This window comes from Leopardus geoffroyi, chromosome A3, assembly GCF_018350155.1.
Source record: "Leopardus geoffroyi isolate Oge1 chromosome A3, O.geoffroyi_Oge1_pat1.0, whole genome shotgun sequence".
NCBI classification, from domain to species: Eukaryota; Metazoa; Chordata; class Mammalia; order Carnivora; family Felidae; genus Leopardus; species Leopardus geoffroyi.
In genome coordinates this window covers 107,946,375-108,090,553 of record NC_059336.1, presented here as the reverse complement: position 1 = coordinate 108,090,553, position 144,179 = coordinate 107,946,375, and the positions used below count along the sequence as shown (strand labels likewise).

The following is a 144,179-nucleotide window of genomic DNA, read 5'->3' as shown; positions in this document are numbered from 1 at the left end:
CAAGGCTTACTACATACCAGCCACTGTGCTAAGTGAACTCACGTAATCTTTACAACAGGATGAGGTGGGTAGTGCTAATAAATATATACTTAATCGATGTCAGTTGCTTTCTTCCTTGACCGAACAAGTATTTATTGAGTGCTGGTTACAAGTAGACGTGCTAGGTGTTGGTGCTCCAATGTCAGAAAGCTTGTGATCGCTTCTCTCAAGGAGTTTTCATTTTCTCGGGGGAGTGGGGGAAGAAAACAAAGGAAATGCAAGATGACAAGGGCTGTCAGGGGTATGTCGGGAGCAAAGGGAGAGGAGAATATAAAGTAGACTGTGAGTCCGGGAAGGCTGTGTGGCCAGAGAGGCAGCTGGACTGCTAGAGGTTCAAGTGGGCTTGAACCCAAGTGGGCTTCTGAGTTCAAGTCAGTGCCCTCTGTTATTCCCTACTTCTTGGAGGGGCATCTTCACTGAGACAAGGCTCTGCGAGGCTTCTTCCCCAGGAAAGGATCAAGTTAAGAAAAAAAAAAGATGTTTTGGGGCGCCTGGGTGGCTCAGTTGGTTGAGCGTCCGACTTTGGCTCAGGTCATGATCTTGTGGTCTGTGGGTTCGAGTCCCGGGTCAGGCTCTGTGTTGACAGCTCGGAGCCTGGAGTCTGCTTTGGATTCTGTGTGTGTGTCTCTCTCTCTCTGCCCCTCCCTCCCTGTCTCTCTCTTTCTCTCTCTCTCAAATTAAGATAAAAAAAAAAAAAAAGATGTTTTGTTGTGAAGTTTTCAAATTCACAAAAACCGAATAGAATAAGAAACCCCTTTAACAGTCTCCCAGATTCAACAGTTACCCACATTTTGCCACATAAACTAAGTGAAAAGGACAATTTTAACAGGGATGCTTCTGTTGCAGACTCCATTGGTGATTCCAGAGACTACATAGATCCTGTGTCCATTGCCCTTTCCCCTATCTCCCGAAACTGGATCCTCTTCCCTCCCTCTCTTGGGAAGACACCCCTAGATTCTAACAGGGGAGTGAGCATGTGGCCTGCCCCCACTATAGCATTAATAGAGTAAATCGGCCTGCACATATGCTGGAGTAGCATCTCCTTGTAAACTAAAAAGAGTATTTTTATTGCTGTGATCACATTTGCATTCTGCATATATGCCTTTTTTTTTTTTTTTTTTTCAACATCAGTCCTAATGCCCGGTTTGGTGAACAATGCCTTAATCATCACGTGGTCAGAATAGTATGGGCACTTTAACAAATGGATTGGACACAATGGGCATCTTAGTTAAGATGCTAGACCTCATCAGGTAACTGTTGCCACTCACGTCTATTACTTTGCAATCATCCGGTGAATGCTAGATCTGATTGTGCAAATAGATTTGGACTTTGTCTTTTCTTCCCTTTTTTTTTCCGTCATCGGCCTGGGTCCCCGGAATGGAGCCAGTGACAGGCTGCATGCCCTGAGTGGCAATTCTCAAGGCAGGAGAAACAACAACAACAAAATGAGTGCTTAGACTACTAACCTGTGGGATTTATTTTGTGGTACATTTTTTTTTTTGGATTATAAAAGAACTGATCAAGCGTAAGTCGTTTCTGGAAGGGAAATTCTTTTTCGCATTCGGTGAAGGGATCGACAGAGGTTTACCGAAGTTGGAATAGGGCCGCTTTTGTTAAAAAGGAAGTGATTAGGTACAGGAGAAAGCATTTTGAATTGTCAGGAATCCTAAGTTCAAGTCCCAGGCTCTGCCTTTGAGGAACCAGGTGGTATTTGGCCAGGTACTTCACACCTCTGGTCTCAGTTTCCTTGCTATAAGATATGCAAGATCCTTTTGTAGTTTTAAGAGAGTTTATTTTTGTATAAATATTTTATAGTCGTTTTTTTGTTTTTTGTATTTTTTGTAGTCTTAAGATATCTGGTAGTTTTAAGAGAGTTTAATGCAGGGCACTGGTTAAAAGGAATCAGATAAAGCTGGATTTTAGGGCTGTGCCAGCTGTTTTTTTTTTTTAGGTGTGTGATCTTGAAAAACCTACTTAACTTATCTGTTCTCCATTTCGCCATCTGTAAAACTAGTACGATAGTAATAGCTGTAGCCCAGACTTCTTATAAGATTAAATATATTGTGCTTAGCATAGAGATTGGCACATTTAGACTCTCCATAAATGGAATATATGATTATTGTGTGTTCTTATTGCCCTTATACCCTATTCTACCTAAACAATCAGAGATGCTGAAGGAAAAACAAAAGCCCTCAACCAGATTTTATAGAAAAATGAAGCAAAATGCTTGCCCTAGCTAGCACTATTTTCACAAGTACTTTGCTCTAATACAGGGCCAACCTACATGAAGAAAGGATGCATTATTTGCTCAGGGTCAAGTCTATGGTTCATTTCTAATCTCATTCATTTAAGCAACCCACCAGAAATTCAAGGCGTGTTACCTTGTTCACTGTGTGTTTCTTTCCTTGAGCTTTGTGAAAATTCTCTTGGATTTGGAATTCGGAGGCCTTGCCACTTTTTAAAAAAATATATTTTTTTAATGTTTATTTATTTCTGAGAGAGACAGAGACAGAGCGTGAGTGGGGGAGGGGCAGAGAGCGAGGGAAACACAGAATCCGAAGCAGGCTCCAGGCTCTGAGCTGTCAGCACAGAGTCAGACCGTGGGACTCGAACTCAAGAACCGTGAGATCATGACCTGAGCCGAACTTGGATGCTCAACTGACTGAGCCCGCCAGGCGCCCTGCACCACGGTTTAAGGTTGCCCTAAAGTCAGATTCCTCTGTGATCTTGTTCGGTTCAAAGGCAGTTGCTACTTTGCTACTTATATCCGCAGGCCACACAATCAATCTCAGATTCCCCAGGCTGAAGTCTGCAATCAGTCCGACTCTTTTTGTTTTGTTTTGTTTTTTAATTATTTTTTAAATGTTTATTTTGGGGAGACACAGAGAGACAGCGCAAGCGGGGGAGGGGCAGAGAGTGAGGAGGACAGAGGATCTGAAGCGGGCTCTGTACTGACAGCGGAGAGACGGATAAGGGGCTCCTTGAACCCACCAACCCGCGACATCGTGACCTGAACCGAAGTCGAAGTAGGACACTTAAGCGGCTGAGCCACCCAGGCGCCTCCAACCAACTCTTCTCTTCCTAAAAACAGTTTATTTGGAAGAATATTTGAAATAAACTGGGAGAACATGCAGATGTTTGTATAGTTATTTGAAACAAAGGAGCAAGCAAACAAATCAGAAGGGTGAGGAGACTTGTTCCACTTTAAAACATACTAAACTTGGTTACCTTACACGGAGTGCTTGGCTATGTGCCCCGCAGCGCTGGAGGCTCTTTGTGTGTAATAATTCATTAACCCTCACAACAGCCGCGGTAAGTAGATTTTATGATAATTCCTGCTTTGCTGGTGAGAAAAACCGAAGGACCGCTAGGGTGAGTAATTTGCCGGTCAAACAACCAGGACGTGGCAAAGTCGGGATTTCATCTCTTTCAGTCTCAATCCAGAAACGGGTTCACATCCAGTAGGTTTGGAATAGCACAAGATATTTGTAATAATTTTCTATTGTTTTATTAAATATTGAACTCAAGAAAATTAAATCACAGCAGACTGCAAAATATAATTCAAAACTTTTATTAAATGTCAGAATATCGGATCCTTGGATGCATTTCACTTCTGGGCAATTATCCAGGTTTGAAGCATAGATTTAAGTATCCGCTACTGTGATCATTGCATTGACTTATAGCGGCAAATCAGATTACCCAGCGAGGAGAATTAAATCACAGACGTACGCTTTTGGGAGGATACCTTTTGAGCTGGGTGTGTGAGTTCAGATGTTACCTTACAACCAGCAGGCCTCTCCTAGCCTGAATCTTGCCTTTGAGTTACCTCCTCTTTTGACAAAGTTGTCATCCAACTTGGAACTGGTGAGCTGTGAAGTGGAAGTTTATTCTTTTTCCTTCCGCAAGGTGCAGGCCCACTGGAAGTAGGTGCTCTTGGATTGTGAGTACATTTATAGCCACTCGTCGTAACTATTTTCTGTTTAGTTTGGAAAACTTAAAATGCTAACTATACCACCTTTCTTTTTTTTTTTTTTTTTTCTTTCCTAAAGGTTCTCTCAAACATAATTCTTGTTAGTGGAAATAAAAGATCTTTCTCTGTGTGTTTCCGATACTAGAAACGGTCATTTTTTTAAAGTCTGTCTCCTCCAAGAAGTAGCCGTATCACTTACTTCTTGTGGCCGTCTTTTTTCTTCTGGCTTCATCTTCCCTAACTCCTTAAAGCTGGCTTTAACATGGCCCCCATTCCGGGGCGCCTGGGTGGCTCAGTTGGTTAAGAGTCCAACTTCAGCTCAGGTCACGATCTCATGGTTCACGAGTTCGAGCCCTGCGCCGGGCTCTGTATTGACAGCTCAGAGCCTGGAACCTGCTTCAGGTTCTATGTCTCCCTGTCTGTCTTCCCCTCTCTTGCTCGTGCTCTGTCTCTCTCTCTCTCTCAAAAATAAATACACGTTAAAAAAAAAAAAAGCTCCTAATTCTAATCTCATGTCCACCTCATGTCCACCTCAGTTCCACAATCAACTCTGGCAGGGGGCCTCACCTTTGGAATTAGTTCATGGAATTAATTCACATTCTCAGGCCTTGGTGTCCAGTCACATGGCCACAAATACTGGACTTGCGGTTGGCCCAGAGTTCTTCCTTATCACACAGTACCCGCCAGCCACCTCCAGCCTGCGATCACAGCTCATTCTGCCCTGAGAATCTCTCGCTGGGGGGTTCCTCCCTTTGGGCCGAAGCTCCGTGTATCCCCAAACTCTGAACCAGGGCTGACTTCACAGTCTCCTTTGACCGTTGTGCCTCAGGCCTGAGTCTGATTCTTTCTAAGCCCAGAGCCAAGGGCATAGTGTAATCTGGGAATGCTGGGCTAAATGCTCTGTTGCCTGTGGGTGCAGTTACAGGAGTTAAGTCCTAAAGACAGGCTTGGGGGGCCATGATGCTCATGATTCTAGAAAAGCAGTTAAACACGTTCACATGAGGAGGAAGAAGAAATGTCATAAGCCTGGAGGTGAAGGGGCGGGTTACTGTACAAAAAACCAGATGGACAGAGTGCCCAGGTAGAAATGGAGCTGAAATGCATGGCTGGTGAGCACCGAGGGCAGGCCGGACCCCAGCTAGGGGTGGGTGGGTGGGAGGAAGAGTGGATCTCGCAGGCCCTGTGGCCCCTCTACCTGCCACGCAGCGTGCACCTGTCAGACTGGACTCAGAAACATCAAGTTTGCAGCTGGCCTGGCTTCTACTTTGCTTCACGATGCCCATTCCTGCCTGCCCTTTGCTGCCAAGGCCCCAGCAAGCCTCCTGCCTGCCTAAGTCTGGGCTCTGTCCCATTTTCGGTTTAATAGAATTGATGTTACTCAGCGCTCCCAGGACACATGGCATTGTTGTTTGGCTGAGGCCCTGGTTTCAACAGAAGGGGAAAAGAAAAGAGAGCTGCCAACAAGGCCATTTCCTTCGACTATGAGTCCCACCGTGCCTCCTGCTTCTCTGAGTGACAAGCCTGAAAGACTCTGAGTGGGATTTTTGAATTCAAATATTTTATGTTCTCAATCACAGAACATAAATAGTAGAGGGAAGAGATCGTCTCTAATTAACGTCAGCAAGTGTTTATCAAAAGTCTAGTGTTGATCACTCTTACTCAACATCCCTAACCTAGTTATAAAATCATGGAGGCAAAAATATAAAGTGTGGCTCCAGACTTCAGGGCTGTACCCAGAAGACATTATGATGTTAAATCATCTCATGCATATAGAAATGTGACTAATACTTCAATATGGCTCATGGATTTAGATGCTTGATGACTCAACTTATGCCAACTGAAGAGAAACCACCCAGAGAACCTTTGTTGTGGTCTTACTTTCCAGCACCAGTCTTTCAAAGAATTCTAACTGTAAGCTCTAAAGTTCTTGAGAGTCTGTTGTTGTAACTAGTAATAAAATCACGCACGCATGAGTGGGTATGCACACACAGACACACACACACACACACACACACACACACACACACACACACCCTCTACCCCGCACATTGCTAACGAGTTGGATCAGACAGAAAGTTGGCCAATGAACAACTACTGATTGGCTGGGTGATGAGCCTGTATATTGTTGGGCAAATTGGATCAAGCCACAGAAAAGTAGCCTTGGATAAAGTGGATGATTTAACATAATATGCTTTCTCATAGTGAGAGGCTCTATTTAATTTTCGCACCCCTGTGTCTGATGTCCGTTCATGAAATATATTAGTCTACTTCTTAAAACTTCCCTGCTGGTGAAAGACATGCATTTATTTTTTTTAATACATTCTTAATTTGGGGTCTATAGGAATAAACTATGCCTCTGGGAAAGAAATGCATTGCATGGATACACTTTGTGGAGGTAAACACACAGAGGCATTCTGCTTTCTGTTAATTAATGATAGTGATGCCAAGCTTTTATAGGAAACCAATTTTGCTTTTGAACACCAGGGAGAACTTTGAACATAAGAAACGTTTCAATTTAGGAAAACTGTAGCATAGCCACAAGTCCAAATGTAACAGGTGAATTACAGTTGGTCTAGAAAATTGGATGCATTAGGAATTCGTCCACGAATGTTCAGTAAATACAATTGGACTCCTGAAAATATTGTCTCGAAGCTGAAGATAACTCCGAAAGTTGGGGTTTGTTCCAGCATTTTCCCAGAAGATGGAGTTCAGATGCACAGGCTGGGACTGTGGGAGCTGAGAGAGGCTGGGTTGTAAGCAGCCTCTGGGTTGTAAGCCTGCCTTGGGCGTGCCAGGGCCTCTCCTGGCTGATGAGAGATCCATATTCCGTCTCCAAATGGAGAGCGAGTCTGACCTTCTTGCAGAATGGGAGTTTCGGCGTCCTCTGGTTTTTATTCATTAGGAAGTTATTTATGAATGCTCACTCACTGTGACATGACCTCCTTGGTATATTTAAAGCAACCCTAGGCTGGTGTTGTCAAAAGTTTCATTATACACACAGATGCCTTGAGTCGGCAGGAACGCGGAGTTTGACAGGGAGAGAGGCACATGATGTGAGGGCTGAGTCACTCTGCAGAGCGCGCCAGATAACCTCTCTTATGCAACGGACTCTATTCTAGTGCTGCATCATCTAGACTGCCTCAGCCTTGGGCTTGTGCACAATAGTCAGCCTGGAGGAGGAGTTGGTGGGAAAAAAATGATGAAAGTCAGGACAGTTACTTACAGTGAAAACATAGAAGTCTGGGTCCTCTGAGCCTTCCCAAAGGGTCTACCCTTTGACTTGCAGGATCAATTCTACAGAACTACTCAAACAAATGTCCACAAATACCTACACCGTGAAGTTAATCATGGAATCATGTATAGGCTTGAGAAATTGGAAACAACGTAAACGGGAGGGAGCCTTCAATTACGATACAGTCATGCAGTGGAGTATTACGCAGCTGTGAAAGCAGCCAGGCAGCCTTGTACGGAAATAGATGTCCATCACGTATTTTTAAATTTTTATTTTATTTTATTTTAATTCCAGTGTAGTTAACATTCAGCGTTACGTTAGTTTCAGGTGAACAATAAAGTGATTCAACATTTCCATGAATTATTCAGTGCTCATCAAGATACGTATTTTTAATCCCCATCCCCTATTTTACCCATCCCCCCACCCCGCTCCCCTCTGGTAACCATCTGTTTGTTCTCTGTAGTTAAGAGTCTGTTTCTTAGTTTGTCGACTTTTTTTTCCCTTTGTTCATTTGTTTTGTTTCTTAAACTCCATCCAGGAGTGACATCATATGGTATTTGTCTTTTTCTGACTTATTTCACTTAGCATTATATCCTCTATATCCATCCATGTTGTCGCAAATGGCAAGATTTTATTCTTTTTTATAGCTGAGTAATATTCCTATGTGTGTGTGCACGTGCGTGTGCGTGCGTGTGTGTGGGTATCACCTATTTTTTATCCATTCATCTATCAAATGGACACTTGGGCTGTTTCCATAATTTGGCTACTGTAAATATTGCTACAGTAACCATAGGGGTGCATATATACCCTGAATTAGTGTTTTTGTTTTCTTTGGGTAAATACCCAGTAATACGATTACTGGATCATATGATAGTTTTATTTTTAATTTTTTGAGGAACCTCCATCCTGTCTTCCATGCTGGCTGCACCAGTTTGCATTCCCATCAACAGCGCATGAGGATTCCTTTTTCTTCACATCTCTGCTGACACTTGTTTTTTCTTGTGTTTTTGATTTTAGCCATTCTGTATGTCCATAATCCACAGATTGCTGATGAAAACATACCAAATGGCATATATACATATATATAACCTATCTATATGATTTGATCCCATTTCTGTGTTTTAACAACTGTATGTGTATAACAGTGCTGTCTTTGGGGATTGGAGCTGGGGAAGGTAAGGGGGGGCGGTGATCACTTTAGCTTTCTGCATTTCTGCGTTACTGGAAAGTTGGCAATTAACATGTATTACTTCTGTAACTAAATACATATTTGCAAAAGGAGATTAAATAATTTAAAAGCTTTTCAGTCAAGACTCCCAAAGTAATCCTGGGATTACACAGTAGCCCAAAAAGAATAAATCCATAATTAGGAACAGAGGTTCTACAGTAGCTCCAGGCTACTGGTCGACGCATTTCATCCAGTGTCTTTCTAGAATATGGGTTCTGTCTTCTGAGAGAAGGTAGAAGTAGAAGTCTAAGCCGTCTATTGATCTGGTCCTTTTATTCTGTCAGTTTAATAATCCTATTAATAATATACATCTTTCATTTCCTATTTTACAGTTTACAAAGCACTTTTCACATCTTGAATAATACAACAGAGCTGTGAAGGGATACTATTATCCATATTTTCAGAAGGAGTAATTGAGGGATAGGAAAGTGAGTTGATGTGCTCTAAATCACCCAACTAGTTTGAGCAGAATTGCAGTAGGTATCCGACAGGGATCCTATCCCTAGTTAGCCATTATTTCCAGATAAATCACTATTTTTCTAGGTCTCAGGTTCCTCGACTACTAAGCCAGGTTGGGAAAGCTTTCTAAGTATAAAAGTACACGACGACTTAAGTGAAACCAAGTAAATGCTTTTACCCCCCACCCCCAATGAACTTTAGGACAACTCCATGCATATGTTCAAAAATACTTATGTCATGAAGACATGACAGACATACTTTCTATTAGCATATTTAAGTGGAAGTAAAAAGCTGTATATTTATGAAGAGATTTAAAGGGCTAATTATTACAAATTAATTGGAAGGAACCCAAGGCAATACGGTCTCATCATCCCTGCTGTGCCCCTCCTTCCCAGATGGGACATAAAGACGCTCCTAAACACTGTACATCTGTACTGACTCAGGTGGTCATGGCCCACCTGATAGACCTGTTCTTCTATCCCGGTCTTGGTCATTTCAGCTGCTTATGTAAGGATTCCCCTTGAATTAGAATAGAGAGATGGTTTCATGCAGATCTAGTTGATACATGGTAGGTCTAAATAAATATTTGTTAAGTAACTGAATTTGCAGCGTGGATATTTGGCAAATTTAGGTCAGAGCAAAAGAATTGACTTTTCTTATGGCTGAACTATCACCTTGGTCTTATCAGTTCCATCTCTCAAGCACCTGAATCGTAATGTGTTGATAATTAACACAGTTTTCATGAGCCTACACACATTAAGGTTTGGGGTTTGTTTGTTTGTTTGTTTTGGCTTCTTGTTTTTTTTGCTTGCTTGGTTGTGTTTTTCATAGGGCTGTATTTTAAGATGTAGATTTTGTTTTTATTGGTATGGTGAGGCCAGTAGATCAAGAGATGACCACCATTAAAAAGAGAATTTGTTACTGACGGTTCCCAAGGGGAAGGGCTAGGCCATGCCATGGGGGGTGTGAGGGTATGCGGGGAAGCACCAGCATCAGTCAGGAGGCAGAGGGAATGAGGGGGAAACAGAGCTTTTATTATAGTTTCCACCTGAAGAAACAGGTGAGCAGGAGAAAGACTTAGGATTGGCTAGTTGGAATGAATTCCAGTGAGTTCTGGGGTGGAGGGGCTGTCTCTAATTGTCTGGCACCTGGCTCTGTGGTGATTAGGGCAGGCAACCAGGGTCTCAGCCCCCTATGTGCCCAGTAAAGCACAATGAAAGAGGTGGCTTAGGTCTGGCTCTGGATTGGTTGGTCTGCCTATGGAAGGAAGGTGGGTGAGGTTTTTAGTTTCTCTAGGAACTGCTTAGCCTTGGGAGGAGCAGTCTCTTCATGGTCAACAAAGCCCCAGATGTCAAAGCATTGGAATAAAAAGACATGTTTAATATAGACTGATATGAATTAAGTTGGCCTCAGAAGGAAGCAAAGAATTGGCAAACAGGAGTGCTGGTAAAATTGGATCTGTAACCTGTAACTCTGTCTAACGTGTGCTAACGTATTACTCTTTTATTGAGGATCACTGAGTTTTGCGCTAGGAATTTGTTTATTTATTTACTTATTTGGGGGGAGAGGTTTATTTGTATGTGTTTTTTTTTCCAAGACCACTAGATTACTTTGTCACGGGAGATAGCTTTTTTTTTTTTTCTCACTTTTCCTGCAATTGCACTATACAATTACCAGATGGCAGTGGGTTCTTAGTGGTGGAATTTTCTAGCCACTCCCATCCCACCCCCCTACTCCCTTATACACACACACATATTAACTCACTTGTCAAGTTGAGAGGTAGTATATATTTATAAAAGTGTGAGGGTGCATGCAAGTTGATATATACACACGCCTTTCACTAGCTACCTTTTATCAAGGTGCAGGAAGATAAAATATAAACCTTAATAGAAGTACTGTGGAATTTTAACAAAAATGGATCTTAAAATTGCAAAATATTTATCACAGTATTGCCCCTTTAGCCCGAACACCTGCCACTTCCCTTGACTAGTTAGAGAAAAGATCCCTGAAAAATGTACCAAAAGCACACATCTTTCATTTTTTTTTTTTTTTTTTTTGTAGGAATGACTTATGTAAAGACATTATTGGGATCAAGGGATTTGTTTGCTGTAACTTGTGGTGCCCTTAAGCAAGTCTACATCAAAAACTAGCTCACATACATTATGGAACTTTGGTTTTGTTTTTACACTGAATGATTAGTGCCACTGACTCTATTCTCTTTGACACCTACCCTCTTGGGCCGGCACACCCTCTTGAATGCTAGTGAGATGGGGTAAGTCACAGAGCACGAGGGGGTCAAATTGGCTTTCGGCCTATGTGTTGGAGGTTTTCTTCCATGTGGGGCTGGCAAGACAATGTTTATATACAAACACCTTTTTTTTTTTTTAAATACCTACATCCACTTGTTGGTTCAGCCAGAGAAGCAACAAGGGCCAGGAGCTCTCTCTGTTGGAAAGGTATGACTGCATCCTGTAGACATAACCAGTTTCTTTTTTCATGACCTCATTTATGGCTACACCAACACCATTCCTCCAAGCCCCTACTCAGATCTCCTTCCCAAATGATGCTAATTAGACAGGTAGTCCAACTTCTAATAACTAACTGATGTAATTTTTTCTTATCGCAACATCATTGACAAGGCAAAAAACCCCCAAAAAACCCAGTGCTAGGGCAACAGAGACAGGAGCAGGTGTAATTCAGCTCAGTGGAAACCTCTGTGCTCTATGACTAAACCCCAATTGTTTTCTTGACACCTTTCAACTTCTATAGTGTTAAGAATATAAACATTCTTCAGTTTCTCCTTCCTATTTTCTTTTTTTATGATAGCTTTTTAAAAAAATTTTTATTTTTTTTTATTGAAGTATAGTTGACATACAAAATTTTATTTCACGTGTATGACATAGCAATTCGACAATTACAAACATTAGGAAATGTTCACCACAATAAATGTAGTTAATATCTGTCACCTTATGAAACTCCTTCCTATTTTTTTTTTTTTTTTTTTGGCTGTTTTTCCATATATTCACCATCTAGCCACACTCCCCTGGGTTTATTAACTTAGCACCTTTTATTTCTACTGGTTAACCTTGATGTCTTTCCTTCTTGCTGTACAGTAAATTTTTCCTCTGGATCAATACTGCTCACTCAGTTTATACCTGCCTTATAAGTAACTCTCAAAAACCTTGGGTCTTTTTTTCAGACTCAATATTTAGAGTCCAAAGGCAACTGCTATGGCCTTGATAACTTGGGTTTCAGTAATGGGGGCAATAGTTATACATTCTTCTTTCTGGTAAACACCAGGTGGAAATTCATTATGATGGAGTTCAACGGGAAGCTGAAAGGAAAAAAAAAAAATCTTCCCGGCTGTTTGAGACAGAAAACAGTTCATGGTTCTACATAAATCTGAAGAACTCACTGGATGCATCTTTCCTGTGACTGTAACAAACACTTGTTTGCACTTGGGTTTCTCTGTTGCCTACCATTACTGTCAACCTCTCCTATTCCTGGATGGCGGCTGGAGCAGCACTTTGGGCGAGGGAAGGAGTGCTCAGCCAAAATAAATGCCTGAGAAACATGGCCGCCTGGGCTCAAGAGGATTGGCTCAGACATTCAATCTCCAGCTGTTAGGAATTTTAATTGTCATCTCTTTTGGAATTCAGTAGACCCTTGGAAGCATGATCAAAGAGGGAGAAAGGTAAAGGAGGATGGGAAGTAGTGGGGAATTGTAGGCTACCTGTCTGTTTCCAGTTGTTGGTATAAAAGATTGTCACCACCTTAAGGACTTAAAACAAGACAATTTGTTATCTTACAGTTCTGTAGGGCAGATATTCAGAATTAGTCTTGCCAGGCTAAAGCCAAGGCATTGGCAGGGGCGTATTTCGAAGAGCTCTAGGGGAGAATCTATTTCCTTGCCTTTTTTAGCATCCAGAGTCTTCCTGCATTCTTTGGCTTGTGGCCGACTTCCTCTGTCTTCAAAGCCAGCAACAATACGTTTCTTTCACCCTACTCCCAGTGTACATCTCTCTCTGACTATAGCCAAGAAAGGTTCTTTGGTTTTAAGAATGCATGTGATTAGGGGCTCCTGGGTAGCTTAGTCAGTTGACTGTCTGACTTCAGCTCAGGTCAGAATCTCACAGCTCGTGAGTTCGAGCCCTGTACTGGGCTCTGTGCTGACTGCTCAGAGCCTGGAGCCTGCTTCGGATTCTGTGTCTTCCTCTCTCTCTGTCCCTAACCCACTCGCATTCTGTCTCTGTCTCTTTCAAAAGTAAATAAACATTAAAAAAATAAAAAAGAATGCATATGATTAGATTGGACTCCCTTAGATAATCCAGGATAATCTCCCCATTTCAAGATCTATAATTACATCGCAAAGTCCCATTTGCCATGTGAGGTAACATATTCATAGGTTCAAGAGTGGGGAGAGGAGTTATCCTATCCTAACACAATCACGAAGTTTATATCCTCACTGAGATGGAGGTTTCTACCTTTAGACCTACTTTTTTTGGTCATCCTCAGGTCTAATGGGATATCCATAGATTAAAAAAAAACCCCAAATCCCAGGGTGCCTGTGTGGCTTAGTCAGTTAAGTGTCTGACTTCAGCTCAGGTCATGATCTTGCGGTCCTTGGGTTCAAGCCCTGCGTTGGCTCTGTGCGGACAACTCAGAGCCTGGAGCCTGCTTCAGATTCTGTCTCCCTCTCTCTCAGCCTCTCCCCCACTCATACTCTGTCTCTCTCTCAAAAATAAATATTTTAAAAATTTAAAAAAATAAATAAAAAATCCCTATTTGACATCAAATCAGTTTGTGACAAATGAAATTATAGGCAAGAAATAATAATACTAATGATATACTTTTTTTAATGTTTATTTTTGAGAGAGAGATAGAACACAAGTGAGGGAGGGACAGAGAAGGAGGGAGACACAGCATCCGAATCAGGCTCCAGGCTCTGAGCTGTCAGCACAGAGTCCAATGTGGGGCTCGAACTCGTGAGCCATGAGATCATGACCTGAGCCGAAGTTGGACGCTTAATGGACTGAGCCACCAGGCACCCCAATGATATCATACTTTTTCTTTATTCATTTTTATTACTTTAATTTCCATTTTAGGGATAAATTTGTTCTCTCCTCTCCATGTCTTTTCTTTAAACATACATGAGCTTTCTCTGCCTTCAAAAACTTGAATCTTTCTGACCTGTAGTTACAGAATGATTCCTCTCCCTCCTTTGACTGCCTAAGTTCTCCAGAAATTACTCAACATTTGTTACTTTTTCCCCCTTCAACCTCTATTCACCCCTCAGAACCCGGAAGTTTTTTTCCTGCTTTATCCTCTCCATTGACACCAACCTGCCGAAGGCCCTGGGGATCATGTCACTGAGGCCTTTTCTCTCCCTTCTACTGACTACTGGATGTTCCTGCAATTCTCGATCCCACTGACCAGGCCCTTCTTGAAACTCCCTACCACTGGCTTGTGTAGCTCGCCTGATTCATCCACAGCTGCCAGACCCTGGTTCCCTGCCCTCCATCTCTCCCTGGCCTCCAGACACGACCCCTGCTGCAACATCGTCGCCTCTAAGTTGGATACCTGCTCAATGTACTGTCTAAATAGCTGGTGGACAGTTCCATACAGATATCCTTCTGTCCTCTCAAATGCAAATGGCCAGAGCTTAAGCCTCCAAATCTATTCTCCCTCCTGATTTATTTACCTACTTGCTTATGTAAATATTCTTTATTTGTTTTAGTCAACAGATCCATCATTGTCCTAGTCATTTTGGCTTGAATCTCTAGCATTTGTGTCTCTTTTTTTCCCCCCTTTGTTTGACATATTCGCCATCTTCACTCCTCATGTTTCTGGCATCTCTTCCTTTGAGGCTAATGCCACCATCATGACTCCCATCACACAGTCCTCGGTGATCTGAAGTCCTTTCCACCACGTACTTCACCACCACTGCTAGAGTTAATTCCTAATCTCCCTTCTTTCATCAATTCTTCTTTTCTTCATTGCCTAAGATCTTAGCGTTGTTTAAACCCTCTACTGTCTGAATCTAATCAGTATTTCCAAATTTATCCTGAATTCTTCATCACAAACCTTCCATTCTCGCAGGATCAGGATGCTCGCTGTCCCAGAAACATAGCTTGTTTGTTACTATATCTGGGTGCATGTGGTTTTCCATCCCTGAAGTATTCTCCTCCTCTCCACCAATTTACTCCCATAGATCTTTCAAAGCTCAAGTCCCAATTTCCTCATCAGTACTTCTTTGGCCATCTCTATTTATAAGATTTCTCCTTCCTCTGAACACATTAACATTTTCCGAGCATATTATAGATCAGCAGAGAACTTCCATAAGGACCAATCTCCACCCCCCCATCTTCCTGCAACTGCCATCATGTCCTCAATTCCTTCCACTGCTCCTAGGGATGAACTCTGCATGCATCTACCTAACACAACCTCTCCACTCATCTCCCCTTGCCCATCCACTGACTTTGATCCAGTCATTCTGCTTCTCTTTTCTGTATCAGTTTCTCCATCCCTCCTGGGTCATTCCCATTAGCATGCAAACATGCTGTTATCTTCTCATCTTCAGTACAGCAAACAAACCCTCTCCTAAACCCACTTCTGCCTCTCTCAGTATCCACTTTTTCTCCTTCACTTCATGGCAAAATTCCTTGGAAAAGTGATCTGTATCCACCGCCCCAACCTCTCTCTCTCCATTCTCTCTTGAATGCATTCCAGTCAAGCTTATATCCCCAACACTCTGCTAAAAATGCTCTTTTTTAAAACAAATGTTTATTTATCTTGAGAGAGAGAGAGTGAGTGAGAGAGATAGAGTCTGTGAACGAGGGGAGGGGCAGAGAGAGAGAGAGAGAGAGAGAATCTTAAGCAGGCTCCATGCTCAGCACAGAGCTCTATGTGAAGCTCAATTTCATGAACCTCAAGATCGTGACCTGAGCCGAAATCAAAAGTTGGATGCTCAATCCACTGAGCCACCCAGGTGCCCCAACTGCCGAAAATGTTCTTATTGAGGTCACCAAAGGCCTCCACTAAATCCAATGCTCAATTCTCTTTTTCTCATTTTGCTTGACCAGTCAGCAGCTTTGAGTCCTTGATGACTTTGAGTCCTTGATCCCCTATTTGAAACTTTCTTCACATGGCTTCCAGGACTCCACACTCTCCTGGCTCTCTGGCTACTCCCCTCAATCTCCTTTGCTGGCTCCTACTCTTCTCCTAGAACTCAACCTGTAGCAGTTTACCCTGTCTCAAGCCTTGGCCCTCTTCTCTCTCTCTCTCTTTTTAAAATTTATTTTGAGAGAGAGAGAGAGAGAGAGAGAGAGGACATGGGAGGGGCAGAGAGAGAGAGGGAGAGAGAGAATCCCAAGCAAGCTTAACACTGTCAGTGCAGAGCCCCATGTGGGGCTCAAACTCACCAACTGTGAGATCGTGACCTGAGTAGAAATTGACAGTCGAAAGCTTGATTGACTTAGCCACCCGTGTGCCCCTCCTTCTCTTTTCTATCAACACTCTCTCCCTGGGCGACATCATCCAGTCTCATGGTTTAAAGTTCCATCAGTATATGGATCCTGTCGGCTCCCAAACTTACAGCTTTAGCCTGAACTCCTCCCCTGAACCCTAGATGTGTATTTTTAATTTCTCACTGGGCATCTCCACTTAGATATCTAATAGGCGTCTCAAACTTAGTGCACTCCAAGCTGGGGTCCTGATATTGTCCCTGCTCCAGCCTGCACTTGCCATAGTCTTTCCCATGTCTGTTGATGATAGCTCCACCTGGTCCCTTTCTTTCTCTCACCACACATTACACACGTCAGCAAATCTCGTTAGCTCAACTTTCAGTATCTTTCTAGAATCACCCCACTTCTTGCCCCTCTACTGTTACCACCTGTTCTAAAACACTGTCATCTCTCTATTAACCATACAGATAGCAGTTAAGAGTGCAGGCCTTGGAGTCACAGCATGCAGGCTTTAATCCTGGCTCTGCGACTTACTAAGAGAATGACCTTGGAGAAATTATGTACTCTCTCTGTGCTTCAGTTTCCTCATTTGTAAAATAAGGATAATAATTTTAACAATATGACTACTACTAATTGCTACAAGGATTAAATAATAAAGAAAAACATATGAAGTGCTTAGAAAGTATTTAGCAAATAGTATGTGATCAACAAATGTTAGCTACCTACTGTTATTCTATAGGTCTTTATGGAACTCCATGATAATAGATAAAAAGTAGTAGGCAAGATCAGGGAACTGTGGAAATGGCCATTCTCCTAAGCATGAGCCATTCAAATCTTTAAACACCCAATCGCTTCTCAGCCTTTTGGCTAAGATCAAGTGCAAGTCTTTAAATACCCAAACCCACACTGACCGAGGCTTGGGAATCATTGTTCCAACCCACTGACCTGTGCCTACTGCTTAGTATCTTGCTTATTTTGTACAGTTTTTACCTATAGATTTATAGAACAGTAGTACGTAGGTAATATTTTTTGATTGTGTACTATTTGCTATTGTCCCCTCTTTTTCCTTTGTCTTGAGAACAATTTCTGTAGTTCCTCTTCTCCAAACTTCCTTTTAATATCCAGGAAACTTAGACAGCCTTAGTTTCGATGCTGGCTATATTCTGGGTTGATCTCCCCCTTTCAGGATTCCATATCTAATTTGCTGTCATTGTTACCAAATATAACATTTAAAAGGTGCTCTATAAATCCAGTTAACAATACGGCTGTGAGAGCCATTTTAAGTTTTCATTTTATTGACACAAAGAACCGGAGCTTCTTGGCAAAAGAGGCTGATGTGGAATGGAAAAAGGGGAAAGTGCTGAGTGAGAGTGGAAAAAGTAACTAATACAAACTATCCCCACAAAATTCAGAACCACAAAGGCCAGGTAGTAAAGGAAATTGAGAAATTAAAGAATTTCCCTAAATATCCAGAAAACAACCCCTTGACATTGAGATGAAACTTTAATGTTTAAAACTTCAGGGATTTCTTTTAGCTAAATACAAGAATTCTTAGGAGAGAATCCCTTTCTGTTGTGCTTTTGTTTCAGCGGGATTCATAAGGGCACATGGTCACCTGGCTGGAAAACACTAAGAGACATCCCCCCTACCGCCAACCCCCTCCCTGACTTGCCACTCACATAGTCCAAGGCTCTTGATCACATACAGATTGCAGACACCAAATAAATTAGGCAGATGGAACTCATACATCAAAGCCACCTACTTGGATTCCTTTTTGGCCATTGGTGCATTTCCTCTCTCTCTTTTTTAATCGGCCTCATAAATCTGACCCTGACAAGGTCCTACCTCTCCATACCAATAGTCGGAGGTGAGATGGTAATTTGTCCTCCAGCTTCCATTTGCGGCTCCACTTGAGTGACCCTCAATGCCACGTGGCACCCATTCATTACAGGGGCTCAGGTGCGGCTGTGGGGAGGTGTGTGCCAAGTCCTGCCAAACTGGTTGCTCCTTCCAAAAGAACAGGATGGTTCTCCAAGCACTGTGCACATCAGATGATTACACTCCACGGTGCCTGATAAAATCCTGGCATGGTGACAGCTGCAGAGAATACAATACATTGTTGTGTACTCTTTGGAGTGTCTCATTCATGATAGCTGTTCACGTACTGGTTAATGATTCCCTGGACTCAATTTTCCAAGAGGTTTATCCAAATCAAGAACTGAAGGTAAAAAAACCAAGTTGTTCAGGACGGTGATCTCTCTGAGGTGGAGACACATGCCTGCAGACCTCGGTTGAATTCACCCTTTCCAGGGACGTAGGACTCAATTTTAGTCTCCTGGTCTTGAGAGTGTGAATCGGGAATGTTGACCTGGCTCATGTGGGCAAAGTGTGGATTTTCTCATCATCTGTGGAGAGCTTTCTTCTAACTTGTAGCAGTTGATCTTGGCTGAGTCTTGGGTCCTCTTTGAGTCTTTACTCTCTTCTCCCCGTCCTTACAAGGCGTCTGTCTGTTTTACTTCTCTCATCCAGATGCTACCCACAGCTGGTTTAGCGTCTCCTTGCCTTCTCGTGGATTCCCCATGGGGAGGGCAAGATGTAGGCATTCTCTGTCTTCTCCAAACATGATTTGTACCCATAAAATGCAGTAGCTATGGGCAGTGTCATAGAGGCCTTTCTGTCTAGTCCATTTAAAGACCTTGAGGAATGGAGATACCTTATCTTCGTCTGGCAGCTTATTTTGGCTATTCACAAAATAGCATTAAACCTCTTTTATGGGCTCATAACAGAAGAACCTATTGGAAGAGCATAATGGTTTCTCATACTTTTGAGTGCCTTTCATTCCACCAATACTATAGACGATTCATATTTTAGGGGCCTTATGGTAGGCCTCCATGCTTTTCATTAGGGCACAGTCCCTAGGAGAGTGACGTTCTGTACTGTACCTAGGATCATGGCTTGCAAATGTGAACAGCCACTAAATGTTATTGTTGCAGATGATAAATAACAGTGACAACAGCTGCCGTTTATATCCGGACCACTTACTATAGGTCAGCCTTTACATTCACTATGTTGCTAAGTGCTTTATGATCACTTACTTGGATTTGCTTTGATTTGGATTTGATTCTTATAGCAACCCTAAGAAGAATATTACTACTTGGATCCCCACTGCTCACATGAGGGAACAGAGGTGTGGAGAGGCTATGTAAGTCCCTCTTCCCCACAACAAAATCATGCTAGAATTTGAACCCAAGTCTTGGACTCCACATCCCAGACTCTGTATTGTCTCTCTATGTATCATCAGGACATATCACTGGACCCCCCCCCTGCCTTGGCTGGGGGGTGGGGCATGCATTATCTTGGTGTGCTTGAGTGTTTATGAGGAGGCCTTGATGTGAACCTCTCAATTCTTCTAGCTACATTTCCCCCTAAGCAATCTTATCTCATCCCCAGAATTTAAATATCAACATACATACAACACCTATATGCTGACATCTCTACAAATCTAAATCTTCATTCCAGACTGCTTGCCTGCCTCTCAGGCTCATATATCCAACTGAGATTTCTAAATGGCATCTTCAGCCTAGCAAATCCAAAACAGAATTTTTACTTCTCCCCCAAGTATCCTGACATCCCACACATGACACCACAGTTCGAACAGACCAGAAATGGGTGACTGGGCCTTGATTTCTCCTTTCCCTCATCTGGACTCCCAGTAATTCTGTGACTTCAACCTCTACCCACCTCTCTGTGTCTGTTGTTGTCTCTTTAGTCTAAACCACTAATAACCCTTGTCTGAACTATTGCAATAGACTCCAGACTGGTTTCCCCTGCTTTCGTACCTGCCATCCTCAGCCCCAGTTCACTTTTCCCATAGTCTTCTGACTGACATTTAAAACACAGATCAACTCATGCTCCACCCCTGCTTAAAACTCTTCAAAGGCTTTCATTTGACTAAACTCCAAACTCCATAGCATGGCCTTCAAGACCACATCTGATCTGGCCCTTGGCTAGGCCTGCAACTGAATCTCATACCCACTTACTGCCTTACTTCTTGCTTTCTGGCTAGAGTGGTCTCTTTTCAGTTCCTCAGTGGTACAAAGCTCTTTCGTGCCTCAGGACCTTTGCACGGGCTGTTCCCGCTACCTGGAATGCTCTCTCCCTGGCCCATAGGCGCTCAAGAAACGTTACATGAAAAAATGAGAATAGTAGATTGCCTCTCCTACAAAAATAATATAAATAATGTGAAAAACATCACATCATTAATAACTTATTTAGCCATTTGTGTTTATGATATATAAATGAGGTGAGTTTAAGATAATTAGGTTATGGATTTTCTGAAGCCTGTTTATATGGAGTAGAGAGAAGGTAGTGGGGGGGAGGGTGGGGGGGTTAACATATTTAACATGTCGTAATCATGAATTGTGAATCCTGTGGGATAGGTGTTGATATCCCTTTTTGTTGAAACTTAGGTGATTTGGAGACGTCAGCTAACTGGTTAAGGGTTAGCAGGCAGGAAGCGGCAGGTCTGGAATTTACGGGTGGTCTGACTCCAGTGCCTCTGTGCGGTTCCCAGATCCGGGTGCCTTAGAGCAGACCCAGTGGAGGGAGGAGGTTCAAAGGTAAGAGAAAGGGAGTCACCTGGAAACACTAGCTCTTTTGTTCTCATGGCCAGTGTCCCCGGCTGCCGTGAACTGGAGAGGCTGAGTATCTCAACTATACCCAATTCTACACTGGTTGTCAAACGCGGCCTCAGTGAGCTGCATTAGACCCCAACTTCAAAACCCAGTACCCACATACACAGACAAGGCAGGCAATACAGTTACGTACGGCAATTAATAAGCCACCATCTGCTGAAACATCACACTCTGAGTGGGATTTAACATGGCTCTGGATTTCTTTGAATGTGTGTGTGTGTGTGTGTGTGTGTTTCCCACCATATGTGTTTAAAGGCTCCAAAAAGGAAACAGCTTAATCCAGGAATGTGAAAAAAATTGGTGACATTCTGTGGTGTGTCACTGAAATGAGAAACTTATCAGGCACCGTCTATTTCGGGGGTTTTGTGGTATTTTATGGTTCCAGGGTTTGAGTTAGTGACAAAATGGCACTCCCAGCGTGACTTACCACCTGCGTGGGGTGCAGAAGAGCACTGTGGTAGGCACCACTTTTAAAATTTACTTTTGGCTTTGCCCTGGGCTGAGATGACACACATACAGAAAATATGCCTTTCCCTCCAAGGCCTAACTGAGATCGCGTCTATTCCACTTGGCTTTACCTATATTCTTCCCAATGGAAATTAATCTCTCGGTTCTAGATTTTCCTCTGTGAACCTCTGTGATGGCGCTCATCCCAGACGATCCTTCCTTGTAGCCTCTTGCATTTTTATTTTCCTCCTCCATGGACTTAAACTCCCTTGAGGGCACAGGCCCCGGTTTTTTCATCTCTGCATAATCTGGTCGGACCTAGACGTCCTCAATATATGCTATAGAATGAAATTAAAATTGTTTTAGGGAAACAGATCGGGATAATGACTTTAACACAAGATACCTCAGTTATTTGCAGAAACGACATATTGCATATCAATAGCATCATTGACTAGATCCGTATGTGAAATGCTAAAAAAAAGTCTGATATTACCAAAAAAAAAAAAAAAAAAAAAAGCAAAAAAATCCCATTCTTTATTAAGCCAGGGGGTGGTTTGGTTAAACTTCACAGTCTAAATTCTGTGGAATCCAAATGTTTGAAATGAAGAACGATGTTGCTTTTGGTCTCAACATTGGGGCAAAAGGGTGAAAGCCTTTTAGAATGTTCATGGTTAGCATGGGTAGCTTAGCATAGGTATGTCAAAAAATCATTGCCATGGCTCTGTGATAAGTGGAGATCTGTGTTTGTGCACACACACACACGGACATTTTGTAAGGAAATATTTATTTAAGAACTTCCTGGTTGTGAAGAGAAATACGATGAATGTCACAAAGCACCTAGATATTATAAGTGTGTTTGCAGAAGACAAAAGTATTTTGTTTTCTAAATATTTAAACATGGCCAACACACCAGTCGGGATGTGTAAACATTATGGGAATAAAGAAGGACTCTAGAGTAATATAGCAGATAATGTGAGTAATAGAGTGGATAATGCTCTCGAACCTGGAAAGGAGAGTTGGAAGCCAAAGGATGACATAATCAAAGTCTTATTTGAGAAAGAGGCATTTGGCAACAATATCCAGGATAACTTCAGGCAGTGCTGCTCGTGAAACCATTGGGGCCAAAATGGAGGCTGTGACAATAATCCAGATGTGAGGGGATAGAGAATAGTGATGGCAAGTGGCAGAAATGTAGAGGAAGGACTGGCTATAAAAGATGTTTCAAAGGAAAAACCCCTGTGATTTTTGTGAATGTGATAGATAATTCTCCAATACTGAGTTTGAGGACTTGAATGACCTGTCAACACCAAGGAAGGAGAAGTGGGGAGGGGCAGCCAGACCACAGGAAAATAGGAATTTGCTTTTGCACATGTAGAATTCAATAATGCAGGGAGACACCCACATGGCAGTTCCCTGGCTCTACCCCCGTCATTTTAGGACGTTGTGGCTCTCTGAGGGATGCAGAGGGGACATCAGACCTTGCGATGGCAAAGACGAAATTTAAAGCAGATGAAAAACCAGTTAAGTTTGAAAATGTTGAGGTCATAACATGGCCACAGCTGAGACGTGCCACCATATTCTGGTTGGATATCTGATCTCCTATCTCCTTGACTCTCTGCCAGGCTAAATGCCCTCACACACTGACCGTATTCTGGCTTACACTTCTGCTTCTAGTCATCTGCAAGCATTTAGCTTGGCGTCCGGCATTAGAACATGCTGGCTTCAAGATTTAAAAATGTGGAAAACACTTCTTATTTTATGGTGGCCCCAAATATTAAAGCCTCCAAGCTTGTGAAGTAGATCTGTAAATCAAAGAGGTACATTCTCACTGTAATGCCAATATCTCTGATCTAATCCTCTTGGTAAAGTTTAACGCATCCTTTGGAACTAACTCAGAAGTTACTCTCTCTCTAAGTAGCCTGCCTGACTCCCCAGGCATTTTTTCATTGTCCGTGTTCCCACAACACTTTGTTCTTATTTCTGCTAGAGCACATGGGACTGATTATGTGATTCTCTTACCACTGGCCTGGGAGCATCTTGAAGAAGGGAACTGTTCACTCATCTTTGTACCTCCACGCCCCTAACAGAGTGGGGGTTAGTGGGTGATACTTCATTGTCAGAAATATCCAAAGGAGAATTTTTAAGAACATGGACGGTGCGATGTGCAGTTGCCGTAGCAAAGAGTGTGTATACATCATATGTCACATCCCTGCTGATGCTGTTAATGCTGCATCGGCAGAGGCAGGGCTCTCATTACATGCTGCTGGCCCATGTTTGTAATGTGTGACATTTTTTACGAAATACTATCAAGGGTAATCCATCATAGAGTAACCTTTGGATTATATGCTGAGACTGGTTTTGACCATAGGCATAAATGAACTTGAGAAATAATGCTATTTTCTAAGGAGGGTATGATCAAAGAGTTCCGGCTAGGAAAATAAAGCAGAACATTAGGTTCTTTTAAGTTAAACAAAAGTGCCTGAAAAAGAGGTTTCCTTCTGTCCACTTCAGTTGGGGACAGGGTTCTTGTGTGAAGATAATCAGGTGACCCTGAAACGTGGCATAATATTTATTTCTTGCAGGATGTCTGTGCATGAAAAAGGGGTGAGGGCTTGCTAGGGTCTGATCACCCATGGGGCTTGCAAGGTTTCTCTCAAGAGGCATTTTTTTTTTTTTTAAATAAAAGGACACGTGACAATTTGAGTGAATTTCAGATGTCAACTGTAGGCTCACAGTTAGAGGTATTTCTCTCTTGTGTATCCACAAAGATCGAGGATTTTACACACATTATAGAGTATAAATAAAAGAAAGCTTCTAAGGCTCATCATTTTTGTGTAAATCCAGATAAGACTCCTTTGATGAGCTTAGCGTTTCCTGTTAAGGAAAAGCTTATAGGTGAGAGAAACACTAAAATTATAATTCTTTGTCTTCCTTAATTAGACCAGAGCTCCCCATAGATTGTGCTGAAGCTGTGAGAAAACCCAGGCCATAATTCACATTGTCAGGTCAGCAGATATGGGCATGGGGGTCCGATGTGCGGAAAGGTTTGCTTAAGCGACCTATCTGTGAACTACACAGCTCGGAAGAGGTACACTGTCTTCATCGGAAACATATGCTCCGAAGCTGCCCAGCACAAACAGCTATGGAAATAAATCCCAGCAAGATTCTCATGCCACCTTCCCAGACATCATTCCAGAGGAAGTATATAAATCCCATTAATACCAATTGATGTGGGGCACTAATTAATAAGTCCCATTAAATCATGCAGTAATGACATTTAGCGTCTAATGAATGCCTCATAATCTCTTGATCATTAATATTTTATAGCACAAGAACACAAGAATTGGCATCCCTGGGCTCATGCAGCAAGGTTTTCTGTCTGTGACATGGCCCCAAGGGCATTAAATGGCACCAGGGTATCGCACCTCTGTAGTAAGACGACACAACATAAGCCGTTGAATCCCTCAGTCACCCTGCCTTCTAACACTTCCTCATTTTAGGAAATGTGAAGCTGTCATTCTCCTAATTAACATCTATGACCGCCGAGTGCCCTGGAAGACCAGAAGAGGGCTGAGCTGTGGACTTTGTCGTGCAGCTTTGCTTTTTTGTCGACCCTCCCATCCCATGCAAGAAACTTGCTCGGGAGAAAATCATTTCTTTTTAAATCACTGATCTATCCCTGGGGGCTTTCTTTATTCAAATGCAATAATCGCCTCACAGAGCACGTGCCATTGCAAGGGTTCGTCGATCCTCTGCTCTTCTGGAAATTCCAGGAGGCCGTCACTCTGCCTGGAGATAGAGGTGGTCTACAAAAAAGCAGTCGTCTCACAACAGGCTCAGGGGAAGTGGAAGAACATCCCCCGCCAACGTTCCATCGCTCCAGTGACACTCGGTGCCTCTCCCGCCCCCCCAGCCCCCGCCCCCAGAAGAGGGGCTGGAGCAGAGAGAACGCTTAGAGGTTGCAGTTGGACAAGTGAGAGGGAAAAAGAGCACCGACAGAGAGCGGCCAAGGGGTCTAAGAGGCTGCATCCTTCAGGCGTCGAGAGACAGGGGCTCCAGCTCCAGATCACGATTCCAAAGAGTTAAATATCACCACGCAGCCAGCTCTGGATGGGATTTGCTTCTGGGTGCAAAACGGGACACTGATCAAAATCAACTTGGACAAGTGACAAGACTGAGTCTGATTTCGGTGGATGTCTTTTAAGGTCGTTGGAGGGGAGAGGACGCGAAGCAGCGTGCTCAGGGGTAGGTGGAGAGAAGCTTCCAGTCCAGGGCAGGGGTATAAAGGGACACGGAGTCGGCGAACGGCGAGACCAAACGAGTGGGGAAAAGAGAGAGGAAGAGTTGAAGAAAAGTAGGGGGAAGTGGGGCCAGGGTTAGTGGGGGGAGAGAGGAGGACAGGAGAGAAAAGTGAGGGCGGCGGGGAGGGATTAAAAGGGAAGGGGGATCGCCGGGGAGAAGGGCGGACGGCAGGCTCGGGCGGTGGAGAGGAGGCGAGGGGAGTGAGCGGGTGGGGGGCGCCGCGGGGCCGGGGAGGAGGGGGAGGGGGAGGGCCAGAAAGTGCGAGCGGCGCGGGGGGCGGCGGGGAGCCGGGGGCCCGGTGGGGGCGGGGGGGGCGGTCGGAGGAGCGGAGCCGGGCGGGGAGCCGGGGGGCGGGGAGGCCGCGGGAGGGAGGAGGTGGGGGGCAGGTGGGGGAGCGCGGGAGGGAGCGCGGCGGAGAGCCGAGGCCAAGTGCATTGTGTCTGGCGGCGGCGCGCGAGCCCACCGGCGGCTGCGGCGGGGCGGGAAGCCATGGAGCCGCGGGCGCTCGTCACGGCGCTCAGCCTCGGCCTCAGCCTCTGCTCCCTGGGGCTGCTGGTCACGGCCATCTTCACCGACCACTGGTACGAGACCGACCCCCGGCGCCACAAGGAGAGCTGCGAGCGCAGCCGCGCGGGCGCCGACCCCCCGGACCAGAAGAACCGCCTCATGCCGCTGTCGCACCTGCCGCTGCGGGACTCGCCCCCGCTGGGGCGCCGGCTGCTCCCGGGGGGCCCGGGGCGCGCCGACCCCGAGTCCTGGCGCTCGCTGCTGGGGCTCGGCGGGCTGGACGCCGAGTGCGGCCGGCCGCTCTTCGCCACCTACTCGGGCCTCTGGAGGAAGTGCTACTTCCTGGGCATCGACCGGGACATCGACACCCTCATCCTGAAAGGTGAGCGGCGGGCGCGCCCTGCGCCCCGGGCGCCCGCGCGGGGTGCGCAGCCCGCGGCTCCCCCGGGGCGCGCCGGTCCCCGCGGCCGCGTCCCCGCGCCCCTCTCCCCGGCCCATTCTTTCATCCTTCCCGGCCGCCTCGGTTCTTCCTTTCTCGTCCTTTCTTGCTTCCCCGTCCCTCCCCTCTTCTCTTCTCTGGCTCTTTCTTTCCACCACTCTTCCCTTCTCATCCTGCCCTCCCCTCCTTCCCTCAAGCCTGTGCTGTAGCCCCCCCGGCTTCTAGCTGCTTCTTTCTTTCCCTTGCCTCCTGTGCCCCTCTTCCTTTCCTCTCCCCTCGTCCTTCGCTGTCTTTGTACACCTGCCAGACTTGGAATGCATGTGCAGCTTTTCTCGCCGCTGCTCCCCTACGGAGGGTAACAATAAGAAAGACCCGACCTTTCCGAGCCGGCCACCTCTCAAGTTGTGCCTTCCTTTTAGAAATACCTTTGGAAGTAAAGTGGTGCAAGCCTCAGAAGAGGCAGAAAGGGGCTTTTGCTTGTATTGTGCTCCTGTCGGCATTAGACGGAACTGGTGTGGTCATCCCAGCCTGGCAGGCTAATGGGAAGCTAAGGAGGCCCGAGGTTTTCTTCCCAACCCCAAAGTGCAGGGTTCGTATTGATTAGACCTCAGATAGCATTAATTCATTGGTGAGGCAGCTGCACGCAGATAGGACGTCTACTTTTTTTCCAGCCTTCCGGATCCATCACTCCTCACACCATCCTCAGTGTCTAGGCACGCCAGGGTGAGAGGAGAGAACCCTCCAAAGCCCTTTAAAGTGCAGCTTTCTGGGTTTGGAGTGGAGTCTCTCGTGTTTGGGATACCGTGTAAGGCTGCTTTTGTCGTTTTGGTTTTGGGTACTGAGTTGTAGAGCATCAGTTTGCTCTTCTGAAGTCTATGCAACACCTGGGTCCCATGCATGTAATCAAAAGTTTGATTTTTTTTTTTTTTGTAATCTCATTCATGTAAAAATATTCAACGAGACCGTCCTATGGGTGAAGCTTCCTTCTAACTTTCAGGGTTCCACTCTTAATGTACATTCTTTTTCTCTGAGATGAAAAAGCATACCTTCTTTCCCTTGGACTCATTCTTGCAAAAAGGAAAAAGTCTAAAATCTGTACGTTTTAGTATCTAGGAGCCATTCAGGAAAGCCAGAGAAGGGACTTGTGTTGAATTATAGTGTGGAACGGAATCACGTAGAAAGGAGGGGGTTAATAACCGTTTGGCCTTCAGAGTCTTGTTAGTTGGCATATTCTTCATTTCTCATACATGTCAACTTCCTCCTTCCCATGGCTAGCTCAGCTGGGGACTGCCATCTGAAATCTGTCTGTGCATGGAAGGACTCCAGAGCTTTTTGGTGTGTGTGGGGGGGGGGGGATAAGGACAGAAGCCTTCCTTAAGGAAGTAAACCTTTTTCTTTCCTCTCCTAACTCGCATCCAAATCTGATTTCACCTCATGAAGATGCTGCATAATTAATTCTGATAGTAGCATAGTACATGAACAAACTGCAAAAGCTGAATTTGGAGGCTCAGTTATGGAATGCTCATTTAGGCAAGGCAATTTTGAAAGCTAAGCAGTGTAGTCTGTCTTTGGAAATGAGAGAGCTGCATTGCCTTACACTCTTTCTATGCCTACAGTAGTTGATTGCATGTAAATTGGCTAGAGAGGAATGCCTGGGACAGCAGGGCAGAGTCTAACCTGACAACAGGAGAGGGACCACCTCCCCACCCCCACCCTGGGATACTGCACCTTCCCCACCTCTGGAAGTGCCCTGGCTAGCTGTGGTGCCCAGGTCTTGGGCAGTCCAGAATCAAATGATCCTAAAGGTGGAAGGGACTTTAGAGGTCACTGAATCCAATCTCCTGCCTATTGTTCAAAATCCCTTCTTCTACAGTCTTTCTGGCAAATGTTTGTCCAGACTAGCACTTCCATAAGATTCCTATACTAGTTAAAAGAATTATATTTTTCTCATCATGAATGTGGTGTTTTAGATGAAAGCAATATCAGCTTTGTAATATTGATGGTGTTTAGCTCATTCTTTGTGCAGAACACTAGAGGGTTCTAGGCTGTAACCAGAAGACACGGGCTCTGCTGCTCAGTTGCAATGTGTCCTCCAAGAAGTGTCTGGGTCTCATTGGCCTTCAGTTTGCTTGTCTGTGGTATCAGGAAAGCTGACTACTCTTTAGGGAATTTTCTAGTTCTAAAATTTAACATTGTTGTAATAATAACAGTGTAAATTTAGCTTTCTGGGAAGTTAATGAGCTGACATTATTAAGACATGAGGAGTTTGGAGAAAATGACAGATATCAGTACATTATAGGATCATAATTTGTTTTTTGGGAGATGGCCAAAAATGTGTCAAGTACTTTCAACATTCCTACTAATCTACCTTGGGCTGGTTATATAACTCTTATGGATCTCCGTTTCATTAGCTGCGAAATGAATGGGCAAAATGAACGGCTTTAAAATTCTGTGATTCTATGAACAATTTGATTTTGGCATCAGTATTAGGGAAACATTATTACCTTTGTCTTGGCATCGGACCTTAGTGGCTGTGGTATGAATTTCTTAAATGAGTCATATACATCTAGCAGTTGAAATCACATCTCTCTTAAAAATTTAGATAACTAGGGTCTTATGTTCTATTTTTACTTTCTTCTCTGAATTGCCTTGTTTATGAGTTCTAACCTTTAGAAATTTTAACCATAAGAAATGAAGGAAAGTAGATTCAAATGGGAGAGTGGGGTGGGGTGGGCAAGGGCCACAGACCCGCCTGGGATAGTTAGTGAGCTTTTGAGAGAAAAAGAAAGAGATTAGCTGTTCTACATACGGACTTAGAAGGCCAAGCCTGGAGGTGAGTAAAAGTTGCGTAGAAGAAAGTGTGAGTTGATAATGTGGAAAACATTCTCATAGTTGGGATTGTTTGCATTTCGTGTTCCCGGAGGCCAGGTAAATATTTCTGAGAGATGTAGAGGAAACAGAAACAGTCTCAATGTAGAGAATGAGAGATTAGTTTAGAAATGACACGGATAGACAGATAGTCTATGTCATCTTACTCTACTGAAGAGAAATCACATGAGCCAGAAAAGCATTGGTCTCGATGGGACAGATATTTGGGAAAAGTCACCAAATTCTGATTGTCACCCTTCATTTATGATTCTAGTTCACTGCTAGCCCAGCGTGACCCTAGGAGGTCTAGACTGGCCCTACAAGCAGGACCTTCAATGAGAATGGTGGTGAAGTTATTATTGATAAATCCATTAAGAACCAAGACTAGATAGAGCCTACCAGGCTGACAGAGGGCCATTCGACAGCACAATTGGAAGACATTTGTTTTTCCAGCTGCAAGTCCTCTAACCAGCCCTACGCTGACCAGTCCACATTTCACTCTCTTGCCCACTGGGATAGCTTGTAAAGGCTTTAGAGATATTAGGTTCACACTGTATTTTTCCATAGTTTACTATCCAGTGCGGTCAGTGCCCACTGAAAGCCTAATATGTTCAAGGCAATATGAGGAAGATTTGCCATGTGCGGCTCTTTTGTGTTTGAGTTGGTCCGTTGATTCTAAATTATTCTTCCATGTAGTTCCTTCTTGCAGCTAACTTTTGATGCTAAGGACGCTTCACTGGTCAAAGTAGGGACTATATCCAAAGAAGTCATCCTCCACTTGCCAGTAAGAATATAAAAGTTGAGAGACCCTGGTTGCAGGAACTTGAGAGAATAGACTTAAAGCATAGAGCCTCAGGCGCCTCAGTGCCACCGGGACTGCTAGAATTTTGAATGCAACCTGTCCATGCAAAAGTCACAGAAAGCCAGTAAAGCGGGTAGACGTGGCATGGATTAAATAAGAAGCCCAGGAAATGAGAAGAGGTGACCTAAAGACAGGATCTTCATTCATTCATTGAGTCATTCATTCATCCATCCGATTTATTCACTCAACAGATATATATTAGGTACCCGGTATTACTGTAAGTGTGGAGGATACAGGAATGAATCAATGCATACAAACACCTGTCCTCGTAGAGTTCATATCAAGTGGTGCAGTTAGTTTCTAGTGGGTTATGTAGTAACTGCACTTAGTAGGTTATGGGAAGAGCACTTGGGGAGGGCAGCTAGCACTGGTTGGCAAATGATAGAGAGTACAGTGCATAGTGATGGAGTGCTCTGCCCTTTGGGGTCCCTGGCCCTTCTGTTCCAAGTACAACTCCTCTGTTTAAACCACTCGATGAACATGCAAATAGGAGGGCAGATGGAAGGAATCTCAGTTGGAAACATTATATAATGCTGCTTTCAGTAACTGAAAACACTGATTTTAATAAATAAACATTGATGAGACTTGTGAATACATTATGTGGTGAGCTTTGGAGAAATTAATTTTGAATGGGGATTAGTCGTTGAAATTATATCAGAAGTTCCAACTGTTCTTACTGGCCTTCACTTTAGTTTCCTAAAATTTTTTTAATTAAAAATCTTCATTAAAAGCAATTAACATTACGTTTCAAATATATGTGCCTTGTTGATGGAGATCAAATTCTGATTATATATTGCCTGCAATAAACAAAAAGAAAATTAATGTTGCAGTGTTTTGTTTTTATGAAATTTAAAGGGATAGAATTTCAGAAATGTGAACATCATAATTCTGTATGCATAATGTTAACTTGTATAAATCATTTGGGATTGAATTCTTGAAACTTGAAATGAAACATGTCCTTGTGGTTTCAGAAGCATTTTTCATCTAATGAGATAAACAGAGATATCAAAGACAGTGGGACACAAATACTTTGTCATTTTGTTCTCTGCAAGAGAAAGAAAGTAGGAAAATTGGTAGGAAATTCACTGGATCACTCTGCTAATGATTTATCTGTTTCCCTTGTTGCTTATTTTCCATGAAATTAATAGTCTGTACAGGACCCACAAAGTTCTACCTGACACAGAATTAGATTGATGCTTTTCTTCAGCCCATTTGTAGACCAAAGTATCATTTGTGTTAGAATAATTATCTCCCAAGAGTAGCTATATCTAGGAAGGTTGAGAGACTAGCACTGTTTCTCCCCTCTGACCCATTAGGTCACATATTGTTCCCAGATCTTCTCCTGGACCGGAAGACGCCCCTGGCAAAAGGATTCCTTAGTTTTGGGGGTACTGGGGATATCAATAAGACTTCCTTTTTCTTTCTTTTTTCTCAAAGCAAGTGGTCTCTGAAACCATTTTGAGCAGCACTCCATATCACTTGTATTTATTCATTTTTAAATTATGTGCATGGACCGTACTAACACATGCATCATAAAGCACAGACAGAAGCAAATTTTGAAGGGATGTGGTAATAAATATCGACAGAAGTTCAACTCTTTTCACCCTGCATTCCAAAAGATGGCACGTACACACCCCACTTTGAAGAGCGTTTCTTTCCCTGCTCGTTAGCAGAGCCAAGTCTCTCATCTGAGCAGAGAAAGGAGTGATCTTTCCCATCCTGGCTGAACTTCATGGGGGATCTCCCTGTGCACTGTTATGTCACACACATTCATCTTGCACAAGGGGAAGAAGACACATTTTCTTTTTGCATCATTTCTGACACTAGGCACAGTATTAAATGAGCCCTTTTTGATTAAACAACCGCCGGCTCATACCACACAACTCTTAACGACTAGATTTGTAGTTTTGCCGCACAGCGTTTTGAGGCTGAACAGAGTGTGTTTCCACACGTTCTATTGCTAACGCTCCTGAAGGTTATCTTGAAGAGAAATTAAATTCTGACTTGCCACTCTGCTAGCAAAAAAAAAAAAAAAAAAAATACTTGCTTAAATTCTTTCCGTCTGCACATAGGAATTGTCTTTTAAAACGGACTTCTAAACACAAAAGTGGATGGTGTGTTAAGTGGCTTGTGATCAAAATTGCCAGAATCAATGACATTTGTATCCACCATGTCTCATGGATAACATTTAGCAATGGCTTTGAGGGAGAAAAAAGGAAGAGTTTTTGCTATGTCATAGAAAGTTCATATCCAATTATATCCAAGTTGCTGTGATTTTTTTGTGTTAGCTACTGATTTTTCTTCTCCACAGCTCAACAAGAGCCCTCAAATCCCATCAGGCAGGCTACTGGTAATTGCAAGTGTTCTTGATTGCTGTAGAAGATAAGCTTTTGTTAGGGGAGCATCTGGACGTTACATTCCATTGAGGGAGTAAGGGAGACTCCCAGTGTGGATGCTGAGCTGGAGACCGTAATGAGTGGGAACATTGAAGGAATTTAGGCCGGCCATCCGGTGTTACCAACACTTACCAAGCATGACCTTTCCTTTGATCTCCCTTATACCTGAAGTGCAGTGCACCCCAGATTATTGGTCTGTGACCTCTGCCAAGCAAGCTGTGACCTTGGTGTGGCTGTCTCCTCATTCCCTCAGCCCACCTTGCTTGTTCCCACCTTATCTCTCAGGGAGCTTCCACTGTTCTTTGCTACCCAATCGCGTGAACATCTGGGCTCCATTTTCTGGTACTGCTTGCTGGCTAAAAGAATAAAAATAATCAGATTTGGTCATCCTCTTCACTTCCTCCCCCCTTGCAAAAGCAACTGGTGAAATAGAAAGGCCAAGTTAAAAACAATCAAACTGGAAGATTGGTAAATACGTCACATAGCCAATATGTCTCTTTCGGAGTAAAACCTAACTCCACATTTTGGGGCAATTCAGCTAAGATCATTTTTAAGACCATGTAGACTTGCTTTAGGTTTAAAAAATTTGTTTTCCTACAGTTACGATTTAAAAAAAAAACAAACCCAGCACAATATTGATATAGTCTAAAGCTTTGCACAACTGGTTGTAAAGATTTTTATCAAAATAAAGGCATCTGTAAATAGAAAGTGGACGTTGTCTTCGAAACCTGATAAAATTTATGTCAGTTTATTTTTTCCCCCACTTTCTTACAGTGTTTCTCTGTGGTTAAAAGTGATTGCAGTGATTAATCTATTTTATTGCAAGTTTTAACTAAAAGGATGTGACTGAACTTGGAGCATGAGAGTAGGCATTGGCCGTCTGAGGCCGACAGCCTTTGTTTGCTGCGGAGTTAACTGGAAACTATATGCTGCACTCCATCTTTCTTGGAGTTCAGCCAGATAAACTGATTGCAGACCTAACAATAATGTCATGGGGGCATCCATCAGAGGATGCATTAGCAAGGGAAAAAAGGGAAACAATACCAACCGTATTTTAGTTTCTGTGATCTTAAATTACTGCGGACACATGGAATGATTTTCTAGAACTTGCTAGAAAAGTGTTCAGACTTTTCGATGTTTTGTTCACAGGTAAAAATCAATCGACTCATTTCTCCTCTAAGGACCTAGAGGATGTACTATGTTCCCTTTTGGTCTCTCCGGGTAATTTGATACCATATAGGTACGAAGGGAAAAGTTTCCAGGAGCAGAAGTTGGAAATTCTGAATGTATCAATAATTCCAGGGGGGCTTGACTGTCCCTTTGCAACAGGTCACTCAACTGCAAATCAACACTGATCCTTTCATCTGCCAATAAGCACTGACATGCAGACTTTGGGTCTGTCACAGGGGAACAGGCAGGGTTGGGAGAATAATGGAGTGGGGAGGGTGGGGGACCTATATTTGGCTCGGATCTCTTTTGTTTAACATTTTAAGGAATTTTTCTTTGGTGTAGGGGATGTGGGCATTTGCTTCACTCAGTGATCAGTCAACAAACGTTACTGAGTGTTGGAAAGGAAATGCCTTTGAAGATAAGAGGCTGCTTAGTGAAAAATATGGGTGCTATGTCCTCCTGTCTTGTGGGGTTGTACTTTCCCTAACCGTACCCAGAGCAGTGAGGAAGGAGGTTTGGGTAGGTCGTTAATTTGGGTTCAAATGCCATTTCTTAAGTTCTCACGATTTTGAAAACTGCTTACAGTAACGGTTACAGGTGTCATGGAATTTTAAGCGTGTGCCTCCCGTAAAATGGTTCTCAATGAAGTTATTCCGAAAAACAACAGAACTGGTCACTTGTCATGGGATTGAGAAATCATGAAACAGATCATCACGGTGACAATGGGAGTTACAATGGGAGTAACGGAGCCCAGGCCAACTGGAGCTCAGTATTTGTTTTATGTCACTGATGCTTCAGAATCACTTCTTCTGGATCATTTCCTTCTTCGCATCCAACACATTGGAGGAAACTTTGGTGTTCAGACAACGGAAGCTTTGGCTGAAGGAAGCTAAAACTCACAAGCACTAGACAAATAATGAGACTAGCTGAAGAAAAGTGTGGCGGGAAAAGTGACAGTGACTGCTAACACGAATGTTTCTGAAAAACGCCGTCTTTTTGTTCGGGTGTCGAAACAAACAAAACAAAAGATGCAAGGAAAGCGTTTACTACTCAGCAGTAGAAGAGAACATCCAGCCAGAAGATGTCCGCCCAAGAAGCATCAAAGTCACGTTGTAGTTCTTTCCTCCTTTTTTCTCAAGAGTTACCTTTTCTTTCTGAAGGAGACCAGCATGGTAGGAGGAAAATAGGTAAGCACATGTAGAATCAAAGATCCACAGAGTTGAAAGGAACTTTGAGCAACGATCCTCACCCAGTTTTTTTGCGATGATGCCTGTGGTAGAAGATCTCCACGTGTGCTGCGAATGCCTATCAATTACATGCAATTCCCAGGACACCGGCCCGAATTCCCTCCTTTTCTTCCTGAAAGCCCATTATCAGAACGCCTGCGAGGGAGGGGATGTTGTAATCAGCAGCATTTTGAATCTGCTTTAATTTATAAAACAGTCTATCATTTGGAGAAAGGAGGCCCTTCAATCTTGTATAGAAGAAGCTGAGAGATCGCAGTCTGACAGGCAGTGGGGGGCACGGGGGGGCTTTATCCACATTGCATATTCTTCATGGAGGGCGGTGAAGGGAGCTGATGGATATTGTGCGCATGGGTGCTTCGGTCCCCCGGAGTCATCCCGGACACCACTACTGACTTGGAAAATTGGGAGCTGTGTAAATAACTCATTACCGGTTAGTCTTCTGAACTGGCCCCAGCACACCTGATTTGGGACAATTTTTAAAAAGTGACAGGAGCACAGTTTTGTATGCCCTCCAAATGTGACACGGTTATTGAAATAAATATGTCTGAGAGCCTCTGAGAGACCTTAAACGGAGTCACTCCCTGTTCTCTAATCCACACATACAGATGATTCTGCAGTAATGTTTTGATTACGCCACGGGGGAAATTGAGTGCTTCTTCCTAATTGGCCAGATTTTCATTTTGGAGATTTGTGGCATGCGTACTTTTTAGAGCATGTTTTTTTGTTTGTTTGGTTGGTTGGTTTTTTATTTCTAAACTATCACAGAGTTTTTGTTTTAGCAGTTCTATTTACAGGTTAAAATGGCAGACTTATTTCCTGCCCCTGGCCAAATAGTCTATATATGGAGTTTTCTGGAGTTGTTTTTATTTCTGCAAAGGTCAGGTAGAGCAGCATTTCTGATTAGGTATGAAACATTATAATTTGAGCTGTGGGTCTAATTTTTATAAAAGGCAATTAATAAAGTGCTTGACAAACACCCACTTACCTAGGTGGGTTTATCAGTTGAGGATCTCTTAGTGCCAAATGACAGAAAACCTAAATAAAAACGGCTTTACCTACAAGGAAAATGTATTATCTCCCATAACAAGAAGACTGGAGGAAGCCTGCACCTGGGCTGATTAAAGATTCAGTGCTATTGGGCTTTAGTAGTCCCAACATGGCTGTTTTTGCCTCCAGGCTTGTCTCTTCCTGGTCATAGCAGTGCCATGAGTCACTTTCCCATACAGCAACAGTTCAAACTAGGAAGGAAGGGAGACTACCCCATTTGGTGAACCTCTTTGATAAAAAGTGTAATTTCCCATAAGTCTCCCAGCAGACTTCCCAGAGGTCTCATTGGTGAGAATTCTGTCACATGACCATTCCCTAAACCAATCCCTGGCAGTGGAATGGAATGATCAGAATTCCCGTAGACCAATTAAGTGTTCTTCTGGCCCTGGAGAAGGAAGGGCCCAGTCTTCCCAGGAAGCATTTGGCTGCCTGACAGGGGAACAAGATTTGGTTTCTGTTAGCTAAGGAAATGTGGTTGTTGTGTTTACAACCATAGTGCCTGCCGCAGTAGGGAACTTCAAATGGCAGTCCTGTCCCAGCTGTGGTTATTCTGCAGGTAGATCAGGACTGAGAGGAGAAGCCAGGTTTTCTACTAGCTTTCCCAGATTTACTATGTTGCCTCTCTGTATCCTGCCCTCATGGGCAAAGGGGAAGAAAAATACCTTTTTCCCTCTGCACGCCTAGCTTCTCCACTTGGGACCTTATAAATCAGATTTATGGAATTCACATTAACAAAAGGAGAACAACAGAAATTTAACATATGCATGGTGCATATACACGGGAGCTCTTAGAGATGAATTTCCAACCTTCCTGGTAGATAGGGGAAGGAGGAGGGCAGAGAAGTATTCTTATATCTACTTCTTCTCAATTGCCTTCAGCTCACAATAGTCCTTATGCAAAAGTAGCATGTTTTGGGGCAGCATATTCTGCTAACTTTCTTGGGCAACAAAGTAGTGCCTTTGTTGTTGTTTTTTTCTTTAATTTTTAAAAAATGTTTATTTATTTTTGAAACAGAGACAGAGACAGAGTGTGAGCAGGGGAGGGGCAGAGAGAGAGAGAGAGAGCGAGACACAATCTGAAGCAGGCTCCAGGCTCTGTGCTGACAGCACAGGCTCAGCACAGAGCCTGACGCAGGGCTCGAACTCACGAACTGTGAGATCATGACCTGAGCCAAAACCAAGAGTCAGATGTGTAACCGACTGAGTCACCCAGGTGAAATCCCGGTGCCTTTGTGAAGAGCCCGTTGTGATTCTTTACTTTCTAATGACCTAGAGACTTCACGATTATTTCTAAGGAGGCTTATTTGTAATTGCACTTTTAGACATGGAAGGTAAAGTGTTCAAAATTGTGTGTGTTAGGGGATATGGATGTACTCTAAGATTTGATAGTGCAGTTGCTATAAATCTGATGCACACTACTTTGGTGAGTTCAATGTTTTTAGTGCTTCCTGGATATACATTTGCCCCCGTCCCCAACCTCCCCCCCACCACTCAACCCATGTAGAAGTTCAGTGCACATTAGAGAAGAGCTCTGTGGTGACCATTATTCTGAATATACCTTTCTCCCCACCTCAAGCCAGCTTGGTTTATAAAAATCTGTTCACCCCATAGTATGACTTGTTTTAGTTTCTTGTAGGAAAACCATGGTGACCATAACATATTTCATTCTCATCCCTTGACTGGTGACCGAGTGGCCATTATTAGAGACAGCATGTGTCCGTCACTACAACAACTGGAGAAAGGAAATGAGCAACTCACTCCGTGGTTGTCTGTGTCCTGATGTGTTGGTACAGGCACGTAGTCAAAACCTGAGAAGCTAACCAATTCTAATCTGAAGAAGAGCCGCTTTACCAGTGTCTTTACGGGGCTTGAATAATCCTTGAGATCTCTGTGAAGAACTGTTTGCTTTCAGAATTGCAAATCCGGAAGGCCACGTGAGGAGGCAGTTGTTTGGTCGTGTATGATCTTGGGTTTGGAGGAGGGGGTGGAGGGAGACTGTGTCAGGATGAATCTCAGTCATCTCAGCAGGAATGTTCAAAGCCAGCCCACTCCAGCGCACCTCACATTTCTTGATGGAATTGCTACGCTCCTCTTGGACGTCTTATTTGAAACTGAGCGGCCTATTTATTAAAGCTTGATACCTCTTTAGAGCAGGAATTTCAAGGCAAGAAAATAATCTGAACCATTACAGATGGGCTGAGCTAGCAGGATTTTAGCACAGAAGCCTCAGAAGATGGTGGAGAGCCACAAGGTATGTGGGTGGACATATATTTGGACCACCAGATTGCATGCCAATTTGTAGGTTCAAAAAAAAAAAAAAAAAAAGGCAAGAGAGCAGGCAGGAAAGGAAAGAAAGCAGGAAAGAACAAATGAGCAACTATTTGGTGAATCGTTGGAGGACCATCTCTATGGGGATCTTATTTCTTTAAATATCTATTAGTGCACTAATCTTTCTAAAATACAATCTTATCATGCCTTTCCTTTTATTAAAAGTCTCTGTCTGCAGCGTTCCTCAATAAATTAAGCACAGAATTACCAAATGATCCAGCCATTCCACTCCTAGAAATAAACTCAGAAGAATCGAAAACGGGGACTCAAATGAAATCTTCTACACGAATGTGCCTAGCACCATTCATATTAGCCCAAAGTGGATACAACCCAGATGTCCATCCATTGATGAATAGATCAACAAAATGTGGTATATTATACCATGGAACATTATGCAGCCATAAAAAGGAATGATTTGCTGATGCGTGTTTCAATACGGATGAATCATGAAACCATTATGCTAAGTGGAAGGAGCCAGACACAAAAGGCAAAGTATTGTATGATTCCATTTATAGAAATGTCCAGAATAGGCCAATCCACAGAGAAATACTGTGCCCTCTTGTCCATCTGGGCACTCTTCCTTGAAAGCTTAGTGCCTTTGTTATTTCCTCTCTAAACTTCCTTGACCCTAGCCTCAGCCCCTCGCTTGGCAAAATTAATTGCTTTATTAGCTGAGACCCCAGTGTGTTTTATACATTCCTCTATGAAAGCACTTCTTACGTTGTATTGTGGTTTGTTTCCTTGTCCGTTTTTCTCCCTACCTTACGGCCAGGGACAGATGCCACCCAGCCCAGTATCTGGCACACGGTGATCTTTCCATAGAATGGCTGTTGAAAGAATTGCATTGGATTGATTCAAGTCATGGTCATCCTATCTGGTTCATTTTCTTGTCACCCCCTCCATCATTTTTTGTGCAATTCATGGGCAAGGAGAAGGGAGAATTATTCCCAGTTTTCAAAGCCTAGGACTCTAATAATGAATTCAAGACAAAGTAGTTGGCATTTTTAAAAAGTAGTCATAGTTTAGATGTAAAAAAGCATTTATGACCTGCTTTTATGTTTGAAGTGTTCAAAACAATCAGTGTAAAATTAACAAAGTGCTTCTGTACGAGGGATTTTCCTCCTGAAATGTTCTTAATCCTGCACTAAAGGATTATATTATTATTGAGGTTTTCTTGTCTTTCTGCTTATCTCCACAGGAAGTCTCTCCCCTCAAGGAACTGCCCAGGTTGTCCCTGTTCACTCACAGGACTTAGCAGGGCGCTTTATAAATACTAGGAACCCGGTACATACGTAGTGTTTTGCAAAGCTCGTTCTAAGTGTTCCTTTGTACAGTTTTGGTATGTTAAATACTCTTTTTTTTTTTTTTTTCAATAGCATTGTTGCAAGCCCAGTTACATACTTCCTTTGACCAGCAACCTGAATAGCTGGAATAAACTGCAGAAAGACCTTTGGCTGTGCCCTTCATCAGGCTCGATACCGAGCTGTCCGCTGAGTCGGGCTCATTACTAGAAGGCTCTCGTCAGCTAGAGAATCGAACGGGGTGCAAGAGCACTTTTAGGGCTCTCCCAGCAGAGGTGGCTCTCCAAGAGCTTTGCTGGCATTCTGAAGTGATCTCTCTCCAACACGTTTATTTTGCAGTTTTCTGAGGAGACAGGAGTCAGGAGACTTGGGGCATCCTCACCGCTCTGTTATTAACTCACTCTGTGACTTTGGGCAAGTCGCCTCACCTCTCCAGCTTCATTTTCTCATTCGTACATACAGAGATTGGATCAGCGTAACCTGTAGGGTCTCTTTCACCATTACCTGGTGGTAATTACAGGATGCCCAGAAAACAGCAGCTTAATTGACTTTGCAAAGTGTAAGGATAGGAAAAGGTCAGTTCTCTCTAGAAGCAGGTGAGCATTAGGACAATTCAAATTTGAGAGGCTTTTCCTGTGTTCAGATTGTTCCCCCTTATGTCTTTCTTTTCTTTGCTTTTTTGAATGTGACAGGCTTTCTTATTGCTTAATTTTCTTTTTCGTTTCCTGAGGCTTTCAAAGGAGAAAGCAGGACTTTTCCGTATTGTTCCGGGAATTCTCTTCTGTGGGAGCAGTGTTTGCCATTTGGTTGGAAGAATTCACCTGTATAATTTTTTTTTCTTCTTAGAGGATTTTATAGGGAATTGGTAATAATAAGTTATATCTGGTTTTAGGGACTAGAGTCAGAGTTTATAATAGAGAACAAAAAGGATTACCCTTTAGAAAATTGCATAGCATCATTTAAATATTGCCTTACTTGCTCATTTTTAAATGTCTTTGAGGAAGTTTTGAAAAGATTTTGATGAAAGAAAAAAACTCATATATTTTTTTTGTTACTACAGAAAAAATTCTAGCTTTATTCCTTCTTTGCTTCGAAGAGTGTTTGATACTTATAATCCACGTGAAGTCAATGAGAAGTCTACAGTTATGTGTTACACTTCATTTTGTTCAAAAGTTTTAAAGATATGCTTTCTGAATTTAATATTCCACTGTGTGTGATACCTGGAAGTTATATTTGATCAGTTTAATTTAATTCTTGTTATGAATCCTGATTATTCATTTCAGTTTCTTTTTCCCCCCTCAAATGATATTTTAGGTTGCTTGCCACATATTGTAACTGGCATAATAGTTAATTTTAGGGGCACCTGGGTGGCTTAGTCGGTTAAGCGTCTGACTTTGGCTCAGGTCATGATTTCACAGTTTGTGAGTTCGAGCCCCGCGTCGGGCTCTGTGCTGACCGCTCAGAGCCTGGAGCCTGCTTCGGATTCTGTGTCTGCCCCTCTCTCTGCCCTCCCCAGCTTGTGCTCTGTCTCTCTCTCTCTCTCTGTCTCTCTCTCTCAAAAATAAAATAGACTTAAAAAATTTTTTTTAAATAGTTAATTTTACTGAAAGCCTTATTCAAAAAATTTGAACATGCCATGACTTTCCTTGACCCCAAATTTCCTCCTTTGCCAAGGAAAGGATATACCCAGGTAACCTCTTTAGTCATCCCTGGCCGTGATAGCACATCTGCTGCTCAACTTCCGATCCTTGATAGGAACAGTTGTTTTCACTGAAATCCTTCCACACGAAGCAGAGAATAGGTAGACAGGTCAATTATCTACATCATCTCCATTGGGGTCAGGCTGGTTCTCACCGAGAGAGCCAGAGTGTGACTTCCAGAAGACAGTATGTGGTCTAAGGTACTGAGTGTAGTCCCTAACCTGGCCCCTGTCGTAAGCATTTGATTATTTGGAAGACCTACTTAGAAGATTGTCTAAGAGGAGGGAAAAAAGGTTAAGGAAACCACACTGAATGGTGATGGGAAAGATGGGAGAGAAGCAAGTTCATGGAGAATGAGAGGCATCACAGAATGGTCTTAATTTTGGTCCCTTGATTTGGGAATATTTTTCTTAGAAAGTTTCTTCATTCTTTTGGGATTTTGTTTCTCTCTTTCCTTTTATAAACAGTAATGCTAGGGAAGAGTTTTATACGATCCCTGGGAGATTATGAACTAGGTAAGCGAAATTACTCTGTCGTAGCCCTATGATGAGTGTGATGCTTATGGAGTAAGAAAAAAGCACCTTAAATGTACGCAGCATGTTCCTTCCACGTCACTCGAAGCAGCTTTTTACGAGGAGAAAGAGGAGACGAGTTTCCAGAGTAAGCACATGTGGTAGAGGAGAAGGACATTAGAACTGCTGGTAGTTACCATTTGTATACAGAGGGGGTTCAAGTGTTCCAGCGGTGGTGGGATATGGGGGCAGCGGGGAGAGGAGGAACCTGGGCACCAGGAGCTACAGGCCTACCTGTATGCATGTAAGACCTTGCCGAGTCACGGAAACCTCTCTAGACCTCAGCTGGACGTATGTATGTATGTATGTATGTATGTGTGTATGTATTTATTTATTTATTATATTTATTTATTTAAAAATAAGTGAACGTTACTTCCTTATTTTTATTTATTTATTTATTTAAAAATAAATAAATTTTATTTAAAAATAAATTTATTGATTTATATTTAAAAATAAATTTTATTTATACTTAAAAAGAAGTTTATGTATTTATATTTAAATATAAATAAATTTATATATTTCAACGTTTATTTATTTTTGGGACAGAGAGAGACAGAGCATGAACGGGGGAGGGGCAGAGAGAGAGGGAGACACAGAATCGGAAACAGGCTCCAGGCTCTGAGCCATCAGCCCAGAGCCTGACGCGGGGCTCGAACTCACGGACCGCGAGATCGTGACCCGGCTGAAGTCGGACGCTTAACCGACTGCGCCACCCAGGCGCCCCTAAATTTATATATTTAAATAAATAAGTTTATTTTTAAATATATTTAAATTTAAATATTTAAATATTAATTTAAAATATAAATTTATTTATATTTAAAAATAAATTTATTTATTTAAATATATAAACTTATTTATTTAAGAATATAAATAAATTTATTTAAGAATATAAATACATTTATTTAAGAATACATAAATAAATAAATAAGTAGAATAAAAAGAATAGATAAATAAAATAAATTTAAAGAGGGGGGGCAGAGAGAGAGGGAGACAGAGAATCCAGAGCAGACTTTGTGGTGTCAGTGCAGAGCCCCACGTGGGGCTCAAACTCAAACTCAGGAACCGTGAGATCATGACCTGAGCCGAAGTCAGACGCTTAACTGACTGAGCCACCCAGGCGCCCCTCAGCTGGTCATTTTTAAAGTGAAGGGTCGGACTTCATGACTTCTAAGAGTTTTCCAAATTATTACATTTTATGGTTTATTTATAGCATCAGGACGTCAGGGTGAGTTTTCCAGATAGCTGAAACCTGCCTTTCTGTGCATCCATACTGGTGTTTATCTAAATGGATGGATATATTTATTCAATGCCTTATGCGCATCCCTGCCTTCTGAAACAGCACTAAATTTAACTTTTGCGTAGTGATTCAGGTGATCGTTATGAACAATGATGTAGTACTTAGGTACCCGTAGGGAATGTAGTGAGTGTGTAGAACTATTGGCCTCAAAACTAAGTAACACCGCAGTCTACTATTCTTAAAAAAATTGTGCTTGCTCTCTTTTTTGTTTTGTTTTCGTTTGTTTTTTAAGGCTTGCTGCTTTTCTAAATACCACTCCCTTTTGCTTCTGTTATCTGACCCGCTGCCTCTAACTTCCCTTTTTATATTCTACTTTGCTGGTTTGAATGGGCTAGGAACAGGGGGCTGGAGACAAAGCAAGTAGGAATTAGGTCTGAAGTTAGAGCAAACAGCCTCTAGGAGGGATTTCGGGAGGTATTCCTGCCAGTGAAGACCTGATTGCCAGCGCTTGAGGCTTTTGGGGGCGTTCTTCCCTGTTGCAGTAAGTAAGCCTTGCATGAGTACAGTATGAAGGTATATTTACGGAATGATGTAAAGTTTGTGACCATTCTCCTTGCAGGAGAAAACATGAACGGTGGCAGGGCAAGAATGCCAAGAGGGCTCAGAAATAGAAAGGGGTCACTGAGAGGGCAAATGGGCGGATCTGTGAGAGTGTCAGATGATGGACAGGCAAGGCCAGGTCTCATTCGTAGGGCATCCCCCACCATCATCCTGTTCCCAGCCTTGGCTTGCCAGCCATTCTCTGCCGTGACAGCCCATTACTACCTCCTTTAGATAAAGCAGATACGGGGGATTGGCAGTGGCCGAGTTGAATTAGGACCCATGGATGCTGAACTTCTGGTTAATTGTCATCGTATTGATCCTCAAGGCCACTTGTAGTAGATTAAGAAAAGGTAAATTGGTTATTCATTTTCTGCATATTTACATGGAAATGCCACTTTATTAGCTTGCAAAATACAGTATCTTCCCTTTCAGCATAAATTTGGACACTAATTTGCACTTGTTTAATCTTGCAAGCTTGGCAATTTTGGGAAGCCTCCTACAACCCCCCCCCCCCATCCTCCCTCCCCATAGTCTCACCTCACCCATCCGGCAAAGCCAAGAATGTTGCTTCACGCTGTAGGAGCCATATTAAAAAATACCACTGGGTTTCTCTAAGCTTTTCTGAAGTAAATTAATTAATTAATAAGCATCGCATAGGTTGGTCTCTCCTAGGGCTCTCTTTGCTGTGCTTTCTGGGTGCACCCAGAGAAGCAGCGAGACCTGGTGCTTCCTGGGACCACAGCTCCCTTGCCCAGGTGGGGGACAGGAGCTCATCCTGGGTAGGAGGGGAGCATGGGGGCTCTAAAGTCGGCAGCTGTGGCTTCATCCAGGATCGTGTTTATGTACCTCCTGAGGGGAATAGGGAGGTATGGGGGGGAAAGCCACGAGGTGGTCAGTAATTAGAGAAATGGGGCTACATGTGCCACCTCTTTTGTCGTGGAAGTTACGTGTGCCACGATTGTGTACCACCTGTGTTAGCTTTGTCCTCCCTTTTAACACAATCAGCGTGGGTGATGATGGGCACAGGTGCGGAAGCAACTTCTGCTTTCTTCCCTACTAATGCTGACCCCGCCTCACTTCCAGAAAAATGCTGTCAGACTTGAGCTCAGGATTCTGGAATATATAACAGTATATATAACAGTATAGCCTGTGGGCTTATTTATCCGAGGCTTCGGATTGACTTCTTCTTTATTGATCGGGGCTGATAATCATGCAGTCTGTTGGGCTGTTCCTAATTATTCTGGCTATCTTAATTATTGGATTGTGCATGATCTGTTCTGTTCAAATAATTTCTCAACAAAAAGAATCGAACCAGCTGAAGAGTGTGTATACATCTACCTCGTTCCTATCTACTCTGCCTCTAGCCCTCTGTGTCACGTTAAATGAATCATTTTCGCCTCCCTGTTTTTCATTTTCCTCTCTGTGAACACAGAACGATATGATCTTGTGGCTTAAGATTTAGGGTCACTGGATATCAGGCACTAGCAAAATGTAAATTGTTGCCACCAGTTTGATAGGACCATTCATGCTGACTTTATGTCGTTTAAATCTTGATATTTTTCTCATTATGAGCTTACAAAAACATATGCTCGTTGTAGAAAATGCTGAAAACCGCAGAGAGGAAAACAAAAATCATTTATAACCCTGCGACTTAGTTATAGAAGCCTGGTAAAGTTTGATTTCTTCTCATCCAGACTTCACATAAATGTATACACAAAGACGTATTTGGGATAATATAATATATACTGCTTTGCAGCCAGCGTTAAGCCACAAGAATTTTTGCAGTTTTCATCATTTTTAATATCTGCGTAGTATTTTAATGTGTGGACGCCCAGTCTTCTAGTTAACTATTCTTTCTGACTCTCCTATGTCCTCATATCCCTTTTTTTTCCCCCCAACTGACGGAATCTTCTATCTGAAATAAAACTTGATCCTATCACTGGCCTGCTGAAACCCTTCTGTGGCTCCTGATAACCTACTGGGTGAGGCCTTGCAGTGGGGAGAAAGCTAGGCTGCCAGCTGCCTGCCAACCTCTCCTTTCAGATCCTTATTCTTACCACTCTCCGTCTCACACTTCATGCTCCGGCAGCACTGACCCTCCTGTCCGTCAGTCCCTGCAAACGCTCCTTCCCTCTGCACTTCTGCCTTAGCTCTTCCTCTGTCCGGAATGCCCATTCCTTCCCCTGACGTCACCACCCGTAACCTGGCTGACGCTGACTCAGTTTTAAAATTCACTCCTGGATGGCATCTCTGACTTCCCCCTTTCACGGGGAACGGGTCTCTCTGGGCAGTTCTGTAACAGCCTGTTTGTACCACCATCACTTAAGTGACTCCTGGCCCCCTCCAATCCGTTCTCCACATGAAGGCAAGAATGAAGTGCTTTATGCTTGTTTGTTTCAAAAACAAACAAAAAATCAATTCTGAGCCTGTCCTCAATTCTGATCATTTGTAATCTGTGGCGACTCCCATTGAGGCTCTGTCTCAATCCGCCTTGAGGCTCTCCATGTTCTAGTCCCCACTCAGCTCTCTAGCAACACCTTCCCTGGCCCCCTCACACTCTGCACCCCAGTACCGCAGACCCTCCTCTTATCGCAGGATTTTGCAACTTTGAAGAATGAAGAGGTGGGCACAAAATGAGCAGCAGGCAAAAGTTTATTAGAGTATAAGATTGGAAAGGGAGAATAGTAGGCAAGCTCTCTTTACAGAAAGGGGGCATTCGAAAGTGAATGCCTGCGAACTATAGGCAAGGGTTCTTGTTTTATAAGGGTCTGATGCCCTCCTCCTTCCCTTCCCTCTTGTTCCTTCTCAGGTTCTACCCTTCTTGGCTTGATAGTTTTAGGTGCTGTGTTGTCCATTCCTGATTGGCTCACTTCCATTGTAGGAGGGGTGGTCTATGGCCATCTATTGTCAGATTCCTGAGGGAAACCTCAGGGGGAGTGGGAGGTGTCTGTTACATTCTTAAGAGGAACCTTATGCCTTCAGAGGGTTTGCTGTGGTCACCTGTTCCCAGCATTGTTGCAAAATAAGTGTTTTCCCCACCCAGGGACTTCAAGTCCCATCCTTTGCATCTCTGCCCATTTTATCCTATCTTTTCCTATCATACTCTTCAAAGTCCTGTCCATGGCCTTCCTTCTGCCCCATGAGAATATTCCTGCCTATCCTCAAGACCTCAGCCATCTTGGACTGCCCTCATGGCTCAGGCATCCTGTCCCATGGTCTCAGGGAACTGTGTGCTTCTCCTTCATGTCTGAGTTGTAATGTTGCATCTATTTGTGCTATTATTTCAATAACGCCAGTGTCTTTCACTAGACTCTAAGCTCTCTGGGGGTAGGGCCTCTGTTCATTTTCATCCAGTTTATAGATAGAATTGGATTGGGGGAAGAATCCCCACATCCAATAGCTGAGGTTAGACAAAGTCTTCAAGAGATCGAGCTGGATAGATGTGAGATAGATGTGACAAAGTCGGGCAGCGCAGGAGCTGTGGATTAAAGGTGGTCGTGCATAAAAGTACCTGCTCTTTTATAGTCCTGGGCATACCCTATGAAATCAATACTACCAGCCCCATTTTACAGGTTAACGAAGACTCAGAGAATTTCATAAAGATGGCAGGTGGTAGGGCCATAATTTAATGTTGAGCCATCCTTCAGGATGGGGAGGCAGCCTGGAATGAAGGACAGGCCAGTCCAGGCTGTCTACTAGGAAGTGATGGACCTCTCGGGGTATTGTTGTAGAGCCCCACATGTTCTTTATGTGTCCCATGTTGTCTTTTGGCAGCTGGCTGACTCGTTTGCGTGGTCTGAAACCGGCCAGGCAGCAAAGACGTGCAGCCAGAAGCAGGGCGATCGGCAGAGGCTGATTTCATCACTGCACATTTGTGCCCCTGGCAATTAATGGTGCTCTCCCAGTCCTTTTTGCCTTGCCCTACACAGGTGGGGGCAGCTCCTGGCCAGGGTACCGGGATCCTCAGAGGGCACTGTGCTAAGTCCTGGGCACAGCGCTGAGACTAGGGAAACAGGTATTCTGAGCCCTGCAAGGAAACCGAGGTGGCCCTTCCACTTCTAGTCCAAGGCTTTCGAAAGTTACCCCCACCCCCACGCCTACAGGAGGCTGAGAACCGTGGGGTTCCCTGGAACGCCAGACTTCTAGCCCCAGGCTTTGAAAACCCAACAGAGGCAAAACATAAGTCTTCTGGCAAAGGAGAATAATCCAGAAAGGATGTTGCCAGAGAGTTTTAAAAAAATTCTTCAGGATTTTCTTAAATTAGGTTTTCCTTTTAATTACCTAGTTATCCTTCAGAAACTTGGAAAAGTCCCATTCCTTATCAACATATTCCTTGTCAATTATGCACAGGCTCAGGCTTATGGTGCCGAGGGTGATGCTTAAGTACCAGGCAGCTGGAAGTTTTCCCCTTGGGTTGTGGGGAGTGTCAGGAATGCTAATGCGCTGTGTTCTGGGCTGAGCTGGTGGCTGAAGGCAGAGGCCTCACTGAGCACTGGCCCAGGGGCAGGGCGGGGAGCAGATAAGAGGCTCGGGGTCTGCACTGCCCTCCCCAGGGGGAGGGAGGGTGGCCCCACCTGGCGAACTGGGGGGCTGAGCATTAATCTCTAATTTTTGTGATTCTGATAGACCCTCCCCCACTCCCTGGTTCTTAACACTGCATTCTCAGAGGATTGGAATGATGCTTAGCAAAACTGCTTATTGGCACTTTTTTTTTTTCCACTGTCTGGCTGTCTATGTCATTCAGGCTGCCTGAGGTAAAATTAGGGCTGGAAACATCGTGTGGGCATGTTCTGATGCGATGTGGGCTGCAGCGTGGCAGGGCTCGTGTGTGATGCGAGGCCACAGTGGTGAGGTGCAGGTCCGGACCATTCGCGAGTTATCTTGTCCCCTCCACATCCTCCGCCGAGGCTTCTGGGGGCTGCATGTGATAAGCACAGGTGGTCAGAGAGAGAAGCCCAGCTTCGCTGCACGCTGTCGTTGGAACTGGACCAGAAGTACGTTTTATATTTCGGGCCCAAGCACTTGACGGTTGTTTTGACCCTTTGAGCTGTGTGGGTGGGTGGGGAGTTGTGGTAGGAGGAAGAATGGGGACTTCACTTTGGAGTGTGCAGCCGTGGGGGCGGGCCTCTTTCCCCACATAGAGATTCCCAAATGGATGGAGGTTCCAATTTGGCCCAGGGGGAGATTTTTCCCTTCCCATCCTCACTCTAGGTTTGGAGTGTTGCCCCGCCAATCTGGGGCTCAGGTGTGGGGCTCTGGGTGACAGAGAGATGCAGTCGAGCCCTCATTCCCGGCCACCGTGCTCCACCTGCTTCCCTCTCCTCAGGCACCCCTGTGCCCCTTCTGTTTGTTCTCAGCCCTCCTCCGGGGTTTTAGGCACCTGACTGCCTGCTCGGCCAGCAGGGAAAGAAATCTGTGCATGCAGAGGTTTGGACAGTGGTTTCCTCGAGTATTTCCTTCTGTTTCCTTGTGGGTAGAGGGCAGCATGAGAACAAAGGAAATGGAAGCATACAAATAATACTGCGGATAAAAGCAACGCACAAGTCCAGCCGTGCCTGCCTGCTTTGTCCTCGTCCCTTTAAGGGGACTAATTGGGCACGATCAGGTGTAGTCATTAGTGACTCACATCTGACAAGGTCTGTTAAGATATCTGAGACTGGCTTTGGAAGGAGATACAGATTCCATGCCAGCTCTGTTAGCCCTGGGACTTTGGACAGATGGTTTAGCCTCACTGAGCCTCAGTTTCCTCCTCTGTAAAACAGAGGTAGCCTCAGAGTCTATCTCACGAGGGACATGTGAGCAAAGCTCTGAGCCTAGAGTCTGGCGTCATCTAGCAATCCTTCAGTAAGCTATGCTCACAACTATTTATTTCTTTATTTATCTAAAATCTTTGTATTTTTGGAGAGAGCAGTGGGGGAGGGGCAGAGAGAGAGGGGGACAGAGGATCTGAAGCAGGGTCTGTGCCGACAGGCTGACGCCAGCGAGCCCGATGTGGGGCTCGGACTCACGAATCGGGACAGGCCACCTAAGGGGTCTGTGCCTTGTTCTTCCTATTTGTAAAAGGAACGGAATGTCGTCCGTATATGACTTGTGAGGATGTGTGACGAGACACTCTGAACACAGCGTAACAGGCTACGTGATAAATAAAAGCATGATTATGCCATTTTCCTGTAGGCCACACCAGAGCAATTCTGGTGGTCCCACACCTGTGCTTACCTGGCTGCAGATTTATGTCATGACTTAGGGGTGTCTGTGGAGCTGCTGGAGGAACCGGCACACACGGGAAATAGTGGGAAAGAGGGTCCCGCCCGGACTCTCATCTTCCTTGCCGCTGCCTCAAAAGGCTCTGGGATGTGGTTTCTTCCTACCATAAAGTTCTTGCTGCTGGGAGGTGGTGAGTGCCATCGTCCATTGTTCACGTTGCAGTGAATCCTGGATAATCCATTCAATTTGGAGATTTTGTCCCCCTTCACTTCTTGTCTCTGGTGTCTTCCCGGCCACCTGACTATGAAGGGGCTGGAGAAGGGAAAGGAAATGAAATCGGACTTGTCAGGTTTGCTTGGTCGTTGCTCATTCTTGATCATTACTGTGAAAAAGTTGAAAATATTGTTTCCAATCACTTTATATTGTTTTTTGAAATTGATTTCAATAGCTTACCAAAGCCCAGGAGTACAACTCTATCAATTATCGAGTCAGCAATAGAACAGGTGCTCTCTATAGATCCCGAAGTCTGGCTCTAAAGGGCTCCCAGTTTCCATTTATCTTGATATGTATCTGTGACATGTCTCATCATAAATCCAGCAGCCCATCTGGTGAAGGGGACATAAGAACATTGTTCATGGTAGCAAATATGTTTAAACTTTTTCGCAGTTTGAGCAGATCCATTACCCTTGCCTATCCTGCCATAAATTAGCTCTACCAAACATGGCTTCCCTCATCTCCATATCCACCAGTAATTAGTCAATTCAGCTTGATCCAGGGTTCACTTTCATAAAGGAAACAAACTTCTGAAAGTGTAGCTCAATTAGGAAGACTCTATGAAGGCACCTGGGAACAGCCAAGAGTGCATTGTTTTTAAGGATAATTTGCCCTGGAACACTGCCAACCCACTCCACAATGGGCAGTCTTTCTCCAGTAACTTGCTCTTTTCTGAGTATTTGGGAAACTGCTAACGTCATCAGAAGTTATGGGTCCCCATGTGGCACGTGGGAGATTTCTCTCCCTCTCTCTCTCTCTCTATCTCTCCATCCCTCCTTCCACCCTCCCTGTTTCAGAGTCATGGCATTTTTGTGGAACCATAGTCTAGATTCAGAAAGTAGGTCTTCTGTCTAGAAGGCACTTGCTAAATAAATGTTTGTCGAACAAATGAATAAATGAATGAGTGAAGGAAAGACTAAATGAGGAGATGATTGACTTTTGATGGCAAAAGGTAATGACTGATCCTTGGCCCCTAATTTTTTCCCCAAATGCTGGAGGTGAGGATGAGGTTACAAGTATCGCAGTCCCTCAGGTCAGGACTCACACTTTACTGGTGCTACTTACAAAGACAGCAGGAAGAGGGCGTGGATGACCACTGTCCCTGTGCACTAGGCACTGTTAGGACACTTTATATATATTATCTCATTCGGTCCTCATGACAATTCTGTGAGGTTGTATTACCTCTACGGTACAAATGAGGAAAGGGAGGCTCAGAGTGGTTGAGTTTATTGCTCTAAGTCACATAGCTGGTTCTAAAAACAATATTCTCCTTTACACACTTGTGTGCCGCTGCTTCTACGCACATACTAAATGTAGAAAAGTCCCGACATTTTTTTTTTTTTGGATTTTTTTTTTTTTTAACATTTATTTTTGGGACAGAGAGAGACAGAGCATGAACGGGGGAGGGGCAGAGACAGAGGGAGACACAGAATCGGAAACAGGCTCCAGGCTCTGAGCTATCAGCCCAGAGCCCGACGCGGGGCTCGAACTCCCGGACCGCGAGATCGTGACCTGGCTGAAGTCGGACGCTTAACCGACTGCGCCACCCAGGCGCCCCTGAAAAGTCCCGACATTTGAGAGTACGCAGGTTTAAACTTCCAATTAAAAAAGTCATATTCATCAATGTTCGTACTACTGGAAAAAAGTCACACTGGAGAGTGAATGAATAAAGCTTAGGTTTGCTTCCCACACCGACCGGATGCCTTCCAGAATCTAGGAGATTTGAACTTCAGGTGTGTATTAACAGCTTTAGACTCGTGTACTATTAAGACAGCTTTTGTTCAGACTGTATCGATCTCTCTGAGGTCAGCAGGTCATGATCAGAGCAAGAGTAACCAGCAGCAACTGTTGGCCTGTCCCTGTAACGTGACATCCCCCGTGGGAAGGGAAATACCACTGTGTACTGAGCTGGAACGTCCATTGAGCCCGTGGCTGTATTTGGTCTCACCTGGGTCGGGGCCCAGGGAGCAAGGTATGGGACAGGTGTCAGATCTTGCTTGTGTCCGCCTTCTCACCAATGGCGTAATCATATCTCCCTTGCCCACATCGGCAGCTCTGAGATGGAGAAGAAAGAATGGAACCTGGCTCCCCATTGTGGTTCACCATCTCCCGGTAGAGAGAGAAGGTAAAAGGAAGGAGAGGAGAAAGTGGAGGGAGAGAGAAACAAGCAGACAGCACTCCGGTGGGCTGAAATCCCCCATCAGCCACATAAAATCACATCCTGTCTTTAATCTCCAATCGTGAATCCATGTCCTACCAGCTAATCACCAACTGCGTGCTCTCACGGTTTTGAGAAGCTGAGAATCCCTGGTTTTGATTTTTTTTAATTCTATTTTTTTTTATTGTAGATATACTAACTACACTAAAGGAAATTGAAAAAGGGATTCAGCAAACCAGCAGTCTTTCACTGCTTTAACCCCGTGACAGCTGCTACCTGTGCACAAGATCATGCTTGTTTGAGCACTGTTATTTCTGGTTTGCTCCCCTGCTCCCCTCCTCCTTTCAACTTCCTGTGGTGATGTTTACTCTCTCTGCAGTAGGTTGAATCTGTCAGACTTGTCACTGAATCCTCCCTCTTTGGCCCCTAGAGATCATGTGTTTACAGTTCAAGGAACTCACTAGAGTCTTGCCTTCAAGGAATAGTCCAGTTGTCTGGGTTTGTTCAGGTAAAAAAAAAAAAAAAAGTAGCAGTAGCAGAATAATGATAATAATGAATAATAATAATGATAAATATAATAACGATAGTGATAGAAGCTAACACTAACAGTATTATATGAATGCCTCATTTAATCCTCTGGGATAGATGGACTACCCCTGTCCATATATTATAGCTGAGGAAACTGCTATTAGGAAGTTTGCTGAGGACACACAGCTAGTGAGTGTGAAGCCAGAGTGCAAATCCAGGTGTCTTGCTTCAAAGAGGACATAGAGGGGCACCTGGGCGGCTCAGTCGGTTGAGCATCCAACTCTTGATTTTGGCTCAGGTCATAATCTTGTGGTTCGTGGGATCAAGCCCGAGTCGGGCTCTGCACTGACAGCTTGAAGCCTGCTTGGGCTTCTCTCTTTCTCCCTCTCCCTCTGCCTCTGTGTCTCTCTGTCTGTCAAAAATAAATAAATAAACATTTTTTTTTTTTTTTTTTTAAAGAGAGGGAATTGGGCACCTGGGTGGCTCAGTCAGTTAAGTGTCTGACTTCAGCTCAGGTCATGATCTCACAGTTTGTGAGTTTGAGCCCTGCATCAGGCTCTGTGCTGATGGCTCAGAGCCTGGAGCCTGCTTCGGATTCTGTGTCTCCATCTTTCTGCTCCTCCCCCACTCATGCTCTGTCTCTCTTTCTCCTTCAAAAATAAATAAAAACATTTAAAAAATAAAAAAAAAAGAGAATATAGAGTGAACACAGATATAATTCTACGCAAGTGAGGTGATTCCCCATTAGTAATAAGAAACAAGAGTAGCAGAACAAAGTAGTGTGTTATGGAGAGTCTAAACAAGAACGACTTTGACACCTGTCAGGTACTTCCTAGATCAAACACTTGCTCTCAGTTGCTTTTACTTCATTTGGAGTCTTGTTCACCTTCATCTGGAACTTTCCTCTCTCCGGTACAGTGGCCAGCAGCCACGTGAGACTGTTGAGCTCTTGGGATGAGACTTCCTGTGTTTTAAGTGAAAAACAGCAGATTTTGAAGATTTAGTGTGAAAAAAGTATGTAAAATATCTCACTAACGGGTGCCCGGCTGGCTCAGTTGGAAGAGCAGAGGATTGTGAGTTCAAGCCCCATGCTGGGTGTCAAGATTACTAAAAAAAAAAAAGTAAACTCAAAAAAATTCCACTAATACTTTTTAAAATATTGATTTTATGTTAAATTAAAATAGAAGATAATTATTCTTGCCTATTTATTTTTGTAGCATGGCCACAGAAAACTTGAAATTCTATATATGGCTTGTATTTCCACCGGTCAGTGCCACTCCACAATCACTAACTTTGTGCCTCTCTCCTCTCAGCTCTGGAGACCTGATGATGGGTTTGCCCTCAGGGCTTGACTTCAGGACTGGTTTTGGCCATTTGAGGCTTAAAATTGCCAACATTAGCCCACTAAACTCACTGTATTTGGTTTATTTATCTCAGTGAGGGCTGTTCGTACCCCTTAAAGGAGGCGACAAGGAAGACGTTTTCTTTTGTCTGCTTAGCACCTGATTCCCTCTGAAACAAAATCTCTCTGATGAGAACATGGCAGCCCCCTTGCCCTGTGACCCCATGATGGATCTTTCCTTTCAGACCGGGACGCGTGCCGGCAGAGCTGGTGTGAAAAGAGTTCTCTATTTTTCTGTCCACGGGCCAGTTATGGAATTCCACGTTGCCTCTGAAATGTTTTAGGAAACAGTGCAAGCTGTTCACTCACCCTTTCATCTGCTAGCCATAGCTCTTACACGTCAAGGACCCAGAAAGAAGTCACAACCTCGGCTCTTAAGGAACTCGGGACACTCCGACGGAGGCAGACACTCTGATCTATTAGGAAATGATCCAGAGCCAGATTGTGAGGCTCAGCCCCTAACATCACAACACCAGAGAAGAGAAATGAGCTGCGACGGCTGCTGTGTTCCTTCGGGAAGGCATTTTGAATGAAGGTGTTGGGCTTGGGGGGCTTAGGGGGTTTGGGGTGGTTCCAAGGTGATGGCTGTATAGCTCTAGGAAGAAAGGGGCCTGACCCTGCCAAGGCGCATCTGTGGGAGTGGTGGAGATATAGCCCTGGGGACCAGTTGCAGTAAAAGTAAGTGAAGTGGGGGGCGGGGATAAGTGACAAGGGCCTAGAGCCTGGTTTTGATTAGGGGGAAGCCAATGGTATGTTACTATGTAGAGGCAAGACAGAGCCAGATGATGAAAACCTCAGGCTTTATTGCTTTCAGGGACCACGAATTTTCTCATCTTCTGTTTGCCCAAGTGTGGAAGTTGGTACATTGGCACAGCATTAAAGCTATTTAATAAACAGGTGGCATTTACTATGTGCTGGGTACTTCATTTTAAAATAAGTACATAATTCTACAACAAATCCCTAATTACATTATGGGAGGTAAAATTGTGTCCCACTTGTAGTAATCAATGTAAAGAAACATATTAAGTGCATGGTACTGTAAATGGCGGGTGATTATTGCAAAAATCTTGTTTTTTTAAAATTATTTTTTAATTTATTTATTTTGAGAGAGAGAAAGAGCGCGAGCAGGGAAGGGGGAGGGAGAGAGAGAGAGAGAGAGAGAGAGAGAGAGAATCTCAAGCAGGCTCTGCACTGTCAGCACAGAACCCGACGTGGGGCTCAACCTCACCAACCCGCGAGATCATGACCTGAGCCAAAATCGAGAGTCGGACGCTTAACTGACGGAGCCACCCAGGTGCCCCTTATAGCAAAATCTTAAGGGTTGTCATAGTCTGCATTACAGATGGGCAGCTGAGGCTCCAGAGGCCCCAGACCTTTCCACAGCAGATTTATCCAGCAGTGGCAACAGGGTGGGTTGGAGGGTGGAGAGAAGAGCGGTAAGGAGGCCAGTCGGCCAGCTCTTCAAGAGTGTAGCGATGGGAGTCTTGCACTGAGCGTTGAGTGGAGAGGAAACATGAGAGCCATTGGGTAGACCGCCGTTCAGGCGTTCCGTTGCCTGTGTCTATCTCTCTGGACACTTGGGTTAATCTGCAATGCACATTTGGGGTGCAGACTCCTTGTGTGTGTGGCAATAGTTCTGTATGGTGAATGTGAGCAAGTGCCAGGAGATATTTCGTAACCAAATGCTGACATTTATCGAGTGCTTCGACTGGCTGCGTCCCATGCTAAGTCCTTGAATGACCTCTTTCATTCCTCATAATAACCACAGAAGGCATCTGCCGTTTCCCACCCCCACCCCCCGCCTTGTACAGATGAAGGCACAGAGGCTCAGAGAGTTTACGTCACTTGCCAAAAGTCGCACAGCCGGGTTTCAAATCCAAGTCTGTCTGACTCCAAGACCTTTAGCCACCACATCATTGCCTGGTCCTAGTGACTTTTTACAGCATCTTCTGCTGTTTGTCTCCCATTTAACCTTGAGTATGAGTTTCTGTGACTTAGCTTAGAATTTGATTCATCTCCCTAAGCACCAGAAACAACAGATATTCACCGGACCATAAACCCTATTCCTAACCTCTGTGCAGTATATTTATGTATCTTCTTCTGTGGTTTATATCATCATTAAAGCGGCTCTACTTGGCCCTTTAAGAAGCTAATTAATCACTAAATATAGATCACAACTTGTTCTTTTCAACCCTCTGCATGTTTCTTCCCCCCATTGTGTGATGCCATCTGGTGCTATGAGCTCATGCTTTTTGTGTTCCTTTTCAGAGAGCCAGATTCATTGCTGTCTATACCCAGAAAGCCAGTTAATTTCAAAGTTTGCATGCATGGCTTTGAAAAAATTGGAAGCTAATGCCTCCTTGTGGATTTCCACAGTATCACTTTGTAACATAACATCGCACGGAACTTCCGTCTTTACCACCATCCACACATACACGCACACATGTCTTTTCATCAAAAGGACCTAATTTGTCTTTGGCAAGCTGTCAAGCAACTACAGGTCTTTTCCTGTGTGATTTTTGTCAAGTTTCATTTTGTCAGTTTAAAGCGTATGCTGTAAGGAGCCAGACCTTAATAATATACTCCCCCCTTCGAATCTATTTGACTTTCTGAGACAGCAGCGGAGTTTAAGAACAAGAAATACACCAGCTAATGTGGGCCCCTGACACTGCTGCTGATCTGTCCTTCACTCCCACTTTCTCTCCTAATTCTGCCTGGAGTCTTGATCATCTTCCAAGGGAGTGGAGCACAGGAGCCGTAGACTGTTTTCTTGCAAGCTCAGCTGAGGGGCTCTGGGCTTGCCAGCAGGCTCCCAATCAGTGGGATTGTTGAGTACTGCTTGTTACCGTCCGGTCCAGACCTTGTCACTCTCCACACCTCCTTTCTCTTCTCCTTTCAGAGCGCTTGGCAGTTTAAATTTAGCCTGGGAGCCTAGCGGGGAAGGAAAGGTAATTTGGCTACGTGAGCACTGCTTACCTCACTCCTGGCACATGCTGGATGCCCCTGGGGAAGCAGGAGAGCACTGGCCAGCTGCCTTCCTCCTTTCCGCGGCTCTTCCTCCTGGGATCGTGCCTGTTCCTAGCAAGGGGCTGAGATGAGCCCTGAGAATGTCCCCTGTGATGTAAAAGGAACCGTGCATTTCCCTAGCATAGAAGCTGTCCTAGGGCCAGCCCCTCGCGCTCTCAGAGAACGGTTTCTACTCAGTCCACACTCCATTTGAGCATGAAGCAGCTTCTGTGAGATGCAGGTAGAATGAAGTCACTGAGTCAGCCATAGAGCCAATCCAGTCTCCAAATAACATTGTCAAAAGGTATGGGTAATATACAGACAGAAGCCTCAATTAAGTTTTGTTTCCAAAAGAGCACATGTTGTTACTAAACCAAAAAAAATGGGGGCGCCTGGATGGCTCAGTCAGTTAAGCCACTGACTTTTGATCAGTTGCACGTTGAAGCTCTGCATTGGGCTCCATTTGGGGCGTGGAGCCAACTTAAAAAAAAAAAAACGAAGAAAATGTGCTTTTCCCTGTAAATTGACAATTTGCTTAATAACTCGTTGTAGCCACCCACAGAATTAAGATGCACTTCTAAAAGATTAAGGATTTCTAACTTTCCTGAGTGACTAGTATACAAAATTTGGATAACAGCATACATGTTAAAGCTTGGTTACTACTTTGCACTGTGGCCTTAGGCTAGTTGCTTAATGTCTCTGAACTTCAAATTTTTCTACCTACTTAACGGAGCAAATCATACTTATTATTTATTTTTTTTTAAACGTTTATTTATTTTTGGGACAGAGAGAGACAGAGCATGAATGGGGGAGGGTCAGAGAGAGAGGGAGACACAGAATCGGAAACAGGCTCCAGGCTCTGAGCCATCAGCCCAGAGCCCGATGTGGGGCTCGAACTCACGGACCGCGAGATCGTGACCTGGCTGAAGTCGGACGCTTAACCGACTGCGCCACCCAGGCGCCCCTTACTTATTATTTTTTAATCTGGTTCATAGGGTTGTGGGTGAGCATCAAATAGATTTTGTCAAATGCTTTTTCTGCATTTAGGAGATGATCTTGTGGTTTCTGTGCTTTATTCTTTTGATAAGGCCTATTATATTAATTGATTTTCACATGTTGGAACAATCTTGCATTCATGATATCAATCCCACTTGGTCATGATGCATAGTCTTTGTTATATGTTGCTGAATTCAGTTTGCTAGTGTTTGTGGAGGATTTTTGTATATAATAGTCACAAGAATATTTTGAAATATTCTTGTTATGTTTTTGGTTTTTGTATCAGGTGTAATATTGACCTCCTAGAATGATTTGGGAATTCTACTATTTTTTTTTTTGAAGAGTTTATGAACGATTGTTATTCTTTTTCAGATATTTGGTAAAATTTACCAGTAAGGATGTATGGTCCTGGGCTTTTCTTCACTGGAAGATTTTAATTGTAAAGATTTTATTTTTAAGTAATTTCTACACCTGACACGGGGCATGAATTCACAACCCCAAGAACAAGAGTCTCATGCTCTACTGACTGAGCCAGCCAGGCACTCCATCATTGGAAGATTTTTAATAAGTTATTTACTACCTTAATCTCTACCTATTACATATCTTTTCAGATTTTCTATTTCTATTTGAGTCAGTTGTGGTAGTTTATGTCATTCTACAAATTTCATCTGTATAATCTAATTTGTTGGCATATAATTGTTTCACAATATTCTCTTACAATCCTTTTTATTTCCATATTGGTAATGCCCTCTGTTTTATTCTTGATTTTAGTAACTTGAGTCTTCTTTTTTTTTTATTTTGGTTAGATTAACTAAATTTTATTAATCTTAATTTTGTCAATTTTATTAATCTTAGTGCCAGTTTTTGGTCTTGCTTATTTTCTGTGTTCTTCTATTCTCTAATTCATTTGTTTCTACTGTAATTATATAATCTCTTTTCTTCTGCTTAGGGTTTAGTTTGCTTTTCTTTTTTTGGTTTTTTAAGGTAGACAGTTAGGTTATTGATTTGACATCTTGTTTTTTAATGTAGGCATTTGCAGCTATAAATTTTCCTCTAAGCACCACTTTAGCTGCATCCCATAAATTTTGGTATGCTGTGATTTAGTTTTCATTCATCTCAGAGTGCTTTTAAATTTCTCTTGTGATTTATTTTTTGAACACTTGGCTATTTAGGAGTGTGTTACTACATTTCCACAAATTTGTGAATGTCTCAAGTTCTCTTATTGATTCTAACTTCATTGTAGTATGGTCAGAGAACATACTCCATATGGTTTTAATAATTTTAAATATATTGAGATTTGTTTTATTGCCTAACATATGGTCTATCGTAGAGAACATTCTATGTGCACTCAAAAAGAATGTGTATTCTGCTGTAGTTGGGTAAAGTGTTCTATAGATGTGTTCTGTCTAGTTGTTTTAGAGTGTTGTTCAAATCTTCTATTTCTGTGTTGATCTTCTAAATGTTGTACCATGTTTGAAAGTGGGATATTGAAGCCTTCAACTATTCTTGTTGAATTGTCTATTTCTCCCTTCAGTTTTTTGCTTCCTGTATTTTGGGGGCTCTGTTGGTAAGTAGGTGCATATGTGTTTATAATTTTATAAATTCCCAGGGGATTGACCCTTTTACCATTCTAAAATGTCTTTGCCTATAGTAAAAATTTTGTCTTTAAGTTTATTTTATCTGATGTTAGTATACCATTCCCATCTCTCTTTTGGTGATTGCATGGAATATCTTTTTCTGTACTTTTACTTTCAACCTATTTGCATCTTTGGATCTAAAGTGTGTCTCTTGTGGACATCATATAGGTGGATCACGTTGTTTTATTTATAATGCAAATCTCTGTCTTTTGATTGGAGTGTTTGATCTGTTTAGATTTAATGTAATTCCTTATAAGGGAGGAATTATGTCCGCTGTTTTGCTATTTGTTTTCTATACGTTCCTCTATTCTTCCATTACTGTTTTCTGTGTTAAATGGATGTTTTCTAGTAACCTTTTAAATATGTATTATATATGTACGTATACACTCACACACACACACACACACACACACACACACACACACACAAGTTGCCTTGTGAATTACAATTAACATTTTAATTTATAGCAATCAAGTTTGGGTTAATACCAACTGAATTTCACTCGTATATAAAAGCTTTGCTGCTTTATAGCTCCATTCCCTCTCCTCTCCTTTGCATGGTTATTATCATACAAATTACATTGTATGATCCTCAACACAGATTTACAATTTTTGGTTAATGTTTTGTGTCTTTTGAATCAGATAATAGAAAAAAAGTTACAGCACAGATAGTACATTTATATTATCTTTTATGTTTACCCATGTCATGACCTTGACAAATGTTCTTTATTTTTTTCTAATGTTTATTTATTTTTGAGAGAGAGAGAGAGCAGGGAAGGTGCAGAGAGAGGGAGACACGGAATCCAAAGCAGGCTTCAGGCTCTGAACTGTCACTACAGAGCCTGATATAGGGCTTAAACGCACGGACCGTGAGATCACGACCTGAGCCGAAGTCAGACACTTAACTGACTGAGCCACCAAGGCACCCGGACAAATGTTCTTTATTTCTTCATGTAGATTCAGTTACTGTACTTTCGTTTCATCCAGAAGGACCCCCTTTAGTATTTCTTGTTGGAGAGGTCTGCTAGTGACATACTCTCTCAGTTTTTGTTTTGCTGGAAATGTCTTAATTTTTCCTTCATTTCTGAAAGATGACTTTGTTGCATATAGAATTCTTGATTAATTTTCTTTCTTTCGTTGCTTTGAATATGTCATCTCACTCCCTTCTGGCTTCCATAATTTCTGATGAGAAATCATCTTCTACTCTTTTGAGGAACGCTTGTATGTGATAAGTTGCTTTTCTCTTGCTTCTTTCAAAATGTTCTCTTTAGCTTTTGGGAGTTTGATTATGATGTGTCTGGGTGTGGCTCCCTTTGAGTTTATCCTATTTGTGGTTCATCAAACTTAGATGTGAGGATGTATGTTTTTCATCACATTTGGGGAACTTTTGACCATTATTTCATCAAATATTCTTTTTGCCCCTTTTTCTCTTTCCTCCTTCTTGAGATTTCCATTATACTGACATTGGTATAATTGATGGTGTCTCACAGATCTCTGAGGCTCTGTTTATTTTCTTCTCTTCTTTCCTCATTTTTTTCAGACTGGATAATCTCAATTGACTTATCTTCACGTTTGCTGATTAATTTTTCTGCCCCTCCAGTGGATTTTTCATTTCATTTATTGTGCTTTTCAAGTTCAGGATTTCCACTTTTTTTTTTTTTTTCTTTTTATCCTTCCTGTCACTTTACTGATATTCTCTGTAGGGTGAGACATCATTCTCATACTTGCCTGTAGTTCTTTGAACACGTTTTAAGCAGCTGATTTAACGTCTTTGTCAGGTAAGTCCAACATCTGGGTTTCCTCAGTGATACTTTCTACTGAATGGCTTTTTTCCTCATGCATGGACCATATGTTCTTGTTTCTTTGTATGTTGTATACTTTTTTACTGAAAACTGTGTATTTAAAAAAATATTATGTAGCAACTCTAGAAATTAGATTCTCCTTCTTCCTCCTCAGGGTTTGTTATTATTTGGTGGTGGTGTTGTTGGTTTCTTTAGTGTCTTTCCTGAACTGATTCTATAAAGTCTCTATTCTTTGTCATATGTGGCCCCTGAAGTCTCTGCTTGACCAGCTGTGTGTGAAGCTAATGGACAGAAATGTCCTTAGCTGCCTGGAACTAATAAGTCCCAATGTTTGCTGATGGGCTCTGTGTGGATGTCGTTCATGTCTTCAGCTCTGCCTTAGCCTTCACTCCCTGCTTTACAGAGCCTCAAGGTCACCTAGAGGATGAATACCGCTTGGAATGACAATTTTGAAAAATACAAATGCAAGCTATTAATACATTTGCAGCATGTTATCCGCTACTATTCTCGTCCTAGATTGTTTGTTCTTTTTAAGCACAGGCGTTTTCTGACTTCTATATAAACATCTAACTTATGTGCCTTAGACCACAGAACCACTGCCACGGGCCCATGTTGAAAAAACAAGGAGAAAAATAGAGCTTCGAACTTTGAGGGAATTGGTGGTTTCATGATTAAAAAAAAAAAAGAAAAATCTTCCCCAAAGCAGAGGTAGTCTTGGGGCAGTGTTTCTCAAAGTGAGATTCAAGGACTGCCTGCCTCAGAATTACTTGGGATGTTTGTTAAAGTTCAGGTTCCTGGCTCCATCCCAAATCCTTTGATTTAGAATATCTTGGGTGGGGTCCATCCAGGAATGTACATTTTTTTTTTTATAACTTGAAAGAAAAAAATTTGTTTAACGCTTATTTATTTTTGAGAGGCAGAGAGAGACAGAGCACTAGCAAGGGAGGGGCAGAGAGAGAGGGAGACACAGAATCCAAAGCAGGCTCCGGGCTCTGAGCTGTCAGCACAGAGCCGGATGTGGGGCTCAAACTGACAAAACCATGAGATCATGACTTGATCCGAAACAGAGTCAGACGCTTAACCGACTGAGACACCTATGTGCCCCCCAAAGTTTTATTTCTATAAGTAATTAAATTCCAGAAATTAGACATTTATTTGCATCTATGAGGATTTTTTTTTAGTAGCTGCAGGGTTATCATAGGATTCAGGCTGAATCATGGGGCTCAGAAGATTTTAGGGGAAAAATAAGCCCGTATTTATTTATGCAATAAAAGCATGGGTTGGGAGAGAGGGTAGGAGAAGATACTAGATAAATCAATGGGTATACTTGCTCATTTCAAAATATTGTGCCTAGGGCTGGGCATGCAGCCAGAAAAGGTAGGGAAAGCTTTTTCTTTCTCCTCTCTACTTTAATGTTCGTTTCCCTCTCTACTTTTAGTAGTACTCTTTCTCTTGGGACCCAGAATTTAGGTCAGTAAAATTTGTATTAAGGAAATGCATCAGCTGCTCTGGGGTTAAATAGGCTCTTGAGGGTTATCTGGTGACTGAATCACCACCTAAGCCACCACAGAGAGGGTTGTCTTCATGGAATAAATAATGTCTTCTGGTTTCCAAATAACACACTTCCTAATGAACTTTTTGATGCAACCCATTTGAGAGTTTGAGATTGGATCAAGTTCAGACACATGTAATTTATCTGGGTTAACTTCAAATTTTAAGCTGATTTCCCCCAACCACATGTATACTTTTAGGCCATTTTTCCTTGAGGAGTTTTGTGTTTAGTTAACACAAACTCAGCGTTGAAAAACAATTTGGGGAGTTTAGATCTTTATCAAGTTTATGACATTCACAAGTGACACATGATTTAAAAAAGTATTTCACATTTTAGATTTTTACTGCTCTGACTTGCCTGTATCACTGAGAGTCATCAGGTGATTCCTATCCCTCCCCCCATTCAACCCAGTTCAGGACACATTATTGGGCTGTAGATCTCCAGAATTCTATTACAAATACACGGACTAGTAAATCGCATTTCTTATTTCCTTCAAGGTATTGCACAGCGATGCACAGCCATCAAGTACCACTTTTCTCAGCCAATCCGCTTACGAAACATTCCTTTCAATTTAACCAAGACAATTCAGCAAGATGAATGGCACCTGCTTCGTGAGTATTTCTGGGAACGGGTCAGAGAGGAAATGGTGTCTTGCCGCACAAAAAGTATTCCCACCAGCCCTCTCAGGTTTGGACGGAAGGACGTTGTGCTGATTCTACGTGGGCCCAATCTGACTTGGTCAGAGACTCAGGGAGTCATTTCGCTAGGCTGCAGTCACAACTTGTTTACAGGTGGAACGTGTGAAAATCAGGCCTGAGGCTTTTCGAGACAGGGCAGTGTGTGTGTGTGTGTGTGTGTGTGTGTGTGTGTGTGTGTGTGTTTCTGCCCTGGGGGCATCTGTACCGAAATGGCCTCCTGCATCTTTTCTTTACCAAGTCATCGTGCATGAAGATCTGCTCTGCCACTTAGGTTAGTAAACCAAGGAGATTATACCTTAGGTACTCTCGGTTTTGTTTCGTTTGTAGAATATTTATTTTAGCTACCATGTCTATCTCAGACCTTGGTATTTCTGCCAAAATATCTTTATGAGTGCATGTTGTAATTTTCTCAGAGGATGTCTGTTATCAGAGGACATCTCAATGATGGGAACTACTCTTTTTCACTGTCAGGAAAATGTGAAAATCTAGAAAGGACCATGCCATGTGATACCAAAGAGGGCAGATATCTACCTGAAAATTGCTGACTCATGCTGCCTGGTGATAGGTGACTCAGGAAAGCAAAAAAAAAAAAAAAAAAAAAAGAGAAAAAGACTAGACCCTAATCGGAGGCCGACACTGTCATTTGCCAATGAAATAAGCAGCGAGGACATTGGTGATCCAGTTGGGTGGCCAAGGCCACTGCAGAAAACCAAGCAGAACCTCATTTTGTGAGGAAATCTCTGCAGATGAAAGGCTCTGTTTTGAACTCCACACCCGACCATGGAAGCTCTTATGACACGGCTCCAGCAGCAGGCTCAATGTTACACATACTCTGATTGGCAGATTTAGGACTTGGAAAGTCATTGGCTGAAATGTGGTTTTTTCCTTAGTGCTATGACTCCCTGAGAACTCTCTCTTGTTGGCTGATCTTAACAAGCATTTCTCAGCAGATCTGAGAGTTTTATCTGAGTGTTCTCACATCTGAATTCTTTATGAGCGTGTTTGGAGTTCTTTGCCTTAATCAACAAGTCTAGAAAGCCACACAGTCACTGATTTTTCTGTCTGGTGAGAAAAGATAGACATAGGAACCTGAGAAAGAGCGTCACCTCTGTACTCAAGGAGTCTGTGCCCTGCTGTTGCCCAGCAAGATGGTATTTGAGTGTTCCCTTCATCCTCTTTGAGGTTCTCCCAGAAAGAGACTTTCGGTATCTGCATGCATAGCCCTTTCTGAGAAAGTTATATTTGGTGATTTGTACCATGTTTATCAGATAAGCTTAACATGTCTGGTACTGATGCAAATCCTATGTGGATTATATCTGAACCTTGTACCTTTTAATGGTCATAGACAACAGAATTACTACTGAAACCACAGGGAATTTAGGGAGTTGAGATACCAATGACTGAACTCTTCTGACATTTCCCCTGTTCAGATGTGGATGTCTCCAAATGACTTATACCCTTAACATTAAACTCAGCCCCTTTAAATTATCACTGTCCCTGGCCCTTGGTCTGAGGTGTCTACACTTCCTCATCTAGGCAGAGATGCTCTGCTTTCATTTAATGCTCTGAGCTGAAAATGGGAAATCCCTTTGAAAGTAAATATATGATATCACTCATATGTGGAATTTAAGAAACAGAACAGATGAACATAGGGGAAGGGAAGGAAAAATAAGATGAAAAGAGAGGAGACAAACCATAGGAGACTCTTAAATACAGAGAACAAACTGAGGGTGCTGGGGGGAGGTGTGGGGGGTATGGGATAAATGGGGGATGGACATTAAGGAGGGCACTTGTTGGGATGAGCAATAGGTGTTATATGTAAGGGATGAATCACTGAATTCTCCCCCTGAAATCATTATTAAGCTATATGTTAACTAACTCGTATTTAAATAAAATTAAAAAATAAAAATATATACATATATAAAATTAAATTAAATTAAAATAAATTAAAAAAAAAAAAGGAATGGTCCAAGGGTGCCCAGAGCTATTGACTGGCCTCAGGGGCACCGGATCTCTGCTTGAGATCTATTGTTTTAAGAAGGGTCACAGGTATTCAGCTAACAATTTTAAAAATGTACACTTGTTCAAACAAAAGGTAAGGAGATAGAAGAAGTGAAATAGCAGAGGGTGGGCAATCAGAGTACCCCCTGCTGCTTGAGGGTAGCAATCAGAGTGACAATATGTCAGGTGCCTGCAGTCCGTCCATCTCTTGGTTTCACCTAGGAGGTGGTGGAGGGGCTGGGTTTTTGGCTCCGGGATCCCGATTGCGTCTTTGTGACAGACCATACCTGCCGGTTGTGTCTACGGCAGACCCTTGGCCATGAGAAAGGTCTCTCCTCAGCCTGTGGAAATGGGTACTTGGGCTGTGGGGCCTGTGTTTAAGGGGAGAGGGAGTTTACGAGCAGATACCCCATATGTGCACTTTGGGCCCCATTTCAGTCACCACGATTGCCTCCACTTTCTCAAATCCTTTTTGAAAATAGGCGGGAGTAGATGTAAATGAGAAATAAAACAATCGGCCATCAAGGTGCTCAGGTAAAACCATATTTCACTGTAACACACTTTGTGGGCTCTTTCTCCAAAGCCGGATTAAGTGGAGCCACGACAGTGGTGGTAAGCTACATTTCCATCACTCTGTTAAGGGAAGTAAAGATATTTCTGTTACCTACCTCACTCTCAGTACATTAAGGAACTTGCTATCTATTACCCAGGTTTACCCTGGCCTTGTCCTCTGGCCTACTCTCCGTGGGGTACAGACTTCTCCGTGGACTCAGAGAAGGTAGACTCTGCCCCCTGGATTTGCTGGACACCGTCTGTCCTCTTCTGGAATACCTGGGGAGAGACTTCTCTAAACCACATCAGCCCCACAGACCCTAAGACTGCCCGTGTCACTTACTAGTTTTGACAATGTATATACAAAGCTCTTCGTTCTCTGGTTTTCAATGACTTTGCTGCTTCTGCTTTTCATTCGGAATGTTTGTGTTTTGAGAGTAGACTTGAGAAGAATCACTGCCGGCTTCCTGGGCATGGCTGTAGCCGTCCTGCTCTGTGGCTGCATCGTGGCCACGGTCAGTTTCTTCTGGGAGGAAAGCTTGACCCAACACGTGGCCGGACTCCTTTTCCTCATGACAGGTACGCCCAACACCTCAGCAAAAGTGGAGGCTGCCTGCCTGTGGCCAGCCTCGCTTTGTTAATTTTGCTTTCACTTGTGAAAAGAGCAACCAGAGGTCGTTTGGCTTTTGTGGGTAATACACAATTTAAAGAAAACAGCAGTGTTAATAGTACAGGCCTGGTTTCTCCACTGTGGGCCCCGAGAAGGTTGGACGAAAATGTCTTGGGCTTGATCTCCGTATGAGCCAGCCCTGTATTTTCTGTCTCTGCTTCATACCATGTCTCTAGCCCTGGCCTGGACTCCTGGCAAGCCCTGGTCATCATTTATCAGGAGCCCGCAAGGAGAGAAAGAGTGATCAGCACAACCCCCCCACCCCCCCCCACCCCCCCCACCCCCGCCAAGGCTGAAAGTCAACTCAAAGTACTTCTCTTAGTGATGGTGTCTTTGGTGTCATTTTTCTTTCATTCTTTCTTTTTCTTTCTTTCTTTCGAGAAAACAAAGACAGCATGAGTGAGGGAGGGGCAGAGAAAGAGAGAGAGAGAGAGAGAGAGAGAGAGAGAATGAGAATCCCAAGCAGGCTCCACACTGTCAGCACAGAGCCAGACGCGGGGCTCGAACCCACGAACCGTGAGATCATGACCTGAGCCAAAACCGAGAGTCAGATGCGTAACCGGCTGAGCCGCCCAGGCACCGTGGTGTCATTTTTACACACAAATTACTCCACAGATGTTTTTTGAGGACTTACTACTCTAGGTACCAGAGACACCATGAATAAGGCAAACAGAATCCTTCTCCATTTCTGTCGCAGGGAGACAGAGACCATAACTTGTGATAATGATAAATACTGTGAGGAAAACAAAGAAGGTGGAATAGGGGTCTCAGGGAACACCTGGCTGAGGTGATTTCCCAGCTAAATCATGGAAAGCAGCCGGCAGAGGGCGGGCATGTGCTGCAGGGCGAGCCGCGTCCTGAGGCAGGGGTGGCTTGGTGGGTGTATCTCGAGCCATGGAAAGAAGACCAGTGTGGTTGGAGGGCAGGGAGAAAAAGGATAGTGTCTCTTGATGTGGGAGATGCAGGCAGTGGCTGGATTTCAATCCAAGGGTAATGGAAGCCACCAGGTTTTAAGCAGAAGAGGGATCTTCAAGCAGGGTATTGGAAAGGGGGTAGTGTGTGGAGACAGGCCTGTGGTCTCTTTGATTAGCAGGTGAAGGGTGCTTTTGTCTAAAAAGGAGTCAGGAGCTGAGTTGACAGCTGAAGGCGGCTACAGGGAAGAAACCTTTTTTTCCCTTCTCCTCTTTCACAAGATAATTAATGTATTAGTGATTAGTAAATGCCAAATTAACAGTTTCACAAGTATACTCAGTATTGGAGCCAATATGACTCTGCATATGTCACCATTTTGAACAAGCCTATTGCCTATTTCTCTGGAGTTCAGTTTTTCAAACGACCACACCTGGGTTTGCTAGCTCTTCTTCCTTAATAGCCGCTCCCCCACCTGTTAACTGGAGGCAGTGATGCCTGACACCATTGGCTGGCACCATTTCCTGTCTGTCCTTCTTTCAGGGTTGACAGGTAGGTGGCGCTTTGCTTTCTGGTGTGGTCGGACAATCGGCAGCCTAAGTAACCCAAGTCACAGGCAGGGGCCCTTCCTTCAGCCCCTTTCTCTCTCTGTGAGCAAGATGGGTCATCGTCGTCGTCGTAAGCACCCTGACAGAACCGTCTGAGGTCACACGGCCCCTGAGTAGTCTGAGCAGAAAACCAAGTTGAGCTTTCCATATTTTGGTGAATGCTCTTAGATTGTAGCACAGGGAGGCTAAAATTCTAGGTCCTGAGGTTTTGGAGGAAGATTTGAACCCTCCAGACTAGCCATTGGGTACCTCATTTAAAATCCAAATTGCAGAACCGATGAGTCAGGGTAGCAAAGAAGCAGAGAGGCCTGTCTGCCCAGAGGATCCCTTTAAGCCTCTGCTGGGGCATAATGGTCATTAAAAATCTCATCCATGTTCTTCCCTCCCATTATTGGTTGAGCCCCCGTTTTCCTGACTCTCGTCCGTGTATACATCAAAGAACTGCAGATTCGCCTCCCCTCCCAACCCTGGAAAGACTCACCTTATATCCCCTTGTCAGGAAAATGAGAGAAGCTATAGACAAGAAAACCTTAGTGGTGGTTTTAAAGCACACTTTAATATGGGTAATGCATAAATAATTTAGGATGCTCTTAGATATAAAACAATCGTTAGCAGTAAAATAAATCACTGGGCCATAAAAGCCAGGGCTAGTGAGAGTTCCTAGGAAGGTCGCAGGCCGGACTGGTTTTAAATAAAGGGGGGTGGTTGTTGAGCACTGGGTAAGCAGGGAGAAAGGCTAGCAGCCAAGCGTCCTGCCCCCGCTCCACATTTCCATGCTCAGCCCTTATTTCTGATCCTCATGTGGACTAGAACTCCGAGCCAGATTGACTCAGGCATCCTCAGGATTTATCATCAAAAGCCCATGTGCAATTGTTAAACAAAAACGAAACAAGCAAAACAATAGCCACAATCACAAAAACCCCACAACAGCCAAAAAAAAAACATACCCCAGGCTTAGAAACTTGAAGTCTGATGACCAGTCCTGAAGGACTAACAGACACAACATAACATCGTCCAGTTTTCTTGGCTTTTGGTTGGCCAAACAAATGTTTGGTTGGCCCAACATTTGGGAATAAGGAGAAAATCCTCTTGTAGATCCCACCACCTGAAAAAGGAGGTTGTTGAAATATTTTTCTTATTCTGGACCAAATCTTGCCCATGAGTTTGCCTCATTTAAAAAAAAAAAAAAAAAAAGATGTTCGTAACCATGATCACAGTATTTAGTCTTCTGGGCTTCCATTTAACATCCTCCATTTGGGTTCTGTGTCTCCCTGTCTCTCTCTGCCCCTTCCCCACTTGCACTCTGTCTCTGTCTCTCTCAAAATAAATGAACGTTAAAAAAAAATTTAAAAAAAGAAAGGGGAGATCCTGGGTGGCTCAGTTGGTTAAGAGTCCGACTTCGGCTTGGGACATGATCTCAAGGCTCGTGAGTTCGAGCCCCGCGTCGGGCTCTCTACTGACAGCTCAGAGCCTGGAGCCTGCTTTCCCTTCCCTGCTTGTGCTCTGGCTCTCTGTCTCTGTCTCTGTCTCTGTCTCTCAAAATAAATAAACATTATAAAAAATTAGGAAAAAAAATAACATCCTGCCATAAGCTTTCCCCACATTGTTCTGCTGTTTTTTTTTGCTCTGTTGTTTTCAATGGTATTCCATAGTTACGTGCTCTTCCGAGGGGTGGATATGCTGTGTTGTGTTCATCTGTTCCCTTCCTTGTAGGGTTTAGAGAGGTTTGTTTGATTTTTGCTATTTCAAATCGTGCCTTTATATTTCCTTTGTAAATGCCGGGGTAGCGACATTAATCCACTGCACGAGATAAATTAGCTGGAGGATGTTCATATGTAGTAGCAGTGGAAGAGAGCAACTAAGGGTTAAAAGAATTGATTTTAATTAAGCAGAAGTGTCTTCAGCAGCGCTTGTCAGCATCTCTCCCACAGATTTCTGATGCTAAACTTAGCCCCTTCTAATGCGCTGGCATCTTCGTTCTCTGCCTGAACTTATTAGCCAAACCTTCAATGGAGAGCATCAGGGATGTGACAGTTTGAGATGTTAAAATGGAAACTTTGAAACAGTCTTCCTCCTTCTGCCTTATTGCATACAGACAGCTCTTGATTACCCACATGTGGACCAGCAGTGCTGCTGACTGTTCACAATGGGAGCCGCGTTCTGGGCCCCTTTCTCTCCCCTGGGGCCTCTCCAGGGGCCTTCCAGCAGGACCCGGGGAAGGCCTCACATCCCCCAGAGCCCCCCAGATACAGCCTTTCAACTTCATGGCCTCTGAGCTCTCCCACCCCCCGCCCCTCACACACACACACACACACACACACACACACACACACACACAATCGAAGAGGCCCGAGCAGAGGACTGAGGGATTAAGACATCCTCCAGTTTATCTTCTGCTCTCGGGGTGCTGTGAAAGCCTATTTCCATCAACATTCAATGATGCATCGCCGTGGTGATATAATCATGATACTTATAATTTCAGTTATTTATACACAAATCTTTAAAAGGGTTAATTTATTCAAAGCAAACATTTTAAAATGTAACGTTTATGTTGCTGTTGCTTTTGTTTTATTATCTTTTAAAATCTTGGGAATCTCAAAAATTGGGTAAAGCTTGGGCCTTTCTCGATGGGGGCCTCACTGCCCACTGGGTCATTCCCCTTCACAGGCAGGGCTGTCCAGTGAGTGTTGTGACAGCCGACAAAAAGTGACAGAGCCCAGGCTGCCCAGCAAAGCTCAGGGACAGTCAACACCCATGTTGGGTTATCCCTTCCTTTGCTTTGATGCATTAAAGGGGGAAAAAAAAAGACTTCGCTCTAGTAGATAAATGAAATTATCTAGGTTATCCATTGATTATGACCTAAAACCACAGGTCCTTAGGACCTCAGTTGAAACATTTGGGGCCAGATGTGTTTTGGAATTCAGGATTTTTAAGTTTCGTTTTAGAAAAGTAAATATGATGAATATACCTTATATTATCTAACACCCTCAGCAGGGTCTGAAATCAAACACATTAACATTTCTGCAGCAAAACATATGAATATTCACATGAAGCAGGATCAATAAGGACTATAAATAGACTCATGTCACATCAGGTCAGGGTTTGCATTAAACAAGATTGCTGCAACCTTTCAGGAAAAGAGTGGATGTTTTGGATTTAATAATTGCAGATTGTGGACCTTCTATTTTATTTTATTTTTTTTAAGTTTTGTCTGTTTCTGTTAGTCTTGCCTATTCATTTAGAAAGGACAATTGAGGAACGGCTTTTGGGGCAATCTGCGTGAAAAATCGCAGGAGGCATTTTTGCTGGAAGAGCAAAGAGACCAGAATGATGGGCAGGCTGTCTTTTGAAGGAGTGAAAAAAAAAAAAATCAATGTTTATGCCTTGGGGTGTTGCGGTTGTGTTATTTATCAAGAAGGCTAACCAGGGTGAGGCGGCCTCACTCCTTTCGGACTGTTAAGCACATCAAAGGAGGATGGTCAGAAGAGTGGGCCCAGTTACCCTAATTACAGCTTGCCAGCTGGCCACAGGCACCTTGAAGATTTCAGGGAAGGAAATTAGGTTGATGATCTGGGACGGCTGCATAAATTTACTTCCATCCTGATCCGCAAAAGATCCCTTCCAACCCTATAATTCTGTGATATCCTGGTATCTTCTAATTAAGAATATTGGTAGAAAACTTCTTAATATTTTATAAGAAAAGGAGTTGCATACAGGGCTTTTCAGAACCGGTAATTATTCACTGTTTTTGCAGTCAAATGCTCTACCCCTGAGCTATACCCCCAATTATTCACTGTTTTGAAGATGCTACCAGCAATAACCATGACCGAGGCTGGGACTCAAGAACCTCTCTCCCCAGGCACCACCAGCTGGGCTGAAGACTGTCAGTGGTAGCTGAGGGGGACTTCTGGCTGGTCAGGGAGTGAGCGAAAGGGAAGGAACGCCTCGGAGAAGAATGGAGGAGAGACGACGTCTCTCTCCATGGATCATCAGGAAGGACCATTAGATTTTGAACTTTCTGAGTGCAGGCGTGGTACCTTATTTATCTTTTCATACCCCTGCCCCATACCTTGCATTAATTAGATTGCTAATGATAAAAATGCAGCATTAACAGCAATAACTGGCTGTAGGGGGTAAGTCCTACACGGGGTAATTTGGGATGAACTGGTCCTTAGATTGGTAGAACTCAGTGTGTTGTAGAAGTCAGTTTCATTCATCAGGTCTTGTTGACTCCATGTGCTCAGCTCTATTAGACTCCATGTGGAACTTACCAAAAGTCTAGGAGGTCTCTACTACCTTGCCCTGAGATGCATGCCGGAAAGCGAAGTGGGTTCCTGATCATGGCGACGTCAAACCCATCATGGCTGTGACCAACAAGGACTCGTTAAACCACCTCTAATATAATCAGAACGGGATTGGGACATAGTAGATGCTTGATAACTAATCACTGAATAACTGATCAAGTAACATTTAAAATAGTAAACTCTTGGGGCGCCTGGGTGGCGCAGTCGGTTAAGCATCCGACTTCAGCCAGGTCACGATCTCGCGGTCCGTGAGTTTGAGCCCCGCGTCAGGCTCTGGGCTGATGGCTCAGAGCCTGGAGCCTGTTTCCAATTCTGTGTCTCCCTCTCTCTCTGCCCCTCCCCCGTTCATGCTCTGTCTCTCTCTGTCCCAAAAATAAATTAAAAAACCGTTGAAAAAAACAAATTGCTTTAAAATAGTAAACTCTTGCTAAGACCTATGAAAGGAATAGAAATATACTTCACGCATTGACTACACCCACAGATGATGTTACGGACTGGGTTGTATCCCTCCCCAAATTCGGATGTTTGAAGTTCTAACCCCCATTACTTCACAGTGTGACTGCATTTGGAGATGGGGTCTTTAAAGAGGTGATTAAGGTAAAATAAGGTCATGAAGGTGGGCCTTAATCCTATAATATGATCAACACTCTTTCTTGGTGTCTTTAGTGTTGGAGTTTTTTTTCCTTTTTAAAATATCTTCAGTGGGTTAGGCCTCTTTTATAAAGTCTTTTTGGGCAAGGTGGAAACAATGTTTTGTCTCCTGTCAGTGCATTTCCTGGAAATCATCACCAACAGGCCTTCCCATCCCACAAAAAGCAGCTGTGGCAGCGACCTATGTTCAAGCTCTCTGAACGATGTGAGAGTCTGAAAAAGAGGAACTCTCACATATGCTGTTTTGTTCATCTTTGCTTTCCTCTTTCTCAGAACAATTTCAAAAGCATCTTGGAAGAATTAAAAATGTCACCGAAGGGCAGCTTGTGAGAGCACTGGTGGGAAGGGAGAAGGGCAGACTGGGGAATTTTTGTGGGTTCGCAGTAACCCTCCCGCCAACTTTAAGCAAAGTAGTAAAGGCAGCAGAAAATAAGGCAGGTTTTCATCCAGATCTGACAAGTGCCCTCTTCCAAAAAGAACTTGAGAGACATAGATATTTCACCATAAAATAAATACAAGTAATACAAATACGACAAAGGGACAATTGGGTTTGCAAGGCAAGATGGGTCCGAGGGTGAGATCAGTAGCAAAAAGCATGACATGAAGTACCCAACTTTTGCTCATGGTGGGCCACTGATTAGCTTTAGGGAGTTTCAGGAACTTGGTCAGAGAAAGAAATTTCTTTTTTTTTTTTTTTTAATGTTTTATTTATTTCTTTAAGACAGACAGAGAGCATGAGTGGGGATGGGGCAGAGAGAGAGGGAGACACAGAATGCAAAGCAGGCTCCAGGCTCTGAGCTGTCAGCACAGAGCCCAGTGCGGGGCTCAAACTCACAAGCCATGAGATCATGACCTGAGCTGAATGAAGTCAGACACTTAACTGACTGAGCCACCCAGGCGCCCCAGAGAAAGGAATTTCTGTCAGTGACATCTTTCCCAGTCTCCATGAGCTCCATAGACATAAGGCACAATCATTCATGACACCAGGGGCAGAGAAAATCATCCTTCTGGTTAAGCCTTCAGGGTAGATGATTTCTTATAATCCGCTTCTATTCAGTGTAAACCAGTGGTGTTATACTAAAATTCATTTCACCAAAAGCAATTTTATGGAGTTGGCAGGGGAGAGGTGCTAATAAAATCAATGTTCAGTATAAAATCAACGGGAGCATATATAATATATACATGGCATTCTTTTTTTGGTGGTGGGGGTGGGGAATGTTCTTGTTCCGTGCCTTTATTTTGGAATAACAGAATCACAGAAATCTGATACTGTAAGGGTCTGCAGTAACTAAGTCCCCATTTCTTTTTCCCGGTTGAGGAAACTAAGACTCGGGTAATTTCAAGGTCACACAGTGATCAGCGGTAGATCTGGGGACCAGAATACACATTTCCTGCATCTCAGCCCAATGCATTTGGACATCAAAGGATGCTTAAAAGTCTTAGTTTGAACTCAAGTTTTCAGAGGTCATTAAACCTACATTACTTGTAAAAAGCCTTGCTTTTAGGCATTCAGCTCTGTGCAGACAGCTGAATGCAGAATAGAGTTGTTTTTCCTATGAATGGGTCATTGTTCTATTATGATATTTTACCTGTTGATACTCCAGAGATCAATTTTTTCTAACTGCCTTATTGTTCTATGACCAGCATTCCTTAGAAGGACTTTGTTATATAGAAACACTGGCTTTGTTTTGGTGCCAATGAAAACACTCATGTAAACGTAAGAAGTAAGAACGTTTGCTCTTCACGAGGCTTGAAAAAAGCAGAGGAGTATTATTTTTCGACTGGCCTGTTCCTTTATGGAAGAATTATTTCCATCTGATCTTTGGGGAACACAAAATGATATGTTTGCCATAATAATCTGGAGCAGGAAGTCAGAAGATAAGATTGTATCCTTTTTGGAAAAACAGAATTAGACAAAGAGTCGGAAATACCAAATTATCTCAGATCAAGTATCCTCTTAATTTGAAACATTTCTTTTCTAAATGCACAATTGGGAAAGGATTCAGGCAATGTGCCCTTATGTGATTTAAGTGCAGGCAGAATTCTGGTACTTAAAAATGGCATTAAGGTCACCTTTATTTTCTCCCAATTGCTGCTTGCACTGAATTTGGTTTTCTGCTAGTGTTTCTGATCGCCAGAGCTCTATTAAAAAGGATGGAGGGAAATCTGTTACTTTAGGCCCTCTCTTTTTAGCCCTCAAATCTATGTCTATTACCTATGGAGATGCTCAATATATCCTCAATGCAATTTTCAAGCAAATAGATACAACCTCCATTGTACGCTGGGATAAACCAAAGTATGAAGCAGAGAGGCACCGGACTTGGAACAGAACTGGGCATCCCATTACTGCACTAGGTGTTCATTTCTGTTTTCATTACCCATCGTCAGCAACTGCCACATTCTGATCCCCTGCCCATAAAAAGGACCACCCCTGGCAGTCCATTGTGGTGGAATAGACCATCTATATCCTTGGAACATCACTTAAGTACTAAAAATACTGTGTTTGGAGAATTTTTATCAAAGTCTTGATTTTAGCGTTCTGGGAAGACCATTATACATACGTGTGTTGGTACAAAAAAGTAAAATTTGGGGTCTGTCCATTTTCTTTTTTTCTTTTCTTTTCTTTTTTAAATGTTTATTTTTGAGAGAGACAGAGTGCAAGCAGGGGAGGTGCAGAGAGGGAGAGGGAGACACAGAATCCGAAGCAGGTTCCAGGCTCTGAGCTGTCAGCACAGAGCCGGACACGGGGCTCGATCTCACGAACCCTGAGATCATCACCTGAGCCGAAGTCAGACGCTCAACTGACTGAGCCACCCAGGGGTCCCTGTCCATTTTCTTTATGTCACTCAAATTGCCTCCTATATTCTGAATGGTTGAAGTATATTATCTCCTAACTCAGGTATTTTACATCAATTCCAACATCCTGGATTTAATTTATATCACTTAAAAGCTTTTATTCATCCATTGAAAAAAACCTACAATGATTTGTTGAGGCCTTAGTATATACCATGCTCTGTACCTTAAAACATAATTTAGCACTTGAAAATTTCATGTAAGATATTATTTACAGGGAACATGGTAAATACTAATGAAAATAGTAATTGAAAAAGAAAATAGACTTTGTGTGATGCTTGTAACTGCATAAAAATGTATCCCATCAGGTACAGAGTAAGGGGAAAGGAAGACTCTCGTATTAGGTGTGAGTGATTATAGAAAAGATCGTTTCCTCAAAAATAGTTAGAATTTTTATTTTATTGTTTTAAGAACAAAAGCCAAGAGGCGCCTGGGTGGCTCAGTCGGTTAAGCTTCCGACTTCGGCCCAGGTCATGATCTCACGGTCTGTGAGTTCGAGCCCCGCGTCAGGCTCTGTGCTGACAGCTCAGAGCCTGGAGGCTGCTTCGGATTCTGTGTCTCTCCTTTTCTCATGCTCTCTCTCTGTCTCTCTCTCTTTCTCTCAAAAATAAATAAACATTAAAAAATTTTTAAAAAAAGAACAAAAGCCAAAAATAAGTTCAAACATACATAAAATCCAAGCAAGCTAATTCTGAATAATTCAAGATGTCGGAATTTCCTCTTGTATTCTTTCCTCTTCTACCTCCAACACCTCTTGTACAGCCTGGCGCACGAAAGTTTCTCCAGTGTTTGTGGAACGAATTCAGGACTTCCAGTGCAGGAATTACAGCTCCTTTACAAATTTGGAGTGACCACCTCATCAATTGGCCCGATTTTCACAGAGGCCTGTGTGGCACTTGCCTTCTAGCAGGCAACACCGTAACCGTGTTCTCTTTTGCATTATTTATAGGGATATTTTGCACCATCTCCCTCTGTACGTATGCTGCCAGCATCTCCTACGACTTGCACCGGCTCCCGAAGCTCATTTATAGCCTGCCTGATGACGTGGAACATGGCTACAGCTGGTCCATCTTTTGTGCTTGGTGCAGTTTGGGCTTTATCGTGGCAGCTGGAGGTCTGTGCATCGCTTATCCGTTTATTAGCCGGACCAAGATTGCACATCTAAAGTCTGGCAGGGACTCCACGGTATGACTGTCCGCACTCAAGTTCACTGCTCGGTGGCCCGTCCACAGTGCTGACGACTCCTGAGAGGAACGTGGTGGAATTCAAGTCAGGATCCCAAGCACAAAGCGGTCTTTTACGTTCCGAACCGTTGCCTGCCAGCCCTTTCTGGACGACTGATAGAAAATCACGCAAAACCTCCATACCTTTCTACGGACAAGACTACTGTGGATTCAAGTGCTTTAATGACTATTTATGCTTTGACTGTGAGAAATTGGGAGCAGTGCCATGGAACATTTCTAGGTTTAGAAAAAAGGGGAAATTGCAATGGGAAAATTTGTATGATTGCCGTTTATTTCAGAAAGTTTGTATATAACAATTACCCGAGAGTCCTTTCTATTTGCAAAAGGGTTCGTAACAAAGCAAGTATAATTTTCTTGTCATTGTACCACGCTTGTTAAGTTTTAATGCGGTCCCTTCGGCACGTGTCCTAATGGTGTCTTGTGTCAGCACCAAATATCTGTGCATCATTGGTGGATGTTCCTTGTCACGGGAAGATTCCTCTTCTGTTGCCTTATTTATTTATTTATTTATTTATTTATTTATTTATTTATTTTTAATGGAAGTCTCTTCTCTGTCTTTGTACCGGCATCCAAATCCTAAGAAAAACAGACCAACCGTGTAAGAGCTAATCCGTGACACTATGCAGTATTGTTCGATGTCTTCCCTGTTGGTTAATCTCTGTCTCTTTCTGTTAACTGGATTTCTGCATTAAATGACTGCCCTCTTGTTAGTCTGGGTGTGCTTTCTTTCCGCAGTGGTGACGGGTCTCCTTACCCATGTGCACAGGGAGGAATTCTGTTGTTTTAGTAAGACTCTTGCTAAGGCTTACTAGTTGCTTCCATTAGGTTGGTTATAATTTATCTTTTGTGGCAGCCACACACTTGCTATTTGTGTGTGTCATTTTCAAACTTCTTTCCATAGTATTTAAAAATTTTTCCTCTCTCTTCCTTTATCATCTATCTGGTAGTCAGCCCATGCTAAGGAACCACAGTCTCTCCTTTGTCCCTGGACCTCCTAGGCCAGCGGGTTTCAATCTTGGCTGCACATGAAGAATCACCTGGTGAGGGGCTCCTGGGTGGCTCAGCTGGATAAGCGTCCGAGTTTGGCTCAGGTCATGATCTCGGGGTCTGTGAGTTCGAGCCCCATGTCGGGCTCTGTGCTGACAGCTCAGAGCCTGGAACCTGCTTCGGATTCTGTGTCTCCCTCTCTCTCTGCCCCTCTCCCATTCACACTGTGTCTCTCTTTCTCAAAAGTAAATAAACATTAAAAAAAATTAAAAAAGAAAGTCGCCTGGTGAATTTCTCAGCCACATCTAAACTAGGCCCCTCCTCAGACCGATTGACTCAGAATGTCTGCAGCAGGGCCCAGGCTTGAGTATTTTTGAAGCAATATCCCAGAAAATTCTGATGTGCAGCTGGATTGAGGTCCTTGTTCTGGGCCAGCATTGTGGTAACCTCCTTAGTAGTTAGCATTTATTTCACACTGAAGGTGTGCCAGTAAGTGGGCTATGTCTTTTTTCCCCCCAGGTATGATTTCATTTAAAAATTTTTTTAATGTTTTTATTTATTTTTGAGAGAGAGACAGAGCGAGTGGGAGAGGGGCAGAGAGAGACACACACACGCACACAGAATCTGAAGCAGGCTCCAGGCTCTGAGCTGTCAGCACAGAGCCCAGTGCGGGTCTCGAACTCGTGACTTTTCCCTCTGACATTATCCTGTTTCCTGCACACAAGGTGTGCTAATGCTACTCTGTAAAATAGGGGAAGATGCCATATCCGGAAGTAAGACATTGTTTCAGATTTTATTTTCGTGCCAGATATGTTTTTCTTTATTATAAAAGCTGCTTTGGTACTTGCGGAAGGATAACGATAATGATCATCTACCCCCTCCCCCCGCCCGTCCCCTACAAATAAAGCCTGATTTCCAAATGACAGTGTCCACCTATTGTCACATAAGCCTTTTGGAAGAGGTTAAATGATTCCAGTGACCACACAGGCTATCAGGGCCTGTGGAGAGATTCCTCAGCAATCTCTCAGGTCTGTTTAATGAACCCATCCCTCTGAATGAGATCAGAGACATATAGCAAGGGGAATTATTTTCATTTATTACTTATGTGGGAAATGCTCAAAGCAGGAGAGCTGTTTCTTTGAAGTCTTCTTTAAAGATCCCCATAGAAGATGTCAAGACACTTCAACATTTATATTCCAACCACCAAAGCAGTGTCTGAGTGAGTGACTTTTGAAGTTTCTGAGAAGCTTCCTAGGGATTCGAGGTGAGAATGGAAAAAAGCCTCGAGTGACAGAAGGTTGAAGGGTTCACACACCACAAAGACGCCCAGAAGCCAGGGGGGTTCAGTTACATTCAAACGTGTGCTGGCAAAAACAGAGCCCCCCCGCTGCCTTCCAGCCAAAGTGAGCTCAGAGCAAGGAGTGATGTGCCCAACGGTTCCTTGCTTTCTATTTACTGTGAGCAAATGTTGCCAAAGCCAGGCATTGGGTCCCCAGTCCTTGGACTTCTCTTAGGAGTGTTTTCTTAATTGGCTTATCAATGAAGAATGATTGAAATGGCCGCTCGGTCCTGCATGGAAGAGAATAATTTATTGAGACGATCTATTTGTTCTCTTCACGTCCTCTCTGTCCCGCTTCTATCTGCATGCTGGTAGCCGGACTATATTCTTTTGCCTTGGGGATTTTTCTGCTGGGCACAAAGCAGAGGTGGTTGAGTTCATTGAAATGATGCAATGGATCCAGAAAGGAGGACAGGCTAGCAGGCTGACTTTGTGGGCTCAAAGTGCTCAAGGGCATCTCAGAGACTGAAATAGACAATCATGACAACCACATGACTGGCTGGACCATCCCCTCCCCGAAAGGTATCAGGACCACAGAGAGGATGGCTGTGTGGAGCGTGCAGGGAAACCAGGGTGTTCAGGGAAACTGAAGCCCTTGGAACAATGGGCTTCTCAGTCGTAGCCAGTCTGACCCCTGGCCCAGGGACTTTGGCACAACCGTGTATGTGTGTGTGTTTCCCCAATAAAGACTGAGGGCTAATTCCTGCCTTCCTCCTCCACTCCTGCAAGATAGAGCTTTGAATAGAAAGTAAGTGGATTTACAGAACACTTGGGATTGACTAGATTAAGAGTCATGTCCATATGCCATATATAGACAACATTTACCAAAAAAGAGAGCTTTATCCTAAACCTTGATGAGGTAATCATAAGCCCCACAGGCCTCTCCTTTTACCAATGTTGTCCTTGGTTTCTTTGCAACATTGGGACTATTGCAGCCCACTCTGAGGGAACCCCAACCCCTCTTTCATTGGAGTATTATGGACCCTTGATAGTCAAGAGTCCAGGATGTAGGAAACTTACACAGAATGTGATTCCTCTATAAGAGCACTATATCTTTCAACAGTTATTTATTGAGTGCCTACTGTGTGCCAAGTACTATTCCAGGCATTTGGAAAACATCAATGAAGCAAAACAAAGGTTCTTGCCCTCGTGAACCTTATTCTAGTAAAATGCGGCAAAGTACAAGTAAAAATTAAAGTCGCCCTTTTAAGCCCCAAATGATTTCATAAATCCAGGATTAAAGTAATTCAACACAGTTACTAAAATAAGTTTCTTTTGAATTACACTTTCATTGGCTATGCACTTCATATCGAATCTATCCTCAGTTACACAAAAAGTACATTATTAACTTTTTGGGGGTGCTGGGGCATGGCCTCTCCAGGATTTCCCATTTGAAATTTAAACCTGAGAACAACAAAGATGTTTGGCACAGGTAAACCTCAATTTACCTGAGCTGAGGAACTCGGGTTCTTGGACATTTAAGGTTACCTAAGCTAAAGATGAAGAGGAATCTAGGATCCTGGAGACTCAGAAATCTGCAAGGTCAAGATGAACTACCCAATAAAAGCCAGTCCATCTGGGTTGCTAATGCCACATGGTCACTGCCTCCAGGTCTCTGCTCAGGCTGTTTCCTCCGTTGGGGACTCAAACTTTGCCTGGCTCACGCTGACTTTTCCTTGTGTCTCAGCTTCCGTGCAATGCTCCTGGAGCCTGCCTTTTGCCAGTTACGCTCTGCATGCTAACTGGGTATAAACTGTGTCTTGTTTGTGTTTTGTCTCCAGTGCTCAGCCGAGGAACACAGTCAGTGTTCGTCAATCTTTGTGAAATAAATGCATGAATTCCGAGTCACAAAGATAAACTTTCATCTCTCCTGGACAGAAGTGACTCCCTTTGTACCACTTGTAGGGAGCTCGTCAAAATATATACGGTAGTATAATCGGCTAAATGGAATGAGAATATAGCTTGGCAAGCAAGTAAGCCTCATTAGAATAATTAAAGGGACTATTAACCCAAACTAGCCCAGATGTAACTTGAAATGTGTTATGAACTAAGTACTATGGAACATTTACTTGATGGCTCAAATACTATTAAGTTAGTAACCTCAATATGATTCTACACCTCAATTTAAAGCTTTCCCATTTATGTGCGGGTATGTTTTAAATCTCTAATTGGAATTCCGAAAGGAACACTTCAAAAATGACTTCCTTCGAATGCAAATAGCTATACTGACCAAGAACACTTTTAAATTGTGTTGGTTGAGTTTCTCCAGGACCCTGTCCTTAGATTCAAAGGAGATGAGGACAACCACAAAAGCTTGAAGATGCTCAGGGCACCCCCATTGGAGACTGGGAACATGGCTGTCCCATGTATTTCCCCCCATATGCAATCTATATTTTTCCAACCTTCAAAGCAAGATTTCTACTTATTCTAAAACCTATTAGCATATGTCTTCTGGTAGCTTCCATAAAAGGAAAACAAACTGGTCGGCTATAAGATACTTTTCTGTCCTTCTTTTCTTTCTTTTTTTTTTTTTTCCTCCCCATGGCATGTACTGTAAAATACTGCCTGCTGTCTGCTGTCTGGGGCTGTGCTCAGGCTTCTCTGCAGACCTGTGAGAAGACCATGGGGCTGGAAAGGTGAGAATAAAGGGGCAGAGGAGCAAGTGAGATTGCAGAGATAAGGCAAAGGTGTGTTGGCTGCCCTAAGGAAGCTGGGTTTCATTCTGGCTGCGGTAAGCCATGAGAGTGTTTAAGGAAGCACGGTGATGTGATCTGATTGTTGTTTTCCAATGTCGGTGTGGCCACTGGGTGAAACATGGATTGGAAAAAGCCAGTGGAGGTGAGGAAGCCAGTTGAGGAGGAGAGTGTTGCAGGAGTCCGGGAGACGTGATGGTGGCCCGGACCAAGAAGGTGAGTGTGGATATATTTCAGAGATGGGTCTGACAAGACTTGCTGGGTGGATGGAGAGGCGGAAATAAAGGGACATTATTGAGGATGACAACTAAGCAATTTTTAGAGTTAGGTTATTTACTAAGGAAATTATGATTCTTGTATTAAAAAAGTGATACGGATTTGAAAAGGAGGGAAAAGATACTAAGTTTCATGGTGAACCCAGTGTCACCTAGGATGGCATTTATCCTTAACTGAGTAGAACCCAGGACTGAAAAGCTACGGGTGAGAGTATGGTCCAATGACCCCAATGCACCTTCTCCCTAATTGATCCAATTACCAGCCTCATCTTCTTTGATTTCTAGTTATTCTCCAGAAGCTGCCTATGCCCAAGGCACTAATCAGTTTGAGTGTGAACTTGAGAAATTAGCGGTGACTGTGAAGATTTCAGTCCAGGCACAAGGGGAAAGCATGTAGTGATTGGAAGCGAATGGAAAAGACAGGTCATACACGGGCCTCCCCAGCGTACATCATACCTGATAGACTATTGGTCCGCTTTTATTACGTTTCTATCATGTCTTAAGACTGGCATTGCCAACGTGCACAAGATGCGCAGACCACTGCCCCATGATCTGCTCATTTTGGATGACCAAGGCTCTGATGACACCATGGCCTCGAGTGCAGGTTGTGCGGACGGATGAACTATACCTCAGGCTCTTAGGGAATGTCCTCAATCTACAAAGGACCTTAGAGGTAAATTCCCCCAATATCTGCATAGATGTGGAGTGACATCCTCTGGGAATTCTGGAAAGTACACGGAAGCCTTGCTAGAACGGGGGTTCCTGGAGGGTCTACTAGATCCGGACAAGAATCTGGACTGGGACTCCATTGACTACATCCCCAGAACACAATAGGTACCCATCAATCCCAGCCAGATGTCAAAATCAGGGTGCTTAGTTCTTGAATCATATAACACCTTTCATTTTTATCCTCATGGTTTTGCCTGCCAGTCAAGTTGACTATGATGAGCACATGAGTACTTGCTTTACAAACTTGCCTGAACCGAACTTCACTCAACAGTGGCTTCAGCGGTCTTCAAACTCATTCCCTGCCTGTGACACACATCCTGTTTCACCACACGGGTTGAAACTGTTGAGCCTAAGAGGACAAAAGGAACCCAGAAAGCTGCAGAGATTGTTGAGGCTTTCTCATTTCTCTTGAAGCCCTGGGCTTCCTTTCATTACTTCTGGATTCTACTGGGTGCTCAAAAAAACCCCACCTCTCTCTCTTTGAAGTCCCCGATTCTAAACGGATGGTGCTGGAGTTCCATTCCTGCCAATCTGGATGTCTCCTACGTTCATGTAAATGTTGGATGTAAACAAGAAGTGGAAAAGAAAGCTCTGACTTTCAAAATCCTCTCCAGACCCGTCTTTTGGCATTGAGGAGATGCTACATGTAGGACTGATTCAGCATCTCCTCAGTGCCAAACTCTATCTTGTTATTATCGCCTCTACATTATGGATGGCACAACCAAGGCTTCATAGAGGTTAAAGAACCTTCCCTAAGATCCTAAGTGGCAGAGCCAAGGTTTGGTGGTGAATTTTTCTGCTTTCCCACATAGCATCCTACCTGAGACCCAGCACAAGCAGCAATAGTGCATCTTTAACCATATCTGAGCTTATTTCCCCCGATTATACACATCTAGATAGATTCACATTCCCCCATGGTTTTCGTGGTTCCCCTTGGAAGTTACCATTCTGCAGTTTTTTAAGTTTATTCATTTATGTTTTAGTAATCTCTACACCCAACATGGGGCTTGGACCCTGACCCTGAGATCAAGAGTCTCATGCTTTGCTGACTGAGCCAGCCAGGCACCCCTGCTCTACAGTTTTTAATCAGGTAGCTGCATTTCTAAACCAGAGCACACACTACCCTTTGTAATTCTGTAAAGAATGCCAGACCTATTTTTATAAGCACAGAACCTCTCCTTACTGATTGACCTTCAGGAGCCCCTGTCCTCTGCAGTAGCCTAAAGGTATGACAGCAATTTTAATTACCTTCTTGGCACTGTTCCCACAGAACATTTTGAGAAATTCCCATGTCACCAGGACTGCTCAAAGATTAATATTTAAATGGGTAGATCCTCCTTACTTTGTCCTGTGAAAGCATCCCTGGTGGCTTTTTAAAAATTATTCAATGAAAGCAATTACTCAAAAAAGGAGGCTATATAGTCTTGTGGTTAGAGATAGGATAGGAACTCAGAGACACATGACGTTTAGTCTTTGTTTTGTGACTATGTTCCACAAAGTCAATCATCTCTCCTGAACCTCTGGAGACATTCGGGAGCTCATGGGCTTTCCAGGGACTCTGGCAATACCACACGTTTAAGAAGCCCGTGAAATACTTTGAACACCTCTATAAACTTTTATATTCTTTTCCAAGTTGAATGTGAACTAATCTTTTGTAATGTGAACGAATTTTAAAAATACAGCATGTAGGGGCACCTGGGTGGCTCAGTCAGTTAAGCATCCAACTTTGGCTCAGGTCATGATCTCACAGTGTGTGAGTTTGGCTCCCTCGTCAGGCTCTGCCCTGACATTGTGGAGTCTTCTTGGGATTCTCTCTCTTCCTCTTTCTCTCTCTGCTCCTCCCCCACTCATGCTCTCTCTCTTAAAATAAATAAACACTGGATTGTGATCAAGATGGCGGAGCAGCATGGAGACCCTCCGCTTTTCTCATCCCTGAAACGCAGCTAGATAGGCCCCAAAACATTTTGCATACCCAGGAAATTTATCTGACTATTAACACAACAATCTGTATAACTTGAGATAGAGAACTTGGCAGGTACACGGTGCAGGTGTACTGGGGGAGAGGTGAACTGGGGGAGAGAAGAGCCATGGAGGGTAGGGAGCTGTTTTTGCAGAGGAAGGACAGAGAAAGGGGGAGAGTGCAGCACTTCGGGAGAGTGCAGAAAAAACACTCCCCTGAAAGTAGCTGGAGAGACAGAGTGAAAACACTCGCAGGCAACTGAACAAGAAATCTGTTCCCCAAAACCACTGATGAGAAGAAAGGAGAGGGTTTCAATACCACCAGGATTCTATAAACAGTGGAGTGAGAGTCTGAAGTTCCAGAGCTCAATGCCTGGTGGTGCTCTGGTGAGGAAGCAGAACGAATCCCCAGGAGCAGACAGCCGGGTCTGAGGAGTCTGTGTGCACACAAGGAGAAGCAGTTCTCCTGCTTGGAGAACAATTGGTAGAGGCCATACAGCCTCCCCACAGGCAGAGGTGACCACTAAACCAGCTCCGCAAGAAATTTTAAGGGGAACTCTAAGTGGAGAAAAGAAAAAACAAAACAAAAAAGACCAAAAGCAACAAAGATGAGAAAGGACCAGAGAATGTCACCAGAAACACCAACTCTACACGCAACATGATGACGCTCAATTCATATCTTCCAGTACTCACTCTAAATGTCAATGGACTAAATGCTCCAATCAAAAGACATAGGGTATCAGAAATAGATAAGAAAACAAGATCCATGTATATGCTGCTTACATGAGACTCATTTTAGACTTAAAGACACCTATAGATTGAAAGTAAGGGGATGGAGAACAATCTATCATGCTAGTGGTCATCAAAAGAAAGCCAGAGTAGCCATACTTATGTCAGACAAACTAGATTTTAAAATAAAGACTGTAATAAGAGATGAAGAAGGGCATTACATCATAATTAAGGGGTCTATCCACCAAGAAGATCTATCCATTGTAAATATTTATGCTCCAAATGTGAAAATACCCAAATATATAAACCAATTAACCACAAACATAAAGAAACTCATTGATAATAACACCATAATAGCAAGGGACTTCAATGCCCTATTTATAGCAATGGACAGATCGTGTAAGCAGAAAGTCAACAAGGAAACAGTGGCTTTGAATGACCCACTGGACTGGTTGGACTTAACAGAGATATTCAGAACATTTCATCCAAAAGCAGCAGAATACACATGGAGTGCACATGGAACATTCTCCAGAATAGATCACATACTGGGTCACAAATCAGCCCTCAACAAGTACAAAAAGATCGAGATCATACCTTGCGTATTTTCAGACCACAAAACTATGAAACTTAAAATCAACTACAAGAAAAAATTTGGAAAGACCATGAATACTTGGGGATTAAAGAACATCCTACTAAAGAATGAATGGCTTAACCAAGAAATTAAAGAGGAAATAAAAAAGCACATGGAAGCCAATGAAAATGGAAAACATGACAGCCCCAAACCTCTGGGTGGTCATAAGAAGGAAGTATATAGCAATCCAGGCCTTCCTAAAGAAGAAAGAAAGGTCTCAAATACACAGCCTAACCTTACACCCAAAATAACTGGAAAAAGAACAGCAAATAAAGCCCAAAACCAGCATAAGGAGGGAAAAAATAAGGTTAGAGCAGAAATCAATTATACCAAAAAACAAAACAAAACAAAACAAAAAAACGTAGAACAGATCAATGAAATCAGAAGCTGGTTCTTTGAAAGAATTAGCAAAATTGATAACCCCCTAGCCAATCTGATTAAAAAGAAAAAGGAAAGGACCCAAATAAATAAAATCAAGAATGAAAGAGGAGAGATCACAGCCAACACAGCAGAGATACAAACAATAATAAGAGAATATTATGAGCGATTATACGTCAATAAAATGGGCAATCTGGAAGAAATGGACAAATTCCTAGAAACATATAAACTACCAAAACTGAAACAAGAAGAAACAGAAGATTGGAACTGACCCATAACTAGTAAAGAAATTGAACTAGTAATCAAAGTCTCCCAAGAAAACAAGAGTCCAGGGCCAAATGGCTTTCCAAGGGAATTCTACCAAACATCTCAAGAAGAGTTAACACCTATTCTTTTGAAGCTGTTCCAAAAAATAGAAATGGAAGGAAAATTTCCAAACTCACTCTATGTATCCAGCAGTACCTTGATTCCAAAACCAGACAAAGACCTCACTAAAAAGGAGAACTACAGACCAATTTCCCTGATGAGCATGGATGCAAAAATCTTCAACATGATGCTAGCCAACTGGATCCAACAATACATTAAAAGAATTATTCATCATGACCACGTGGGATTTATATCCAGGATGCAGGCTGGTTCAATATCTGCAAAACAATCAATGTGATACATCACATCAATAAAAGAAAGGACAAGAACAACATGATCCTCTCAATAGATGCAGAGAAAGCATTTGACAAAATACAACATCCTTTCTTGATAAAAACTCTCAAGAATGTAGGGATAGAAGGATGGTACCTCAAGATCATAAAAGCCATATATGAAAGACCCACCGCTAATATCATCCTCAATGGGGAAAAACTGAGTTTCCCCCTAAGGTCAGGAACACAACAAGGATGTCTACTCTCACAACTGTTATCCAACATAGTGTTGGAAGTCCTAGCCTCAGCCATCAGACAGCACAAAGAAGTAAAAGGCATCCAGATCAGCGAGAAGGAAGTCAACCTTTCATTCTTTGCAGATGACATAAAACTTAAGTGGAAAACACAAAGACTCCACCAAAAAACTGCTAGAACTGATCCATGAATTCAGCAAGGTCGCAGGATATAACATCAATATACAGAAAGCGGTTGCATTTCTATACATTAATAATGAAGTGGCAGAAATAGAAATCAAGGAATCGATCCCATTTACAGTTGCTCTGAAAACCATAAAATACCTAGGAATAAACGTAACCAAAGAGGTGAAAAATCTATACACTGAATACTATAGAAAGCTTATGAAGGAAATTGAAAAAGACAAACCCACACACACAAATGGAAAAACATTCCATGCTCATGGATTGAAAGACCAAATATTGTTAAAATGTCAATACTACCCAAAGCAATCTACATATTCAATATAATCCCTGTCAGATTAACAACAGCATTCTTCACAGAGCTAGAACAAAAAAATCCTCAAATTTGTATGGAACCAGAAAAGACCCCGAATAGCCAAAGAAATCCTGAAAAAGAAAACCAAAGCCGGAGACATCACAATTCTGGACTTTAAGCTGTATTACAAAGCTGTAATCATCAAGTCAGTATGGTACTGGCACAAGAACAGACACACAGATCAATGGAACAGAGTAGAGAACCCAGAAATGGACCCACAAACTTATGGCCAACTAATCTTTGACAAAGCAGGAAAGAATATCCAATGGAATAAAGATACTCTCTTCAGCAAATGATGTTGGGAAAACTGGACACAAAATGCAGAAGAATGAACCTGGATCATTTTCTTACACTATACACAAAAATAAACTCAAAATGGATGAAAGACTTAAACGTAAGACAGGAAGCCATCAAAATCCTCGTGGAGAAAACAGGCAACGACCTCTTTGAACTGGCAGGCAGCAACTTCTCAATTGAGACGTCCTGGAGGCAAGGGAAACAAAAACAAAAATGAACACTTGGGACCTCATCAAGATAAAAAGCTTCTGCACAGTGAAGGTAACAATCAGCAAAACTAAAAGGCAACCAATGGGATGGAAGAAGATATTTGCAAATGACATACCAGATAAAGGGTTAGTATCTAAAATCTATAAAGAACTTATTAAACTCAACACCCAAAAAACAAATAATCCCACGAAGAAATGGGCAAAAGACATGAATACTTTTCCAAAATTAAAAAAAAAATTAATAATTAAAAAAATAAAGTGAATGTTTTCACTGTGAAAAATTAAAAAAATTTAAATCGTAAAAAATAAATAAATAGGAGTGCCTGGGTGGCTCAGTAAGTTAAGTGTCTGACTTTGGCTCAGATCATGATCTCATGGTTCATGAATTCGAGCCCCGCATTGGACTCTGTGCTGACAGAGGCTGGAACCTCCTTCGAATTCTGTGCATCCCTCTCTCTCTGCCCCTCCCCTGCTCGCACTCTGTCTTCCTCTCTCTCTCAAAACTAAATAAAACATAAATAAATAAATAAATAAATAAATAAATAAATAAACAAACATTAAAAAACAAATGAAAACCTGCAGTGTAAATTACAGAAACAATGGCATGAAGCTATCTGATGTTGAGTCAATACAAGGATATTTTTCACATTTCTTATTACACATCAAGAAAGGTACTTCATTTTCTGTTTCTCTTTGAGAGGTTCGTCCCTGTGCATTGACTTCAAAACCAAACCTTAAGACACCCTTGGGAGTATATGGAGGCTCTGACTGCCATTCCTGTCAAAAATTGAGGAAACTGAGACTCTGGAACAGTAACCTAAAGTCTTTTGGCCAGTCTCTGGCAAGGTGTCGAACTCCCTAGCAAGTGAGCTAAGTAGGTTTTGAAGTTCACATAGCTAAGTATCTGTATTCCTGCAAACACGTAGATAAACCACTAGCCTCTGCTTGAAATGCCTCTGCGGTGACTACAGTAAATCGCTCTCATGCCAACACGTTTCTCAAATAAAATGGACGTGGGAATTGAAACTAAACCAACTGTGAAAGGTAATCTGGGGGAGATAACATGAGTGATTAATGCAGTATTGATTCAAAGGATGAGCCAGTTCTTAAACAAAGAGTTTTCCAAATAAAGTAACAGTTTAAAGAGTGTTCACAGGAATGGGGAATGGTTTTCAAGAGAATTGGAGCAAAGTGAGGGAGGAAGGTCGGAGGCGGAGTGAGGAGAGGTGGGTGGGTTGAGGGACAGAGCCTTGAAAGCCACAGGCAGCCATGCCACGCAGGACATGTGGATGCACCCCTCTCTCCACCTTGTGAAAAATACCAGTTCCGGCAGGGAGCCAGAGGAGTGAAGAATGCAACGGGTTAAGATGGAATTTAGTGCAATTTCATTATTTTTAAAGCAATCAGCCTGTGGGTCTGTGATACGCCTACATAATCAAGAAGGGTGTCACAGAAAATGTCAAGCTTTTACCTAGGAACGATTGGTTCTGTGTTGCATGATTCCATACATCCCAATGTCACAAAGGAATAAAAGGAAAAAAAAAATCTTCCCTCAGGGAATAACAGTTGAAAAAACGTTTTCCTTTTCCCTTTGTGACATTGGAATGCGGGGATTTGGTTCGGGCAAGGGGGGACTTGGTCTATCATCCTGGAACTTTCTGGTTTGTTCGCTTGGTTGGGCAGATGACCTTGAAAAGTAACCTGTGTGTGGTCATTTATTTATCGGATCTATATTGAGTGACTAATATATGCCAGTGACTGACTTCAGTGTGGGGAATCATCAGTGAGCCTATCAACAAAGCCACTCCCCTCAGGAGCTGTCACAGTAATAGCCAGAGAGACAGACAACAAACAAACATGTCCCTTGTGCTGGGGCTAGGGGCTAGGAAAAGAAATAGAGATGGTGAGGAGAATAGTGTGAAGAGTGAGGTGGTGGTTTGTTTAGATAGGGAGATCAGGGATGGCCTCGCTGATAAGGGGACATTTGAGCAGAGAGCCTGAGCAACGCAGGTGTGGGAGGAAATGTCCTGGGAGAGGGGTCAGGAAGTACAAAGGCCTGAAATGGGACGAAGCTTTGCATATTCCATGGCCAGCAAGAGGACAGAACGAACGAGTGTTAGAGATGAAATTAGAGGCCACATCAGGACGCCAAGTTTTATTCTGAGTAAAATGAAATGTCATTGGAGGGTTGTGAGCAGGAGAGTGATATGTCTGACTCACACAAAAATAAAAACAAAAAAACTTCTGGCTCAGTGAATTAATTTTCCTTGGTTTCCATGTTAATATCCAGAGGCCAGTACTGGGTATTTGGAGCACACAGGCAGAACACGGTTAATGTATCCGCTCTTCCAAGATGAACTCAATCTCAAATAGTGTGGAGGTATCACGGGCAGAGTACAAAATGGCAGCTGGAAGAATGACCACGAAGTGGTAGAAATAATTAGTAAGAGAGAGGAGGGTGGGCAGGGAGGGGACCTGGAGTAATTACTTTCCTTTGTTAGACCCTCGAGAAGGCAGTTACTCGTTGAAGGAACTTGATGAAAACTGACAATATTAAATGATTGTCGCATTCAGATGGCAAAATTATACTTCAAATCTCCGGATTCTTTTGAACATAATAGATTCATGGAAATTAACTGAAAGACAAAGAAAGCTGAGCTCTTCTTATATCTAGGCATGTTTTCAGTTGTTTCTTTAAACTCCCAACAAATCCATCGCTTGTCATTCAAACATTTCCTGGACTTCGTTCCTCTTTCTTGGTCAAGCTTTTTCTGAGTGGTTTCATCCCTCCATTTCCAGAAGTCGGGGATAATCTTTTCTCTCATATATTCAGACTTCCAGCCGGCACCCCACCTCCCTCCCCACCTGCCTTTCTTTCTACAGAGCTGTCATGGCAGCATTTCAGGCAAGGCCAGTCTACCAAGGAGCATCCCTGGAGCTTGACACATAGCAAGTACTCAGTAAATGCTTGATAGCTCAGTGAAAAAAGGAGTAAATAAGTGAGCAAAAGAATAGGAGAATAGAAGAAGCTACATACACTGTAGGAAATAGTGTTGGTATAACATGTATAAAAATACTCACTTGAGATTTCTTTCTTTTTAAAAAAAATTTTTATTTTGAGAGAGAGAAAAGGAGAGAGAGAGAGAGAGAGAGAGGGAACTGGGGAGGGGCAGAAAGAAGGAGAGGATCCCAAGCAGGCTCCACACCAGAAGCCCAGAACCCAACTCGGGGTTCAAGCCCATGAACCGTGAGATCAGACCTGAGCTGAAATCAAGAGTCAGATGCTTAACTGACTGAGCCACCCAGGTGCCCCACACTTGAGATTTCATAATGACCAGGATTTCTCTGTGAAGAGTTTACATCTCACCTAATTTTAGTCCAAAGGCTTTCTTGCATAGTGGTTTGAACAATCATATTTACCTTACATCTAAGTGAGTGGTTCCTCTTGAAAATCAATATATGTTGAATCCCTGATGAGACTTAGCTTCCTAGATTCTATACGAAGTAGGTATCCCCCTGACAGCTGTCTATCTCTTGCATGGCTTTCTGAATGTCCCTTCACTGTCCTCAGATCCACGAGTATTTATCTGTTCCCCTCTAACAGGAGCCAGTGCAATGTAGTTCAAGAAATATTAAGTGTTCTCATGTGCTATGCCCTGTGCCAAAGGGGAAAAAATACTATAGAATATTCCCAACTAGAAGATAATTTTCAAATTTTGGAAAATCCTCAAAAGGCTTTATTGCCTTATGCATTTGATATTAAAGATGCTTTAGCAGAACCTGAAACCATGATTTAATTCTGTGAAATACACTAAGATCATTAGAACCACTGCCTCCAATGATCTCTGCTGCTGTCATTCAAGTCAATGAAGAAACACATTTTTCTCTGTCATTTGCTGCCTCTTGGTTACACACACAAAGATGTCCACCCCCACATGTATTTTTTTTTCTCCTCAAGATGAAAACAAGGCTTAGACACAGAATAAAAAAGACTGTATTTTTCAAAATCTTTAGGAGGCCAAAACATTATGAAAATAATTTGGGGAGGGGCCGCAAAACAGAAAATCGAGACCTGGAAAATATGGCCACAGGGCAAACGCAAACCATACGGAAGCACTCCAGTGAGACTGGGACAGGCCGCGCCCGCACGACAGGAATGTGCTTAGTGACCGAGGTGTGTGGGACAGAGTTCCCCGCTGCCATCAACAGAGTCTACGTTAGGTGACTTAGAAGAAAAGGAGTTTATTTTAAAATATATTAAGGTGTTTAAGACGGCCAGAAAACCTGTCCGGCTGGCTCTACAACTGGGAACACCATCCAAACTGTATGATGGGATTGTTACCGCTGACACCTCTGCTGAGCACCCACACCATGGCTTGCACCATCAATGTTGGGCCCTGAATGCTGCCCTCTGTCCCTGCTGACCCTTGGGACCAGATGCGTATTCTACCACCCTTCCAGAAAGTGGGCTCCATTTTGGTGCTTGCTTAATTAGAGGTGATATGGTAACAGACACCCCTCCCACTTTCACCCATTGGTCTCTGTCTTCTGATTTTGGGAGAAAGAGCACCATCTATTGGTCACTGGATCAGAGCACACACAGCATCCTGCAGGGAGGCATTGCCCCCTTTCAAGGAATAATCTCTGCCGGCACAGTAATGGAGCGTTCGGTAGGCTGTACCACCATGCCATGAGACCTTCTGTTTTAGGTGGTGGGGGACACGGTGAGAAATCCTCTGAGCATAGGCTTATCGTCTCCCTCCCATCGCTGTAACTGAACTCTGGTGAGAAGCATTGCTGCCCGGAAATAAACGATGCTGAAGAAGATAGTTTGGCTAAGTCCATGCGACGTGCTGCCGGCCTGGAGCATCCAAACCCCGAATGCATCGTTATTCCAGTGGGGACAAGTTATTGCCCTCTCCACAACGGAAGGGGTCTCCGCTGTAATATTCCTGCTGAGTGTGGTATTACAGCAAATCTCAGGGCTGGTCACTGCTCCTGAAAGTGAATCAGCAGTGGGCAGCAGACGCTTGGTGAGGAGAAGTCCTTGGTGGGCCGCTGAACTCTCTCTATGCCTGAAACCACAGCTGCTTTGTCCATGAAGCCACTGAGCAAGGGTGGCCAGGGAAAAAGGGAAGGCACAGGACAGGCAATCTCCCACCTGCGCACTCAGAACCTCCTCCACGGTGGTAGCTTTTGTGGCCATTCCAGTGTGACACAAATATTCTCCCATAGACTGGGCCCAGCTCGGAGACATCCATCCCGTTCCTTTTTCCCAGACCTTCTTTCATGACGCTGACCGTCCTTTCAACCTGGGAGTCACTAACACGACATGGTTAGCATCTGCCTCTCAGGCTCTCTCTCCTTTTCAGGAAAAGTGTACCAGGTGGACTGCTCCAAGTTCGGCTCCCTGAGAACATTTCCTTTCCCCATTGTCTCTCAGCCCCAGTGGGGCTGGAGAGCCCCCGCAGTTAAATTCCAGTAGGTTCCAGCAAAATTTGCAGGACCGTCTGCAAACCAGATGTGACTTTTTTCCTCTTTGGCGAACGGCTCGGTGTGGATTCCCCCACGGGAACACGGCGGTGAGGGAGGGGAGCGGCGCAGAAGTCAGGAGGCACATGGCAGGATAAGGCGCCGACTGTTCCTGTGGCTCATAAGGCCCATCAGCCATGGTGCTCGTATACACCCCTTCCATCTGATGCAAACGTGCTGGTGGGCTGGGCTCACCGAACTCTGCTTTGGCGGGTCAAATCACTCTCAGAGGCGCCTGGGTGGCTCCGTCGGGTAAGCGTCCGACTTTGGCTCAGGTCATGACCTCACGGTTCGTGAGTTCGAGGCCCCACGTTGGGCTCTCTGCTGTTGGTTGGCACAGAGCCCGCTTCGGGTCCTCTGTCTCCCTCTCTCTCTGCCCCTCCCCCACCCGTGCTCTCTCACTCTCTCTCCACAAAATAAAAATACACATTAAAAAAAAAAATTATTCTCAGTTCAACATGGGCAGTTTAGGTCCCAGGGTCACCTAGTGCCCCGCGGTCAAGCCCTCAGGGGCTAGCCAAGAGTTCTTTCTGAAAGGAGAGTAATTACTTGCACGGAGAGCTTGGCTTTGCTCCAAAAGCTAAGAGGCGACAGCTATGCTTCCCCTATTAGGACTTGCTGCAGGCTCTGCACAGCGGCCAGGTGGGTCACAGGCTTTCTGAGCACGGGGTCATAAGGACAAGTATGCAGAGCTGCTCGCAGGGGGCCTGGGCCAGCTGGAGAGCTCCCTCCCTTGCGCGAGGCTCCATTAAAAGTAAATGAGTCAGAGCAGCAAACCCGAGGGTGACATCGATTGCCTTCTGTTGCCAAGGAATTCCGCGAGGCCTCCGTGCTTCTTTCTCCTTAATGGCACGAATCGTTGCAGTTCCTACAAAGGAAGAACTATTGCTTTTGTCTGGCCATTTGGGCAGGAAGGGGGAGCCCCGGGAGGATGGCATCTTGGCCCTCCATTAACAGACGCCATGCTTACCCCCATGCTGTGGAAGCCATTGTGGGGTTTCTGCATTTGCTGAGGGCATCGTTCCAGGCACAGAGGCAGGATCTGGGGAAATTACCACATAATTTCTCACTGAGAAAACTGAAGCATGCAGAAGAGAACTTCCACAGCCCTACCACCACCACATCCGCCCCCCTCCCAGCATCTGCTCCCACTTACAGTCTGTTCTACAATGCGTGCTTCTGTAATAGGCATTAACTCAAATATTATTGCTAGGTGGGGGATGATGTCACTATAATGGGGAAATTGGGTCGGTTCCTAAGTGATGTTTCCCCCATTAATATTTTGTGCCATCAGATGAGAGCAGCTGAATGTGGAGACACCAGTGGAATGAGCTGAATGAGCAAACTGCCGAAGAATCAGGTACTTTACGTGAGCCCTTTTCACTGCATCTTCTTATTGGGTCTGTTGGGCTACAGGTTCCGTCTTGGAAGTGCTTACTGTGTACATATCTGCTTCTACCCTCCCTTCTGCCAAATTCTATCAAGCTGCCTTTGCCTTCTTCTTGGAAAGGCGAAATCCTTTATTTACTGATGTACAGTTGACCCTTGAACAACAGGGGTTCGAACAGCAGGGGTCCACTTTTACGTGACAGCAAAAGCCACAAGGCATTTATTTACAACTGCCCACCTCGGTCTCCTTGGGAGCAAATCAAAGGCGAAGGGTACAGAGGTCATGGCTGCTGCCCTCTGAGTGTTCGGTTAGGCCATCGAGGCCATCAGCAGACCCCAGGGACCCAGGACCAGGCAAGGCTGCCGGTCCCCTGTGTGCTGACAGGGTGGCTGGGCAAAGGGCCCCGGCTGGTGGGCAGGAGGCTGGGCTGAAGCAGAAGACCATTTCTGGAAGGCGGGGAGAATGCTGCAGGAGCTTAGCCTGGGACGTCTCACCTTGGTCCTCCTGGCTCCTGGCTCCTGGCTCCTGGCTACAGGACTGGGGCCTCTGCTGGGCCAGGTGCAGACCCCTCCCTGCGGGACGGTCACAGGGTGGAGGACACCTGCAGGGAGACGGGGCAGCTGTACTGTACTTGGCCAGTGTCGCTACCCACAGGCCTGCCCTCTGGCTGCTGCTGCTGAGCCAAGGCCACCAGGCTTCAACCCTCTGCTGTCACTGCACTTGACCTGCTCACCCAACCAGCCTATACTTTGTTTTCAATAAACACACCTACAGTGCTGCAAATGTGTTTTCTCTTATGACTTTCTGAATAACGTTTCTTCTCTCTAGCTTACATTCATATACGAATCCAGTGTATAATACACACACAAAAATATATGGTAATCAGTTATTTATGTTATTGGTAAGGCTTCAGTTCAACAGTAGACTATTAGTAGTTAAGTTGTGGAGGACTTGGAAGAAATTATATGTGGATTTTTGACTGTGTGTGGGTCAGGGCCCCCTAGCCCCTGTGTTGTTCAAGGGTCAACTTTATTAGGAATGTAACATGTTCTTTTAAACTATGTTAATTGGTGTTTTTGTTGGTATGCAATTTCCAAAGTTGGACAGGTTTGAAATGGTCTGCCCCATATTTCTTCCGTGAATTCTGTTATTTTTAGTGCATGAATTTGAGAATAAGAAATTTTCAGGAGCACATTTATCACGTTATTGCAGAAATGCCTGTGTGCCGCCTTCCCACTCGTAACCATGGAGAAATTATTCATGCTCTTATCGAACGCTAATTCCCCCATGTGTGGAATGTATTCCAACCCCCTTTTCAAGGACACTGCTCCAGCATTTATCCTTTTCCTATCTCATGAATTTTTTGCCTTTCTCGGAGCAGTCTCTTCAATATGAAAAACATGTTGCTGCTTCTCCCATCTTAAAAAAAAAAAAAAAAAAAAAAAGTCTTGATTCCACATCCCTAACCCACCTACTAACTCCATTCTTCGCTCCCTTTTCAGCAAACTAGTTGCAAGAGTTGTTTGTACTCATTACCTCCAGCTCTTCCCCTATTTTCTCTTAATTCCAACCCAGGGTGACTTTGCTCCTTCCACACTCCACCAAAACTCCCATTGCTAAATCCAAGGGTCAATTTCCAGTATCTTATCTAGCAGTACTTAATAGGTCACTTCCTCCTCCAGACCCTTTGCTCATTTGCCTTCCAGGCAACCACTCCTTTTCCTCCTGCCTCACTGGTTATTCCTTGTCAGTCTCCCTTGCAGACCCCTTCCCTTCTCCTGACCTCTTAGTGTTGGAGGAACCCCTGTTCTTCCTTCTCCTCCATTTAGTCCTTCAGCGATCCCATCCAGTTTCATGGCACCAATATGCTGAAAATTCCCAAATTTATATCTCCAGGGCAGAACTTTAAGAACTTTGGACTCTTGTATTCAATTGCCTACTCAACACCCCCACTGGGATATTTAATGCGCATCTCAAAAGTCAGCAAGTCTAAAAATGAGCTTCTGCCTTCTCACACCTAACCTGCCCCCTCTGCAGCCTTTCCCCATCAGTTGATGGAAACTGCACTGTTCAGGTTGCTTGGCCAAATAGCTTAGAGCCACTCCTGTCTCCTCTCCACCTATCACACCACACATCAAACACATCCGCAGATCCTGCTGGTTTAAGAACCAAAATACATTCAGTATCTAGCTGCCTCTTACTGCGTCTACTGCCACAGCCCTGGGGCAAGTGACCATTTTCTCTTGTCTGGATTATTGCAAAAAACTCCCAATGGGTCTACTTTCACCTTTGCCTGTCCACAATACAGTTGTCACAGTGATTCTGTAAAATGTAGGTTAGATTTCTACTTGTTCAAACCCCTCCAATAGTTTTAAGTCAAAGTCAGTCCTGCTAGAAGTCTTTAAGACCCCCTTTGGTCTAACCAGCCTGGTACCACCACCTGCCACTCACGTATCTCCAACCTCTCCTTCTCCCCCTCATTCACTCTGCTTGGGCTAAATTTCCTCTCTGCCGCTCCTCAAATACATCAGGCAGGCTCTTGTTTTACGGCCTTTGCAACTGGCTGTTCCATGTGCCTGGTACACTCTTCCATGTCCTTCAAGTATTTGCTCAACTCCCATATTCTCAACGAGGCTTGATCTATTTAAAAATGGAAGGCACTTCTATCCCCATCCTCCTGTGTTTCCCAAACCTTTGCTCTACTTTCATTCCCCCAAACCCACACATATCACCTTCTAAGCCATCAAATAAATTATTCATTATGTCTACTGTTTCTTACCTGTCTCCCCTACTAGAGTGTTGTCCTCTGAGGGCAAGTATCTCTGGTTCACAGATGTGAACAATGCCTTGGCAGATAATAGCTGTGCAATAAATATTTGTTGTATGAGTATGTGATAGGCTAGGTCCTGCTGGGGTTACTGTGAATTGCTTTCAGATCAGTAAGGTAGTAACTAAGTAAATTTCATTTATCACTGGTGCTCCACTAGCCCCAGACTGATTGGTGGGCCTAGCTTGATACTGGGCCAAGGTTACATGCCACACCCTAGCTGGAAAAGAAGTTTTCTGCTTCTGCTTTGGAGAGGTGGGATTCACAAGATGAGAAATTGCCTAAACATGGAAAGGTTGTTCAAACAGTACTAAAGCAGCCAAGAACCCAAGTCACTACTTTATTGGAAAAAAAAAAATGAAAACCATATTTGCATCAATTTTCTATTAAGAAGATTTTCTTAAGTTGTAAACACAAGGAATGCATTTCATTTAAATAAGAGAGAGATGACATTTAAAAACATTTACTAATGTTTTTAGAAAAAGAGCAAACTTTATTTTCTATCATGTTGGAGGATACTGGCTGGATTCTTATTGCTATTATTCCCATTAATGTTTTACATTATAAAATGGGACATATAAAAAGGACATATGGGACATATAAAAGGTATTCCAAATAAAAATTATTTTCATTCCAATGGAGAAGAAAATTACCGGCTTAAAAATCAAGTTTAATATCAAAAGAAGTAACATATCAAAGTTTCCACATTTAAAAAACTTTGATAGTTGGGGGCGCCTGAGTGGCTCAGTCAGTTAGGCATCCGACTTCGGCTCAGTTCATGATCTCACGGTTGGTGAGTGCCCCGCATCGGGCTCCGTGCTGTCAGCTCAAAGCCTGGAGCCTGCTTTGGATTCTGTGTCTCCCTCGCTCTCTGTCTCTCAAAAATAAATAGAAATGTTAAAAAAAAATTTTTTTTTTAAAAAACTCTGATAGTTAAAATATCATCAACCTTGTGATGAGTGCAATATACTTTATGTGAACCTCTGAAAATTTGTGTTCCAAGTTGCAGCTCCTTCTCAGAAACTGCAGGCGGGGCACAACTCCTCACAGTCCAACAGAATTCAAAGTTTGAGAGTTCTTTAGTAGGAGTATTCATTCACCGGTCTTTGGCAACTTTCAGCTCTTTCCAGGATGAAGCTGGAACTCGTCCAGCAGCCATGCCTCCTGACCCCAGGGGAGTCTGCTTCCCTGGAACTCTGTGGCCCCATCAAGATCCTATGACAACTACCTTCGCGGCTGTACGACTGGCTGACACGCGAGGACTTGAACCGGCTTGCAGTAGCGAGGCTGCTAGAGTCCCAAAGAGTGCAACTTCCTATATTTGCATATGAATGCATCTGTTCTCCCAAGGCTAACTTTGTGGCATTCCACTGGCACTAAAGAGCCAAAGGGTGGTGTTTTGTCTAAGCACTCCTGGCTACTGGCTTCGAATGAAGATGACACTGTCTCTGATGTGCCAGTTTTTCCTCCAGGCTTCAAGCACTTTTTGATTGAAGGTTCACCTGTGTGGCTGCCCTCGGAATTCAAAGGGATGCTGCTCTGTTCGCCATCTTTAAGGCGCCTGTGGTGCTCTTCGCTAAGCAACAATACAATGGCTCCGCCAACGTGAAGCACCCTGTGACAAAAAAAATGGTAATTGGTATGAGTACTTCTTTCTTTTTAGACAACAAACAATCCCACTTTATTTAAAATATTTGGGGTTTTTAATTTGAAATTTAATTTTATCTATTTAAACACAAGGATTTTGATAATTAGGTAGTATCTTCCATAATGCATATTCATTATAGTAATTATGGAATCATGAGCACAAATCTGCTTTAATTATCTATTTTTACTCTACTTAAAAGGCAAGCCTCAAAGTAATTCATAGTCACATTCTAATAAGTGATTGTACAAAGGAAAAGGCGGATGAAAGAATCCTATAGAATCAGCATACACTAGGCTGATGGCAGAAGAAAAGCACCGGAAAGAGTGAGTACGTGGACAAAGGAATGACAACGGGGAAGCTCAGAAAGGGAAAAGGGGAGGCCTCAGAATGTCAGCCTGTTGAGGAGAATTGCTCAATCACTTGACCAAATTCTGCAGAGCACTTCTGTGTGGAAAAAGTGATGCCCAACCACAGTCCTCGGAGTTGCTAAAGAGATTACTGAAAGCGGGAGAGAGGCGAGTGGAGAGTTACAGAGGCTGGCGATGCCACCCTCCAGGCAAGTCTGAGGTCCCCTGGGAACACATGAGCTGGGTCCCAAACGTGCACCATGAGTTAAGGACAAGCGGGACCAAGCCAGGCCAAGTGACAGCGAGGGGCTGGAGCGAGGCAGGGAGCTGGAGGCAGAAAAGCAGCAGAAAGGAAGAAGTGAGGAGGAGGAGGCACTGAAAGAAATTCAGCGTGAGGGTGAATCAGAGGGGTGGGAGGAGGAGGGAGGAAAAGAGGGCTGTCTGGAATATGCTGAGGGACCTCAGGAACAGGGCAACATGAGCTCCAATCCACAGTTGGATATACAGCCTGGAGGCGATGAGACCAGGGCTCCAGGTAGAGATTTCGGAGCTGTCAATAGCACACGGTAGATATAGCTGTGATGGTGAATGACATCACCTGGGGAGGCAGGTTAGCGTGAGAAGAGAAAAAGGGCCCAGGAACAGAGGCTTCACAGTTAAGGAAGGAGAGAGGAGGGACGGGCCATGGAACAAAATCCCGGGAGAAAGTCTGGACAACAGTGATGGCATGGAAGCGAAAGGTGCACACTTTCAGGACGGGAATGGTCTCCACAGCGTCTAATGCTACAGGATGAACAGGTGACTAGGATTACAAGAGGTCCTCAGTGAACCTGGGGACAGCAATCCTAGTTGAGGACACGAGAAAATGCTGGTCTGCCAGAATCGAAGGGGGACTGGAAGGTGAGGAAGCAGAGATGTCAAGTGTAGACTCTTCTTTCAGTAAGTTTGGTTGTATAGGTAAGGAGACAAGGTGACAGCTAGAGGGTCAAGAGTTAAAGGGAATCTCCCCCACACCCAACAAAGATATCAGGAGCTTAAGTAGCTTTCCCTCATCTAAAAAATCAGTGAATCAAGACAAGTTTGTCTCCGAACTCCACTATATCAGGCTCCACTGCCTATATAAAACCTCCAACTATAAAAACTGAAAAATCAAACCATAAAGGCTGTGGGCAGGTGTCAAGGAAGCGTGGTCATAGGAGTTCCTTATGTTCAAATACATACACTTTTTAACTGATCCTACTGAGGCATTGAAATTATGGGGGGAATCTTGAATATCTTCTGGGAAGTTTCAGGTTAAATATAAGTCACTGCTTACACATATTAGTATTTCACTATGAGTTGGCTTAATAGTGTGGCTGGTGAATTACCTACTGGGCACAAAGGCTGCGGTTATTAACACAGGCTGCAGGACAGAATCACCTTGGGAGTGGTTAAGAAATACACCCACGTTCTACTCTAGACCCATTAAACTGGAGAGGTGGAGAATGAGCATCACTGTTTTTCAAAAGCCCCTGAAATGATTTTAATATGAAGTCAGGGTTGCAAAATCTGCTTGAGGGGAAGGTGTTATCAGGCAGAAGGGAGTGCAGGCGTGAATTATAGGTGGTGCCCAGAAAGAGATCTCAGGTTAGGTAACTGTGTGACAGGGGAAGTTGCTTAGAAATAAGATAATCCAAAAAAAGTGTGGAGCATCCAGTTCACAAGATGGAGGTGAGACGGTTCTTAGTTGGACTTAGACTTCATGTCAAGTCTTCATATAAAGTTAAATCTTTAATTTTCCCTACAGAATGTCAGCCTTGACACTGAATTTTCTCCATCCAAAACCCATGGCTCATTTTTTCTATTGGTGACATTATTCATATACAGGTTCTTGACCATTTACATTGTCTTGTTCTATCAAATGTCCAACTGAGACAATTTAATGAATTGACTTCTTGGTCATATTTATTTATTCCTCCATGTGTTCTAGGTTCTCTCCTTTACCAGCTTAAATGATCAGAAAAATATATATTCAGGCTTCACTGTTTGAACTTCTCAAAGAAATACTTTCCCTGAATTATATTCCCTGAGGCCAACCTTAGACACCCTGACATGAATAACACCTCTAAATTTTCATTTTACAATCAGCAGTGTTGTAGCCTCTCTATGATACTGAATGCTCCTCATGTGAATTTTGTTGTGGGGCTTAGTAGCTGTGATCTTGAGAAAGTTCATCTTTCCGGGTCCCAGTTTCTCATCTGTAAAGTGTGGCCGATTAACACATTAGGAGACAGGGTTTTGGTGAGGTTTATAATATGTAAATTACCTACCTCAGTGATTAAAATATAGGTCACTAATCCAGATACTCGAATTTTAGCCAATAATGAAAACTCAGTACCTTTTTTGGAATAAAACTTAATATAGTATAAGATGATACAGAATAACTATTTCAATGATAACCTTCTGATTTGAAACCTTAGAAAATTTAAGTACAAAAACTCTGGGAAATTACTAAAATGCAATCAAATCTTAGCTGAAGAACTAGGATATATTTCAGTTAAATGACCAATAACTCAAAAATCATGAAAATAAACTCAAAACTTACCTCTCCATTTCTTGTAGAATGCTTTTGATGTCTTCCCCTAACTTAAACTTTTTCCCAAATGGAATGTCAGAAATAATAACATCGACACTTTCTGAAGGCAATGGCAAGTCTGAAACACAAAAACCAGAGACACCCGTTACATTAAGTTCAAATATTTACAACCTAAATATGAGAAAACTGAAGTATGGAGAATTATTTTTGCATATTAAGTACAATTTAGGGTTGCTAACTTGTCTCCAAGAAATTATAAGTTCCTGAAAGGCTTTTGAACTAAAAAATAAATGATACAGTTATTAGATTCTGTTCTTTGAAAATTGGTTTTTCTGTTATGATAAAATATGACATGAGTTAAGCAAAATCTTAAATTAATCAGAAAATTGAATTCTCTAAACATATTACATGAATACAAAGTTGCCAGACCCAAGAAGAAACACATTAAATTGTCTGGAAAAAACTTTTACAAATTATATGCTCTTTCGTTTCCTTCTTCATACTTACATATAAAATTTTGCATGTGTATATCTATGTGTTTTTAAAAGGGAGATGATCTTAGCTTTCACTGAAATCTTAAAGGAGACCCAAAGGTTAAGAACATTGACATAAATCCTAAGGCTAGAGAAAAGGCTAAAAAACGAATCAACAAAATGAACATTATTACTAAACAAAATTAAATGTAGTATTTGATTACTGAATCTGAATTTTTTTCTCATCTTTACATTTCTCAGAAATTAGCTTCCCAGGTCATACACATAATCTTAACTTGCACATTTTCTGAGTGTACTTTTCACTTTCTACTTATTTTACTTCCCACCCATCATGTAAATTACTTGTATATTCATAAGGTAGATGTCCCAATTTTCGTTTTTTGAATAGCATTTAACTCTGTAAGAACAGAATACAATTTAAATAACCTTTGCTCTTCTAAATACCATATACATTTTTGTTGGCTGGAAATTTAAAAACAAAACAAAAAATCCCATTATCGGGGAAAGTCTAAGGAACACTTGCTGATCTTTCCTAGTTCTAACCCTTACTTGAGATTAGTAGAAAAAATAATAGGTTGTCAGAAAAAAAGTCTCAGGATAATATTCTTTTAAAGCTAGACATGAATTCTTTTTTTTTCCAGGTCATATTTTAGCTTCATGCACTTAGTTTTAGGATGTTGCTACAGGACACGTACATTTAAATACCGTTTCTATACTTTATGCAGGGCTACTCAAGGTAAATGTACAGTGAAGGCAATCATGGTTATCAGATGTTTTATACCGGAGAAACCATGCAGTAGTTGACTCTAGAGTTTGAGTCCACATCTTTCTTTTGCATTCATACACACACACACACACACACACAAGCTGCCCAGTTTGGTCAGGTTTGGTAACATTTTTTTTTCTTCTGTCAGTCTCTATTTTTATTTGCAACTTTCCTACTCTGTATTATATAATTTGCTAAACTGCTTTAAATAATTTTAGAAGTTGAAGGAATAAACTTAAATGGAATAATTTTTTTTCAAAAAGTTCTAGAACTAAGCGATGCTATCTTACAATAGAGCATAACACAAGTTTTTGCTGATGTGTCTGAGAGCGCGGGCAGGCCCTGCTATTAGACGGCTTGCATCTGGCTCTGCCACTAACCAGCAGTGGGACTTCGGGAAATGACTGCTTTAGTTTCCTCGTCTGTAAAGTGAGGTAAGGATACCTATCTCAGGGTCCTAACAAGTGAGGTCACTTATGGAAAGCACTCAGGACAGTGCCTGGCACCCAGTGAGCACTCGATGACTGTGGTGATTATGTACAATGTCCTCTCTGGGTGTACAGGCAGATGACGGCCAGGTGGAGACCGGCGGGCCAGAATCCTTCAAAGCAGCTCTGCAGAATCCTTCTCACGACTCCTCAAATGCCCAGCAGGGCCACCGTTTCCCGGTGGGCCTCTTTCCTGCTCTTCCTCCAGCCGCGGTTCTCAAGGCTGCAGCCATCCCTCCTGCGCAGCATCCCCAGGAGACACCGGCAGCATCAGAATCTCCTGGGAACCATAAGTGCAAAGTCTCGCTCCCTTCATCCCAAACCTACTATGTAGTGCGTATCAGAACTGACCGGAGGGTTGGTAGAACACAGACCGTTGGCCCTACCTCCTGAGTTTCTGATGAGGAAACTCCTGAAATCATGAACACCTGACCCATAATTTTCAACACATTAAATCTTTTCAATTATTAAATGCCTTGAACGGCCTGTGAACAAAGAGTTTGCTTGTAGCTAAGGAGATAAGATTCTGAAATAGAAACATAGCTCAAAACAAATATATAAAACTCATCCCTTTTGTACGACTCTGCAGGATGACTCAAGAACATGAAAAAAATGTAAAATACTGGTGTATCTTGAACAAAAGAACTGCTCTATTTCTCCCTCTTGCCAGAAGAAAAATGGGTAAGAACTGCTTAAAACTCAGAACTATGGCTTTAATATATTTTCTTCCAATAGGTTTTAAGAGCCTTCAGGATATGTTTTTGTGCATTCATTTAAAGTTTATTTATTTATTTATTTATTTGTTTGTTTGTTTTGAGAAAGACAAAGACAGTGTGAATGGGAGAGGGGCTAAAAGAGAGGGAGAGAGAGAATCCCAAGCAGGCTACACAGCCAGTGCAAAGCCTGATGTGGAGCCCGACATGAGGCCCGAACTCATGAGACCATGAGATTGTGACCTGAGCCGAAACCAAGAGCTGGATGCTTAACCGACTGAGCCACCCAGGCGCCCTTATTTATTTATTTTTAAATGTTTATTTTGAGAGACAGCAAACGTGCACAGAGAAGGGGCAGAGAGAGAGGCGGGGGAACAGAGGATCCGAAGCAGGCTTTGCGCTGACAGCAGAGAGCCCGATCCGAGCCAAAGTCGGATGCTTAACCAACTGAGCCACCCAGGTACCCCTATGGATTTTCTTTTCGAAGCATCTGATAACCCTGAAACAAAACTGGCAACGTTTAACTGTCTGCAAAGGTCTTCTACTAATGGAACAAACAAATTAGTAGCTATAGCTTCATTTTGTTTATGTACATAAGAAAACTTGGTATTGAAGATGAGCAAAATTAATTTAGAATAGTCATTTGATCTAAATGAAAAGTCATGCTTTACAGAGTGATAGTTAAATGCGTTTTCTTTAGCTGCATTTGATAAATGGCTGTCTTTGGGCTCTGTCCCCTTAAAATACCTGCAATGTTTTGAAATAAATGCTACGCACTTCTATACACAGATCTATTTCATTTGGTCAGTGATATCACCACGGCCCTCCCAGCGGATGATAAATGTCAACAAACATTTTACTTAAGATACGTGTTCATCAGCTTTCTTACAAAATGACAACTCTGTATTCACTTTTTCATTAAACGTATGCTTTTAAGAACTTATTAATGCTGAAACACTTTGTTTCAGAATACAAGTGCTGCCAAACAATAAGAAAGGATACCATACAATAAGCTGTAAGGCCACTGTACCAAAGAAAACACTCAATATGGTAGGCTTCTTATCCCCTATTTCCACATACTTTACATACACCTAACCCATCACTTCCCACATTTCCTTCTGATTTCCCAAACACGGAGCCTGGCAGCTTCATGAATCTTGCAAAATTCGGCACAGGCCACAAGACATGTGGATGGAACACCAGGGCCCAGGCCAGCAAGGGCAGGAGAGGAATTAGAGAAAAACACACTGATATGAAAGAAAATGCAGCCACTACATTACGGGCAGCTTGTGGGTGTACTGAAAAAGCATGACTTATTCCTACAAGGGTGGAAATGAATAACACCTAAGAACAAAGCACAGTTGTTGGCAATAAGCTTGTTATAAATTCTCACTGAAGTAATGTGTGACAGGCTATAGAATGTCTAACTGAAAGGAGTGAAAACATTCCTTTTCTCACCTGTCAACAATTTTGTCATTGGAATTAATTTATATACGTGTTTCTTTTGCTCAAATTTGTATATATTACAGCTCTCCATCTTATCCCAGGAATGTATATGTATCTGTAGATTAACAGAAAACAAAGCCTAGCCAATGACTAATTAGTTCCTAAGATAGCCTGCAACATGATACTCATTTGGTTCCAAATTTTCATAAGTAAAACTTAGGAATAAACACATGCAATTCCTGCATATTAAAGGATCATCTCTTTTTATACTTGTAGAAAGTTGTAAGGTGAAAGTTACTAAAAAGGTAGAAAAGATATAGTCATTAAAGCTCACAAAGAGAACAAAGATAGTGATTCTGCAGAAACAAATCACAACGGGAATATTACTAACTTCCCAGACATCTCCATGTTTACAGAGGTCCTTAATCATGCTGCGTGTTAGGCAATGTGCTCTGTGTGCTTATGTGATAAATCCTCACCACAGGCTCTATGAAGCAGGGATTACCTTCAGACTCTACATGATAAAATACAGAGGTCCAGGATATTGCTGAAGGCCACAGAGTAAAGAAACAATGGTGGAGCCAGGATTTATACGTGGTCTGTTTGATTCTGAAGTCTTTACATGCTCTTACTTACTATAGTAAAAAGATGTGAAATCCTTACACCTGTGAACGTCGAACAATTCATGGGTCTCCCCACTGTAAGTTGTGTTTATGATTAAAGCTTTGAAACGTAAAACCAAATTAGCGAAGAAAAATAAACACTTGGATCCAGCTACAATTCCACCTCTCAAGCAGAGATGTGTTATGAAGGGCGAATTATTAGTTAATATTGGCCCCTTTGCACACAAGATATACATGGTTCCCTCTAGACTGAAATTTAACATTAAAAGGTTAGGATGATGAAACAATTTAAAATAGATGGTTTATTCTTTCCTCCAGAGTGTTACCCTGAAAACAATTAATTTGCAAAAGAAAAATCTACAAATGACGTAATGTGAAAAATGTTTTATCTCACTAGTAATTAAGGAAAAGTAAGTCTGAAAAATGTATCAAATTTGCAGTTTAAAAAAACTGCAATAAAATGATAATATCTCGTCTTGACAATGGTTTAGGGAAACGTGCACTTACAGCAGCAGCTGGCGTGGAGAAACCACGCCCAACTTCTATTCCCAAGTGCTTTCCCTTCTCTATTTATCCTCATTCCCGAGGTGATCTCCTGGATTTAAACGTTATCTATGCTGCTGATGCCTCACCTCTCCCCTAAACTCCAGATCTGGGGGTGGGGCTACTAACCTGACATCTTCTCCACTAGGTGCCTAGTGATCACGTGGAATTTAAACAGGTTCCAAAACTCCAACTGGTTCCCCAGCAGTTTTCCCCAACTCCGAGGGTGGCCACTCCACCCTCCAGCTGCTTAGGTCGTCACTCTTGTTCTTTCACATGCCACATTCAATCCAACAACACATCCTGCTCACTCCACCTTCAAAAATTATGTATCTGACCTCTTCTCAACACCCCCACGAATAGCACTTTGGGCCAAGCCACCATCATTTCTTACCAGATTATCGCACTAGCCTGTACTTAGTTTCTTTGTTTCCTGTTTCCATCCTGTACTTAGTTTCTTTGTTTCCCGTTTTCCATCCTCCCTGCTGTAGTCTATTCTTGACATGGCAGTTAGACTGATCCTTCCAAAAACTACAATTTATTTCACTCCTTGGTGCCATAGAGAACGTTGTTTTTAACACTTTTATTATTATTTTTAAGACAACTGTGCCTTTTGCTTGTTTTTAAAGTGAAATCTTGTGGGAAAAGCCCCCCACATGAAAACAGATAAAAATGGAGTTGTGGCGGAGGACAGACGGACAGCTCAGTACTTCCTTCCCAACGCGCCCGAGGCTCAGGAGATAGTAAAGGGTTTGAAAAACCACCGCGCTGCAACAGCTGATGAAGCCAGTCCAGTCCTCTTGCAAGTACCCCCCTCCCCCAAATCGCTTTCTGAAAGAAATTAGAGTTCATGAAAGCTGATTTTGGCCTCATCACCCCTTAGTTTCCTCTGGAAACCTGCGTCTTATCCCATTAAAAACCTCGACAGAAAGGTTGAAAAAACAGTCGTTGGCAGCAAACGACTCTGAGATCTCAATCAACAATATACCATCTTGTTGGGATGAGCATTGGGTGTTGTATGTAAGCAGTGAATCACCAGAATCCACCCCCAAAACCAAGAGCACACTGTACACATTGTATGTCAGCCAATTTGACAATAAATTATATTTTAAAAAATTAAAAAGAAATAAAAAAAAACCCAAACCCTAATACACCTTCTCCTCCGGGGCTGCTTTACTATGCTTTTACCCATAGTTACCCTAATATCTTCTTCTTGATACTCTATTATTCCTCCACTACATTAAAAAATTTCTTTTTATTTATTTCTGAGACAGAGAGAGACAGAGCATGAGTTGGGGAGGGGCAGAGAGGGAGGGAGACACAGAATCAGAAGCAGGCTCCAGGCTCTGAGCCGTCAGCACAGAGCCCGACGTGCAGCTTGAACTCACAGAACACAAGATCATGACCTGAGCCGAAGTCAGACGCTCAAGCGACTGAGCCACCCAGGCACCCCCACATTAAAAAATTTCTAAACAATTATTTTGTTCCTCCAGATTATAGGTTTAACACTGGGACCATCTACTAAGAGAATGCCATTTTCTTAGTTGGGAATTAAATGTGCTCGTTTCTAAGGGAGAAAGATGTACTAGGGGAAGGGGAGAAAATAAGGAATGTAAGGCTTGTCTAAAATGGTCTAAACACCATTTTAGATGGATGGGTCTTAGGGAAATATTATTTTGATTGGACTCAGTAGAGTTGATTCCTAGTCTGTTTGTCACTGCTGATTCCCCAACACGGCTGATTTCCCTCTACCTCACAGGGTGACCAACTATCCTGGTTTGCCCCAGACTTGCCTAGTTTTAGCCCTGGAAGTATTGGTTTAGCAGACAGGGATGGCTGGTAACCTCATTCCTATACACCACAGGACTATTGTCCAATGTGAGGCAAGAGAAAGATAAGATAATTCAGAACATTTCAGTTTATCTGAAAGAAATCCAAAGAAGGTGATGATGATGATGATGATGATTCTGTCCTCTTTATTTTATCCCTATATTAAGTGGTCTGTGGTTATGATATGATAACAGTTCACATACAACAAACACATCTTAAAAAGGCACTTGTGGGTCACCTGGTTAAGTGTCCAACTCTGGCTCAGGTCATGATCTCGTGGTTTGTGGTTTGGATCCCTGCATTGGGCTCTGTGCTGATGGCTCAGAGCCTGGAGCCTGCTTTGGATTCTGTGTCTCCCTCTCTCTCTGCCCTTCCTCTGATCATACTCTGTCTCTCTTTCTCTCAAAATCAACTAAACATTAAAAAAAAAAAAAGGGCCTTTCACTTAAATGCTTAGGGATACTATATAAATGTTGGTACTAATAACCTTTTGAAAAATAAGTTACAATTATAGTATTGGAAATCAACCAAGTATTAGCCCCAAAGAATTCAACATATGGAAACATTTACATATGGAAAGTGAATTTTGTTTAATATTATGATTCTAAGTATATTTACATGTGTTCATTTTCCCAAATGTTTGCATTTTTTATATCTTACCTATAACAGAAACTTGAAGTAACTCAATTTTATTCTTAAGGCCTGCAGCTTTCAGATTGTCATATGCACCTAGTAACTGTGAGTCACTGACATCAGCACCCACATAATATACATCCTATGAGGAAAGAAATTCATATTTTAAGTATAAATAAGACTATCAGACATTTTACATAGTTAAGAAAACCTACTTGCTTTTTCTCAAATAAATGAAAATGAATTTAATAGATTTCTTAATTCAGGTTAAAACGAATTTGTAGTATTTCTTTAAAATGATATTTAATAGTAAAAAATTAGAAGTTTTTGTTAATTTTTAGAAACTATTAGTATATTTTCCAGTAACAAATGCCTGAAGAATTTGGGGATTATCATAATCTGCCATGACTAGTTATTGAAATTGCTCACATTTTCCTAAATTCCCTAAAATACGATTTCCTAAATAGTTGTTTAAGAAATGAAACAGTGATTTAATTAACCCTTCATAATCCATTTTGACAATGGTACATAGCAACTCATGTAGTCAAAACTAATACTCCTGAATAGACAATCTACTTAAATAACTGGTCAGTGAAAATACATATAATGATTAAAGTAAACATACTGCTTGATTTACCAAACCTGAGTACTTACGGGCCATTCTTTAGCAGCTTCCAAAAGTATTGTTCCGAGTCCACACATTGGATCTAAAACAAATGCACCAGCCTGTAGACAGAAATACTGATTTGTTATTATTTAGTCTATCATAATATATATTATAAAAGAAACCTAAAACTTGAGGAATCAACATTTCAAGAGCAGAGATTCCTTTTTACACTTTATTAGGAATTTCAGGTGGTCAAAGCCACAAGGTAGGTGTATGCTCCACATGTATGAAGATTAGGAAGGTCACTGGTGTGGCCAAAGCACAGTGAGTGAGATGGAAAATGTGGTGATCACATTAGAGATAGGCTATTCCGTCAAAATGGACTGGGTTATGGGGCGCCCGGGTGGCTCAGTCATTTAAGTGTCGCGACTTCAGCTCAGGTCATGATCTTGCGGTCTGTAGGTTTGAGCCCCGTGTCAGGCTCTGTGCAGAAGGCTCAGAGACTGGAGCCTGATTCGGATTCTGTGTCTCTCTCTCTCTCTGCCCCTGCCCCACTCACATTCTGTCTCTCTCTCTCTCAAAAATAAATAAATATATATATAAAAAAAAGATGGGACTGGGTTATGCTGCATGTAGTAACAATCCCCAAATCTCAGAGGTTGAAAACAACACATAGCTAATGCTACATCTCCACAGAAGGACATCTGGGGCTTCTGGAAGCCAAACTCATGAAGTGGTCACCATCCGGAGCACTGCCATCAAAGGGGAAAAAGAAGCATGACAAATCGTGTACTTTCCTAAAGGTGCCATCTAGAAATGAGACACATTACTTCCACCAACATTTAACTGGCTAAAGCATGTCAGTCACATGACACACGCAGTTTGAAGGGGCAAAGAAAGTGTAATCCTACTTGTGCCTGGGAAAACAGGAAATTTGAAGAAAAAACTAATTTTTCCCGTTCTGGGGGAGGGATGTCTCATTACGTCACATCTTGTAGGTACCGTACGGATTCTGGTTGCCTTCTGAAGAATGGGAAACGACTGGAAGGATCTGAGCAGAGGAGTAACAGGACATTACACTTCAAAGGGCTCACTCTGGCTGCTCTGCTGAGAATGGACCAGAGAAGGGTAAGAGTGTTAAAAGGGAGGCTAGTTAGGGGACACCAGCAAGAGATGATGGTGACTTGAATTAAGAGTGGTATTGGTACAAGTGATGAGAAGTGGTTACATTCTAGATATATTTTAAAGGTGGAGCCAACGGGATGGACTGGATGTGGAATGTTAAAGAATGACAATAGTTGGAAATGACTAAGGGTTTTGACCTGAGCAACTGGAAGAATGGACTTCCCTGTTACTGAGATGGGAAGAGATGGGGAGGAGAAGCTTTGAAGGAGACAGGAGTACGGTTCTGGACAGGTTAAATTTTGAGATGCCTCTTAGAGCAAGTATGGATGTCAAGTGATTTGTTGAACATATGGGTCTGGAGTTCAGGGGAGAGGTTCAGGCTACAGACATGAAGTTGGGAACACTCTGTGTTAGTCATAAACGATATTTAAAGCATCAGAACTACATGAGTCATCGAGAATGTGAGAGAAGTTAAAAAAGAAAAGTCTATGGGTTGGACCCTGGTGATCTCCTAAGTATAGATGTTGGTAGATGAAGATTCAGCCTTGCATACTGACAGCAGCACATACTGATGTAGGAGGAGAGCCAGAGCGGTGTTCCAAAAAAAGTGGAGAAACATGTTTCAACAAGGAGAGTGATGACAGTATCAAAGTGCTAACAGGTAAGTGTGATGAGCAGTGTCAGTGGCGTGTTGGTGATGACAGCCTGACGGAAGCGGGCACAGGAGACAGGGGATGGGAGGAAGTGGCGACACCAAATATGGACAACTATTTTTAAGAGTTTTTCTGTAAAGGGAAGCAGAGAAGGAGCATGTGGGTTCAGGAAAGGGCTATTTTCTTAAATTACAAGATACTAAATCAAGTATATGTGCTGATGGGCATGCGCAGCAGAGAGAAAGTCCTCGAGTGGGCACGAGGCGATGGAGTCCGGTCCCCAAGCACCGGAGTGAAACAAGGACAGCTCCCTTGTTGTGATGGCGATGAGGCAAAGCATGTGGGTGCAGGTTCCAGCATGCTGGTAGATTCGGTGAGGAGAACCCGCTGACGTTCTCTGCTGATTCCAGTATTTAAGTCAAATAAGGAGCAGGAGAGTGAAAAGCGTGGGCAAGGAAATGACTGTCATGGTAGAACGTAGAATCCAAGCCGTGAAGCAGCGATGAGGACGGGTGAGGAGCGATGGAGGGTGGTGAGGGCAAATGACTAACCCCCTGCGGGGGCTAAGGAACTGTGTGGCAGGACGCCAGAGGAGCTGAACGGGAAGGAGGAAGGTGCTAAGAGCAGGATTCTTGAAATTGAGATTCAGCCTCTGGGCACGATGAGGTACAGGATCTGAGCAGGGCAGATCGTCAGAGGTAGGGAAGCCAAGAGACTAAAGGGTCAGGTTACAGAGTGGATTCTGACATCATAAAGAACTATGACAGGCATAGTGGCCCATACTCTGTTAGAAATGATAGAAGAGAGGTCTGCCTACGACTGGGATAACTTCCCGGCACGTGCTTCAAAGGCACAGAGAGGTTCTGGGCAGAAGAGCAGAGAGGCTCAAGCCGGACACCTACCACCTCCAGGCCCTTGGTCCCTTGATATGTCTATAGAGGAAGCAGAGTCCTCAATGGACAGCCAGGTTTCGGTCAGAGCCAGAGGACACCTAATGGAAAGAAGCACAATGTCGTTCAGGAGAGGGAAAGCTCCAGCAGGAAATTCTAAGGAGAGTATCCTATGGATGCCCCCACGAAGGGGCGGCAAGTAGAAAGAATTTAGTTAAAATTTAGTCAAAAATAACAATGGTATGAGAACTAATTTTTATTAAGATCTTGATATGTGTCAAACACTGTGCTCTTCCCCTCTCCAACATGGTCCTCGCTGAATGAGGTAATCTGACCTTAGTATCTATAAATGTCTTTACGTTATCATAGGACCTTGTCTTGCTGTGACATTTGGGTACACAGGCAGAAGCAGACAAGTATTTCTGTATGCTTATATTAATAACTAAAACTTACAGAACTTGGTTTTCCTTATTAGGATTTTTTTTTGTTTTATTTATTTATTTTGAGAGAGAAAGCACAAGTGGGGAAGGGGCAGCGAGAGAGATGGAATCCCAAACAGGCTCTACACTGTCAGCTCAGAGCCTGATGTGGGGCTTAAACCCACAAACCACGAGATCATGACCTGAGCTGAAATCAAGCGTTGGACGCTTAATTGACTGACCCACCCAGGGGCCCCTTCCTTTTGAGGATATGTAGGAAGGAGGACAGTGTGTGGTAAACATGAAAAATATCTAACATCCTCATGTTTAGATCCCACTGCTAATAGCACTGGCTTACCCAAGGTTGAGCTGTCTACGCACTGCTCTGGGTACCGCGCTCCCTAGAGGGGACTAAACCAAGGCTGAGTACTGGGATCGTTTACACTGTGGGTCTTTACTAAACTCCTCCAAAACAACTGTGCTGTGCAACTTCTTACATGCTTTAACATTCCGATGCTGGTGGTCACATTTAGAGAAACATTCCTTACTCTCGGTTCTGGCAAGGCAAACTGACAGTAAGGGAAAATTTTAACAAGCATCATCTTTAGATATATTTAATTTACTTTTCTACTTTTTGGACAAATGGATGTTTATATCAAGATAAAGGTAACATTTCAAATTTGTAGGTGGTTATATAAATTTATATTTATATAATACACACACACACACATATATACACGTTGTTATATAAACTGTGGTGAGATCACTGGCGTTTTGGTAACTCTCTCCTTAGACTAAAAGAGATCTGGACTAAAGATTAAAATCAAATAACAAAGAAAATCATGGATTCTGGGAACATGATAATCTTAAAGCAGCTTTCTTCTTTTCTCTCACCTCCAAGCTCTTTACTTCCCCAGAGCCCAAGTGATGCTCAGACCTAGAGGCAACTAATGCCAAGAGAAGCCCTGGGCTTGGTTTGGGTCCTCGAAGAAGGAACTCCATGGGGCCTCTTTGCCAAGGCTGGATGGGGGATTAGAGACGAGCACTGGAGCCCAGACGGGGAAATCACTGCAACCGGGGAGAACCTGGTCTTCATAGATCTGCAGATCTGCCAGGAGACCAGTGAACAGAAAAGTATTCACCTAGAAAAAGTTTTCAGCATGGCTGACAGATTCTCCTTTCACTGCCAAGCCCGGTAGTGCCACAGATCCACTTGCCTTGTAGCACTTTTAGGATTTTAGCCATTTCAAATATTTTAGTAATCACAGTTGACTCCCAGTGAGCCAAAAAAAAAAAAAAAAAAAAAAAAAAAAAGGTAAATCTAAAGGGCAGGGGTCCACCGGTAGTGAGAGAGTAAACGGGCAGAACAATCTGAACATACATCTAATGAAACAGAACTCCTGGAGGAGACAGGTAAGTATCTGAAGAAAAGAGGTAAGGGCTTCTGGAGATATTCAGATGTAGTACACACACAAAACTTTTCAAAGCTAAAAAACAATGATTTTTAAGCTAAACCATTCCAATGAATAAAGGAGAACATAATTCTATGACTCCTGTTATAGCCTGGAAGATAACATTCAAGAATAAGTCAAAACGTAGACTCAAACTATGGAAAGACGGAAACCATGTTCTGGAGAGAGGATAGGCAACTTGGGAGACTAGCTCCAGGAGGCTTAACGTGTTTATAATTTCGGAAGCAGGAAAAGAAAGTAGTTTAAGGTAAAAGCCACTAAAGCAAAACAGCCGGGACAATAATAATTAAATAATGAAAGAAAGAGTGCCTGAGCCAGAGAAATAGTAACAATAACTTTTGTAATTATTACACTTACTACTGGCATAGCAGCAGCGAATACTTAAACACCTCCTATATGTCACACACTGTTCTAAACCATTTAATTCATGCTAATTCACTTAATCCTCACATGATCCTAGGAGATTGTTATTTTCATGTCGCAAATGAGAAACTGAGGCACGCAGATGTTAAATATAAATATCTTGCCCAAAGTTTTCTAGGAAGTAGTGTAACCAGAATTAGAACTCAGCTTGGGCTGAATAGAAAACACACATATGTAAGTATATCCTGCTAATATTCCCAAACTTTGGAGGATTAAAGAGAAAAGTCTTACAAGCCCCTAAGCAGCTCTAAAGGAAAAGGAAATCCTACTGGCACATACCGCTCACCTGGAACACAGGAAACTAAATGACAAAGGGACAGCGTCTACAGACCTCTGAGGGCAGGGGACTGACACAACTCTTAAAGCCAGCCGAGATGGGTCTGTACCCCAGGATGAAAAACAAATTTGAGGCTGTATAGGAATTTCTGACTATGTACTACTTGGACACCACACTTGAAGAAATTGCCTAAGAAAAGACTTTGACCAAATGACAAATAAACCAGAGCAGAGACCTCAAACAGGGAAGAACAGTGGTGAGGAATGATACACCTTGGGACACGTCTTTGCTTATACGAAAAAGTGTGTGTGTGTGTGTGTGTGTGCGCGCAGTGATACCTTAATGACTAAGGACAGGCTGTGTAATGTAAGTGCTAAATAAGAACTTTTGAAACACAAGGGTGTATTGCAAGGGAAATTCTTACACATGATAAATAATTTACTACAATCTAGTAGTTGGGGGCTGATAGTGGAAGGGTGCAAAAACGTTTCAAAGGTCTCATTGTAGGGAGGAGTAAAGGGGGGTCAGGAGAAGAGAAGAAAAGCACTCGAGAGGCCTCATACTGTGCTAGGGAAGAGGGTAAGCTTAGAGTATTTGGGTGGTAAAAACAGTGTCCTGACACAGGAAAGAGTTGATATCTTGTTTTAAAGCAACAGCAGAGTCCCATGTGTCTAATTAAGAGAGCTGGCAACCTGAACCATTAGTGGAACAGAACAACAAAGTATAATTTCCAACCTCAAGGAGAGCAATGAAGTGATTATCAAGTAACTTGATCAAACCAGTAAAAACAAACAGTGTCAGAAGTTGTAAACAGAGTAAAATAGGAGGAACACAATCAAATGTGTGTCATAAACACTGAATTCCCTCCCTGGAGGACAGGGACCATCGAATGGGATAAAAACAGAGCTGGGTATTCCTATAAAAACCAAAACAAAAAACAAACAAACAAAAAAACATACTGAAAGCAAAGCTGAAAATAAAGCAATGGCAAAGAAATGCAGCAAATGCAAAGAAAAAGAAAGGACTAAAAAACTATTAATAAGACACAATGAAATTTAAGTTTAAACTCACTAATCAAGATAAAGAGAACTTTATGTTACAATGAAAAGGCATCATTCCTGATGAAGCAGTAAGTCATAAATGTGCATATACCAAACTAGACCACAGCTGACGACTAGCAAAAATGCAAATACAGTTAACATGATGAGATTTTGAAATACCTCTTTCAGAATTGTGCAGATAGTAAAACATTAATATAGCAGACATTTGTTGACTAAAAAATAAAATTACTTTCTTATGTCCACAGAACATTTACAAAAATTATCAAGATCTTGGTCACAGAGAAAAACTTAAATTTTAAGAAGTGGAGGATTTACAGACCACATGATTGTGACATAAAAGATTAGAAATCATAAAAACGTGGCTATCTTTGGACTCAGCATTTTCATAGCCAAAACACTCTCAGAAGTTCAACAATATATAAAAATATCGCTGTAGCAGTTCAGAAGTGTAATGGCAAGAGAAAGAGAAGGGTAGAAGAAAAAGAGAAATGAAAAGAGGGGAAAAACAAAGAAGCAACCAAGATGCCCATCAATCAGTTGATTACGGAAAGGACCTTGCTATCATAAGATGAAAACACTTCCTCACCTGAATTTCAGCCAGAGAGGCCAGTGCCCATGCTATGGTAGACCTCAGGCCTGCTGTCTTGATGTAAGCTCGGCTGGCCAAAGGAATCCTACAAAGAAAAGAACCTGATGACGTACCCAATATTACTGTATGTTAAAGAAAAGTGTGATATAAATAAACTGATTAACCTGTCGTATCTGTGACCTCCTCTTTATATATTCATCTAACATACACTAAGTTCCCCTAAGTTACAGAATATTTTAACCTTATGACAAAAATCCCTTTTTTCATTGGCACCTCGTCTGACCAGCCAGTGTGGTATTTCAGAAAGGTACATTTGTAAGACAACTGAGATTTAAACTCTTAGGTATTTAACTTAGAAAAATCTAATCACATATGAGGGCAGTATTTCTCAAGTGTTAATATACTTCCCTGTCTTCCCATGTGGAATAGACCTTTTCTTGCTGGAGTCATCAAGAGGAACATACTGTGATAGAGATGCGGTATGGGAAGTAGGGCTGAATGGATGCTAACCCTTGAAATCTGTTTTCTAGAAAAAAATCCCTTTTGTAAGTTTGCTTTTTGCTCATTTGCATCTTTCTCAAAAGATGAAATGAAGCATGACATTGCATTGTCTAAAATAATTTATGGAATGAAGGGCTGAAGCAGACATCTCCCAGATGAGTTCACTGGCCTCCATTATGTACCACTGCATACTTTATCCTTTGCTTCATTACTGCTACTATCAATGTTTCCAGATTTGATGGAGGTTTTCAAAATATTATTTCTATCTTTCCAATGTAATGAAAAAGCAAGCTTGATAAAAGCTATTACAATAACCTTAAGCATTCTTTTTTTACATCCTGCTTTGGGCTTACAGATGCATAAATGTGAGCTTAGGGAAAATGGGGTATTCCTATAGAATTTTTATAATCTTTGAAAATATTCCATGCCTAGAATCTAGAAAAAGGGTATCTAAATCACATTATACTACGTTAAACAGGGATGTGCATATAAAATGTTTTTCATTAAGATGCCAACAATATCTACATGCTTCCAAGGAACTGGAAATCACTGTTTTCATCCAACTAGCTCTCTCTTCCTAAAGCATCTAGAAAAATACCTGTTATGTAAGTGTTCAACAGATATTTTGAAATAAGGAAATGAATCATTTGCATTTATTATTATATAGTACCCTGCAAGATTAGAGAGATACCTGCAGTAGATTTTAAAAACTGGAAATAGGGGTGCCTGGGTGGCTCAGTTGGTTAAGCGTCTGACTTTGCTCAGGTCACGATCTGACAGTTCATGAGTTCGAGCCCCACATGGGGCTCTGTGCTGACAGCTCCGAGCCTGGAGCCTGCTTCGGATTCTGTGTCTCCCTCTCTCTCTGCCCCTCCCCCGCTCACTCTCTCTCTCTCTCTCAAAAATAAACATTAAAAAAATAATTCAAAAATAAAAATAAAAGTTGGAAATACTCTCCCACGATAAAAGAACAAAGGCAATAAAATTTGTAGAATGTGTAAACGTGAATTTTAAGAAATGTGCTGTATTTTCTATTTTAATAAAAACTCCAGATGCCAACAGACTAAGGGCCTGTGAAAATCATTCAATAATAGAAATAATTAGATATAATTTTTCAGTACGAATCATGTAATCAGTGCATGATTATAATCAAATCTTTTAGAGCTCTAACTGGCCAGATTAAATCATATGAGTTATGTACTAAGAAAACACTTTACTGGCTCAAGTAGAGAACTCCGATGTTTTGTCCTTAGCCCCGCTCTGTTACATAGATGTCTTATACTATAAATAAGAACATAGGGGCGCCTGGGTGGCGCAGTCGGTTAAGCGTCCGACTTCAGCCAGGTCATGATCTCGCGGTCCGTGAGTTCGAGCCCCGCGTCGGGCTCTGGGCTGATGGCTCCGAGCCTGGAGCCTGTTTCCGATTCTGTGTCTCCCTCTCTCTCTGCCCCTCCCCCGTTCATGCTCTGTCTCTCTCTGTCCCAAAAATAAATGTTGAAAAAAAAAAAAAAAAAGAGCATAAAGTTCTTACTTTCACAAACTCTAAGGGACAAACCAGAAGCTCAAAGAACAGTATCTACCTGAACACAGGGATTCCCACCACAGAGTAAATGTCATTTAGATGTATGAAGATCTGAAAGAACAAATAGAGAAGTTAGAACAGAACAGGAAATGCATTACCAAATGCACTGACAATTTGAAAACTTCTATTCTGAAGCTGTATATAATCTAAATTTTATCTTTTATTTTACTTTTAATTTTTTAAATAATCTATATTAAAAAAATTCTAAGGCCTTGTTTATAATATATGGAAAAATGTCCCATTATATACATACATATATATATATATATATATATATATATATATATATATTTATTTTATTTTATTTTTTAATTTATTTTATTTTTTCATTCATTCTAGGAGAGAGAGCACAAGTCAGGGAGGGACAGAGAGAAAGAGGGAGAGAGAATCCCAAGCAGGCTCCGCATTGCCAGTGCAGAGCCTGATGCAGGGCTCAAACTCACAAACTGTGAGATCGTGACCTGAGCCAAAGTCAGATCCTTAACCAACTGAGCTACCCAGGTGCCCCACTATAATATTTTTTCTTGGGCAGAGGCAAAGTAAATTTTCAGTACATTCCATAGGAGGATTCTGAGGATAGTTCATTATACGAGGTATTATATATGGAGAATCATGTTCTGAAGACATCTTGGGTTCTTTCTTCCCTGGGGTTCTCTGAACTATGACTGGGTCAGACTTTTCAGCATTTGGGGTTAGAGAAGACTTTCTAACCTGAATTCTTCCCACCTTAATTTTAACTTCAAATTGAGACTTGAGGTCACAGGCTACACATATTTCCAGGGTAACAAAATTTTCTTCAGGCCAAAGATATTATAGCAAGGGTAATCTTTTCTCTCTCTGCTATCCGTGGGTGAGTTTCTTTCTCTCCATTACCCTTCTTCTGTTAGGCCACAAAGAGGATTTAAATGTCTCAAGTTATAATTAGTAGCCCAATTAAATTTTAAGTTAGAATCTTACTTTTGTATAGTTTGATGAAGTTTATGGAATATTCTAACTTCGTTGTTTGATCTCAAGAGCATTTGATCCCTGATACTTTCACCCTAAAGTTATTTTTACTCTATAGTTTAATCACAATTACTCCAATATTGACAAATTTTTATTACATACCGAATGATCTGGAGTGGACTCCAGTTAGTCCATTAAATTCTTGATCAGCAAAGTAAACTTTCCAATGTTTTGCATTATTCATTTTAGCAAAAGTATTTATTAGGATTCTTTTCTATTTAAAATTGATACTAAAGGTAAGATATACTGATATTTTTATATATCAAATATTATTGAAAATAGCTTCTTCCACTATAATTTTTCTATTAATTTTATCAAATAAAATCTGTTAAGATTTGATTCTTCTGTTAATTTTGTTCACAAATTTTACTGTGTGATTTTACTGTTGTCAATTTTGCTCTGTGTTATTTCTACCAATAATAGCTATTATTAATTACATTAAATACTGATAGGAATTAAATTAGCTATATTTATTTAGGAGCTAAAACTACGAGGAAACTAATTCTCAGACAGTGAGATGGGGCCAAGGGGAAATGGGGAGACTGAAACCGGCAAAGCACAAGATAAGGGAACTGGAGAGGAGAACTGGGAGGAGGACCCCCTCATGTTACAACATTCTTGGGGTCAAAATATTTTTCATGACAGTAATGAAGGACATACACCAGGCATTACTTTATAAAAGTGAAAATACCAAATAGAAACATTAAAAAACGAAACAACACAAAATGTTCTAATATGGCCAGCTATTATTCTATTTAAAGCTATATAAGAATAAATTTATGAATCAATGAATCATGAAAAGGACTAAACCACCTGTCAAATTTATCAGATGGTTTTCAAAAAAGTGAAGAATATTTTTTATGGCTAGCATTGGTTTCCCCATATAAGTGTTTTACTTTGTTCCAATGAAAAACAGTGAAACCTAATTAAATTAATTTTAAAAATAGAGAAAAAAAAAAAACAACCATAATCCCAGAATCCTAACAAAGCCATATTAACATACTATTGAATTTTGAGTGGGCATTTTTGTTTTCTATTCATTTTCCTTTTTTTTTTTTAACATTACCTAGATTTATTTATTTATTTATAGAATTTTCTATTTTAGAGATTTGTTACATATTCTAGTGATTGTAGAGGTCATCTCTAAAATTCAACTGTGGCAAAACAATTCCAACCCCAAACATCTTATTTGGATAAGACATTTTTACAGTGAAAAATACTAGGAAAATTATCTGCACTACTCCACTATTAAAGAGAAAAGAGACTGCTGGATCCACGCAGACATGCTTTTTAAAAACTCGAAGCAAAACTGAAAAGTACAATAAGGATAGCTGACGTGGTCTTTAAACAATTAGGTTATAGGCACAGAGGATAAAATGAACATTCAGTACCTCTAAATTTGGATTCCTCAAATCTGCTTTCCATCCAAACTGTTTCATAAGAGCAATTCCAGTTATTCTTCCTACCTCCTGGAAAAGCAGAAAGTTACAGAAAGGAGCACTAAAACTGAAAATTTTATGTTTAAATGTAAGCAAAAACTAAGAGAGCATGCAGAAAAATCAGGTCAGACTATTTGATGGTAACTTAGGGCTGCAATATAAGAATATGACACTAAAGCATTTTCTGTTCAAGGCAAGCAGGCTGCATTTGACCTCTTCAACCCCCCAAAATATCTTATGGCACTGATGCTTCCTCATGTGTAATCTGTCTTCTTGTAACTTTAGAGAGCTGAAATAACCAGATCGTGAATCGATAAAAATGGTCATTGTGGGTTTTAGCAAACAAACGCAAAGGGAAAGATGAACTATTTTAGCTACTACAATCCTACACGTTTACAAATTACCAGAACAGTAGCATTAGACTCAAACTTTAGGGTTTATCTGATTTTAAGGCTGGTGAAAGGACTCAGACCTTTGCCCCCCGACATCACTGAACTTTGTAAGGGCCGAGTAATAAAGTGTTTTGAAGGAAACCATGGTATTCTCTCACGGAGACCTCGAGTGTCTTGTGCATTTGTGTATTTGCAGTCTGGGTCCTGGTGACAATCACACACACAAGGCAGAGTGCAGAGCAGCCATTTAATAAACACAGGACTGAACTGAAGAGAAAACCCAAAAGGTTAGGACAATAACACAGGATTTCCAAACGTCAAGAATACCTATGAGTTTAAGGGAAACTTTGAGCGAGAAAGGAAAAAACGGAGGTGATTACATGGAATGGCATACTATTACTCTTAAAGCCATCTGAGGTGAAGTTAAAAAGGCAAATGCATTTTTAGGGGCGCCTGGGTGGCTCAGTCGGTTAAGTGTCTGACTTGTGATCTCAGCTCAGGTCACGACCTCACCTTCTGTGAGCTTGAACGCTGCACTGGGTTCTGTGTTGGCAGTGTAGAGCCTGCTTAGCATTCTCCCTCTCTCTCTCTCTGCCCCTTTCCCGTGCTCTCTCTCAAAATAAATAAATAAACATTAAAAAATTAAAAAAAAAAGAATGCATTTTTTAAAGAGATTTAATTATATGACATTAGGCCTAGTGATGTGCCTCGGCCTACTTAACTGTTCTGTGAAAGGCTGTCATCTCATTTTAAAGCTAAGGAGCAGTTAATTCTTTGAGAAAATGGAACCCCACCTTGGATGGTAAGTGTACCTGTGCAGTAAAGGTCTTTGCAATAGCTCCACTGCAGCGACAGGAAACTCTGAACGTCAAGTCGTTCTGGTTTTTGGCATCAGCTGCTTTTACTACATTGTTTTGAAATGCTTCTTGAGATTTTTCTCTTTCAGTGAGAAAATCTCCTTGCTCCTGTGTTTCTTCTTCCATTTGCTTTTCCAGCGGGCATTCCCCACTCTCTTGTAACTCTTGCAATTGTTCTGTTTTTAATTTCTTAGCATTGATGATGTCATTTTCCTCTACTTTTCTTTTTGGTGGGTTAGCAGCTCTTTGAAAAAGTTTGTCCTTTTTTGCATCAAGTTCAAGAAGATTTTTCCAAGTTGAAATGGCATTCAACCAACTTTCTGGATCATCATTTATAAGTCTGTGTATCTCACTTAATATTTTTCCTAAATAAGTAAGATGTCAGTTAATCCTCTATTGAAGCTTTAAAGACAGTCTATTACATCCATCACCCCCAAATTCCATTACCTTTATTTCTTTAAAATCAGTTTTATTAAACTGCTACATGAATAGTGAATTCACCTTCACCTGGAGTTTATATAATTTAACATAAAAATATTGTGCAGGATAAAGTTCATTCTTTTTTTTTAAACAAAGTTTATTATTTTGAGAGAGAGCAAGTCAGCGCGTGAGTGGGGAGGGGCAGAGAGAGAGGGGGAGAGAGAGAATCACAAGCAGACTCCACACCAGCAGCACAGAGCCCAGCACTGGCAGCACAGAGCCCGACGTGGGGCTCCAAATCACAAACTGTGAGGTCATGACCTGAGCCGAAACCAAGAGTCGGACGCTTAACCGACTAAGCCACCCAGGCGGCACTAAAGTTCATTCTTATATTTCATAATTAATATCAAATTATTTTAAAATCCTATAGAATTATCATGTATTTTAGCAAGATAATTTGTCTTATGATAATATATATCTATATATTCAATATAAGCATAGGCCTAGAGTATGTATTGATCTTTGAAATAATGCAGATCTTGCCTATAAAAACTAAGTTAAAAAACAGAATAAAGTGCGAAACAAAGCTTTGAAACAAGAGCAAATGAATCTTGAGACTATCTTAAACCATACACTATTAGCATACATCATAAAATGAGTTTTCATAAAGCAACACTTCAGATACACAACCCATTCATAAGTTAGGGACTGTCAGCATGCGCAACACAACGTAATCTTTTTTCGATGAAGAAGGGTCATCAAGATGACCCAACGATAATTACAGTATTCTCTAAAGATGAGAATGTAGAATGTTGGGATGAAATTATATCGACCCCATGGTATAACACCTTAGGATTTGCTTTAAAACCACATTTCTGCCCTGTCTTGATTTCTTGCCATTTATATCTTTACTGACACAGTTTAGTGCAGACTGTAATATTACATGATCTCTTGTGCACGATCAGCAATTAAAATGAAGTTTAAGGCAATGTTTAGTCTAGCAGTATCTGACTATTTTTGGTGCTTCTATTAAGATCCTTAAATTATTTTAGCAGCATGTGTATAAAATTAGAGAGCGAAGAGGGAATCTCTTAACTCCCTTTAGCTGTAATGCTTTATTAATGGGCATAAGTTTATTCAAAACCTTAAATTTAAGGTCGCCCAAATAGGAAATTTTATAACATAATATTTTTTCCAATTATATAATTCATCAGTTAATCAGTTAAAGTGATAGTTTTGATCAACTTATTAAAACCATGCATTCCGGGTTATTATACACTTCTAAATCTAAACAGAAGCAACTGATCACATGTATCTTTAGAGAAGGTGTCTGATCATAATTAAAACAGAAGAAATGTGACTCAGAAAATAGGTAGCAGGTTGCAAAGAGACACGATTAGGTGATAATATGATTAATATGGTGATAGTATTCAGGAAATACAGAAAAATACATAATTGGTGATTCCACATGTATGAATGAATCTTAAAAATATGAAATGGATACAAATTAATTATCAAGCAGAAAACTTTCGAGTACAATATATCATGTGGGTAAAAGCAATAGGCATATACTGTACCTTTACTTACAGAAGAAACATTAAGTGGAAACTGCTTTTTAATCAGCAAAAATAATCTTTCTGCAGATTTTAATTTTTTCAGCATATTTAAGTCAGAACAGGTGGTGAAGAAAACTTTTCCTGAAATATATTCAACCTAGAGACAGAAAAGATTAATGTGGTCCCGTGTCAGAGTAAGAATCATTTTCCTTTTCCCCTCTAAATGAATTAAAACATAGCATCTAGATTAACAATAAACAACCATTTCTGAAAGATGTACTACTTGTCAGACATGCTACTAGGCACTCAGAATACATTTTCCCCCTCATCCTTATAACAAACTTCTATGGTAGATTTTGTCACCCCCATTTCTCAGATTATGAAACTGAGGCTTGGATAGGTTAAATAACCGGTATGAAGTCACAAAGTGACCAAGATCATAATCTGTGCCATGTTACCATTTGTAAAGTACACTTCTAGGACAAATCAGGCGTCTAGTCCAAGGTTAACATCATCAGCAGGGATTTATTAAACACCTACCTTGTGGTCTACCAGGAAACATGCAACATAAATCCTAAAGATGAATAATAATGTAACACGCACATATTGACATACAAATTAAAATATAATATTTACAAGAAAATAACTTGAATTAAACCCCAAATAAAAAAGTTAATATGTAAATGCATTGATAAGCTGTATGTACAATAAGTAGCACTGAATATGGAACCATCATTAGTAAAGGTCTTGGGAAAGAACTCTGTAAGATTTGAGAAGAGAGATTCTAACAGAAGAACAAAGGGCAAGATGCAGAGGTGGGAGTGACAGCCTGGCTGAAGTAAAGTGTAAGTCAGCATGGCAAAATTTGCTGTTTACACTGATTGATAGTGTCAGGTGGATGGATGGTGTAGCTCAGGCCAGCTTGATAAATGGTCGTGAAAATTTGAGTACCCCAGATGGTAATGGTCAACCATTATAGACTTTTGATGAAAGCTATGACAGCACTGAATTAGCTAGCAGAAAAAATTACTTTGGAAGAGGCATAAAGTACTGAGTGTAGAATGTGATGTCAGAGGAAGAAGGAGACTACCAAGGTAGAAATAATGAAACTTGGCTGTGGAACTGGAAAAGGGATAACAGCAAGAAATATGCATCACCAGAAAGAGGTTTTGGAGGCAAGATGGATATGTGGTAAAAGCCAGAGAAGAAAGAAAATGAAAAATGCACTAACTATAGAGTCTAGTGAGGTATGGGAAATGGATCTCAATACCAATGGAGTCCTAAAACTTTTGGAGTCAACCCAGCCCTCTCAAGCTCAGGATGGATGTGGAATGCCTTAAAGTTTTCCTTTTAGCAGTGGCCATCAGCTGATTAATATGGTTCTCAGTTATCTCCTAGAACTGAGGTAATGGGGAATTTGGGGTTTCCCATGTGTTTAGGCAGCTCCCGTCCAATGGGAACTTGAACTCCAAGTGTTTTTGTATTTTTGGTCTGACATGGTCTAATTAAGCTCTGGGGATGGTAATTTCTGGGGTTATCATTCTAGCTTGATGAAGAAGAATCTGCAGAGGAAGCCCTAGGTTGATACCAATTAAAGCCCAAATACTTCATTATAAGATTAACAAGTTTTGGGGATCTAGTGTACAGCATGGTGATTATAGCTCATACTATATTATATAATTGAAAGCTACTAATAGATCTTAAATGTTTTTACCACAAAAAAGTAAATGGTAATTATGTGACTGGATAGGGGTGTTAGTTAATGCTCTGGTGGTAATCATTTGCAATTTATAAATGTATCAAATCAACATGTTGTACACCTTAAACTTACATAATGGTATCTGTCAATTATATCTCAGTAACGCCAGAGAAACAAATAAAAATAAAAGCCCCAGCAATGCATCTGACCAAGATAGATGGAGAAAGCAGGGAATGAGAAGAATGTTTAGGAATCAGTATTTAAGGTCATAAGGAAGTAACTAAAATAAGAACTTTTGGCTTCTAGAATTTACTTCTTTCTCATTACAAAGGTGATGTTTTCCCATGAAGTCAAAACTAAATACATACCTCAAAATGCTTAGAACTTGAAAACAAAATATTCAAAAGTAACTTTTATTAAAAAAATTTTTTTTCAATGTTTATTCTGAGAGAGACAGACAGACAGACAGACAGAATGAGAGCAGGCAGAGAGAGAGGGAGACAGATTTTGAAGCAGGCTCCAGGCTCTGAGCTGATAGCACAGAGCCTGACATGGGGCTTGAACTCGTGAACCGCAAGACCATGACCTGGGCCGAAGTTGGCCACTTACCCAACTGAGCCACCCAGGCTCCCCTTAAAAAGTAACTTTTAAAAAATTTAGATTTTATGTTACCTGACATAAAAATATAGCTGATATTAAAGCCATCACAAAACAAGTTAACAGACATGAAATACATTGCCAAGATTATGGGGTAATTGAAATAAGTATTTTACTGAAGATGTATGGTTTTAAGATTCAAGTCCTATAAACAAACTGATGCAAACATCTGGACCAGTGATTTTAATCTAAGTAGTCAGTGATCTAGATATTAATTTATAGTTATTTAACTGTACAAAGATCTTTTCTTACTTATTTGAAATATGAAGGGAAACAATTTACACAGCAAACTTCCTTTAAAAATATCATCATTTGAGGGTGGTGGGAAGAACAAATAAAGAACATGATTGAAAATCAAGTTAATTGAGAGGACCTAAAAGGTTTAATTTATTGGGGGAATCAAATCATAAGAATAATGTCTTGAAGCATTAAAATGCTAAATACACTCTCAAAACCAAAAGCAACATTATTTTCTTTCTTTAAAAATTAATGTAAGGCCTACATTCCTTTTACAAGTAATAAGCATGTAATCAAAAGTAGTTTACTAAATTGCTAGACAGTCACTATGAGAATCAAATAATCATATACATGAAAGCACTATAATGTTGTACCCTTTGTGAAGATGAAGTATGATAACTTAAAGCAGTGGGGAGAGTGAATTTTGGTGCTTATGACTTCAAAAACTGCTGAAGCTGGTGTTAACCTTTTTCTTTGTTGCTTGTAACTGATCATATTCAATTATAATACTTAGGGGAGAAATGTGGCATTTTAGAATACTTCACCCTAATATTTGTTACTTGAAAATTTATTTATATATACAATCTGTTTTTTCCATTTGGAATGAAATCATAACGAAGTGTCTAAAACCAGCTGGTTTTATGTCTAACACTTTCGAAGATGAAATAACAGCCTTTATTAAAGTAAAAACACTTCTGTTATCAGCTAGAATATCTAAGCAGTTAGCATTTTTGCCTTTCTTTTAAAATTCAGGCATTCAAGTCTAACACAAAAATTAAAGGTTTAAGTCTTGGCAAAATGCATAGGAAGATATGGAGATACCAAAGTTCTCCTAATTCTACAAATGCCATTTAGTTTTAGAATTAATTATACATTGCTAAATGAAGAGCTGAGGTGGTACATGAGCTTTTCTGGTTCATTTTAGAAGAAAGGATTAAAAAATATATTTTAATTAATTTTTTAAAAAGCATTCAATCTGCAAGAAATGCATAGGATATTAAAAAAAAAATCAACCTACGCAATTTACTCCTTTAAATAATTATGAAATAATCCAATTATCTGGTTAGCTCTACCCCACTACCTTCTATCACCATGACCCTACTAAAAAATTAAAAATTGGTTGGCTTATTCAAGTTCAGGTCCTGGGTTAAAAGTCTTTGCTATGTGGGTTTATAAAGACCAATTAATCCATTGACAGGGCCTTTCTGGCTAGCTGGTATTAGGCACACCTCTATTATACTGAATTTTATCTTAAAAATAACTGTTCTTGCTATTATTGTTATAATAGCAGTATTTAATACATTATACATTGTTATAGCTTAATTTTTCTTAATTTTAAAGCAATCTAGGTAAAATAAACATATGTATGTATATAAAATAGTTTATACATATAAAAATACGTAATTATACAATATAAATTGAATATTTAAAAATACCCAGGAACCTATAAATAAGTTTACCCTACCACCAAGTGGGAAAAAAATCTAATCTGACTCTGACCAAACTCTAGATACAACTTACAAGATTCCAATTGATACTAGATAGAGAGGACAGAGAAACATGTTAAACTACACCATGGAGATGCAATTAGCAATATTTAGATCAGGGGAACTTCTAGCAGTGCTGTCCAACAACTTTCAGTGATGAGGAAAATATTCCATAACCTGTGCTGTCCAATGCAGTCAACACTAGCACATATGGCTTCTGAGCACTTGAAATGTGACTAATGTGCCTAAGAAAGTGAATTTTTTTGTCATATATTTTAATTAAAATAGCCACCATACCCTATTGGACACCACAGCTCTAGACTAGGGCTCAGAAAATGAGGCCTGGTGAGCTAAGAATGGTTTTTACATTTTTAAAGGGATGTAAAAACAAACAATAACAACAAAGAAGAACAACAAGTGATCCACATATGTGAACTACAAAGCATAAAATATTTATTATCTGGCCTTTATTTTACACGTAGACTCCATGCACAGTGCAGAGCCCAACAGGGGACTCAAACTCACACCTTGAGATCAAGAGTGGAGCCGAGATCAAGAGTCGGAAGCTTAACCGACTGAGCCACCTAGGCACCCCAATCTGGATCTTTAGAGAAAAAATTGGCCAACCCCTGCTCTAGACTATGGGATAAACAAACAACCCTGCTTCTTTAACAAATAATAAATTGCTGGTGGGGGGGGGCGGGGGAGAGATGGAGGGGAAATCTACAGATTAAAAGAGACTTAAAATTTATAACAAACGAGATTTAAAAGAATATCAATCACAATACATGGTCCTTATTTGAATCCTCATTCAAATACACAAACTTAAAAAGAAAAGTGACATTTATGAGAAAGTTGAGATTTAAACACTTACTAGATATTTGATAAGGAATTATTTTTAGATGTGATGATATTGTGGTTTATATTTTTTTTAATTTAAATTTTTTGAGAGAGGGAGAGAGCGCGCAAGCGCGCGCACACGCATACACACGCGCGCGCGCAAGCGCGGGAGAGAGGCACAGAGAGGGAGACAGAGGATCTGAAGCAGGCTCCGCGCGCTGTGAGCCTGAGCCACCCAGGCGCCCCTGTGGTCTATATTTTTAAAAAGAGCCATTGTATGATGTCTTCTATATTATACTATATATATTATGCTGTGAGTCCTCTCATTATAGATATACAGTAGCCCCCTTATCCACAGTATAGCCTCCTGCCGTCACTGCATTTAACCAGTCATTGCATTTAACTGCGTGGTTCCTAAGCAGATGACCCCCCCCCCAACCTGTGACGTAAGATCAACAGCCTAAGGCTACGTCAAGCACAATCCTCCTTCGAAGTATCGTCAGAAAGTCAATAGTAGCCTAACGTCATGCGCCACGCTTCGTCTCATCATTTTGTCATCTCACATCATCACAAGAAGGGTGAGTACAGTACAAATAAGATATTTTGAGAGGGAGGGAGGGGCAGAGGGAGAGTGAGCAAGAAAACATGTTTGTTCACGTAAGTTTTATGACTATATTTTTATAATGTCCTATTCAGTTATTGTTAACCTCTTACTGTGCTTAATTTAAAAATTAAACTTTATTATGGGTATGTATATATAGCAAAACACAGTATATATAGGGTTGGTACTAACCGTGCTCTCAGGCATCCACTGGGGGTCCTGGAATATGTATCTCCCATGGATAAGGACGACTACTATATAGGCAGACATTTACAGATGAAGTGATATCTTGGCCTTGCCTCAAAATAACATCGGTGGAGCGGGAGGGGCATTAATGGAGCAGAATTCACCGTGGGATTGGTGTTGGAGCGGGTCGGTGAGCACGTGAGATTCACCACACTATTCTACTTCGTGTATGTTTGAAATTCTCCGTGATAAAAAGCTGAACAGAATACACAGGACACTTTCTATTGCAAGCTGCATGTTGGAGGAAGCACCTGTATCAGTCCTCCAAGGAGGGAGAGTTTGCAAGTTAAAATGCAAACGATTGAGCTATGTACATTCCTACCAAAAGAAAAGTTTTGGGGGGTGGCAACTAGGGACACACATTTTCAACAAGCTCCCTGCGTGATTCTTACGGCCACAAAAACACCGATTAGAAAGGCGTGACTAATCTGTAAAAGGAAACAATCACTTCTAAATTCATTTTATAAATGCGGACTTTACAATATTAATTTTCTTGAAGCAAATCAAAGTTTCTAACACTCTTATTACTGCACGAATGGTTTTAAGTATTCCTGTGCACTCAATCTTTGGGAACATTCATTGATCACCTGCTAGTTGCAAGACATTGTGCTACACGTGCTATCAATTTTTATCTCAAGGTTTGCTTTAATCCTTTAAAGTAGGTATAATCTTCTCCATTTTCTATCCAAGGAAAGTGAGGCTCAGAAATTCGAGTATTTACCCCAAATTCAAAAATCTATGAAAGGAAGATTAAAATTTGAACACACGTTTTTTGCCTCTGAGATCTACATATACTCTTTTCCATGCTGTCACAGAAATAACTTACAAGCTTCGGGGAAGTTTCCCACTATAATTTAGTGTACTAGTAAAGCACCTGGGCTTCAAAGCAATAAAGATCCAGATACAAGTCCCAGCTCCACCACAGAGCATCAGTTTTCTCTTTATTTCTTTGTAAAACAGAGGAGGGGGGGGGGGGGAACGACGTCTCCCATAGGATTCTTCTGTGGATTAAATCATATCATGTACATAAAAGTGTCGGACACGTTTTAAGTGCTTTATAAATGTTAGATGCTATCATTGTTCTTTCGGGATTGCTTTAACTTTGAGAGTTAGCGAACTAGAGATGACATTTCAGAAGTTATTTGTTCAGATCCCATTTCCAAGCATATCTGTCCTTAAAACAGGCACAATCAAAATATGGAAATCCCCAAATCTTGTGGTTGATTCCTCTCATTGCCAAGAAGTTTGTCCCTATAATTAATTGAACTTTTTGGCTGTGAGGAGATCCCCTCCCCTCATATCTCATTTTGTCTTTAGAGAAGATGGAGGACAAGCAGCGAAGATAATTTTGGTAATTCGACGTATTGCAGTTGGGTGAAGGCTTCTATTTTTCATACTAAGAGCTCTAAGTTAATATTAAAAAACAAAAACAAAACCAAAAAACCAGTGCAGCATGATGTAATGGAAGGAACTGGACCTGGGTAAACATTATATACTCATGCCTGATTTCACAGCTTGGGTTTGAATCCCAGGTCTGCCGTTTTACGTGACTTGAATAATTTCTTGGACTTAACCTGTGCTTCATTTTCCTTTTCTGTTACATGTAGAGCCTACCTCACAGTGTTGTGAAAATTAAGCAGGTGAGTACAGATTGAGGCTCTAAGAACATGCTTAATCAATGTGGGCAATTCTTACATTGTTGCTTTTTTAGATTAGCCATATTCAGCGCTCTATTAAATTCTGCGACCAAAACCACAAGTGGCTGGTAATCTAATAAAGCTGATGTCATTTTTCGTGACCCCCCTCTATCCCCCATGCCCCCAAATCCCTCATTGCAGAAAATCCTTTTGTGGCTTCCAACACTATAGGGGCTGCAAGACTGACGTGGTCAATTTCATTTAGTAAGCTTTCCTTTTCCAAAAACACATGATTCACACTGTCATATACAGCCCATCAAGTCAGTGGAGTCTGTTTCTATTACATCTTTTCCCCCTGCTTTCAAGAAGCCAGCTCAGCATGTTCTAGAACCTAAACTCAAGTTTAAAACCTTGTTCATGTCATTGAAATTAACACCAGCAATTGTTACTTCCCTCCAGAAGCTGGACTACGAAGCCTCCAAGACTATTATTTTTCTAGCTACTATTTACTCGGTGTTTAAGGTGTACTTTACGCACCTTGTATCAATCCCATGGGGTAAATACCATCATTGTCAGGAAACTGACAAGTCCAGTAACAACCTGAAGGCTGTACTTGTATTTAAAGGCTGGAGAAAGGCTTCTGTGATGGGTCTAACTATTGGCACTATCCAGTACCTTCTTGTAAAGAATCTAGGAAATACCTTGCTTCAAACTCCTTCCCGCCTTAAAAAAAAATACAGGCATGAGAGATACGCGGTAATGTGGAAGGGAGAACGACTGGCGATTCTTTCCTGCAGTAATTAAAGGACGTGTCAGAACGCCGAGGCCTGGGGCTTGAGAGCTGGGGGGCTCGAGGCCCTTGCTTTCCAGAGTCTACACGGACCCTGGCGGGGAGGGAGACCCGGCGCGGACAGGGGCAGGGCCGCCCTCCTTCCCGCCCGGGCGCGCAGCGAGGCCGACTCACCTGCGTGGCCGCCAGCCGCGCCCGCACCTCCCGCATCAGGAAGGGTTCCAGGCCGCGGCCCGCGGTGCAGAAAAACCGGGCGCCCGCTGCAGGCCGCGAACCAGAATCTGTAGGAACCGCCGCCATGGCGGCTCGGGCGCGGCCCCGCCGCTCGGGGTCACGTGGCCTGGGGCGCGCGCGGCGAGTCCCGGCTCTCCCAGAGGCGGGCACTGGGGCCGCGGGGCAGGGTGGAGTCAGAGGCGAGGGTTGTCAGGGAGACCCGGGGTGAAGGTGGGGGCCGGTGGGGGGCCGGTGGGGCCCGTGGGGGGGCGGGGGAGCGGGTCAGCTCGGAGGGGTGGCTGTAGGGCTCCTTGGTTAACTGCTCGGAATTTCCCTGATTAGGTATTTGGAACTATTTGGAGTCACATATGGAAGGCATACAGTTGGCATCTGTAATTGGAATCTATATAAACGGTATATATCATCTAATCCATTTGCCTTATTTTTGAGATTGAGGAAGCTGATCCCTAAACAGGCCAAGGGACAAGTGGCATAGAGCTGAGGTTGGTCTTGATAGCCAGTATAACGAGCTTCTATTTCTCCCAAATTTCTCCTCCCCTCTTCTTTATCACTCGCCATTACTCTCCTGACATAAGGAGCCCTATTCTGTCTTCACCAAGAATTGGGCCAAAGTTGGGAATCCTCAGGACTAAGAGCAGAAATTCTCACTCTCCAGTGGAATGCTTTTATGTTCACATTTCTTGCACTTCTAAGTTCATTCACCATGAAGGTAATGAATGCACTGTCTAGTTTGGGCCACCTGGTTTAATTGGCTGTCTTAACAGTATTTGAAGGGACTACTCTAATTTTGAATTTTCTTTCTTTCTTTTTAATGTTTATTTATTTATTTTGATAGAAAGAGCAGGGGAGGGGCAGAGAGAGAGAGAGAGAGAGAGAGGGAGGGAGAAAGAATCCCAAGTAGATTCTGCCCTGGCAGCAAAGAGCCCTATTTGGGGCTCAATCTCACAAACCGCAAGATCATGACCTGAGCCCAAGTCAAGATTGGGATGCTTAACCAACTAAGCCACACAGGTGCCCAATTTTGAATTTTGAATTGGCAATGAAAATATTACTTGGGAGGAATAGAATCCATATGACAAAGTGGACAGCATTACATAAGCTCTGTTGTTGTGTAGAAGTCGACATTTAGTTATATGAAGAGACAGTATATAGAAACTATTAAATGAATGGCTGGCTATCTTTCTGGCAAGTGCCTCTCATGTGGTTCAATGGGATACCTAGGTGAATGGCAGATACTACCTCTCTTCCTCCCCACCTCACCCCAGCTCATGGTCTACTTGGACAGTATTATGAAAATTCTTATGGAATCATGTAACATGACTGTATCAAAGTTTCAGTCCTAAAACTTCTTTTCAGAACCTCTCATGTTGGCAAATTCTTTAGTTTCCTTCATTCTTTTTTTTTTTTTTTTTTTTGCCTCCATATTTATGTTTTCATTCTTTTGGCAGTTGACTTAGCTTTATGCTTTGTGATTCCTGGTACTCTAGTATGTCTGGGGACACCCAGGAAACCTTCTTAGTACTTCCTACATTCTGTACCCAAGATAGTAAGCACCCAGACATATAGTTCAACAAATACTGGATACCCACTCTCTGCCAGACTCAGATGCAAATGTAAGTGAGTATTTGAGTGTGTGTGTGGGGGGCAGGGGGGGCAGACAGGAAGGCCCCATCAGCAGTTAGGTGCTATTAGAGCATAATTACATGAGTTGGGAAGTTGATGGAGATCAAGGTAGACAGGTGGTAGGGCGAATGTTATGGTAACACTGCTCATGGAGGATGAAGAAATGACTTCTCCAGTGTAGGGCTGGCTAGCAACATGCTCTCCTGACAAACCACTGCTGAGCTGAGGCTCAGTCCTGCAGAGCCAATCTTCCCCTTATATCCTCTTTTCTCTTCTTCTGTGGTCTTTCCCCCACCCAGAACCTTTGGTCAACACTATCAGTCTGGAGCTACTCTTGTTTCAGTTGGGGTCGGGGAGTCAAGTGCATTTGCTCATCTTTGGGCCTTGCTGTAGCACAGCGCTTCCGGGAATGCCTTTCATCATACAATATTGGAGATGAGAGGAAATAGGTGGAGTTTTGCCTCTTTAGGGAGAAAATAATTGGTTCCCTGAGAGGAGAGTTGCCTGGAATTCTCTCTGTGTGACTCAAATAGTCTTTCCTCCATCATTTCTGCTTCTCATTAAAAAAATGTCTCTACTGGAAAAGAACCACTGATCCCTATAGACGCTTTGCATATCCAGCTGAGCTTTGCAGTTTCAATATCGCATATTCAACGGGTAGGAAGCTGGTGGTTGGCAGAAACAATTTTACAACAGATATACTTTTAAGTGGGAGTGTTTAAGGAATTTAGGGCTTGATTATTTGCTTCAAGATCTCCATGTTTTGGTGCAATTGGCATTTCCTTTCATTCTTAAAAGCGTTTGATGCATGTACTTAGATATTAAAATACAAATGCTTTAGGTTGTGAGATCCTTGAGGATGGGATGATCTCATTGATCTAGGCATCCATAAAGAGCACACTGGCTTGCCTATGGTAGGCTCTCCATCAATGTGTGCTGAATTGGATGGAATGTAACTAGTTGGAAACCCACTCACTAAAGACGTCCTCTTCAGCTGGCAGGGATTGCAATAACCACCACACCAGCAGGGGCCTTTGTGAGTGCGATATGGGGATAAGGGTGGAGGACTAAGGCCAATGGAGGGCACTGAGGGGATAGAGGGACCCCGTTCTCTCTATCCCTCCCCACAGAATTTATAAATAATATCACTTAACAAGGAATACTTGTCAGAATGACCTTAGGGGTCTTTTCGATGTCATATTTGCCCCCCACCCCTGTATTCTGGTACAGTTGAGTGGGGTTGGTATTGAGCCAGGCCCCTCTCCTAAGGAGAACAGGAACCATTGCTGTATCCCAAATGGATTCGATTGCCAACTTCTTTGAAACACCCACTCTTTCCCTCCTCCCAGGCTTTTGCTTCCACTGCTCCCTTTGTCTAGAATTCTCTCTTCCATTTATTTTCTTTAAGGCTGAGGCAGAATACTACTTCTTCCAGAATGCTCTCTCCTGCCTTTCTAGCATGTTTCCATTTACATAATATTTTATACCTTTATTATTTATTCATTCATAAATATTTATTGATCCCATGTCAGTATGTCTGTTAATACGACAAGGTTCCAGCCTGTGAGAAATGTTCGGTTTAATGGGTGGTAATGGTGATGGTGCTGGATTGCTGAGAGAGACATGCAAAGAATGACAATAAAATGTGATATATGGTGAGCAAAAGAAAGCAGCTGAGCCTGGCACATGGTTGGCACTTAGTAAGTAAATGAAGTTGAATAAGTGAACTTATCCTGAAGTCCAGTGAACATTTGTTATGTTTGTGGTTTCTCGTCTCCCTCTGAGCATCTTTGCCAAATCAGGACATTCTCTGTCTTCTGAAGCTCCCTGCCCAAGGTTTGTGCATACGGTGGAGATACAGTGGATTTTGCTCACACAACCCAGCGTAGTAACTTTAGGATCTTACGATTTTTTTTAGAAGTCAATGGAGTTGTGGCATTGTGGTAAAACCTCAGATACAGGCACAGAAGTCTGTTGGACACACACATTCCAACCAAGTCAGTGCGGATTGTGAAAGAAGGAAACAACATATTTTTACGGCTGCAACTGCAAACACAGTTTGAGAACAAGCTATGGGCCGTATAGTAGTCACTTATGTGCACACGGTAACCACCTGGAGTGGTGCTTCCTTGAGATACATAGTCAGAAAAGAGAAAATTTAGCAGAATATTAACGCCTTGTGTATATCAATACTGCCTGTGGAGCATTATTTATTCATTAGTGTTTATGTCACTGTAGTTTTAATGTAACATCAAAATTCAAAAAGTGTCATCTCTGTGCTGTGATCTAGAGGGAAAATTCCTTTATATGTATTATCTTGCTTTAGTTATGCAGTGCATGAACTTATTATTTCATTATTATTTTGATGCACAAATAGAGTCTAGGTATCCAGTGCTTTTTTGGAAAAATGTGACATGCATTTAACGCATATTTCAAAACACTAGGGGTTTTGATGTGATTTTATTTGTTTAAATATATTTTGAGCTCATAAAACTATATTCACATCTGATAGACCTTTATAACATCCCATCTGGAAGGGGGTATGGAAGTTATTTCTTTGATACATTTGCTGACTGAACAAATGACTGAATATACAATTTTCTTTAATTTACTTGGATGAACTATATTGCCTAAATAAAATAAAGCCATTTTCTTGCAGTTATGTTCACCTCACTCAGACTGTTGTTTTAATATTCCTTTTCTTGTACTGCATTTATGTGTATATTTACTATGAATTCTTTTCCATTAGAGGCTTGTTAGTAATAATCATCCTATTTCTTAGTATGAGGAAAGCCCCTCAAATATCCCAAACCAGCTAGGATTCCCATATTTTGAAATTTCTCTCATTTTCTGGTAAGACTCCCTCCTTTCTAGTAGATGGTCATTTATTTTGCCTGTTTTATCAGTGCAATTTAAACAGAATCACCTTAAAACTCAAGCAAATGTGATCTACAAATAAACAAAAACAACCAAGGTACAGATTCTTTTTCTTCAGAAATACAGAGTACCTTGTTTTAATGTGAATGGTATTTGGCAGAATAGAATCTGAAGATTTTATTAGAATGTTGGCCTAATTCAGTCAACTTTCCTTCTATTGTTGGCATGATCGTTGAGAATGGACTGTGGAGCAAGCAAGCTTATTATGTTTTCAACTCTGTATTTTTGTTGTTGTTGTTGTTGTTGTTGTTGTTGTTGTTGTTGTTGAGGGGCAATAATTTTTTACTGCCCGTGAACATTTTGTGCTATTTTGAAAAATAGATTTTAGCACCCTTGAAAATTTATTTCTGATACATATCAGAAAAATATAATCAGGCTTGCCTTTCAACAATTTTCTTTCAAAACGTTTGATTATGGGGTGCCTGGGTGGCTTAGTCCGTTGAGCATCTATCTGACTTTTGATACAGGCTCAGGTCACGATCCCAGGGTTGTGGTATCGGGCCCCACGTTGGGCTCCATGCTGAGTGTGGAGCCTGCTTATGATTACTTCTCTCTCCCTGTGCCCCTCTCCCCCTCTCGTGCACTCTCTTTCTCTAAAATAAAAAAAAAAAAAGTTTGAAATTTAATAATTAAGAATATACTACTTGGCTAAACAGAAAAACAGTATAGATACAAGATAAAAGCATGCAACCTGCAATATAAGGTTAGGCTATCATTTGGTTCCTCCATGAAATACCTTCAGAGTAGGACATGATGCCGGAAATTATTTGGTACTAGCTGAGCGCCTAGACTATAGGCAGGTAATACTCACATCTTTAATCAAGACATGTTGTTTTATTGCCCTGTCATTTTGGTCAACTTAAACGATACAGATTATCTGCCTCACAAAGTTCAAAAGATCTAAATGTAGCCAAGTTGGGAAAAATATTAAAAGCTGGCCTCAGAATTCATCTTAGGTACCAAATCATCTTTAAGAAATATCCTTGATGGAATTCAGCAAGGCTTCAAGTCACCAAGCGGAGAAATATAGAAATTATCAAACTGTTCTGCATTAACGTCAACAGAAGATAGGGAATGTCCTGAGGGGGAAAGACCTGATAAGGAAAGGGGATTTATGGGGCAACAGTGTGGGAAACTAGGCCGGTGGGGTTAAACAACCAATGAGAGATGGCCTATAGTATGGGACCCGAAGGCCTTCTAAGGATGTTCAATACTCAGTTGAAATTTGTTTCTGGTGCTGCCATGAACTAACTGTCTTCACTGACCCCAAATTTCAGTAAAACAAATAGACAAAACATAGCTTTTTGCCTGAGGTATTTTAGGATTCAAAGTGTCAGGGTGTTGTGATATGGAAAAGAGACAGCACCCTTTACATGGACTCTGGTTGACTTTGGTCAGAAAATTCAGCAGAATCAGAAACTCAGAGCAGAGCTGCCAAGAGAAACCTAAGTGTGTGGGTCTATTAACAAGGAATGTGCAGAGAGGGGTGCTGCAGGCCAATGGCAAATAATGAAAATGCCGTTGACAGCTGGGTGCAGCTGAATTTGTCCCTCACCTGGAACAATAAATTTGATATAAACCAAGTGTCTAATATTTAAGCATGTGTAGACATTGCAATCTTGGGCCAACCCAGGGCAGGTTAACTAAGGGGGATTATGATCAGGGGTTGAGCCTAACATTCTCAATTTTATATTTTTGGATTTTCACTTTCTTCTAGTTTTTCTATAAAATTTCAAATAGTACTAGCTTTGCACTAGCACATAGATTAATCACATTAATCAGATTTGTGTAAAGCTGTTATCCGGACCTTGTACATAGTTTGTACTGGATGTTATATTGGTTGTCTGCATTGGATGTTAGATGCTAGTGTGGATTTCCCAGACTTTAGGCTGAACACACATGCTCTCTAAGTTGGCAGCATTCTCCTCACTGTGGTAGTGAGTTTGGCTTCTTTTAAATGATGAGTTTCTAAAGTTGTGAAAGAGCGTGTGTGTTCGAGGAGGGGGGGAAACGCTGTTACAAACTTAGAGGCTCTTTGTCTGTGGACTAAGAATAGCAGTGACATTTCTAAAGGGTTTGATTTCCTCAGAAGGTAGAGCACTTATAACAAATAATTCAAAACCATCATTAATCCAAATAATTCCGGAGCAATGTGATACACATTTGCTCTTTCAGACTGGTCATACACAGAATTAAAAATATTCCTACACATAACTTTTGTTGAAAACTGCATTAGGTGATAACTTGATTTAGAAATTTCTTGCTCTTCTCTCTTTTTTAAATTATGGTTAGCCTTACCCCCCCTGTCAGCACAGAGCCGAATGTGGGGCTTGAACCCATGAACTGTGAGATCATGACCTGAAGCGAAGTAGGTGCTTAACTGACTGAGCCACCCAGGTGCCCCAAGAAATCCCTTTTTAAAAAAGTTTATTTGTTTATTTTGAGAGCGAGAGGGAAAGAGAGAGAATGGGGGGTGGGGCGAGGAAGAGAGGGAAGCCCAAGCAGGCTCCATGCTCAGCACAAAGCCCAATGCAGGGCTCGATCTCACGACCATGAGATCATGACCCCAACTGAAACCAAGAGTTGGATGCTTAACTGACTGAGCCACCCAGGTGTCCCAAAAATTATGGTTCGCCTTGTACCCAGGTACTCTCAGTGATATTCAAATATTTGAGAAAAGAATGTCTTTATAATAAGATAAAATCTGATGGGAGCAAATTCAAGGAAAAAATATGGAGAAAGAGTAGGCACACGTTTAATCCAAATCTAGCTGTTATAAGCCTAACTGCTAAAGTGGACTATAAGCTAACCACAAATTTTATATTTATTAACTATGATTTAGCATGGTAGTTTTCAGACTATTATAATCATTTCGTTTTGACATGGATATGAAAGTGGGGAAGTTCAGGGAGAAAAATTAAAGAAGGAGCTAAGGAAAATAAATCTTACATGAAAGGTTAAAAGGAATTGAAATTGTTTAGCTTGCGGAAATGAAGGAAGGTTAAGAAAAGCCTTCGGTATCTTCAGATATATGAATGGAATCATCAGTGAGATACTGGCCTATTTATAAGAGGACTGAAAAATGGTGCAGGCTCAATCCTTTAAAGATTTTTGGAACACGTACATGCCATGGTCTGATGTTCTGGCTGTCTGGCCTGCTGATTCCTTTCCCATTATGGTGTTTCTGGGTGTCCCAGAGGGCAGCGACTGACGTTTACCTCTGTTGATCCCTTTCTAAGCAAGGTAGGTGTCAGATCAGATCACAAAGCCTGAAATCACAGGGCAGAGACAGATAGTTGCTGAAAAAGGTAGCTGGATCATTACCCACTTGCAAAGATGTTGATGAATGAAAAAAAGTCATTCTTCTCCCATTAGCTCTTGAGCTTTATCCCTCTATTTGGATTTATTTACCAGAATGTTTTTTTGCTGCGTTTCTGTTTTTTTAATTGTGGTAAAAACCACCTCGCATAAAATGTACCATTTTTAACTGTGTGGTTCAGCCGTGTTGACTGTAGTCACATTGTTGTGCAACAGATCTCTAGAACTTTTTCATCTTGCAAAACTGAACAACTTCCCATTTCCTTCTTCCCCCAGCCCCTGGCATGTTGGGTTTTGATAGATTATTTTTTTCCTTACATGGTTGCCCCCTTCACTAGTCTCTAAATTATGGAACTTATTCATATTTTGTTTCCAGGGGCCATCACTTAGGAGGAGCTTAATAAATGTCTGCTAATGAAGGTCAGAAAGAACATCAGAATGAGTCTTTTCAAGTAGAGTTATGGGACTAATAGTAAGTGAAAGGTTGTGGCTGGCACTGTTATTTCCTTTCCTAACCCATCCTCTTTATTTCTTCTCTTTTTGACAAAACCCAGATTTCCCTTATGATGACTAGCTGCCTCATCCTAGACTCTTGAATGATCCAGTATGTGGCTCTCATCCCTACCTGCGTATACAGATTCCTGCTCCCCCCGCTCGGTGATCCTGATTTAATTGGTTTGAAGTGGAGCCGAGGCACTAGGAGTTTAAAAGTCTCCTAGGATAGAGAACCATTATAAGGCTATCCTGTTCTTCTTTGCTAGCTATTTGCTTTTCCCAGCTTTTTATTCCCTGAGGATGGCCATGTGATCTAGTTCTGGCCAGTAAAATTCTGCTGGGTCTTCTGGAAAACTTGTTGCCTTCCTGATAAAAGAAACAGATACCAGAGAACTCAATGGTGTAGCCTCTTCCCCTTTTCTGTCTTGAATGCAGATATGAT

At 42.2% G+C, this 144,179-nt stretch overlaps 2 protein-coding genes and 2 long non-coding RNA genes across 9 annotated transcripts; 1 reads left to right on the top strand and 3 right to left on the bottom strand.

The window, feature by feature from the left end:
- The first annotated feature begins 26,205 nt into the window (after nucleotides 1-26,205).
- On the top strand, nucleotides 26,206-78,867 carry TMEM178A (transmembrane protein 178A). 2 transcript variants are annotated; one of them, XM_045447055.1, is made up of 4 exons: nucleotides 26,210-26,723; nucleotides 64,165-64,278; nucleotides 67,360-67,497; nucleotides 77,863-78,867. In XM_045447055.1, the coding sequence occupies exons 1-4, from the start codon at nucleotides 26,324-26,326 to the stop codon at nucleotides 78,102-78,104; spliced, it is 894 nt and encodes a 297-aa protein (XP_045303011.1). In that variant the 5' UTR covers nucleotides 26,210-26,323; the 3' UTR covers nucleotides 78,105-78,867. The 2 variants fall into 2 exon arrangements, with proteins under 2 accessions (XP_045303012.1, XP_045303011.1); XM_045447056.1 differs by lacking the exon at nucleotides 67,360-67,497 and having other exon boundaries at nucleotides 26,206-26,723.
- LOC123581208 lies at nucleotides 27,257-41,426 on the bottom strand. Its single transcript, XR_006703668.1, has 2 exons — nucleotides 38,128-41,426; nucleotides 27,257-33,262 (listed from the first exon to the last, which is right to left on the bottom strand). It is a non-coding gene; the product is annotated as an uncharacterized LOC123581208 (long non-coding RNA).
- Nucleotides 48,781-51,010, bottom strand: LOC123581206. Its single transcript, XR_006703667.1, has 2 exons — nucleotides 50,327-51,010; nucleotides 48,781-49,028 (listed from the first exon to the last, which is right to left on the bottom strand). It is a non-coding gene; the product is annotated as an uncharacterized LOC123581206 (long non-coding RNA).
- A 21,021-nt stretch (nucleotides 78,868-99,888) lies between the features above and the next one.
- Nucleotides 99,889-135,515, bottom strand: THUMPD2 (THUMP domain containing 2). Of its 5 annotated transcripts, none has more exons than XM_045447050.1 (10): nucleotides 135,305-135,515; nucleotides 126,958-127,093; nucleotides 124,898-125,325; nucleotides 123,664-123,741; nucleotides 121,266-121,318; nucleotides 119,182-119,269; nucleotides 112,323-112,394; nucleotides 111,696-111,810; nucleotides 104,142-104,250; nucleotides 99,889-101,177 (listed from the first exon to the last, which is right to left on the bottom strand). In XM_045447050.1, exons 1-10 carry the CDS (start codon nucleotides 135,428-135,430, stop codon nucleotides 100,853-100,855), a joined length of 1,530 nt encoding a protein of 509 aa, XP_045303006.1. In that variant the 5' UTR covers nucleotides 135,431-135,515; the 3' UTR covers nucleotides 99,889-100,852. The 5 variants fall into 5 exon arrangements, with proteins under 5 accessions (XP_045303006.1, XP_045303007.1, XP_045303008.1 ...); XM_045447051.1 differs by having other exon boundaries at nucleotides 124,916-125,325; nucleotides 135,305-135,459; XM_045447052.1 differs by lacking the exon at nucleotides 123,664-123,741 and having other exon boundaries at nucleotides 124,916-125,325; nucleotides 135,305-135,459.
- Nucleotides 135,516-144,179: the final 8,664 nt, after the last annotated feature.

Coding starts and splice junctions, on each gene's coding strand:
- TMEM178A (XM_045447055.1), top strand. CDS start 26,324: ATGGAGCCGCGGGCGCTCGTCACGGCGCTCAGCCTCGGCCTCAGCCTC. Junction 26,724..64,164: donor CGACACCCTCATCCTGAAAG/GTGAGCGGCGGG, acceptor ATTTCCTTCAAG/GTATTGCACAGCGATGCACA. Junction 64,279..67,359: donor AGATGAATGGCACCTGCTTC/GTGAGTATTTCT, acceptor TTTTGAGAGTAG/ACTTGAGAAGAATCACTGCC.
- THUMPD2 (XM_045447050.1), bottom strand. CDS start 135,430: ATGGCGGCGGTTCCTACAGATTCTGGTTCGCGGCCTGCAGCGGGCGCC. Junction 111,811..112,322: donor AAGCTGCTAAAGAATGGCCC/GTAAGTACTCAG, acceptor CTTTCCTCATAG/GATGTATATTATGTGGGTGC. Junction 101,178..104,141: donor ATTCTACAAGAAATGGAGAG/GTAAGTTTTGAG, acceptor TTTTTGTCACAG/GGTGCTTCACGTTGGCGGAG.